At 37.1% G+C, this 125,252-nt stretch overlaps 4 protein-coding genes across 12 annotated transcripts; 1 reads left to right on the forward strand and 3 right to left on the reverse strand.

The window, feature by feature from the left end:
* Positions 1-21,940: 21,940 nt before the first annotated feature.
* LOC128015225 (RNA-binding protein 26) lies at positions 21,941-36,706 on the reverse strand. 2 transcript variants are annotated; one of them, XM_052598888.1, is made up of 23 exons: positions 36,490-36,706; positions 36,313-36,408; positions 35,864-35,982; positions 35,541-35,677; positions 34,852-34,940; positions 34,510-34,745; positions 33,496-33,759; positions 33,161-33,400; positions 32,928-33,068; positions 31,896-32,030; positions 31,647-31,758; positions 31,246-31,405; positions 31,010-31,165; positions 29,899-30,018; positions 29,743-29,808; positions 29,462-29,578; positions 29,285-29,359; positions 28,471-28,638; positions 28,287-28,391; positions 26,405-26,608; positions 26,232-26,318; positions 26,044-26,157; positions 21,941-22,761 (listed from the first exon to the last, which is right to left on the reverse strand). In XM_052598888.1, the coding sequence occupies exons 2-23, from the start codon at positions 36,369-36,371 to the stop codon at positions 22,672-22,674; spliced, it is 2,994 nt and encodes a 997-aa protein (XP_052454848.1). In that variant the 5' UTR covers positions 36,372-36,408; positions 36,490-36,706; the 3' UTR covers positions 21,941-22,671. The 2 variants fall into 2 exon arrangements, with proteins under 2 accessions (XP_052454848.1, XP_052454847.1); XM_052598887.1 differs by having other exon boundaries at positions 34,852-34,943.
* Positions 36,707-37,217: 511 nt separating this feature from the next.
* On the reverse strand, positions 37,218-92,110 carry LOC128015226 (neurobeachin-like protein 1). Of its 4 annotated transcripts, XM_052598890.1 has the most exons (54): positions 91,819-92,110; positions 90,842-91,223; positions 81,146-81,237; positions 78,641-78,802; positions 76,579-76,660; positions 75,648-75,775; positions 74,487-74,569; positions 73,991-74,076; positions 72,597-72,939; positions 72,410-72,516; positions 71,313-71,396; positions 68,765-68,848; positions 68,203-68,301; positions 66,874-67,448; positions 65,921-66,053; positions 65,711-65,830; positions 65,252-65,638; positions 64,469-64,558; positions 64,213-64,387; positions 63,291-63,424; positions 63,046-63,205; positions 61,960-62,062; positions 61,692-61,848; positions 60,382-60,540; positions 59,513-59,672; positions 58,691-58,779; positions 57,795-58,316; positions 56,856-57,031; positions 55,849-56,137; positions 52,896-53,207; positions 52,585-52,734; positions 52,111-52,268; positions 51,743-51,867; positions 51,509-51,632; positions 50,667-50,815; positions 50,457-50,590; positions 49,276-49,377; positions 49,094-49,189; positions 48,891-49,015; positions 48,080-48,220; positions 47,619-47,749; positions 46,920-47,029; positions 46,463-46,580; positions 44,969-45,066; positions 44,726-44,842; positions 44,557-44,646; positions 43,704-43,813; positions 43,445-43,617; positions 43,213-43,307; positions 42,923-43,039; positions 42,609-42,770; positions 42,372-42,520; positions 41,429-41,564; positions 37,218-39,485 (listed from the first exon to the last, which is right to left on the reverse strand). In XM_052598890.1, exons 2-54 carry the CDS (start codon positions 90,890-90,892, stop codon positions 39,384-39,386), a joined length of 8,154 nt encoding a protein of 2,717 aa, XP_052454850.1. In that variant the 5' UTR covers positions 90,893-91,223; positions 91,819-92,110; the 3' UTR covers positions 37,218-39,383. The 4 variants fall into 4 exon arrangements, with proteins under 4 accessions (XP_052454850.1, XP_052454852.1, XP_052454849.1 ...); XM_052598892.1 differs by lacking the exon at positions 71,313-71,396; XM_052598889.1 differs by lacking the exon at positions 37,218-39,485 and having other exon boundaries at positions 39,496-41,564.
* A 2,576-nt stretch (positions 92,111-94,686) lies between these two features.
* On the reverse strand, positions 94,687-101,614 carry LOC128015227 (STE20-related kinase adapter protein beta). 2 transcript variants are annotated; one of them, XM_052598894.1, is made up of 13 exons: positions 101,402-101,614; positions 100,379-100,449; positions 100,192-100,244; positions 99,622-99,705; positions 98,915-99,006; positions 98,670-98,791; positions 97,098-97,206; positions 96,890-97,013; positions 96,653-96,824; positions 95,770-95,874; positions 95,440-95,687; positions 95,291-95,333; positions 94,687-95,206 (listed from the first exon to the last, which is right to left on the reverse strand). In XM_052598894.1, exons 4-13 carry the CDS (start codon positions 99,645-99,647, stop codon positions 95,045-95,047), a joined length of 1,203 nt encoding a protein of 400 aa, XP_052454854.1. In that variant the 5' UTR covers positions 99,648-99,705; positions 100,192-100,244; positions 100,379-100,449; positions 101,402-101,614; the 3' UTR covers positions 94,687-95,044. The 2 variants fall into 2 exon arrangements, with proteins under 2 accessions (XP_052454854.1, XP_052454853.1); XM_052598893.1 differs by having other exon boundaries at positions 98,915-99,011.
* A 694-nt stretch (positions 101,615-102,308) lies between these two features.
* LOC128015228 (trafficking kinesin-binding protein 2-like) lies at positions 102,309-120,461 on the forward strand. 4 transcript variants are annotated; one of them, XM_052598896.1, is made up of 17 exons: positions 102,309-102,427; positions 104,768-104,960; positions 105,843-106,001; positions 110,184-110,240; positions 111,353-111,429; positions 111,521-111,637; positions 111,720-111,929; positions 112,013-112,091; positions 112,514-112,644; positions 112,994-113,068; positions 113,930-114,067; positions 114,859-114,938; positions 115,033-115,212; positions 115,290-115,570; positions 116,397-116,870; positions 116,950-117,049; positions 117,690-120,461. In XM_052598896.1, exons 2-17 carry the CDS (start codon positions 104,906-104,908, stop codon positions 118,450-118,452), a joined length of 2,976 nt encoding a protein of 991 aa, XP_052454856.1. In that variant the 5' UTR covers positions 102,309-102,427; positions 104,768-104,905; the 3' UTR covers positions 118,453-120,461. The 4 variants fall into 4 exon arrangements, with proteins under 4 accessions (XP_052454856.1, XP_052454857.1, XP_052454855.1 ...); XM_052598895.1 differs by having other exon boundaries at positions 102,390-102,423; XM_052598897.1 differs by lacking the exon at positions 110,184-110,240.
* The last annotated feature ends 4,791 nt before the right edge of the window (positions 120,462-125,252 follow it).

Raw genomic sequence — 125,252 nt, forward strand, 5'->3', positions numbered from 1 at the left:
CTTGGTGAATCTAATGTTTAATATGATCTTTTTATCAGTATTATTAATGATACAGTTATGTTTACTGCTCATATACTCTAACACAGAGAGACTGGCCTCTATTGGACATCATCTGCTATTGCAGCTACATTCACACAAACAATGGCTACGCTGGATATGATTCATGTTCATCTCATTCAGACATTTCTAATCTGAGATAACCTCACATGTCCTCAATGTAAAGCCACACACACTAGATCAGATGTGCAAAGTTCATTAGCAGCTTCGGTGACATTATTGACACGTCTGAAATCGTACGGTTTCTCCATGTAAGATCCAGCATGGTTTAACCACTGGGTTAACAAGCTCTTTGATCCTTAAAATCTCAGTATTGCTCATGGAAGCATAAAATGTATTTCTGATCAATGTATTTGATTCATCCGCTTTGACTGTGGCCTCGCTAACCAATCAGGATTGAGCTCAGTCGCTGGATGATAGTGAAGCATTGTTGTGTTTTCCTCTAAACTGGAGTTAATAACTGCACAACACACACACGAGTACTACTCCACAGTACACACCAGGGAACCTTTGCAGACACTTAAGTTACACTAAAGTCTCAAAATGACAGAAATGACTAGCTGTTATTCAGTGCTAAATGATCTCATATCAGTGTGTGTGTGTGTGTGTGTGTGTGTGTTTTATTTGAGGAGGAGAGCGCAGTGCAGCACTCATCCACAGGGGTTGATCTTTTACGGCTCTCAAATCGCCTGTTCACACACAGTTTGAGGATCCACATTTACAGCACACAACGACTTGTTAGCAAGTGAACGTACGAGCTGCTTTTGCATCGGTGTCTGTTTCTGGAGATTTTGGCAGGTTTGTTGGACATGTAGAGGTCATTATATTGTACATCCCTGAGGAACACTGCATTGCTCGGGTGCTGCTCTTTCATAGCTCAGGAGATTTCAGTTTTGTTTCATGTATCAGCTTCGCTTCAAATGTTTTGTAAAACTCTGTTTGGGAAATCAAAAGTGTGACAATTGTTTAATAATTAGTTTAAGGCAGGTTAGATTTCTTATCTGAACTTTGTTTATCTGATAAGCAGAAGACTTCAACAAAAGTTTAGGTTTGGTCTCATTTTTATGTTTTTGCTTTCTTGGAGAAACAATTAAGATATCTTATTGATGATTTTTTTTTAAGGAATTTTTATTAAATTTATTAAAATCAATTTAGTCTCAGATGTTTCTCCTGAAAAGCAAACAAAAGTATCCTATTCCTCTTCATTAAATCTTATAATAATACAAGTTATAAATTATTATAAAATATTTTTAATAAATTATAATAAAAATATTTAAAAAAAAGTTTTAAAATAACAAATGTTTAAATTATTTTATATTTAATTTATTTTCAAAAATGAGACTGAAATATCAAACATCATTTGTGATTTTTATTTCTGATAGGAAGAATAAACGTTGCCCTGTTCTGTATATGTTCTTAGCCTCTGAATCTTGCTGTACTGAATCTCTCTTTGTGTCTTCTAATAGCCAAACAAAGGCTTTGACACGTCTCATTGAGCTCCTTGGAAACTCTTTATTGCACAGGCTTCATTCAGGTCAGCTTGTTAAATGGATAATTACACAAACAAACACAATAACGGCTGCCACAGGACACTTGTGAGGGAGGGACCCTCAAACTCCCATCGCTGTGACACACACACACACACACACACACACAGCCACTGACCTAACAGATCACAGCCAGTTCAACCTTAACAAAAAAATAAATAATAATAATATATATTATAGCCTCTATAATATATATCAGAGCCTCTACTTTCAAACAGAAAAAAAATCAGTTTATTGTAGCTTTTATTGTGGTTCTTATTTTCTCAACACTTGGATATATCTTGGATACAATTATCAAAGCATAAATCCAGGAAATCGCTTTTCACACGCATATACAGTACCACTTCCTGGATCAACATTTTACTCCATAACATTATGCAGTTTTCATTTATATGCTGATGATCACATTATTTTTAATATGCATCTGTTTACATAAGAGATTGCTCATTCCTCCAGCGCCCCCGAGTGTATAACAGTGAAAACACGAAAAGCCGTAAAAGCTTGTGAATGGCATCTTCTAAATGTTTACTTAATAAATGTTTACAAAGACGAAAAAAAATCCCTTTATCAAAAGAAGGGAACATAAACATGCAATTAAAATAAAAAAATTAATAAGGATCCATTTTAATTTCATGTTGCCTTTAAATCAGTACTGCTATTAAAACCCAGTCGTTCTTTGTGTTGTGAAACGAGGAAATTTAACAGCCAAATAAAAAGTGCATGAAAACTATCGCTTCATTTCATATCACCAGTGATATCATTGCGAATATTCATTATATCACCTGGCCCAAGATTTCAATGTTACCAAATATAAATGGATTAATTTGTCTTAAATTAAATCTAACCAAATCTGAGGCGAGACACCCAGATTCCCTACATACACAAACATCCTACTGCCTCCAGACTATATCTGAATTAATCATATAACTGCATGAAAACACTGCTTATTGACACTGAGAGAGCGCCTGTGGGAATGAAAGATGTGTATGTGAGGAAAACGGAGCGTTTACAGATGGGAGATGCTCTGGTCTGCCTGGCCGTGTTCCTCTGTTGACAAAGTTGGGTAATTAGGGGCAAGAGCCCATTAAAGGAGAATATTCAAAGGGTGATAAATGGTTTTAATAAAGGAGCCATGTATCGCTTTAACAGAGACAAATCCTCCCCATCTTTCCCGCGCGCTGATAAAACACGCCACACAGACATCTCTTTCATCTCACCTGCTGTGGACCTAAAGCGCTTCCCGTGTCCCTTCTTCTGTTGATTATGTGTGTTTCGGTTTCTGTTTTCATTTCAAGTGTTTTTCTCAGATATAAATCTTACACAGAGTGCTCAGACACTAATTAGGTCCATAAAAGCCTCTGTTTGCTTGCTGGGTAGAAATCTGACAAGCCAAACACTTTAAAGTTTTGTGAATCTTCTCTTCTAAATTGGGTGGAAAAGACGCTTGCAGGTCGATAGGAAACAGCCGTTGTGTTGAGAGCAAAGAGCAGCTCTTTTATGAGTCCGGCAGGGTGACTAGAGCATTTCTCTGAGCATAATAGTACATCTCTTTTAGGGCCTGTCTGCATATGACCACAAAAGTCTGGACTCGCTCTCAGAGAGAAAATGCTGAAGACAAACAGAATGGCACACGAATGTAGTGGAGGAAGGAATAATGTGAATGGAAGTATAGGCTATGTTTGGTATTGCTATAGAAATCCCACTAGAACTGCAGTATGCATACTGTGCATAGTGTGTAGCATTTGCTGCATGCAAGCTTTTTATATTTGCAGAAATGTGCAGTCTTGAACAGAACATACTGAAAATGTAAGATCAAGTAGTGTGCATAGCATTGTGGAATGCATTATTCTATTCAAGCTGCTTTCCAGTTGACTAACCTTGCACCAAAACATTTATGTATATTTTTCACTGATTGTATATTTTAGCGCACATGACCAGCATTATATAAAAGCCCCTTTCCACCACTTAAGGAGAAAAATAATGATTTGGTAACTCATAATTATGAGATAAAAAGTCATAAAAAGGCTGGAATTTTGACAATCATAATTCTGACATAAAAAATTTTTTTGCATTGTCAATTCTGAGTCAAAAACTTAAACAATTATGAGATGAAAAGGTCAAATTGTGACGCATTGAATTTATGAGATAAAAAGTTTGACATCTTGACAAAGTCACAATTCTGATGTAAAAATGTGAAATCATGAGAAAGTAAAAATTATGAGATGCTCTGTCATAATTATTAGGAGACACATTTTTTTTTGACATACTGAGTCATGATTATGAGATAAAAAGTTGAATTTGAGATAGTCAAATTGATTTACTGTAGTCAATTCTGATAAAATGTTGAAATTATGAGATCAGCCAAAATGATGAGATACTAAATCATAATTATAACAAAAGTCTAAACTTTGACAGTCAATTGCGAGATAAAATGTAATTGTGAGAAGTCAAACTCGTGAGATGAAAAAAATGTAAAGTTGAAAATTATGAAAAGCCAAAATTACGTCAGTTTTGATTTTTATATACAGTATTATGGGAATTTTTGAGTTTTTATGTTATAACCAGGGGTGCAGATAATTATTTCAGCCTGGTTCTCATAAGAGTACCTGAAGATTTGGTTTGATCCTCACACTGCATAGTGTGACCCATTAAATATAACTATAAAAAAAAATTATTAACAATAGTTACAATATTATTGCACTTTATTTAGTTAGTTTTTATTTATGTTTTACTTATTTAGTATTTTTAACTAAAATAATATTAAATAAACTAAATAATAGTGTGTGATAATATAATTAGAAATAAAAGGCAGTCCTAGTATTAAATACAATTGCATTTATTTTATAGTAAACTTAAAAATAAAATGCTAATATTTACTACTACTTTCTTTGTTTGCCTCTTTAAGAAGAATCGCTTTATGTATTCCCCCAATTTTAAGTCGCTTTGGATAAAAGCATCTAAAAATAAATGAATAAAAGCGTTTTCATCATATTCAAACTTAAAATCAGCAGGCTTTTATTTTGGCAGGTTGCTGGCAAGTAAGTATACACGCTTCCGGATTTAGCGCTGCTGATTAAAGCGCGTCAGTGGATGAATGTCACAGTTTTGCATTGTGCTTTGAAACGGTGGGCATAGCCTAGATTTATGCTTTCAGGTTGAAAATAAAACTTATATAGTACAGTTTGTGATCTAAAATGGTAATTGTGTATTAACAGCTGTCAACCATGTCGGTACGCAAATGCGCTGTCAGAACATTTATATAACGCATTTTTTATTTTGGTCGTGCATGCGAACCTGTGGACCACTTAACGTATTTTCCGGACTATAAGTCACACTTTTTTTCATAGTTTGGCTGGTCCTGCGACTTATAGTCAGGTGCGACTTATTTATAAAAATTAATTTGACATGAACCAAGAGAAAACATTACCGTATCCAGCCGCCAGAGGGCGCTCTATGTTGCTCACTGCTCCTGTAGCCTACACTGAAAACATAGAGCACACTCTCGCGGCTGGAGACTGTAATGTTTGCTCTTGGTTATAAATGCGACTTAAAGTCCAGTGCGACACCTTTATTTTATTTTTTTCTCATTATGACGTATTTTTGGACTGATGCGATTTATACTCAGGTGCGACTTATCATCCGAAACATACGGTATGTGCACCCCTGGTTATAGCATATGTTGTCATTTTGAGTTGTCATAGTTATGATTTACAAAAGAATTATTGTTTTCTTATATGCTGAATATGGCCTTCCATAGGCATGAAGAACCAGACCTACCTAAGTGCTGTATGTAGTATGTCAGCCATTGTAATGAGGCTGAGGTTGTGTGCAGAGGTGAGCAGCGGATCAGGCTGTTCTGTATTCAGTGTGTGAGGAGCAGGTGTCTGCGAGGTCTCCATCAAAGCAGCGGCCTCACACACACGGGCTTTCTCTGCCATGTCATCCGGTGACAGCTCTCCCGTTCCTGCCCCCTCAGACCATCTCCAGGGCACCGAGGACCATGACACACCACAGAGATCACATCACCTCCCTACAAACAGACAGAGCCAATTAAAAACCTATGAAACACTAATGAACCTCCACCTCTCTCTCTTTCTCTCTGTCTGTCTGTCTCTGTCTATCTTTCTATCCTCAGGTTCTTCCTGAAGAGAGTCAGACCCTTTTGTTCGGTGATGATTGGCAGGAATTGATCTTCTCAAGGTTCAACCCATCAACTGAATGACAGCTGCAGATCATAAATTATATGAATGGTAAGATAATAGGGTCCTTTTTAATCAGATCAAGCATGATGGCCAAGAACTTGACACTTTTATAATTTGTTAGACCTCAAATGTATTGTGAATCAGGGTTATTAAATTTAAAGGTTATTATAACTAAAACTTAAAATCACACAAAAAAATTCCATTACTTGAAATAAAATAAATGCTGCCCAAAATAAAATATACAAAAAAATTAATTTCAGCTAGTTAACATTTCTTGTTTTCATTTAACAAAGACACACTAAAATAACTAAAACCAAAATAATAATAATAATAATAAACTATAGGAACATTTAATATAGTTTTAGTTTAGTAAACTAAATTAAAATGAAAAAAGAAAGTAAAATCTAAATATTAATAAAGACTATAATAGTGTCCAAATAATACTGAAATAACAGTTGTTAATGACATTTTACATAGGTCAATATTTACAATTAAGCCGATCTATAGGTGATATTTTTTCAGTCCAAATAATTTTTTTTGAAGTATTTTTGTATAAATAAAATATAATTTTAACTTAAAACCCCACCGTTTTCATATTTGAGTGTCATTTTGCCTTTTGTCCACCAACAGGCTACTGCAAAATTAATAATTGAGTTTAATAATCAAGTCTCATTAGTGGCAGTAATACTTTTCTGTCTTTAAACTGTGCCACTCTCGTGTGAATCACTACAGTATGATGACTTCTATAACCTTTATTCGTCAGGAATAGATTCAGATACCTTTCTGGCAAGCAGGATAAGTGGCACAGTATTAGCTGGGATGCTTAATGTAGGATGCTTAACTAAATGTCCCATGATTGCCTCCCAACTCTATAGCATGAAATGATCCTCTCAATAATGACATGAGCAATGAAACGCATCATGTTTTGAAAGCTTGCAGCCTCTGTTTTCCGCATGTTAGCGACCTCCTCTTCCAGCGAGAGATGTAATTAACCTTGCTTATAGAAAGGTTGCCTATTTGAATTACTGCGTTTTTGTTATTTAGGAAGAAATCATTTTCTCAGCTTCATATTGGATGAAATATTGCCAGAGACATAATTTTTATTCGGAAGCAGCTCTGCGCGAGATATTATTTAAATTACCTCTCCTTGGGCTAAATTCCGCTGAAATATCTCTGGTTTGATTTATCATGCAGTCACAGTGAGAGAATGAAGCATATGAGGGTTTTATTAGGAAGAGGAAAACGTCTGCGCTCCTGCATAAAATGAGTGGGACTGAATCCTGCAGTCATATTTGGACACTAGATGTGAATTATTACAGACACAAGCCTGTCCACCTGCCAATTAGAGCCGCTTCATAAGTCAAGCTGATTTAAATATTGTGATTTGTCTCTCTTCTCGGCTCAATGCTCTGTCAGGTATACATTTGTAGATAATACATTTGGTTGTGTTTTCGGAGGAAATGTGCACTTATCTGTCTAAAGGCTTTTATCCAAATCTAAATCGAATAAAAAAAAAATTTAACACCTGATCAAAAGTGAAAAAAAAAAATAGAAAGAAAAACACTTATAAATAAATATCTAATAAACTTTAACATAAATGCTGTTCTTTTGAACTACATCACTTTACATCACAGGAATTTATTATTATTATTATTATTACAATATATTCAAACAGAGAACAGTTTTTTAAATAATATTTCAAAATATTTTTGTTATTCCCATTTTTTTAATCAAATAAATGCACGCATCAAAAAATTCTAAAACATTAAAAACTAAATGTTAAAACATAAAAATAAAACGTACTGACCCCAAACTTTGGAAAAGTAATGTAAGTCTCCCTGTAAGTTTTCTTCCATACATTTGAGTAATTTCTACACTATTTCTGCTACATAAAACAGTCCAGGGGCTTTCCTGTATCATCTGTCTTAATGTTAATCTAACCCTTAGTTGTCTACTTCAGTGTGAAGAGAATTATTGCGGTATTTTACTAAATAATAAGCAAACATTTCATACTTTGTGAAAACTCAATTTCCCATTATTCAGTTTTAACGCGCGGCTATAAAGCTGCAGAATCAGTTGTGACATGTTGCCCTTTAAGACTGCCACGTTATATTACCTTGCAGATCACATTTCATGAGTGTCTCATTAAAATAAACTCGGTGTGTTTTATGCGCACGTAACAGACAGATGCTGATGCTCCTCGAGGACAGATCAGGACATCTGTGTCTGGACCGTGTGAGAACTTTTCCAACACTCTTGAAACTTCTACACATGTTGGTCTCAGTTGCTTGTTTTTAATAATACAATAATAGATATACTGTTCAAAATGAAGACAAAAGATGTGGTTTAGAGTTTGGTAATAGTTAGTGGATCATAGTTACTGGGATCCTCTACATCTGTGGTTCCTCTGCAGGAACTTAACTTAAGGAGAACTGACTAGAAATGACCAGAAGTCAAGTCAGTTATGTACATTATTTCAAAGCAGATTTGCAGTAAATAATACAGCAATAATATCTTAATTCCACAGGTCATCGTTTAGCGGTTTAATTTGCAGCTCCATAGAAAAGTATATGCCCCAACTAATAATATTCTTATATAATATAATTTAAGTTACAACAAAGCTTTTTTTTTTTTCAAATTTAAATCTTAGATGAAAAACTTGCCGTCTCATCTACATGGAAGTACTACAATTATTAAACACAAATGAATGAAAAAAAGTAAAACTGAATAGAAATATAAAAAAGCACATATGCACAAATATGAAAAAAGCACATGACAAAATTACTATAACTAAAAAGTAAAAATAATACCCGAGAATATCTATAATAAAAACGTAATATGAGACACCACTGTCTTAAAAAAAAAAAAACACTTTCAAAAATTCAACAATTTTTTCGAGATTAGTAATTATAAATTAATATACGCTTAATAGAATGAAAACTGAAATGTAAAAAAAATACAAGTTAATTCCAAATATGAATAGTGTAATAATATATATTATTACTAAAATAACATTAGAGCAAGTCAAAGGTGACTGTGGCAAGGAATGAAAAAAAAAAAGTTTAATAACAGTCTTTGATAAAAAACAATATAGAGAAAAAGTGATAAAAAAACTTAAAAAGCTTTTTTTGTTCATTAGGTGTGATATTTTGTGATGTTTCTGATGCACTGAAATTCAAACACTTAAGAGTGACTTAAAATATCAATACTTTAAGTTCCACCTGCCTCTCAGAAATGGTCAATCCACCATCATTTTTCCTTCTTATGCCCCTCCCAAAAACACAGCGAGACCCTCGGCTCTGAATTATTGAGCGTGGGGTGGAGGATCTGGCATCACTGTCCACACAATGAATTACAATGTGAATCCTGCTCTAATTATGACTCTCAGACGGCTGACAGGGGAAAATTGAACCTGAATATTTCATAATCTGCATCTCCTCTTCAAATGAGAGATCATTTTGGAATCGCATGCTAATTTTTGTCACAGCCCGGAGAACCCAATGATTAGAAAAGTCTGAAGTTTTCATCAAATTATTTCGCTATTATATAAATTATATTGTATGCACATTATAAGGCATGTTTATTAAACATTCATCTCCTCCAAAAAGAGAATTATTCATTTAAAATATAATTTAGTTATACTATATTGTATTTATATATACAATGTGAAATTAACTGTATTGTTTACATTAACTTTTTCTATCTTTTTAACATGTATTATTTTTGTATTTTTAAATTGAATTTATTCAAACTGCATAAACGTGTTCATTGAAAACTATTTCAGTTCACAAGAATAAACATGGTTTAAATATGGCTAGCTGTGGAAAAAGCAATCTTGATATTGGAAGAAATTGGCTTTATTGATAATAAAAATAAAAACCTGCTTACTTAAAACACATTTAGTTTATTAGTACAATTACAGAAATTGTACCTGTTTCTTATTGGTTTTATGACAGATGAATGCATCACAAAGTTTAATAGTTTAATAACGCTAAAACTGTAATCACAATTTTAAATGGAATTCAAATACATAAATCTTAAATTTAGGCCTTTTTAGGGTCTATTAAATTGTTATTGGTGTAACAATAACTCCAACTTTTTGTATGCGATTAACGTATTTATTTGACGAATTATCCTATTTGAATTTGGACCTAGAGATTGTTAAATATTCAAATGTGCTCTCAAATTGATCAACTGAAACACTGATGTAAGCACTTAGTTAGACTTTCATCATCTACAGTCATTTCAGTTTGTTTGTTCACGATATGATGATCAATGTAATGTGCTTTGATTTTTCCTTGCACAATGTCAGTGTTGTTTTGTCAGACTAATAAAGTTATTTCCCGTCTGTTAACTGGGAGTTGTGCTCTCCCCGGTGTATTGTTGTGTTTGTGCTGAGAGCGAGAGATTACAGTGAAGGTCACTGTTAAAGCTCACGGGACACCACAAATATACCAACTGGAGCAAGAACAAGGTGCGTGTCTAAATTTTACATGTTGTGGAATGTCAAAGTCATGAATTAATAAAGATCAGATAAAACCCTTTGTGAGTCCAGCATCTCGTGTGTGTGTGTGTGTGTGTGTGTGTGTGAGTCAGTCAGTCTTTTAACCCCAGTCAGAGATGTCAGAGCTCCTCGAGGTAAACGAGAAGTGAAGGAGAGCCGGAGAAACAAAGTAAAGCTGTAGAAAAGTAACAGCGAGGTCAGAGGGACATGAACAATCTTCTGTTGCAAGAGAAGATGTGCAGGTCTTCAGATGTAGTGCGAGCTGACTGACTGAAAAAAAGCCTTCAGATACCAGAAATCTTGTAAAAATATAGTTTAAAAAGCAAAAAAATAAGTTTACAGATTTAAACCTTGAATAAATGCGAGTGTAAACATCTTTTATTAATCATTTTCTATAAGTTGATATGATTCTTTAGGTTTTTAATGAAAAGTCTATAACGTAGTTTGGTTAAAATTCCTCAATGGTAGTGTAAAACAACACACTTTTTACCCTGTCAAAAACATATCTTTTCAGAGCACGCCGTTTTGTAGCATTTTCCTTTAAATGTTAATGAGCTCTGCTGACCCCGCCCCTCTCTTCCTTGCCACTCTCTGAGGAACTGTTTACTTTAGCCGCATTCATCGTGAAACTTGCTAATTAGTGCATTACTAAGAAAGGTGATTTGCAAAGATTCATTAAACCTTACACTCACTCCCTCTGTTGGTGAAGCTGGATCACAAATGATTGGCGCAAACAGATGCATTTATGTAGAATTATATAAACTTGTCATGTTACAACAATTTCTAAGAAACAGTGAATTGTTTTTGAGAGAAACTTGGTAACATGGATAGCTTGAATACTTCAAGTAACCAAAAGCCACTGATTGAAGATTCACTCTTATGTCCAAATAACTTCACTATGCAGTCCACAGCCCATCTCCGCTGCAGTCCAGAAGCCTACGGTGAAAAATGTGGATGTTGAAGCAGAGCACACACTCATTCAGCAGTCTCCCTTCGACCTCTCCTCTCCTTCGCCATGCAAATCAGACAGGAACAAATGTCCTGACTCAGTAGGGACCCTCGACCCGAAGTGTTTAACTCGGCAGCCTCCCATCTCACTCGTTCCCGTCTCTTTGATGTTCTTTAAATGAGCTTTCCAACTCCACTTCAATTTTACAAGGCCATTATGGGGAGATATAATGTGAGGGTTAAATATATCGGGGCAGACATTATGTGAAAATAATTAGTGCTGATGAATAATGCACTAATTCAGCTGATGAGGGATGGTTAGCAGAGTAATGGAGTGTGGGGAAGGTGGCGGCTTGACAAATGAAATTAAAATATTTAAACACTGCTTTATGATATTACGGGAGTGATCTCATCATCATCATCGAATCCCTCTCACCTCCGGCGCGGAGCTCACTGCTATTAAGGCTGACGCTTCTATTTGAGTGACACGCTCACGGTAATGTGCCGTCCATAAGTCACACGGCCCATCTGTCAACCTGAACACAGATGCCATCAGAGCAAGGACAAAAGTGTGTGAAGACTCACAGACACATGAACCAACACAAGGGACTTTTTGGATTTCTCTTAGAAGACACCCTCCTTAGACCTGCAAAGATCACCAAAGACTACACTATTCAAAACACTCAAAAGAACCATTTTTGGTTCTCCAAAGAACATTTCATTGAACTGTTCTTAAAAGAACCATTTATTCTTAGTTTGAATAACATCTAAAGAACCTTTTGGCGCTATAAAGAACCTCAATGGAAACATTCCATGGATGTTACAGGTTCTTCACGGAATTATCAATGCAAAAAAAAGAGCATTTAATTTGTAGAGTGTAGTATAGACTGGAATGAACCTACACTCTTAAAGGGGTCATATGATGAGATTTTAATTTTTCCTTTTTCTTTGGAGTGTTACAAGCTCTTGGTGCATAAAAGATCTGTAAAGTTGTAAAGACTAGTCTCAAATCCAGAGAGATATTCTTTATAAAAGTTAAGAGTTTTAACCACACCTACCTAAAATGGCTGATTTTAACATGCCCCCACGTCTATGTAATGATGTTGGAAAATTTGCATAAAGCCGCCCTATTGTTCATGCAAAAAAGGTGGCGTAACATTTATTGCCGCCACCATGTTTTGTTCAGATGCTGTTTCGTTGTGAAAGTTAACGTACTGTACTTTGAGCTATTCAGCCAATCACAACGCAATGGACAGCTGATAAATCAGCGTACACCTTGCTTTTCAGAACAGAAGAGCTTTGTAAAAATTGACGCGTTTCAGATATTAGAGGAGCAACAATAATGTACATTGTGAAAAAAAATTGTTTTTTGAACCTTAAACCGCATAAACACATTTCATTATAGCAAATACACAACAATTTTCCTTTTTAGCGACGTCATATGACCCCTTTAAAAATAAAGGTCTCAAATTGTGTTTTTTTTTTTTTTTTTTTTTTTTCACAGCAATGCCATAGAAGAACCATTTTCAGATCCTCAAAGAACCATTCACTGGTCAGTTTCTAAAATAACCTTTTTTTTTTCTTAGTGTGAAAAACATTTTAATAATCTAAAGAATATTTTTCCACTATAAAGAACTTTTTGTTTCCGGTAATATTCCAAGAGGTTCTTCATTGAACCATCAACGCCAATAAAGAACCTTTTTTTTCCCCTATATTTTTCATCCCTTGGACGATACAATTCCTAACCATTTAGAAGCAAAGTGTGTTATTCCACCATCGGCACCACACACACAAAAAATCATTTTCCAGAAAGCTTTGAACACTCTCCTTTCTGTTTTGGTTTTTACAACAATGTTGTAGTCTCATGCTGCCTTCAAGTGCATATGGGAAATTCATACCCTGGAGTCATTGACATTTTAAAATGATGAGGAATATTAATTTCTCTCTCTTACACATGATTCCATAAAGAATCTTTAACATCCATGGAAACTTTCCATTCCACAAATGGTTCTTTATTGGAAAAAAGTTATTTAGATTCAGAAGAGAAGGGGGAAAAAAGGTTCTTACATGTCATGAAATGATCACTGAAGGTTCTTTGGGGAACCCAGAATGCTTCTTCTATGGCATCACTGCAAAAAAACAACAACTTTGGAACCTTTATTTTTAAGTGTGTATTAAAACTGTCTATAAGCAGTCCTACATTTGATCAATGATGATTTCTCAAATGTGTGATTCAGAGAAATGAACATACACACACAAATGTGTCTACATCTCTTCTAGATGAAACCTTTAAATCACTAATGATCTTGAAATTGTGCACAGCTAAATGGTTATTAATGTCATTATAGCATATTAATAAGCATTAGTCAACATCCAAACGGTTATCAACTGCATAGGTTTTTTGTTTTTTAACACCTGCAGTACAGTGACACTATTAAACATTGGTGCACAACTTATCTTGCAATGCTGGTCCTAGAGACACAAATGATCTCAAATCATATGGTTTGTGGTAATCAAATGTATGATGATTTATCCAGTGAAAAAAAAAAAACTTTACAAACTTTGCAAACATTGTAAGAGGGAACCCAATGACCAGAATATAACCGAAAGTAGACAAGAATACATGAAATAGCTTAAGGCAGGTTATATGACTATAAGTTATTAAAATATTAAGAAATAGGCCTATAGCGCGTATTTCTCCTCAAGGATAACTAAAGTATACCAGTCTACAGTGGATGTCGATAGAAGTGAGCACATGATCTTAGAGCTGTGTCTCTTAAACACTCATCTGTCTCTGTATCGGGGATCAGAGCCGCACTTGCTGCACGGGACTGGAGTTATTTATGACGGGGTGGAGAGTAGCGACACGACCCACCTCATTGCCCTCGTTACCATCACATTTTACACCCATCATCTGACAATGAAGTGGCTGCACAATAAATCCCTGCTTCACTGCCATTTCCCAGTAAATTGCCTCTACAGAATCAATATGGCGGTCGAGGCTGCCGCGTCCAGATAAATGACAAGAGTATCGATAGAGAGGAGGAGAGTCAAACAGATGCAGGTACAGACAGAGTCGCTAAAGTCCAATAAACACAAAACTACTTTATATATATATAAAGAAATAATAATAATGCAAAAAAGATTAGATCCCAGACTTGTATATTACAGAAATTCATAGTTTATCATAGAAGACTCTTATGTATGAACCAGTTTGTTAAATACCTTTAACCCTCTGGAGTCTAAGGGTATTTTTGAGGCCTGGAGAGGTTTTGCCATGCCCTGACATTTGTGCTTTTTTCAGTTTCTTATACAAATCTAAATTGCTAAAGTCTAATCTCACTGTAATCAGCACAAACTGGGCTATAATAATGTGTGTTTATGAGAAAAAAAAATGTATGCATGGTTAGTGAATAACTATAAAATGTTAAATCACTTTAATAAGGCAATAAAACACATACAGAACAATGGTTCCCGGGATTTTTGAGAACCGGAGCTTGTAGCCTAGAATTTTTCTTTCTGAATTATTTGAAATTCATCTTGTTTACTCACTCACAGAAACAATATATTGATTAAAATTTTCTAAGACTCTTTTTGTTGGTAAAAGTCATATGCGAGTAGGCGTCAACTATCATGAATATCATTGTGATTTACACCAGAGAAGACAAAGGCCTGCATAATGAGCTGCATAATGAGCTGCATAATGAGATGCATAATGAGCTGCATAATGAGCCGTTCTGTCAGCTGTGTGTCACTGAGAGGGAGGAGTTACAAGAAAGAATGTGAGGACAAAATAAATGTATAGAATTTTATGTCTGTAGTTTATTTAGAATATATTTAATTATCCCACAACAAAATTTTATATCCACTTGTGAGTGCAGTTAAACAGTTTATTAGGAACAATCAAAGCTGACTTTCAAACTGAATTTTTAGCATCATTACTCCAGTCACACAATCCTTCAGAAATCCAGACCCAACATCCAGATCCTGAATGACATCATCCTCCAGGAAGTGACATCAGATTGGAGACATAACGACAGAACAATCATCAGTAAGTATTTGCAGTTTTGTGCCGTTAGTTTATGTCATCCCATTCAAATATTACAAATCAACATATTATCAATACTTGATAACAACTATATATTATTGAATAAATAATATTAACTTGCAGTGTACACTCTCGCTTATCATGCTTGTTTGTCTCGCCATTCTGTGGACAAATTAACATTAATACATTTATGAGTTTGAACAAAGCATATTTCTGAAAGCCTTTTATGAAAATATTTCTTAATAACAAATACTCATTTTTTAAATATAGAGAGCAGGCATGGCCCATAACAAATATTTTTATGGTAAGTCATAGATTTTCAAAAGTTCACCAGGTCTCCTTTACTTCCTAAACGACTCGAACTGTATCAACGAACTAATCACTCTGACCGTATCAAACCAATTTCCATGGGGTTAGAATGAATGTGTAGTAATCAAGTGCCAATGTCTGCTACCAATATGGCTTCCGGCACCTCCAGATATATGAGCGTTGTGCTCTGATAATCTTAATATCTGGGAGATGTGGTGGGCCGTATATTAGAATGAACAATTGCGGTATATGTGAAGTCAGAGAGAATCATTACTGGCCTTGAGCTGACTTTACACTGGAGCGGATATTTCTGAGACGAGGACGGAGGCAGAGGGACGGGGGAAGCATCGTCTCAGCTGGCACTTTTTATTAAGCTCATATTTTGCCACTGTCATTGGCGCAGCATTTGACTTGTAAAACAGACCTAATTACAGGCCCCAAATATGTGATTCGCACATCAAACACTAAGCTACAGTAACGGCCTCCTCTGTCCTGGCTCTCCTCTCGCTCCCGCGCCTCCTGCTGCTCTAAAGCCTCTGATTATGAGAGAAACATTAAATGGGAATTACTGCAAAACAATTTAGCCTTAATGTAGCAGTCATATCGGCACAGGGACAGGAAAAACGACTCAAATATAGTCGGATTAATAATACATGCTTTAATTAAACAGCTTGAAGGTGCATATAACAGGGACAGGGGACGCGGTGGATCTGAACAGATGCAAATATGCACCCATGAGCGGTCAAAGAAATCATGATAATTTACAAGAAGTTAGCCGAGTGATAAAGGTCATTCCAAACATGATCTGAGAGACATGAAGCGTCTGAGATGCCGCATGGTGATCATATATCCAGGATAAGAATTTCCAATACAAAACAATACTGTTACATTACATTACTGAACTGCTTTTCATTTATTTCTATCATGCTAGAAATGTCTTCTAAAACATTGCCAAGTCAAGAGAGCCACTCTGATTCCTTAAAAAAAGCTCTAGTTGGCTCACAACTGTCTTTCATTGTCTAAGAGATATTTTGTCTGCCAGTTAAATATTAGTGTGATCAAAAGAAGAAAATAAAAACAAGCCACAGGATACATGAGGTATCTATCATGCATGTTCATACTACCAAACGTACAATGCAAAGTTAACATTTAGTTAGTGTTAGAGGTTTGTTCATTTTGAGCAATAGAAATACTAACACTTGCCTTACAATATTTGAATCATAGGCACCTAGCTCATAAAAGAAAGATGGAAATAGAGGTGTGGTGTGTCTATCCATGTGCTCACAGGTCTATACACAGTGTTGATCAGAGACCCATAAGCCCACTCTCAAACACATTAGAGCACGTCTTCTGAAATCCTTCGTCTCTAATTACTGTGTAAGGTGTGAGACTCCACACACCGGCCCTGTGCGTGTGTGCCGTTATTTCCAGGGATAATAAATTGTGTGCTACATTGATAAACTAATGCAATTACAGGCAGGGTCACAAAGTCAGCTAATTTACAGATAGCAGTGTTTGGGGTGGAGGGGATGTTGAATAGCCCCTGGGGTCCTGATGCAGTCTCTTTATTTCTACTCGGACTTTAAAACAGCAAAGTGCAGCAGGATTGATCCTCTGAACTGCGTCGTACTGACCGTGTCTTATAACAACACATCGAGATCTCTAACACGAGGCAATTATTTCTGCAGATAGCATCTAGATGAAAACAGGCTTAGTTATCAAAGCAAGTGATTAAAAACATGCTGAAATAAGCAGGAGAGTTAGTGAATGGTTTCATGTAAAGTTTCTTTTTTAAGAAAAGATTGGATTGTTAATATTCGATTTATCTCTCATTTATGCTCTTAAAAAAATGCAGTTTCTAAAAGGGAGGTTTACACAGTGATGCCATAGAAGAAGCATTTAGGGTTAAATTTTTTTTTCTTAATATGAAGAACATTTTAAATAATCCAAAGAACTGTTTTCCATTTAAAGAACTATTTGTATAACAGAACGATTCAATGGATGAATAAACCACTGATGCCAATAAAGAAACTTTATTTTTAAGCATGTTATCATAAGGAACCTAAATGACTTGAAATCATTCTAATCTGCCATCTTGGCTCCAGGATGTTTTTGTAAAGTAATGTGACCTATGACCCATAATTAAATTGACATCTTTAACCCTGTTATGGCCCGTCACATCAAACCTGTGCAAATCAAAGTATATTTGTGATCCTGGACCACATAAGCAGTCTTAAGTCACTGGGGTATATTTTTTAGCAATAGCCAAAAAAATAATTAAAAAAAAAAAAAAAAAATTTGTATGGGGCACAATTATAGATTTTTCTTTGATGTCAAAAATTATTAGGATATTGAGTAAAGATCATGTTCCTTGAAGACATTGTCAATTTCCTACTGTAAAAAATAATATGCATTGCTAAGAACTTCATTTGGACAACTTTAAAGGCGTTCTTAATATTTAGATTTTTTTTTCATCTTCAGATTCCAGATTTTCAAATAGTTGTATCTCGGCCAAATATTGTTAGATACTAACAAACCATACATCAATGGAAAGCTTATTTAACTTTAACATCAATGCTTTTAATTACACAAAAGGTTCTTATAGTGGAAAAAGTATCATTATTAAAATGCTTTTAACACAAATAATTTTTTTTACTTTTTACAAATCTTTGGGGAACCAAAAACGTTTCTTCAGTGGCATTAAGCTTTATTTTTAATATTGTGCATGTGATAATTAAACAAATGTATCATTCTATGAAAATAATAATCAGGGGGTTGGATAAAAGGAAGAAGCCAAATCAACGTCAAAGTTCAAATTAAAAACGCTTAGTGCTATTTTACATTACACTGTAAAATAATAGATTGCAATAATAATAGATTGCATCATGGAGAATTATGCAATAAGCAGGAAAGTATGTAACTGCCCAAACCTTCCATCTAAAACATCATATTACACTCTTGTTCACAATAATGACATGGTGAATATATTTGCAGCACACTGCCATCCAGTGATCAGGCACAGAACTAGAAAAACCTATTAAAACAAACAGTCATAACGTTGATTGCAATGGTTCAAAATCTCCTTTAAAAAGTCACATGCAAAACTATATCATGCACCAGCCAATACAAATAAAAATAAAGAGAGGGATGCGTGTGTATGTGTGTGTGAACACAGACACCGACAGACACTTCTGGCAGCTCCTGCTCGAGTGTTTCTCACAGACTTCATTGGAGTATTTTTAACACGAGTGATGGCTGATGTGCCGGCGGTCTGAGACTCACGCACCCCTGACACCAGTATCTGGGATGATCCATTGCCCCTGGCAACACAGGGCCTATTCCCAGAAGCCCCTCTGATTTATGGAGCTAATTTTGCCATGTTGCTGGGGAATGTGGGATTTGTGGTTCAGCTGAGGGCAGTTGTCTGCATGACAAGGCCACTGTAAAGTTCAAACAGCCAAAGCTTCTGTCAGCACCTTTACACACGCTGCAGAGTGAGACAGATGGAGCCACTCTTGACAACTCACCCAGAGAGAGAGAAAAAACAGGTAGTAATCGGTCATTACAAGCGCTGTAGTGTATTGAAATCCCTCATCCTTTCGTTCTCCAGTAAAACTTCAATTAATTCATCTACTTAATTTAGCTAGGTACAACTGCAGTTCCCAACGAGCGGACTCAACAAACATTAGGAGGCAAGTTTCTGCAAAATGTATATGACAAGATGATACCAATAAGATCTAAAAGTCACAGATTTAACTTCTGATCATATTAAAAAGAACAACGTTCAAAGCTGCTCAGATTTTGCTCAGATTTTGAATGCAATCGCTGAATTTGAAAGGAAATCATTTGTGATTTATTACACCGCCCTGCATCACATTTGCTGAATGAAATCCAGTACTTGTTTCTTATCGATTTCAGCTTGGCTGATTCCAAAAATAGTCCATGTTTTTCTCTAGCATGCCAAACTTTCTCACAAAATAGGATGCATTTTATAACATTTTTGCTTTGGGCAATCACATGTGAGGTCAAAGGTCTTGTATTATTCCATAATCATCAGGAAAAGTGGCAAAGAAAGATTCATATCTTTCTCTCAGCCAGATTACAACTACTTGTTCAATTCTCAGCCCATTTCCACATGCATCAATTACTTTGTGCCCAATCCTGATTTCCATTTTTCCCACTCATTTGCAGATTATAAATTAAAAGACATATTTTGAATGCTTCGTTTCCATTAAAACCAAAACAGTGTGCAGGGATGCAAACTCATCAAGGTGAGAAAGACACACAACCTGTTAAGTTCTGGTGTAATGGAAAAAAAATAAAAAATGTCTTCATTTGTTTTTGGAAGATCAATGAAAATCTGATGGGTTTGGAATGACATGAGTGTGAGTAACTGATGACGTTTGGTGAACAAACTCTTTAAAGGCTTAGGAATATAAAGTATTTTTGTTATAATTCAGTTAATCTATATAAAACTTTGAAATCTATCAAGTAAATGATGTCATATCTGCATATAGCAGCTAAGACCAGCATTCATCTTACTTTACTGCATCATTTTACCAAAAATAATAATAAAACTTCTGCTGCTTTCTTGGAAGCAGTGAGATTTGCTCAGACTATACTGACCACCACACAGTGGTACAAAACCCAACTCAAAGCTCCTCAGTCTTCCTCCTTCTCAGATATCCAAATAAGAAAATGTGATCCAGCCAAAGATTCCTCCCCAGGGCTGTATTATGATGTAGCGTTAGAGATTTAGTCTCAAACTGAGCTCTGCACGTCTGGCCGAGCGGGTTTTGTTTTTTAAAGGATGTCGGGATAAACACTAAATTAATCATGTTTCGGCTGAACTTGCCGGGGACTGAAATTTGCTTATAGAGGCCCGTGATCACATCAAATATTAAAGACTTTTTCTCAGCACTAGCAGGAGGAGGCCACCGTCACCCGTCTCAGGCGAGCATTTTTAATGAAACAAATAAAAAAGATTCCATTTGATCAGAACCGAATGTGGATTACATGTAAATAAATATTGGCAGGGCGAATTCCGATTTTTGCATACATTAATGGCCTAACTCAGGAAAAAAAAAGACTGACGATAAAAGCTTCACACATGATTTTCAAGTCAAACGTCATTCACCAGTTAAGAAATAAACCCATTTATCTTACTGACACCGATTACAGATTAAAGAGTCTTTACAAATGGCTGGGCCAATGTAAACGTGTTAGCTGAGGCTCTCCGACACGCTCTAAACTAGTTAGCCCACTTGTTCTGCGCTAAACACATTACATGGTTTATTCCGCCGGAAATGCATTGGCCTCATGGACTCACAGCTCACGATGAGTCTGAGTTTAACAAATACATCTCTTCATTACAGAGCAGTCGGGCTGCAGGGGTCGCTCAGATTAAATAGGGCTATTTAAGAACCGCGGTTCACATGCCTCACACACCGCGACAATCTCCATAGTAACGACACACTAACTGACCCAACAAAGCTTATTAAAATGTTATATTACCCCGGGAGAGGGGTCAAATTTTAACTAGGGGAGGAATGGGACACACACACACACACACTCACTTTAGGCCTGTCCGATGGTGAGAGATCAGGTCCCAGCGACCTGTTTTGGGAGAGAAGTGCAGCATGGGGCCGTGTAGGAGGGGGCAAGCATCCACTTAAGGGCCCCCTTGCTGGGCCGGGTGAGGTTTAGTTGGTGGGGGTAAAGCCGAGCTGCATGGCACACTCCAAGAGCAAATCTAATTCTTCACAATTAGCTGAGCTTCCACGACAGGCACCAAGGTGAGAGAGCCACATCACCGACTGCTCCAGCTCTGATTGGGTCATTCTTCTCCACTATGCAAATGTGATGCTCAGAGGTGGTGGGGGGCTGGATGCAAGTCGTCAGGATGGTGCGATGGCATCAAGGGTCAACAAATATTGTAAAAACAGGTTTTAGTGTCCTGCGGGACAAGAAAAGTTGACAATGAAAATGCCCAAAACAACAACAACAAAAAGTAATGTTCATTACTGTTTATGTTGTAATTAAATCTCAAATGTTGTAGATTTTATATTTCTATCTTCCTAAATTTTTCTTGCTCTTATTGTATAGCTTTTACTCACCTGTAATCATTTTATTGCTACTAAAACATCAACACATGACCTAACGGACAGAAATAAACAGTTACAGTTAGTCAACTGAAAAGAAAAACAGATGTGAAATAACACACAGAACACTTTGTTTACCTCATTTTACGTTGTTAGTGCTCTATACTTACTTGCTGGTACTGTGGTGCATGAAGAATTTAGGAAATTTGCTCTTTTTGTGAGGATTGGGGGGGTGGGGGTTGAAATGGTCTTTATTCAGCTGTTCAGAGTTGTTTTGTTTTTTTGTTCTCAATGCTGCTTTCGCAGCAGAGCTCTCAATATTTTTTTTTCTTTTCTTTTTTTTTTTTTTTTTGCAGCTGTTATTTTTTCTAGACCATTTCAATTCTTTATTTTCTTTTACATTTCAAAATTAAACCCAGGAGATGAATCCAGAAGCAAAGAATTCATACAAACCATTAAAATTGATACATAAAATATGTACACAAAGAGCTACATCCTCATCAGGCTGATTATACTAAGGAAAGCAAACAACTTATAACAATGCTCTACTGTTGTCTTTGAGATTGAAACATTTCCCACATTTGTCTCAAACTGTAACATTTTCAGAACTGCTGAAAATAAATTTGGGTCAACATACTGACCATAAAAAAAAGGAATAAAAAAAATAAAAAATTGCAGCCGCCAAAAGTTAAGTCACTGTTTTGACACGATACAAAAGAAAACGATGACAGCAAGAAACCAAATCATTCATGTTATTCTACATCTCAATAATTGCAATTTCACAGCCTTCTGAGTACATTTTCTATTTGCTGCTCAGGTTTGATAAGTAAAATAAAAAAAAGCCAATGAAATGTAAATCAATATTTTTAAAATCAACCATTTCAAAAACACAGAACTCAAGATCTGATGCGCTCGAGTGTTGCAGGGCAGCAGGACTGGACACACGGCTTCATCTTCATCTGCGCCATGAGCGCGACTCATTATCTTCTTCCTCTTCATCATCGTCCTGCAGCAGGGAATCATCCACGAGGAAATCCTCTGGAAACTGCAGCCAATCAGAACCAGAAAAATACAAAATTATACTATATTACATTCAACTCATTGTACCTTGTTCTAAGGTTCAATGCAAGGTTGTTTACAGTTGCTAGGCAACATCACAACATTCCAAAATGTCATCATATTTTTGGGTTGTGTAAATTAAGTTCCAAATAAATAGAAAATATTCATTTGTTAAATATTTCAGCCTCTGGACCACCAAAATATGTATTACTGCAGGGCTGTTTAATATACACACCACTGTTCGAAAGTTTTTTCCTGTTTTTGTCTCTTATGTTCACTGAAGCTGCATTTCAAAATAAAGCAAAAATAGCAATATTGTGAAATACTATTACAATTTAAAATAACTTTTTTCTACATATACATAATGTATACATATACACTCAACAGCCACTTTATTAGGTACACCCGTTCAATTGCTTTGTAAAACAAATTGCTAATCAGCCAATCACATGGCAGCAACTCAATGCATTTAGGCATCTAGATGTGGTGAAAACGACTTACTGAATTTCAAACCGAGCATCCGAATGGGGAAGAAAGGGGATTTAAGTGACTTTGAACATAGAATGGTTGTTGGTGCCAGATGGGCTGGTGTGAATATTTCAAAAACTGCTGATCTACTGGGATTTTCACACAACCCTATCTAGGGTTTACAGAGAATGGTCCGAAAAAGAGGAAATATCCAGTGAACAGCAGTTATGTGGACAAAAAATGTCTTGTTGATGTCAGAAGTAAATGAGCAGACTAGTTAGAGATGATAGAAAGGCAACAGTAACTCTAATTTACCACTCGTTACAACTAGGGATGCACCGAAATTTCGGCCACCGAAAATTTTCGGCCGAAAATGGCCTTTTCGGTTTTCGGCCGATAGACTTTTATCACCGAAACAACACGGCCGAAATGTTGTGATGACGCAAACAGAAACCGCGACCTGCACGTGCACCTGCATAGCTTAGACCACGAGCTCCCCGCGACATTCACTTAACACCAGTGAGAACATTCTCTCTCTTCGTATTCCTTTATTCGCAGCACTAAAACGTCTCCTAACAAAGAGATTAAGACGGACCACGAAGTAAAAACAAAGAAAAGTACAGTCTTATAGAGTCTGTTAGCACACGTCTCACTGAGATTTTTTCGGATCCTCTGCACTTCATCGCGAATGTGCTTGATCCGCGTTATAAAACAATTATTTGGATGCGGAAATATAGCAGCGCGCACGAGAAATGATCCAGGCCGCGCTGGATGCAGAGAACCCGCGTGGAGACGGAGAAGCGCCAAGCGCAGGAGACAGATCAGAGCGCAGAAAAAAAGACTGGTCTCTACACAAGATGAGGGGCATGCACCATCGTGGTCTGATATGTTCAGTGGAATTCTGCAAGAAAGTGCCTCAAATAATAATAATACGTTGGCTATTGTTCTTAGGCTACTGTATACACACACACACACACACACACACACAAACATATATACATACATAATATCAGATTGTAGCCATATTTATGCTAAATTTTCTGCTAGATTTCTGCTTTAATTTGATAAAAATGTTTATTTATGCCCTGGCCCTATTTAAATACACTCTCTCAAATATTTCTCAAATGTCAGGCAGATGACAAGCTCAACTGCTCAACAGCTAGATGGTTATCTGTCTGAAGTCCCCATCCCCAGAAGTGATAACAGTCTTGCCAACTGGAGAAGTGATGCACTTTCTAGTCCTACAGAGAAAATTTTCAAATGCACTTCACCTAAATGCACTTTGTTTTTATGAGAGAACTGTTCATTTTAAAACCTTTCTGCAGGCCAGTAGGCCTGTACATTATTATTAAATATACACGAGTGGGATAAATTTTTAGTTTGAATTTTATTTTATACTGTGCATTGTTGCAATGTGCTTAATCATTTGTGCATCATTTATAATTACGTATTCTTATGTTTGTTTTTTTAAAATAAGTTATTTAATTGTAATTATCTTTGAAACTTTAATATTAATTTATGCAACTGCAATGTCTTAATTTTAGTAAACTTAGTACACGGTCATAGCAATAAATGCAATGGTACTAATAATTGGCATAATTTCTTTCGGTGTTTCGGTTTCGGTTTTCGGCCTTGGTTTTCTCTTTTTCGGTTTTCGGTTTCGGCCAAGAATTTTCATTTCGGTGCATCCCTAGTTACAACCAAGGTATATAGAATACGGTCTCTGAACACACAACACGTCGAACCCTGAAGCAGCTACAGCAGCAGAAGAATACACCGGGTGCCACTCCTGTCAGCTAAGAACAGGAAACTGAGGATACAATTTGCACAGCCTCACCAAAATTGGACAATAGAAGATTGGAAAAACATTGCCTGGTCTGATGAGACTCGATATCTACTGCAACATTCAGATAGTAGGGTCAGAATATGAAAGCATGGATCCATCCTGCCTTGTCTCAACGGTTCAGGCTGGTGGTGGTGGTGTAATGGTGTGGTGGGTTTTTTTCTTGGCACACTGTGGGCCCCATGGTACCAATTGAGCATTGTTTAAACACCACAGCCTACCTGAGTATTGTTGCTGACCATGTCCATCCTTTTATGACTACAGTGTACTCATCTTCTGATGTCTACTTCCAGCAGGATAATGCACCATGTCACAAAGCTCAAATCATATCAGATTGGTTTCTTGAACATGACAATGAGTTCACTTTAATCAAATGGCCTCCACAGTCACCAGATCTCAATCCAATAGCGCACCTTTGGGACGTGGTGGAACGGGAGATTCATATCATGGATGTGAAGCCCACAAATCTGCAGCAACTGTGTGATGCCATCATGTCAATATGGATCATAATCTCTGAGGAATGTTTCCAACACCTTGTTGAATTTATGCCACGAAAAATTAAGGCAGTTCTGAAGGCAAAAGGGGTCCAACCCGGTACTTGCAAGGTGTACCGAACAAAGTGGCCAGTAAGTTTGTGTGTGTGCTCTTGTTTTTGTGACATATCAGGACATAACATGGGCATGACACAGGTATTACAGGAGAGGGTGACTTATGAGGACATAACCCATTTCCTCATTTTTCAAAACGCTTACAATTCTTATAGAATGAGATTTTTTTTTTGAGAAAGTAAAAATGCAAAGTTTCCTGTGAGGGTTAGGGTTAGGTGTAGGGTTTGTGAAGGGCGATAGAAAATACAGTTTCTACAGTATAAAAACCATTACGCCTATGGGATGTCCCCACTTTTCACTAAAAGAAACATTTTGAAAGCAGACCAAACACACAGACCAAAGGGCGTACCTCCTCATCCTCAGGTTCAACCTCGTCTTGGTCTGCTGGATTGTGGGAAGCCGTGGGCTTGTGCCAGGCCAAACGCAGCTCCTGATTATTTAACCGAACGCCGTGGATGGCCGCCTGAGAAACAGAGCTGAAGTTTAGACTCTGCATGAAGTATGCATCTACTGATGTTTATGGGAATATGTTAAGACCTGTTCAGCCTCCGCACGGGTTTTGTATGTTATGATGACACTAAGACTGGAATCCTGCATCTGGCAATCTTCAATCTCCCCGTATTGCTGGAGGTTAGTGAGAAAAGCAGTTATGACTCAAAGACATACCTCATAACAGTGTGATGTAACATGCCCTTTATAATGTCACTCACTGCGAAGTGTGGCAGCAGGTCGACTCGATCGGCCTCAGTGAAACCGCTGATCTCTAAAGCTCGGGGTCGATGATCCACCACAGCATGAGTTGGGACTCCTCTTCCGCGTCCTCGAATCCCGCGTCCTCGGCTCCTCAGGGCCCCCCGACCCCTGCTGTGGGCCCCCCTCCCACGTCCTGGGGTCAGAAGCCCCCTTTTGGCAGCCTGAATGAAAGGAAACGATCTTATGTAAGCTTATGAAGCTTAAGTAGCACTGCAGTTACAGTGGAAAGATGGAATGTTTTGTCTATAAGCCATTCATTCATATTAGAGGTCGACCGATATATCGGGCTGATATTTCTCATTTTTTATATATTATATATCGGCATCGGCTCGCAGAGACAGCTGTCCTGGAGCTGCCCGTGAACGATATTTGTTCGGAAGCATGGTTTCATGCAGACAATAGCCAGGTTTCCATCCAACTCATTTGTATTTAGGGATGTCAATATTCGATAATTTCCATGATCGATCGTCGTTTAAATTAACGATTAATTAATAACCTAAATGCTGTAAAATGCATCTGCAGCAACCACTTGGAAAAAAAGATTTCTCACCCCGAATTAAAGGAGTTTTAGTCTGAATAAAATGCTAGTAGCAGGACTGTAAAATGAATAGATGTGATTTGATAAAATGAAGAGAGCATGCCATACGTTTGAGATCATTTTACTTTGTTGACTCTTTCCCATCAAGGAGACCACTGAATGCGCCTCTTTAAATGGTTTCTTGGTGCTCATTGTTGTATTTTATAACACAATTGCATTTTCAAATGACACAATTTTATTTTTAATACTATAATCCCAAACTTAACTGTGGTGCTTATGGCTGTTCTGCGCAGTCAGAGAACCGCTTTTTTCACATCAAACATTTTTTGCAAGTATTATGACCAGTACTTTATTTGATCCTGTTCGGCAAAATGTTCGAATATGAATTTTTGTGTTCCGCTAGGCATATTTGTTTTAAAAAATTTGGCATTTACAGTGCATTAGGTTGTGACAGTGTATGAGTATTTGCATACGAGGACGAGCAAGCGCAGGTTTGGATGTATTTGGAGGTTATTGCTCACATCTCGTTCTGCACATATCCAAATGTTTCCATATTCGCAATGTATCTGAATGTTAAACAATAATTTTTTTTTTTTTTAATGAAAACTAGACGGAAAAGATCATCCTCTTCACATGAGAAAAAACGTCCTTGGCATAAAAGCAGAGTGGACCGGTATACTACGGTCTATTTAAACTGACCAGTGTAACCGTTTATATGTTTGGTTGACTCTATTTTAATAATGAACAGACTGCGATGTAAGTTTGAAATCAGAATGCACTTTAGATGTTGTGTGTCATTTATACCAAACACAGATGTTGCTGGTTGCTAGTATGTTTGAAGCGCTACTATTATTTATTTTTTATATATTTTATTTTTTATATTTTTCAGTTAAATTAATTTTTATTTATAAAATTGTATTTATTTTATTCAAATGTATATTTAAGTTTACATTTATGTTCCAACAAACCTGAAAAATTCTGCTTGATAAATGCTCTAAAACTTTTATGTACATGATTGACATATATATTACCTGTTTTATATATTTAATACTTGGTCAGTTTATTGAATTGTTTGGTTAACTTTGGATACATTTTAGCATGCAAATGAAGGGGAAAACTTCAAGATATCGGCCGACCCTGACCTCTAAACATCGACAATAGAAAAACCCATATCGCTCGATCTCTAATTCATATGTAAATACACATTGTCTACATTTGAAAAAATATAAACGTGTCAATATCTAGCTATAGGTAATAAATTACAACTACAAACAGAGAGCTTTTGTCTCTTTGTGAAATACCTCTAACTGCAGCCGAGTGTATTTGAGCTTGAGTTCAGCAGTGTCCTCTCCTGCTTGTATTTTCTTATAAAGGTCCAACTCTGTGTCCAGGAGCTCCTTTTGAGCCTGAAAACAGAGATGCATCAGAATATACATATGCAGAAACATCCATTCATTGATTCTGGTGCTTTGGGACTGTGTGTACCTGAGCTTTACTCTTGAGCGTGGTCCTGAGGGCATTAGCACTGGACAGTCCTTTCATCTCCTCCTGAAGTTTGGTGATGCTGTTGGTGAGGGTGGTGAGGGTCAGCATGATCTGAGCTTTATCCTCCGCCTTCATGGACTTGTTCTTCTCCAGCTTAGATATCAGCAGCTGAAGACATGCAGAAGTCTCAGTCATCTCATAAACTAAGTTATGAACAAAGTTATGTACAATGCTTTCATCCCTAGTTAGCAAGCTCTGACAACAACAAAAAGCTATTTTTCTAGACTTTCAGTAGATTTGTTTTTTTATGAACCTCATGAACATTTTGAATGAAATCAGTGCCAGCCTAGTACTACATTGCAGTTTCACTAAAAAATATGTTCCATTTAAATATATTTTAAAACGTAATTTATAAATATGTCAGTAAATCTGAACTGTCACACAATCCTTTTGGTGCTCAAGAAAAAAAAATTACATTAATAAATGCTGCTTAATATTTCTGCAGAAACTTAGTTATATTTTTTCAGGTTTCTTTGATGAAGAGAAAGTTCAAAAGAACGGAATTTATTTGCAATATAAATCTTTAGTAACATTATAAATCAATTTAATGTGCGCTTGCTGAATAAAAGTAGCAATTAAAAAATAGAAAATGTTAAATGTTTAAAATTCAAACAATTTTGAATAGTAGAGAACTTTTTAACTGTGACTCAAACTACAACTGTTTAGCAGATAGTGACATCTAGCAAACAACGAGCATTTTTCTAATTAACAAGGTATGAACAACAAGACACAAGGACAACAATTAATGGCGCACCTTCTGAGTCTGAATGTGCTTCTCCAAAATCTCCTGCTTCTTTTTCCTCACGTCCTGCTGAAGCTTCAGCGCCTCCTGGTGGAGAAAGACAACCACATTTACACTAGTTCAACGCTGCTAGCACAAGCATAAAATGTGCGACTTGCAGGTTGCTATTTCCAGGATTTTAATACAAACCTGCTTCCTTTTCAGGGCATCTTCTGCGAGGAGAGTTGTCCCGAATGGCGCTCCCTTCAGGCCAGCTTTCAGTGCAGCCGGGTTATAAACCGTCTTAGTCAGGCCAGTAGAAAAAACCTGTAAAGAAATGAAAGAATTTACCAAGTGATTTGACATTACGTATAAACTTACAGGTGTCTCAAAAGAAGCCAGTGGTCCACAACAAGTGGTTCTACACAAACGTGTAAATAGGCCCTAAAAGTGGACTTCCTGATAACAGGACAGAGCCTAGCTATGCAAACCTTTCCTCCAAAGCCAGCTGGTTTAGAGAAGCCCAGACGCTCCTTCACTGAAACCTTGGCTGTATTCTGTAGAGAAGAGAAGCGCAGAGATATGCTGAGATCTGCGACCACAGACGAAGCACACACTTTCAGGAACAGTGTGAGACACACATTCACCTGTGCAGCGTCGCCGGGGTCGTGTGAGGGTTCAGGGTGGGCTGTGGGCAGGGGTCCGAGCCGGTCTTTCACTGACTGTTTCGGTGTGGTGACCACAGACTCCTGGGCTGTCTGTGTGCTCTACAAACAACAAACATGACTCCAACAATCAGATATGTGAGTTAATATACGTGACCCTGGAGCACAAAAGCAGTCTTAAGTCTCTGGGGTATATTTGTAGCAATAGACACAAAAACATTGTATGGGTCAAAATTATCGATTTTTCTTTTATGCCAAATAACTGTAGGATATTAATTAAAGATCATGTTCCATGAAGATATTTTGTAAATTTCCTACTGTAAAAATATTAAAACTCAATTTTTGATTACTAATATGCATTGCTAAGTACTTCATTTGGAAAAATTTAAAGGTGATTTTCTAAATTTTTAGATTTTTTTTGCACCCTCAGATTCCAGATATTCAAATAGTTGTATCTCAGCCAAATATTGTTCAATCCTAACAAACCATAAATCAGTGGAAAACTTATATATTCAGCTTTCAGAAAAATTGACAAGACTGGTTTTGTGGTCCAGGGTCACATATACTAAACTGTGAGGAACATTGTAATAAATGTGTTAGTTACCATCTTGAAATTAAAGTGATAATACAAACATTTTGCTAAGTGTATAAAAATTTAAATTAAATTGATAAACATACAAAATAGCGATTTGTTTTGTACTCTTTAAATAGTGATAATTATAAACATTCTGATAATTTTATAAAAACTGAAACGTGTGATGTTATTTACTATTTATATTAAACTGAGATAAATATAAATAACAATGTGATGTTATTTACTCCTAAAATAATGTAAAAACAAAACGGTGATTTTATTACAAAACACATTCTTATTTAGTCTTTAAGTTCAACTGTGATGAATGTGTTAGTTTGTCTCTTTAAATAAAATCTATATTTAACATACAATTAAATATATATAAAAAAAATCACAATTAAATAAAACATACATTTTTAGTGGCATCAGTCACTAATAGAATACAGCTGGAAGAGTTCTAACAGTGTGATTCGGTCTGTTTTTTGTAAATCAGAGCATGTTAACCGGAGGATGTGATACCGGATGTGGCGTGGTGGTGTGTGTGTCCTCTCTGTGCCAGTGTACTCTGATGAAGCGGTTGTTGAGCACTGCCTCTGTGCTCTGAATGGCCCGCTTGGCTTCTTCAGGAGAAGCAAACTGGATCAGCGCCCCGTCTGGGTTATTATTATATGCCACCTGAGACAGAGGAAATGTGCTTCTAAGATCTTTATGATCATGAACATCAACACGTCGCGTGCTTCTCTCAGTTACAGTACCTGGAGGTTGACGATGGTGCCAAACTTGCTGAAGTGCTCGTTTAGTTTGCTGATGTTGTTGAGCTCAGGGGGAATCTGACGGATGGCCAGTTTGGTGTTTGCTGAAGAGTAGGGCACGTTCCTGTGAAAGCCGTGGTGGTTGGGTTTGTTGAAGTTCGGTCTGTGGAGCGAGAAAACAAACATGCACATTGTGCTCAAATGTAAGTAATGAAACCGACTGAGAGATGAAACAAATGGATACTTTATTTGTGTGCACTCGAGCCCCTTAAGAAAGGCTGCATTCATATTCAGCTATATGCACCTTTTATGTATCTATTAAACCTCTGAAATATTCATTTGACTTGCCCCTTTTCTTACTGTATGGCTCAATATCGGAGGAGATATGAATGACTCTGTCTTACTTGTCAACCCAGGGTTTCTTGGCAGGAATGGCCCCATCATGAAGTCCTGCTCCTCTCTTCCTGGAGTCGGACTCTATAACTATCCGAGCACTGTTGGTGTTTGACATTTTCTCTGAAAGAGTTACACACACAAAGAGAGGCAGGTAAAGGAGGAGAACATCTGTTAGGCTTTATTTAAATTGCACAGGAAGAAAAAAGGGAAAATTCCTGAAGAGCTGGTTTAGCAGGGAGGCCAGAGCTCACGGTTACCTCGAGGGGGCAGATCCACTTCTCCCATGGTCAGACCAATCAGATTGGGCCGCTGAGCGTTGACCCGGTGTCTGTACATGGGCCGTGAGGTCATGCTGGGGGCTTCAGGATTATACACCTCTGGCTCAAATGAATCTGTATATTATAAACAATGACAGGTGTAATTCCATAATTATAAAATAATACTTAGCAGCATTTTTATTTGGTATGTACACTACCATTTAAAAATTTGTGTTTAGAATGATTTTTTGTTTTAAAGAAGGAAATGAATACTCTTATTCAGCAGGGGCACATTAAATTGTTCAAAAGTGACAGTAAAGACATGTATAATGTTACAAAATATTTCTATTTCAAATAGAAACTTTCTGTTCATCAAAGATTCTTTAAAATACTGATCAGCACAACCATTTTCAACATTGATAATAATCAGAAATCTTTCTTGAGCAGCAAATCAACAAATTAGAATGATTTCTGAAGATCACGTGACAATGAAGATGCTAACAATTTCCCTGTGTCATCACAGGAGTAAATTACATTTTAAAATATATATTCAAATAGAAAAGTTGTTTTAATTGTAATAATACTTCACAATATTATTTTTTATTGTATTTTTGATCAAATAAATGAAGTCTAGGAGACTACAAGACTTCTTTTTTTTTTTTTTTATGTATCGACCCCAAACATTTGAATGTTGCAGTTTTGTAATAAGTGAGATAACACAGTCATCCAGTCATTACTGCAAAATAATATACAAGATCATAATATAAGATACAAGTCCTAATCACCAGAATTTATTAGTGCTGAATGATTGTATATCGTTCCCACATATTCCACGCTTTTTTAATGCTTTCTTTTTAACCCTTCAATTGTAAATTGTTTCATAATTGAATTTCTTCCTTCAAATCTATTCATCTTTTGCATAACTCCTCATATGTGTCAGTTAATATGTCCAGGTTCAAGCTATGACAGTCCAGTGGAGATGAGTCATCACTGTATTACCGTGTCAGACGTGACTCATTCATAAACACTGACCTGACGTGAACAGGGGAGGCGGAGGCTGGCTGATCGGGGGCCGGACACCTGACGTCACTATAGTGGGCATAGAGCTGGTGATGGAGTTTGGTGGGGCGTCCATACCAGAGGGCTGAAGAGCAGGAAGAGGAGGTGGAGGACCTGAAAGAAAGAAGAACAGCACATTTATAAAATACACTTAACATTAAACATTCAAATGAAAATTCTTTCCTGGGAACAAAGCTTTTTCGTGCCTGCTACAGGGGGTAGGCTGGGTGGCATGGTGCCCGGTGGGGGCACAGGTGGTCTGAGGTTCACCGGTTGAGTCAGGAGTGAGTGGGGGGGCGGCAGGCCCGGAGGAGGTGGGCCGTCCACTCCAGGAAGAGGCGGTGGCTGGAAAGGAAGCATGCTGGGAAGATTAACGTCCTCCACCACCACTGGATCACTCCCGTGATCGAAAGGGCACATGTCTCCTCGCATACAGAAGCCCTTCTCTGTTAATTCAACCAAATCAGGATGTTACTGACATAATGAGGGTTAGTCTCTAATGAACATGATTTCACTGATTAGGGAGTAAAAAATTGTGTACCATCATAGTCGCGACAGCGTTTCCTCGGTGGGCCGCCTCTGCCGAAGGGCGCGTGGTCCTGTGGGAACTCTGACCAGCTCTCAGTGGTGCTGTTCCCATGGTGGGTGGGGGCGATGACAGTGATGGTGCTACTGAGGGTGGGCACGGGGAAATGAGTAGAGGGGATGCCGGGTGTGAGAGGTGTAGCGGTGAAGCCATCGGTGGTCACGGCCTCCTGACGTTCTGGACGACTGTGCTCGTATTTTGGCTTTCCAGAATCCCGCTCTAGAAGAGCAAGAAAAGCGTTCAACAGAAGAATGACAGAGGGAGCAAAGTAAAAGTTGTGAAAACATGTCTTTTTTATGCAAGCAAGTTTCTAAGTACACTACAGCTAAAAATGGGCAATTTTTTGGGCTAAATTAATACTTTTATTTAGCAAGGATGCATTAAACTGGTCAAAAGTGAGAAACACATTTATAATGTTAAAAAAGATTTATATTTCAAATAAATGCTGTTCTTATGAACTTTCTATTCATCAAAGAATACTGGAAATAATAGGCCTATCACAGTTTACAACATTGATAACAATAAGAAATGTTTAGAATGATTTCAGAAGGGTCTTGTGACACAGAAGACTGGCATCACAGGAATAATTTAAAAACTATAAATGAAAAATGTAATAAAAACATTTATTTTAGTTTGTGACAATATTTTATAGTATTTACTGTATTTTTGAACAAATAAATGCAGCCTTGTTGATTATGAGAGACTTTTTCCAAAACATTTTAAAAATCTACCCACCTTTAAACTTTTTTACTTAAATAAGTAAATAAATAAAACTTTTTATTATTTTTAGAGAGAAATATTTCATGCGATCTCTATTAATATGAATCACAAAACATAAGAACTTACATAAAAAAAATGTAAAAATTGTTTCAGATAAAGCACAGCATAAAGTATTTCATGTGAACTACATGCAGAAAAATTCAAATGTGTTCAAATAAAGCACATCTCTAAAGTAAGGTGACGCCTCACCTCTGCTTCTGGAGCGGGATCGTGATCGGGTTCGGTCCCGCTCTCTGTCCCGCTCTCGGTCTCTGTCCCGGTCACGAGTGCGGTCCTTGCTCCAGCTGCGACTACGACTGCGACTGAAACTGCGGCTGCGTTCTCTCCTGCGGTTATAACGTTCCCTGTACGAGTCCCTTCTGGGCGGGTTACGCTCATACTCTCGCTTCCTGGAGCGGTCATCTTTCTTGCGCTCATCTACTCTCCTGTAGATTTCATTCAAATAGAAGAGAATGAAATGAGTATGAGGATAGCTAAACAAGGTGGCTTTAGAGATGTGTGCATGCGTGGCATTTTTAAAGTTCATCTCACCTGCTGTCTCGGCTGTATCTGGAGCTAGACGGAGGACTGTGGTTTATTCTCCGGGAGAATTTCTTTTCTCGATCCTCGTCTCGGCTGGGCTGCTTATGCAAAATCAATACCATCAAACACAAAAGAAAATTTCCATTTTAAGCAAAATTTCACAACGTTCACCATCGTTTAAAAGTTTGGGGTCTCTAGGACTTTACTTTTATATACATTTATATATATTAGGTCTGTGCAAAAAATCAAATGCGATTTTCATGCACATCTCGTCAGTAAAGGCACTCCTGTGATTAGAAGTATCTCCAGCACATGCGTTCATCAAAACGGCATTTATTTGATCAAAAACAGCAAAATTTTAAAATTGGGAGTTAAATTTTTTTTCAATTTGAATATATTTTAAAATTTTATTTACTCTTGTGATACTAAGCTGAATTTTGAAGATGAATCCGCATCATTCCTCCAGTCTTCAGTGTCACATGATCTTCAGAAATCATTCTAATATACTGATTTGCTGCTCAAGAAACATTTCTAATAATCATTAATGCTGAAAACAGTTGTGCTACATAATATTAAAATCTTTTCTAGCATAACAAATGTCTTTACTGCCACTTTTGATCTATTTAGCATGCACTTGCTGACTAACAGTATTCATTTCTTTATGTAAACAGTGATCTTGTGTGCCTGTTTCGTGTCACCTCCTCTCTCTTTGTCTCATCTTTCTCCGTGCGCTGGTGAGTTTCAGTTCTGCTTGCAGAAGTCGGCTGCTCCGGTTGAGGTAGGTAACTCTTTGCATTTACGGCTTCAAAAAGTCTGTCCACAAATGTCTGCGTCTCTGAAAGCAAAAGCAAATTTATGTTAACATCTTCTGAGACTTAGTTCTGACACGGTCTGTCTTGGAAATGAAGCAGCTGTTATGCAAAGAACCTACGAGTTAGGGGTCTTCACCTGGTTTGAGAAATAACAACAACAACATTATTAAACTGCATATATTACAATCATTAATAGAGATGAATTATACCTTTCTGAAGGAATACATCCAACTGGTCAATGCATAGTGCTTTCAGCTCCTTCTCCGATTTATCTTTCTTCACTAAAGCAACCACATATTTTGCAAGAGCAGAAGGGTCAGCATCACATCTGCCGGACAGACAGATACACTTCAATTACAATGAACCCAAATGATCTTTAGACTCACATAAAGATGGTGCAGATCTGTAAATGAAAACCTACAACATCTTTACAAATGTATAATAGATACCACTGCTAATAATTTGTGATTACTAGGATAACCAAGTACAAGAATTATAGTTAATACAATTTCAAACCAACATACAAAAAGAAGAGTCAATGCATTAGTCAGTAATCATAAACTCATATATAAATAAAGCCACTGTCATTCAGGAAGATTTGAATAATTGTGCTAAAATCATTTTATGATGCACAGGGCAGCAGCATCACTTCACTTACATGGGTTCAAGAGTCTTCGACAGCCATGTCTTGAAGGCTTCGAGGTTTTCAATGATCATTTTTCAGAGGAGGGCTGTTTGTTCTGCAGTTACGTCCCTGTGAGAGTCACCAACATCAGAGAGTTTACAGTCTGCTCAGGATGGAGTGTGTTTGTACTGTCAGGCCTCACTCACTCACCGCCCTCATAAACTCCGACTGCGATATCACATGTGACCGTACACCAGCCAGGGAGGACAGCAGGTAACGGGAAGCTTAGACGCGGTCTTCAGTTTAGGACTTGTCGGGCTTGGTTTCTGTGTGGATGTGAACGAACTCTTCACCACACTTTCAGCTCTTTCTTACTTTCCAGTAATGGCGACTGTTTACTCTCGCGGGCAAATCTCGCGATAGCCCACCGCGGCTGCAGCGTGGAGGCAGCATCATCACACACTTTACAAAAATATACTATATTAAAATTGTAGGTTGCTCTCGAAATTTAACTTCTCCACGTTATTTCATTATTACATCGGCTCGAAATTACATATTTCGAGAAACCGCGAAAAAAAAGACAGACTATACTTACATTATTTAACACATTGCTCTTATTATATCTTTATTAATGTAATCAGTTATTTTATTTTGTGACATAGGCTTTACCCTTGTATTGTGTACAATAATCTACCTTTTCATTCTTTGTTTGTAATATTATGAAAAGAAAATTGATATCTAACATGGATTTGCATATCAGCTATGGCTTTGTTTCACACAAAATATATTGTAAAAAAATTGATTTAATAAAAAATCGAATGGTGCACAAAGAAGCACACACTGTGACTCCCAAATTAAATTATATAGTGTAAAGAAATGTTCATGCTATCATGTTAAACAATACATAAAGTATTATTCAGTTAAAAAAACATACAAACAACTTTTCAACAGGGCTTTAATGATAAATCTTCACGTATAACAAAGCAGTTTCTCTGTACAGATCAAGCAGACATTTAAAACAATCTCTTAAAATCTGTCGTACCTGGAAAGTGCAAAAAAATAAATTCATAAACAGAAATAAAATTCATGCTGTACATTTCATACTGGATTCATAAATAAGCACAGATATACACACACATCCATTAGTGACGCCTAAAATAAAAGCAGCTCAGTAAGTCACAGGTCTGATGGTTATCTGGTTCCCACAGAAACCGTGGCTGTCCACAGGGGTCACAAAAAGTCATGCTACAGAGTTCAGATCATGGAGTCTAATTTGCATGACGACAGAATAAAAAAGGCACTCCATTCATTTAATTAAAGGAAGAAAAACAAATATACATACAAATAGATATGTGAATAAAAACAGCCACCTCTGGGATCTCCCGTTAAAAAAAAAAAAAAAAAAAAAAAAAATTAAGGATTTAAAAAAAGGATTAACAGCAAAGATATCAAAGCATTAATTGAGATCTCTTGGTATAACTTATTTCCAAAGCAACCAGCAGATGCAGGGAACTCTTTGTGATAGAAAATGCAACATAAGTTACATAACTCATCCCTATTCAAATTCAGCACCACTTCAAACTAAAGCACATATATATGGAAGAACATACCACAAACAAAACATCCTGATAAAGACATCTGCATTTTGGTATTCGTATCTTCATTAACATCTTCATATTACCGATCACTTTTAAATTTCAAAACAACCGTTCGTAAGTAAAGAAATTAATGTTGTCACTCGGAAGGACATTAGTGTAAGAAAATGAGAACTGAACTAAAAAACTAATTATCATCATGGTGATGATCGCCTCCATCAAAATACCAGTTATTATCACTGTACAAGTGTAGGAATTTTATATATTAACAAATGCAAAAGGTTTCTGAAACAGTTTAAATGAGATCCTTCACAGTGACTACAATAAAACAATTTTGGTGGGCCCAAAACCTATGGGTACTACAGTACATTCTTGTAAGGGAAACACGTATATCTCAAGCCTTCGGTGAAGAAATCAAAAACTACATATGGAGGAGATGTCAATCAGTAACTGTGAGAATTCTCTAAAAGGCCTGGAAGTTTACCTGCATAGTAAACGGAGACTGCATGGCTTAGAAATATAAAAAGAGGAGGGGAAACAGCGTCTCACTGGACTATTGCATCAAGCTGCATTGGTTCTAGCTGTTCTATGTAGAGCTCGGTTTGGATACTAGGAAGACTGCAGGGCAGCGATTAGCCTGTGGAATGCTTCAATAAGAGTCATCAGAGGGACAAAACTGTATTGCTTACTGTCGTGTCTCACAAAGCCCTTCGAAACTTGTCCTCCTGTGTATCTGTAGTGTTTTATCAAACAAAACAAACTTCAGACGCAACTAATCTAGAAACCAAACTGTAGAATGGCTGTAAAGCTGTTCGCATGTATATGTCCACGACAAAATTCAATCTTGCATTCTTCAATGAAAAAACTACATCACAATTCAAGTAATGAATGACAATATTCAACAGTTACGCACAATAAAAATCAGTGTTTGTCAGTTTCGCTATAAAATGTGTTGGTCTATTGGAACAGAATATGTCATACGTATTGTGAATTATACTGGTGTGAACCGTCATCCACTTTCCGAGGTCTGTGCAAGAGCAAGACTGTGCAAATAAATAATGCCTGTGTCCACTAATAAAACATCAAAAGTTCTCCTATGAAAGTCATTTAATATGACAAGGCCACTAAGAAACGAATGAATAACTGGACACGTACTACAAAAACACATAAATCCTGACGTGACAAAAACACGCTGTAATGATGCTGATGATGATGGTTATGATTAACTAAAGGGGCGTGGCATATGTGGTGGAAAAACGACAGAGAAGGTGGTTTTCACAGAAATCAGACACGTATAGTTAGATGGTGCCTGCACCAGTCCAACTACACGTCTACAACACGAGGGAACACACATCCGTTTGACTCACACACACACAGAGATTTGCATACAGGTGCTAAAAAAGTCCTTCATATTGTTTCAGCAAGAGGAGATAGCCATCCTCAAAACTGAAACAATGGTTTTGGGTGATTGACAGGACTGTGGGCCAATCAGGCAGGAGGGGGGCGGGGTCAGGGCTGCTCTTGGGTGTGATACTCTGTTTCTCCAGACGAGATCTGAGTGAGACGTTTACTGGAGCCCCAGAGTTTCCTCGTAATCTGGCCAGAACGCATCTGAGGAACGGAGAGGAGAGGAGAGGAGAGGAGAGGGAAGTGAAGGATAAAAGTAAAGAGGAGGTGAACAGTGGGGGGGGGGGGAGAAGGTGATTGATGAGTGCATGTGAGATCATCTGTGCTGGATTCATTTTGAGGTTAGTGCAAAATCAAAATGTTAATTTTATGTGAAGTTCAAAACAAGAAGATGAGATAAGGATCACTGCCCTGCATCATGTTTGCTGAATGAAATCCAATGCTCGTTTCTTACCAATTTTGGGCTGCTGATTCATCTATCATACTTTCTCACACATGATGCAAATTTTGCAGCATCCTTGTATTTTACAACCATTTGTAAGCTGAGGAGGTTTTGTATTACCCTTAAAACCACCACAGACATAATTCACATCTTCCTTTATCTGTAATCAGGTCAGCTAACAAATATTTGTAAAATTTTCACATGCATGAATTATTCTGAAGACATTATTTGGATTATGGCCATTGCAACACCTGTGGGTGTTTTACTACATCCAAACAGCGACAGAAAATAAAAAAAAGCTTATTTTGTAACCTTCCTTGACATTAAATTGAGTATTTGAAAATATTTTTTCACTCCTTTCTAGACTAAAAAATAAAATTTGAATACTTCTTTTGTCATTAAACCTGAAGCCTTTGATACCTGACTGCGTTAAGAGTTATTTCGGTTAATTAGTTAATTTGAACGGATCATTTAAAAAAAATATTTATTATTATTTTGTGAAAAATCTGTACAAGATGAAAAATTTGTAATGAAATTTTTTAACTCAGCAAAATCAAATGACAACATTATACAGTTTTTTTTTTTTTTTAAGATGCAGGGCTGTGTGATTGTAAGTACTTACTATGTGTGCATACAAACTCTTCAAGTCTGAACTGACATCTTAATACAGAAACATGCTCTAATGCACAAATTGAAAGTGGCCAATTGAATCAGTGTTCTCCATTTTTTCTGTCTGAGGCACAGACTACTTGCACCTTAACTAATCTCAGAACTCAAGCCTGCGATAAGAGTTTATATCAAATATTGTGCGATAATTCAAGGAAGTAGCTATATGTCAAGTGTGCTTAATTTTGACTTACTCAGAAAGAGAAAAGTGATGGCAGAGGAAATGTCATTATAGCTCTCCTTATGTCAATGTGGTGAATGAAAATGTACAGTATATTCTCTGAGTAAAACTATCATAATGTAGAAACCCAAATGCTGCTATTCAAGCTAGTGATATTAAAGAGAAAATCCTTGAGAACGCTTTGCATTGTTTGGAATATTAATAAATACCTATGCATTCGGTCACATTGAATTATTTTTTTCTTGTAAACAAAACAAAACAAAAAAGAAGAAAACCATCAACAGTTTTACAATTATTCTAGAATGACACTACAAGTTATTTATTCTTACTATTGTTATATGCTATTATTACTAGTAGTGTTAGCATTAACGTGACGGGTGGTTTGGTTTGGTTTGGTTACGACTCTCTACAACTGCTAAGAGAAAACCAAAACCAATATCAACTACTGCACTTCACACAATCACCACTGATTACACATGCTCAGGATAAAAATCCTTGGCAACAGTATCAATGCATTGTTATGTTATTACGATGTTAATTTGTGTATTGTTTGTTTATTTATAGTTTTGAGAACAAACCTTTTGAATAATTAATACATTTTTTAATCTATTCTTTAAGAGGAAGAGTAATTGTTTTAGGTTCAGATTAAACTATAGTCTCCACTTCGATAGCTAAGCGTGTGAAATTGATGTTATGTATCTGGTAAGTGTGTATGTATTTCTCTCAGATGATGTCGGGGCTGAACGTGTTCTGGTCTCTGAGATGCAGCAGGCGTGCGGGCGATCGCACACGCAGCGTGTTCATGAGAGGAGAGCCCTCCATCCTCTGGGTGATGTAGTTCCTGAAGGAGTTTTTTACCTCCGCAGGTTTCCCCACGCCCACCACGATCAGCTTGCCGTCATCGAGTCCCACCAGAACGTGAGACTGCTCCTTGGTCACCGACACACAGCGGATGGGCACCCGCATCGCCATCGGGGACACACACAGAGCCAGACTGCCATGATAACCGAGAGAGAGAGAGAGAGAGAGAGAGAGTGTTAGGATCAGGTGCAAGAAACAGACCTGCATCCTTACAATCTGACAACATCATCATAAAATGCAATGATAAAAATCCTTAAGCATCCTTAAAGGGATAGTGGACTCAAATTGTTCCTTTTTTTGTAATTGTGAAGAATGTTGGTAACCAAACAGTTTCAGGTCCCTATTGGCGTCCGTTGTATATTTTCCATATCCATACACATTTTGAACAATTTGAGTGTGAGTAAATGGTGAGAGAATTTTTATTTTGGGGCAAACTATTCCTTAAATTGAGTGCGATAGTTGAGTTCCGGATGTAAAAATTCCATTAATGTTCCCATTAGGGTAAAATGTACTTGTCAATGACAGACCTACTATGAGCAGTTAGTCGATGGGAATATGCTTGTGCTACTTTTGCAACTTATTTTTTAAAATAATGGTATTTCACAGCAGAATTCCTGGTGAGATTTTCATTCTGCCAAGAAATCAGAGAATCATGATAAGCAAATCATGTCAAAAATCTTTAGTGCCCAACCACTGCCATGAAGCACTGAGAATGGTGCAGATTCAGTCAACTACTCAAAAATCTCTATATATGTGCATATTTTGCAGTAAACATAGAATATATTGATTAAATGTACATAATCAACATAAAAGATATCGTTGCATTGAATAGTATTACTAATGCTCTGCTCTCTAGATATGATTGCTCTTCCAGAAAATGCCATCTTTCTGATGCATGTTATAATATGGAAGAGCAGCAGATTATGGTCTCCAGGTTTACCTGTAGAGATCTCTGACAGACAGGAAGCCCTGCTCGCTGCCGATGATGACATGTTCTCCTGAAACACACATGTCTGTCACCTGCTCCTTCAGAGGAGCGCTGCACAGGTGCTTCCCGTTCACAGAGTACAGGTGCAGGGCGTTCTTATCCTGAGCACACACACACAACACAAAGAGGCTCGGTTTACACGGGCACAGAAATGTGTGCAGAGAAGGGGAACTGAACTGTGTTTGATACCTTCAGAGTGGCTTTGCCCTCGACGCAGGTGTGCACCACCAGATGTCCCTCCCAGGACACAGCCAGGTGCATGATGGACACGGGCAGAGAGCTCTCACACGGCGGCCGCAGAGAGCGCATGTACTGACCCCTGCGGACAGTGTGAATGATCACCGTCCCGTCCTGTGACACACACAAACATTTCAAACATCTTTGAACCCGTTGAGAATTCTGGATGTAAATGAGCCATGATTGGCTCACCTTTATTATTTCAAATGAGGCACAATGAGAACTAGACAGTGTTTCTGAGTGACTTTGAGAGAGCGGAGTCTTACCCGTGATCCAGAGACCGCCATGTCCAGCTCTGTACTGATAGACACACTCACAACTTCATCTGTGTGTCCATACAACACCTGCACTGGCTTATGGGACAGGCCCACCGGAGCACCACCCTACAAAAACAGAACAAATTTAGTTCAGCTTTTCAGAATTATTTCTGAAGATCATGTGACACTGAAGACTGGAGAAACGATGCTGAAAATTCAGGTTTGATCACAAGAATAAATTACATTTTAAAATATATTTATTTTAATTTTGAAGACTTTTCCAAGAGAACAGAACAAACCTGCTGTAGCACCTGCCACACCATACAGGTGGTGTCTCTAGAGCCAGAGATCAGGTGAATCCCAAAGTGATCTGTGGCCAGGCACGTTACGATGTCTGAAATAATATAGCCACACACAGACACACATTTACAAAGTGAGCAGATTTGTTTCCTGCAATTCAAGGCTAAATTGAGATCATACAGAACAATCTGGATGTGCCTATTCATGAGGAAGAAAGGCCGTTTCCATTACCCATATGTCGGATGTGCTGCCCCACTGTTTTGCCCTTGACGAGTGACGTCACTCTCAGACTGTTGTCCCAGTGGCCTCCACTGAAGAGCAACTTCCCGTCATGAGACACAACAAACAGCTGAGCTGTGACTTCAACTCCTGGAGAGAACGGCCCTGCTAGAAACCTCTGAGTCCTAGAGAGAGAGCGTGGTGGTGCTGTTCAAGGAAGTGCAGGGCAGCTACCAACAGGAAGATGTTAACATCGGTCAGAGAGACTCACTTTACACCGGCTACGGTCGGGTCTTTGATGAAGGTGAAGTAGTTGGAGATGTTCTTGTCGTAGGGCAACCAGCCGTGAGTTCCCATCAAGCAGTTCTGGCTCAGTGTTACCTTGATAACACATTATATATGAAAATATCAAAGATTTCACAACAGCCAGAAACCTCAGAGAGCATTATAGACCATGTAGAAGGGCTTTTATAATGCATTTATTTGTAATTAAGGAATTATGCAAAGCCATGCTATTACTGTTAAATAAAACCTGTGATCATGACGATACATTATCAAAATTATGTTATATTTATATAAATATTAAAAGGCTGCTTACCAAATAAATAAACTCAATTGTATTTCATTTATTATTTGTTTAAAATGATTTGAGTCTAAATTATTTTATATATTTAATGTTTAAATAAATGTTATTATTTTCTATGATGTTCTACATATTATAGGACCAGGGACATCACATGGGTGCTTATAAAATAATTAAATGCAAATCTTTTTTATAATTATGTATTTATTTAAAATCAGTCTATATGTATAATTTATTACAATGTGCATTGATTAATTATGCCCAGGGACATTAATAAAAAAACCTGAGTGGTCAGTAATGTGTATTAGTATCTCACTTATTACATTTTAAATCATATGAATACAAATCTTATATTATAATTATTCTATATATGTTACGGTTGTGTTTACATTATATGAATATTATCTTATATAATAAATCACAATGTGCACCATCTGATTATGAACAATATGACTAGGGACATTAATTAAACAAATAAAAATCTATAATGATAGGGTCTATCCTGATGTCATGTGTCTTGACTAATCAAGGGCAGACTTACCAGAGTATCTGGACTCCCCTGTGAGATGAAAGAATGGGATTGGTTCTTAGGGACAATGGCTTTAACCAGCGGCACATTATCACTGATGCCCTAAAACACAGAGACCAAACTCCATCAGTCCACAGAACAACATCTGGACGAACTCATGAAGCACTGCTAATTCAGTCACCTCAATGAAGAAGGACTTGAGCTCAGTGAGGTGCTCGAATATGTTGAGAGGACAGGAGTCCAGACGGGTTCTCCTCTTCTCCAGCTCCTCTAGAGAGAGACGCACGGGATGGGGCTCCTAAAACACATTAACACACAACATCTGGTCAAACAGCAAACTCTCTCCTGTTTGTGTCATCTTATGATCTCCATTCCAGATTCTTCTAACACTGTGTGTGTGTGTGTGTGTGTGTGTGTGCTGTACCTTCAGTAACTGGCACGGTGTCTGTCCAAAGTTACTGATCATGCCTTCTAGAGCCTTCCTCTCCTTCTCGTCTGTGATGGCGTCCAGATCAACGGCCCCTAAGACAACCACAGACAGTTTCATTTAGCTGCAGATAAAAACTATTTGCATTATAAACTCAGAGATAATGAAGAATCAGCCAGTCATTATCTCAAAATAAAGCCCAACAGGCTGATGAAGACTCTCTTGATATGAAAGAGAAGTCTTCTAGAAGCCTGAAAGGCTCCGTTTTTGTGATAATGATCGTCTGAGACATCATTATCCTGTATTTTTAAATGGCTACTTATGAAATAAATAAATTGCAGACATAAAATACTGATATGAGTTGAAACTGTCATTATGTAAGAACAAATGGAGACCACAAAAAACTAGCACAGATATGTATGAAACAGTTTTTTTTTAGTATTAATATAGTGTTTATAAATATTTTAGATAAATATTTTAGTATAATATTTATTTATAAAAGTGTATTTCTATATTTTTGGTGTTTTGCCTGAGTTTAAGTCACTTTGTTATGATTTCAGTTCTTTATTCTATTTAGCTTTATTTTATTAAAGATTTACTTTTGGAAATTTAATACTAATACTGCATAAAGCAACATTTCTATTTTTTTTTCAAAGTTCGCATTTTCATTTAATATATATTTCAGCTTTATTTAAATTAACAAATAATGTGTACTAAAGTAATCATTTTAGTTTATAATAAAAACGAATTATTTACCACAATATTTAACTACTGAAATAAACTTTTGTTGTTGTTGTTGTTGCTTTCAGATTTAGTTTTAGTAACTTTATTACTACTAAAATACTGGCAAAACTTTTCTATTTTTGTTTTATTTTTTACTTTTAATATTTATTTTATTTTATTTTAATTTCCAATAAAACACCAGTTATTTACCACAATATTTAACCACTAAAATAAACTGTTTTGGATTTATTTCAGATTTAGCTTTAGTAACTTTAGTTCTACTAAAGTACTGGCAAAGCAACATTTCAATTTTTTTTCTTCAAGTTTGAGTTTTTCTTTTAATATTTAGTTTTTCTTTTATTTCCGCTTAAATAAACAAATAATGTGTATTAAAATGTAATCGCTTTAGTTAATAATAACAACACTAGTTTAATGGACATTATACCACAATATTGAACTAATATTTACAGAATGGCAGTTTATAGATCTACAATGTAATGAAACTTAAATGTTTAAATTAGGTTTGGCACAACAATATCTCTTAACATATGTTATTAAATTATTTTTATAGTGGCACATACAGTTCTAGCTCAGTAATTGTGGTATTATTACGATGGACAGATCAATGCAACTATTTAAAAATCCATATTATTTACAGTTTTTTTTTTTGCAGTGAAAAATAAAGTTTAAACATTTTATAAGCTGTATTTGTAATAATATTAATACTTTGTCTTCCTCAAGTATGGTGCAAAGGATGACATACTGTACCTTCATATGTGCAGTAATAGAAGACATTGAGGGCCTCCACTGCAGCCGGGCCCCTCTGTTTATAGCCGAAGATCAGATCGATCCATTCATGCAGATGGGCCGACACATACTCAGATTCCTGAACACAGAAACCACATCACCTACATCAAGAAATAACCACACAAATCCACTTCCAAACCAGTATTTCTCTAACTTAAGACCGGAGGCGGTCAGTCATCATGAGAGGAATCTGCCACCAGGAGGAGTCTGGGAAAGACTCTTGTGTCGTTCTAGTTTTCTAACCTTTCATGAAGCCATTTCTGACTGCTTCAGGCTTTAATAGGACAGAAGTGGCAAAGGAATTGAGAAGAAGAACAGAAATAGATCCTCCCGTATTCAATTAGGCATCCCTCCCTGGACGCTCTGTATTGAGGTCAGTGGGGAAGAGCTGTGATGAGGTCATCAGAGATGGGCTCACCAGGGCTTTGCGGTGCTTGTAGATGAAGTCCTCGGGGGATTTGGCCCATTTAGGCAGGATGACATCATTCACCCTCTCTTTAGAGATCTGCAAGCGACCCAGGTCAAATCCTACAGCGATTAGAGAGAGAATGAGACACAATCAAACACTGGATACTTCAGATTTTGCTGATTTATGGTCATAAATCTGCTTGCAAAGTTTTGACACGGATATGTTTTTAAAAAGGCTGTAAAATGTTGTTGGGGTATTACTGACTCCCCCTTTAGGTTCCATGCAATGTGCCAAAAATCAACTCTGAAAAACAGTAAAGAATCACAAAAAAAAAAAAAAAAACAACAACAGAAAAACAGAAAGTTTACTTAAAAGACTCGTCTTCTGATTTACCTAAAGAAAATTCACTGTTCATTTATCTAGGTGAGTTTCACAGTCAAAAAAAAAAAGATGTTTATGGTTTAACAGGGGTTTTGGATCTCATTGTGAACAACTTCTTTTACCCTCCCAAGGGTTTGAGAAGCAGATGACAAAAATCATGTGGGTCAGATGAACCCCTAACAGAATAGAAACAGATTGAAATGTTTCAGTTTCTCTCATATTTGATATTTTTTAGAAACCGAAGTGCATGAAGCCCAAAACACAGAAAGCTCTCTCCTATTCCAGCTCAATCATCGGCTCAACTGCTCTTTATTTCACTCTGCTCACCGTTCTGGTTCTCCAAGAACTCTGGGAAGTAGAAGAATTCTGGGATGAGCTCTTTGACGTCGTTGGGATTGTCCATGAGGGTCTGCCAGGTGCCAGGAATGGAGTGAAACTGACGGTCGGCACAGTCAAACCTGCCAAAGACAGTCAGACCAACTTTATTCATGTAATGAAAACAGGACTGTGTGAGGATGTGACAGAACAGCACTAAACATTTACACGATTGCCCATGTTTATATATCAATCAATCAATAGCCAATCATAACAGAGGCCATCTGCTTAAAGAAATCGTAAGCAGACTCGGGTCAGAAAATGGTCATGAAAAACTGAAATAATCCTATAAAAAAGCCTTTAAATGAATTTCACTTCAGGAACCATTTCTTTTTACAGCATAAATAAAAACCATTATGATTTGGTTGATAGAAAGACACAAGAGTTAGAGAGGAAACCCAGATGAGCATTACCTGCCGCTCTGCAGCTGGATGTGCAGGGATGTGAAGGGTTCGACGCGAATCAGGTAATGCATGACTCCAGCGGCGTTCGAGTAGTGCGTGCCGTAGTGGAAACGGTCTATGGTGCCCGTGGGGTCTTCGAAACTCTCATATCTGCAGAATAAACATCACTTACACACATCAGCTGCATTCACTGCTGACACGAAAGCTATTCTAACTTTACTCTATACCTTGTGAACTGCTTCAATGTTGAACGGGAAGCTACCTTCTAAGAGACCCGTGTTTAGGGTTTCAAACTAAAACTATAAAAAAAAATGTTTTGGCAACTGAAATAAAATATAAATCTTAGATGAAAAAAGCTACACAAACAAAAAAACAATGAAAAAGAAATTGAAACATTGCCTTGACAACAAACTGAAATACTAAAATTATTTTATCTAAAATGGAAATACAAATAAATTAAATAAATCAATAAAAATAAAAAACGGGAACAGCACATAAAATTAGTAAACATTAAACTAAAAACATACAAAAAATATAAAATGCAAAATATAAAATACAATAAATATTATAAAAGTATAGTATAAAAAAATATTTAGTAAAAATAATACTAAAATAATAATTTAAAAGACTTCCACCATGAGTTCGTCACAGTGCATTATAATCAGGATTTAGCCAATTCAAGGTATTTTGTAAAACTGAAATTTCACAGCCTACTATATTTGGTAAACCCTTCAGAGCAAGAGCATGATGACTTAAAATCTCACTTGTTATTACAAACTAAAACTGGAATAAAACTAAAAGGACGGGGACAGAAACACACTTCTCTCTGACGGCTTTGGCGTTCCTCTCGTTCAGCACGGCCACAGGTTTAGAGAGATCTCTGAACACCCGCGGATCGGACAGATCCAGCTCCTCGGACGTATAATCCGACAGGATCCAGGGGAACTAGAATCAGCAGAGAAAGATCAGTCAGGAAGTGAATGAGGGCTGACGTGTGGTTCAGACAGAGGACGGAGCTCTCACCACAGGATACTGAGACAGATCATTATACGTGCGTCCTGCTATAGTGTTCAACTGCATCAGGTAGTCAAAGTTTGAGATCTCCCTGTTCACCCATTTCTGATGAGAGAGAAGAAAGAGTCAGCTCTGAACCTTCAGTGATATACTCTATGTGAAACAGAGCCGCTTCGTGTGTGTGTAGTGACCTGTGTGAGTCCAGAGGCTTCCAGCAGCTCCTGCGGCGAGTGAGTGGCATGAAGAGAGAGAGAGCGCAGCAGCAGCATCCGACTGTACACTTTATTACGCACCTGTCAATCAAACAGATTCAACCAATCATCAGAGACTACAGGAAGAAGGTGGGAAGGTTAACAAATAAAAACGGTTTCATTCACTTACTGTGTGTATACACACGTCTGCATGTGAAATATAGGGTTATCATAGTTAACTAAAGCTAAAAGCATGAAACAATTGTTGTAGTAGTAGTTCTTTATTTGTATTGCCATGTCAGCATCTAAGGTTATATTCATGGCAACAATAGTTGAATAATACAAGAGATACAGAAACCAAATAAAAACCAAGCAAACACTTAAACAAAGCAGTTAAAATCATAAAATATATATTTTTTCAATTACCATATGATAAAAAATAAAAAATAAATAAAATTATCCAAAAATGTTTTCTGGCAGAATCTGAATAAACGATTCAACAATTTTTGTTTCTGAAATAAAATATAAAATAAAATAATAAAAAAATAAATTTCAAACATAATACAACAATTTTCATTTAGTTTATTTTGATGTATTAAAACTAAAACTGAATAGAAAAATTAGTGGAAACTATATAGATGAAATTTAAAAAAGCCAAAACTTCAAATCATGATTAATCAATAAAGTTTTCACACAAAAAGCTATTCTAAACGTACAAAAAAAAAAAAAAAAAAAAAAAAAATTATATATATATATATATATATATATATATATATATATATATATATATATATATATATATATATATATATATATATATATATATAGGAATAACTGAAACCACATGTATGCACAGATCACATACCTGCAAAATATGTTTGTCACTCATTTAGAATACTCCAGAAAAAATTATTAAATTATTAAATTCAAATTATTAGCATTAGAATGAGGTTAAAAACTAATTCATGTACATTTACTGTACATTTATGCATTTATCATATGCTTTTTTTCCAAAGCAACTTACAAAATATAAATAAAAGCAACTGCAAATTCAGCAGAGAAGTTCAATTCAGTTTTTAAATTCTTAGTGCATGAGACCCAATGAGTGTGTTTACATCTACAACAAATCAAAACCCAAATATCAGCTGATTATGAAGAAAGGAGACTGAGAGATTCCCCACCTCCTTCTTGAAGTTCAGGAAGTAGCTGGTCTGGTCGATGAGAAAGATCTCCAGAGCCGAGCGCCGGAGGTTGTACCTGCGCAGGTGAATCTCTCTGATCTGAGACAGAGGCCATTTAAAGTCCTGACCTACACCTGAAAACACAGAACACCAGTCTCATCTCTATCCTCATACACTGCTGCACATTCCTCTGTAGCACGTTCTCCTCACCTTCCTCTTTCTCTGTGCTGCTGTCGTAGAAGTAGATGTGTTGTGTGGTGAGCTCCAGACGACCCGGATAGACGTCCACCACCGTGACCAGCTCACAGTCCTCAGAGATCACCAGCTTCTCCTTCTGACCCGCCTCTTCTGAATCAGCCCTTAGAGAAGCACAGCGAGTGTGGTCACATGCACAGGGAATTCTACTTTGGTTCAGTGAAGGTGCAATAAAACGACAGTAAAGAGATTCAGAATTTAGCAAAACATTATTTCAAATTAATGCTGCTCTTTTGAACTTTCTATTCATCGAAGAATCCTGAAAATAACAAAAATATGAAGCAGCGCAACTGTTTCAACATTGATTACAATCAGAAATGTTTCTTGAGCATCAAATCAGCACATTATGATTTCTGCAGGATAAGACTATTGCATTTAATTATATATTTATATGGAAAAAAGTTGTTTTATTGAAATATGTCACAATATTACTCTTTATGTAGCTTTGATTAAGTAAATGCAGCCTTGGTGAGAAAAAGAGACTTCTTTCAAAACAATAAAAAATAATAATAACTCTTACTGAGCCAAACTCTTTAACAGTCTAGTAATAATGCAGAAAAACACCTTGACATGAATGTCAAAATATAAACAGACTTAGCCGTAAATCATTTTTTATCAAATCTTTTAATTAAAATCTAAATTTACCTTTAAAAGATAAAAAGACATTATTCAAGGAGTTTCAAAGAATTTACACCCTTTTTTTACTGTGTGTATCTCCAGTTACTAAGTAAAAGTGTGTTTCTGTATTTAGCTCCAGTGATTGGCTACTGCTCCTGTCTGTCTAAACTGAGACTCACTGATTGGCTGAAGCAGGATCCTCCTCCAGGAGCTCCAGGATGTCATCCTCCAGATCACTGACCTTCACCTGTTTGACCGCCTCTAACAACAGTGACTCGGCGTTTACCTGCTGGTGCTGCACACCTGAAGCAACACACACACACACACACACACAAAACCATCTTACTTCCTATAATGCCCATCACATGATTCCTTAAAGATTGTAAGTGACAGTTTTCGAGTGTATGTCATACCTAGGTTATCTCTCAAGGCACTGGCTTCTTTATGGGGGTCAAAGTTGTAATTCCGCACCAGTTTGAGTCGCATGCGAGAGTAGTTTTCAGCGCTAGAGAGCTTCCAGTGAATGTCCTTCTGCTGCCTGCCAAACACAAACAGTCGCATTAAAGACCCTTTTTAAAAAACAAAACAAAAAAAAACAATAGCTTTTAATTTGTTACATCCTGGCAAAAACTAATTTTACTGCATTATTGTCATGTGCATGCATTCATCTCTATTCTTTAGCAAAAATAACTGATTTTAATCTAAAAGTCAAAAACCTCCAGTGTACAAACATTGTCCACTCCTGATCTCAGTGACCTTTACAGACAGAAAGGACACTCACTTGTCCACCCAGGGTCCTCTCTCACAGAAGAGTCCTCTGCGCGCCGCTCTCCACTGCCTGAGGATGGCGCTGTTCTGCGTGTGGATCTGTTTCAGCATGCTGTTGTACCTCAGGTTCTCCTGACGCCCTCGGCGACTGAACGGTTCCACAAACTGCTCCTGAGGGGTTTTGAGGAACATGAAAATGTTTGTGAATTCTGCATTAAATTTGAAGTTGAATTCTACACACCTTTTTTGAAATAACATTTCAATGTTTATAAAGTCTCTTCTGCTCACAGAGGCTTCATTTATTTGATCAAAAATACAATAAAAACAGTAATATTGTGGTATATTATTACAATTTCAAAAATTAGTTTTCTAGCTGAATGCATGTTAAAATGTAATTTATTTCTGTGATGCGCAGCTGTATTTTCAGCATCATTCATTTTAATAAAATGAATGCATCCTTGTTGAATGAGCAGTAGATGTTTTGTACCTGAAAGCGTATCTTGCTCTCTCCTCTCTCTCGGTCCTTGCGGTGCAGATTGAGCATGAACGCCTCATAACAGTCCTTCCAGTATAGAGCCATGTTCTCATGACCCTGACTGAACGTCTCCAGCTCATATTGCTTCATGTAGGGGATGATCTTTCAAAACAGATGCACGAAATTCAGATTTGTAAACTAGAGAGTGAAATGAAGAGCAGAAACCAACCAACTACTACTACTATGCACTATTAGTTAAACCTATCAGAAATAGAAAATAAGTGAGAGCTTAAATTCACAATTTTCTTCATTTAGTGTCTTACATATTTATCCAAATAGACCCTCCACTCCGGAGAGCTGCAGTACAGCTGGAAGTCCTCGAAGAAGGACGGGCTCCCGTTGGTGTCGGGGAGCGAGGGGAGGTGCAGCTCCATGTACAGGAGCTTGTGGACTTTAGACAGGAGGGTACGGAGGAGAGGCACTAAAAACGAGTAGGTCTCCCCTGTCCGCTCCTCGCTCACCGAGCGCCTGAGGATTTCCTCCACACGGCCCAGAAGATAACAGGCCTCGTCCTGAGAGTCCACCGTCTTCGTCTGCAGGATGCCATTCAGTTTGGCCGTAGCCATCGCACACACCTTAATCGCATACAAAATACATGTGTGTGTGTACAGTGTATATTTATTATGTATATATATATATATATATATATATATATATATATATATATATATATATATATATATATATATATATATATATTAGGGGTGTAACGATACGCGTATTCGTATTGAACCGTTCGGTACGACGCTTTCGGTTCGGTACGCGGTACGCATTATGTATACCGAACGGTTCGTTGGAGTAATTAATTATATTTGAAAAAAAAAAAAAAAGAGAGAGAGAGAAATATAATGATATGCGTTCAACAAGGTAGCCCAATAACCCAAACAACGTAACAGGCAACGCCCCTGACACTCCCGAAGAAGAAAAAAACACCATCTTATATGTTTATGTTAGGCTACTCAGCAGGCGCTCGCTCACTCAGTACGCGCTGAAGGCTCGTTGCAAAATAGCCAATGCGTTTAACAGACTAGAAATGAGAAGATCCCCCAATAACCAACAGGTCTGGTGTTTGGGTGCACTTTGGATTCCCTTTAAGCTATAATGGTGATGGCAAGAGAGTGGTGGATAAAAAAAACAACGGTATGTCGCATCTGCAACATGACAGGGTACACCAGCGGGAATACAAAAAAAAAAAAAAAAAAACAGCGGGAATATCTGGGATATATGCGTCAGTACTATCTGGGAAAAGACGAAAAAAAGGAGAAACATGCACGCAGCAAACTATCCCTGCAGCATTTAGAAACTATAGCTTACAGGCAGTGGCGTAGCAAGCTTTTCAAAAGTGTGGGGGATGGATGTGATTTGTTTATAAACAATAAAAATGATAAATACATTGACAAAGGGGTACGAAATGCAGGGCTTAAAGTTCTCCGGTGTCGTGCCGGATTTTCGGCTTGCAGCGTTTGGCTGAAAAAAAAAAAAAAAAAAAAACTCAGAAAAGGGGAGAGAAAAAAAACGCCCACACAAAGCTTTTTCTCTGGTGGTATAAATAATGTAACAATTTACTGTTTTTAAACATTAAAATAATATACAATTTTCTTTTATAGTTCTTCAACAGGTATGCAAACAATAGCTGCTGAACAATCTCCCAATAATAGCAATTAGCATTAGTCTAAAAAACTACATATAATACTGAAAACACTTGACGTCAACAAAACGATAACAGAACATATTCCCAAAAAACCTCGAAAGCATAAACACTCATTCAAAGTACCTTGAAAAGGGAGATGTAAATAACGTTAACCATAAGTTCCCGCCTCCTCAGCACGAGCTAACCAATAACACCCCAAGAGAGGCGGGACTTAAGGCAGAACAGCCAATCATCAGCCGGTCACACTCAAAGCCGGTGTCCTTTGAGAGGGAGGGGGGAGGAGGCAGCCGCGGCCAGCGCAGACACACACAGCGGTTAGAGAAACGGAGGAACGTCTGTAGTAAGGCGTTTGTGCAAAACTGCGGAAAAACTGCAGAAAAAGTGCGGGTGTCGAACCCTCTCACCGGGAAAAGTGTGGGTGTTAAAACCCCCACATCCCCCACGGGTGCGACGCCCCTGCTTACAGGGAATCCAACCCAAACACCAGACCTGTTGGTTATTTTAGGATCTTATATTTCTGGTCTGTTAAAGGCATTCGACATTTTGCAACGAGCCTTCAGCGCGTGCTGAGTGAGCGAGCGCCTTAGGGGCCGTTCACATATCGTGCCTAAAAACGCATGGAAAACGCTAAGCGCGTCTTTCTCCTCCTTTCCAAAGCGCTCGGGCAGAAGCGCACATGAGGCGTCTGTCTTTCTTTGCTAAGCAACAATGACGTGCTCTCTCCATGAGACGCGGAAATTTCAGCGAAGGATAAATGGATTTGCAGCTCTAAAAATCGCTTGCAGTAGCTCTGCTACTAAATTTATTTCAAAATTGCAATCCATATACAACTATGATCAGCTGATCCTTCATCTTGGCTGAGCTCTCAACGTTGTTACGGGAAAGGATGAAGCTGATTGGTTAGTTCTTGTCACATGACCCGCGGTGCGCTTGCGGCATTCTGAAAAGTTGAGATGTTTTTACATTTTGCTGTATCTAAAACGTATCGAACCGAACCGAACCGAACCGAACCGTGACATCAGTGTATCGTATCGAACCGAACCGTGAATTTTGTGAACCGTTACACCCCTAATATATATATATATATATATATATATATATTAATACACACATATGCATGTAGTTCATGTAAACACATTTCAGAAAAATATGTTTGTAAACAAAAACCTTTATTTTGGATGCGATTAATCGCGATTAATCGTTTTACAAAACGAATTTGAATACAGATTTAAAATGTCATTTATTTCTGTGATCAAAACTGTATTTTCGGCATCATTCCTCCAGTCTTCAGTGTCACTGAAGTGTTCAGAAATCATTCAGATATGCTGATTTACAGCTCAAGAAACATTTCTGATTGTTCTCAATGTTGAAAACAGTTGTGCTGCTGTATATCTTTATGGAAACCAAAAGAGTTTTTTTTTCGAGATTCTTTGATGAACAGGAAAAGCAACATTTATTTGTAACAAAATAAATGACTTTACTGTCACTTTTGATCAATTTAATGCACCTTTGCTGGCCCCAGAAGGCACTGTACATCAAGATGCATCCCTAATATGACCTCTCACCTGCGGGTCTTCCTGTGCCATGAACCCGAGGAGCAGCCGTAGTCCCACCTGAGACAGCTGGAGCCACTGCGTCCCGGAGGCGTACCACACCATCAGCCCGTCCATCAGAGTCACCGTGTCCTCCAGAACCCTCTCAGTCCACAGAGCAGGATTCACCAGCCCCTCGGCCTGCAGGAAGTCCTGCACCATGTGAAGAAGACGCACCGCGTTCTCCGTGTGCTGCGGCAGCGTGGCCGTCGTCGCCTCTCGGTTGTCCGTTACGGCCAATTCCAGCATCCTCTCCATCAAACTGGAGAGAAAGACATTAGAAAATGCATGTTCAGATCAAGTGCTCAAATATCAGCTTCAAATTTGTGTTTTGGTGACATTTAATTAGCACTTCTGCAATGCCATGTTTTGATTGTGTCATCGTCTATTTTGTGTGTACACTGGAAAAGCTACAACAGGCGAACATACAATATAGATTTTATTAATTTCAAACCATGTTCACTTGGATGAACTAATCATTTGCTCTTATGCTGTTCTAAGTCGAATGAAATTTCACTAAACGATATTTGTACTGTAGCTCCTCTACCATTCAATAATCACAATAATCTTTGCGCTTTGTTACTTTAGATATGAAACAAAATCTTTCAGTTTTGTATAGATTGCTGTATTCGCATCGGTTCGATCTGCACATGAACTGACCATCTTTTTTTTTATTTTCTGCTAATTATAGCAAGAATAATGAGTTATGCTGAAAGATTCAGTACAACATACTCATGTAATCACTCTAACAGTGTTTCAACCGCAGGAAGACATTAATAAAACAGCTTGTAAACAATGCCACAAAATATTACATTTACCACAGAAAACCATCAAATGACCAAGACTTGTTAACTAGAACGTTAGGAAAATTAACTCTGGAGAGGAACATTTTGATAAATATATGCACTATATTACATACTCATTCTATTTGACTTTATTATTTAGTGCATGTTTGCATGAACTCGTGGTGGAGCACACACTTGAGTTTGATGTGGTCGACGGGCAGCAGCAGCTCGTTGGCAGTGCCCAGTTTGGTGAGGGCGGAGAACACCTGCCCCCTCTCCAGCCAGGCGGTGTCATCGGACCCCTCCACCCCTCTCCACATGACACACAGCACCATCTCCAACAGCAGACGGGACAACTCCTCCTCCGCACGCTGGGCGACAAGACAGAGGCTTACATCAACAAATCACTTCAAAACAATCTTCCGATTTAATAAAGACTTTCAAAGCCAGGTCCATCACTTCTCCACAATTAGATTTAAGGCTATACACTACACCTTTCAGCAGTTTGGGGATCGAAAGCTCTTTTTAATAGCTATGAAATAAGTCTCATATTCTCTCTTTATTTGAGCAAAAATACAGTAAAAACACTGAAATTATTATCAATATTGAAAGCTGTTTTGCTGCTTAATATTTATGTGGAAATGTGACATTTTTAAGTTTAAAACAATTTCAAACATAAATAATTTGTAACATTATAAATGTCTTTAACATCAATTTTTGAGCAATTTAACACATCCTTACTAAATTTAAACAGCAATGTAATTATGCATTTTTCCTTTTACAACAAAAGCTGCAATTTCACCACTGTTTACATAAAGCTTTCATTAAATGTTAATAAAGCATATGATAAAACACAACAATGTTCAATATTATTAAAATTAATAATCAGCAAGTAAATTAATTAGACACCCTTTAGCAACTTGCCACATTAATATTAAATATGCATAAGAATTTTACAAAAGCTTTAAATAAATAATATTTTATAATCGTTAACACCTTCATTATAGTATTTATTATCAGGTACTTCTTGTCGAGAACATGTAGTGGACAAAAAATGACAACACAATTAATACGAGGAAGTGATAAATGTCAGGGCCTGTGTCCAATGAAACACACATCACTTATCAGTCTCACCTCACTGTTGAAAGACTCTCCGAGGGACATATTGTCACTAAACAGGAAGCGGTCATCATTCAGACAGGAAGCTCCGGGGAAGGGCTTTGCGTTCTCCAGAGGAGACGGTGTGCTTGGCATGCTGCCCGGAGTCTGACTGCCGCTGTCCCCGTGATCGAACAGATGCAGCTGGGACAGGTTCACGCCCCAGGGTTTGGGTGTCGGCGTGTCCCCTGGTGTTTCGGAGAGAGACATCAGCTCTCCGTTGTCCAGGCTGTCTATGGACCTGCTGTCTGAGGCGCTGTCTCGCTCCTCAAGCTGGTCTCCTAGAGTCCTGCGCTCCAGAGGAGGCTCCAGACGGTTTCCTCCGCTGCTGCGGCTCAGCTCCAAACTCCCCAGGCTGGCCGCGTCACAACGGCCCGAACCTGAACCTCCATCGCTCCCGGGGCTCCGGACAAACAGACTCATTAGAGTGCCCTGCCAACACGTCTGCCTGGAGATCTGCAGCGCTGCGTCCTGCTGAGACTGCAGCAGCGCATACACCTGCAGGAAACAACAGAAGTGCTGTATATATACAAGCTCAAAACATACGACATCTAAAGTATTTCTCCATCATTGTATATCATTTAGTGCAGGTTTTTTTTTTTTTTTGCAAACACTTATTTTTAGGGAAAGGTAAAATGATGTCCCATGCAAATGTGAAAATAAATCGTTATTATTACTTCAGACAAAGCTATCATTCGGCTTTAGAAGGCTTATAATATAGCCCATGTATCATATGGATTATTTTTTGGTACTTAGTGTATTTTATCCTTTTATATGGAAAAGCAATAATAAAAAGGCTATTCCTTAAAACATGATTTTTGTTTTTGTTAACACTAATAACTGTGGTGTATTAATGTGATAAAAGCGCTCACCCTCTTGCATACAGTCAGGCGAACACTGGGCCCGGCTTTATGGGTCAGCTGAACCACAGCCATCAGATCTTTATAGTTCACCACAGTGTCTGGAGCACAAGATAAAAGACCAAACACATTTCCCATCATAAAATTCTGTGTGGCTTCATCAATGAATGGTGTTCTAATATAAGGATTATTATAGTTAACTAAAACTAAAACCACAAAACATTAATAAGAAAAAAAAATATTGATAATATAAATATTATATAAATATAATATAAAACTATATGAATTTAGTTTCCAATGCAACATTTCTCATTTTCATTTAGTCTATCTTGAGGTACTAAAATACCTAAAACTGAATTAAAATGAATGGAACTGCATATTTAAAAAAAAAAAAAAAAAACTAACAAAATTGAAAAACATAAAACAAAATTACCAAAGCTTTAACAAAAATGTAAATGAAAACAGAAAATATTCATTAAAAAATTACTTCAAAGTATTAATAAAAGAATTATTCCATAAAAACTGATAATAAATATCTGATAAAAAAATCTGATAATGAATATATATATAGAGAGAGAGAGAGAGAAAGAAATAATAGAAATGATTACCATTTATATTATATTAAATATTTTTTATTAATTTTCTATTAATATTTAACACTGCATTTGCTTTGAAAATATGTAAATTATTTTGTTTTTGTTTTTTCTGCCATCGTTTTGATTTTCACCAAAATCCTTATAAATATATATATATATTTATAGTACAGACTTGTGAGAAAAGGAGCTGTTAAAAGGCCAGAGGCTGGAGCGGTTCATCAGGTTTCAGCAGACTGACCGGTAGACAGCACTTGGTGAAGGAGGCACTTGATGAGGGTGGAGGTGAGGTGCAGCTCAGAGAACAGCAGACTGAGGCCGGAGTATCCCACGTCCCTCAAGCGTAACCTCTGCTTGCTCTTCTCATACACACGGTCACACTTCAGCATCCGCTCAAACAGCTGCACAAACACACACACACTAATAACACATCCATTTGACATTTTACATTTAAGTCCATTATCAAACATTTTTATAATGCATTATGCAATACATAAAACAAATTTAGAGTTGATGAGCTTTCAAATGTGAATATATATCAAAATATAATTATGAATTTTAAATGAATATTTTCATTATGCACCACATTTTATATTTACTGCTGCACTCCAGTTGCTAATGTGTTCAAACAGCTAATGAAAACATCACAATATTTGTTTAGAACGGTTTTGACTTGTAAACTGTGCATATAGCTCTCCTGATTCAGACCAGACGACTCTTTAACTGGAGAAAGCAATATTATCATGGATAGAGGACTGGTATTTTAGCCGGTTTGAAGTTAAAAACAACCTAATGGTCTATTGTTTCTTACGAATATGCAGCTTTTCACTTCTCAAGATGTGCTGTGGATTACTTGTGGATTATTGTGATGTTTCTATCAGCTGTTTGGACTCTCATTCTGACGGCACCCATTCACTGCAGAGGATCTATTGGTGTGCAAGTGATGCAATGCTCAATTTCTGTTCACATGAAGAAACACCCTCAGGCCATCCAAGATATAGATGAGTTGGAGTACATTTTCAGCACACTCTCATTTCTGTGATCTATTCCAATCAAATCTCTAACTGCTGGAAGTTGGTTTAGAGAATCTGCTCAGAGTATGAAGTGCACCTTGAAGACGAGCTCTCGGAGGCGGTCGGAGTGTTTGTTGTTGAGCAGAAGAGCGTAGCAGGAGTCGGCTGCTCCAGGTTCAAACAGCAGCAGGAAGAGCTGGTCCCGCGCCACGCTGGTCTGCAGCAGAGTCAGCAGCAGCTCCAGCATCCCACACAGCTGCAACAGACCAGGCACCGATTTCAATATCATGTTTATCTCTAATAAGTGATAAGAGCAGGAGAAACCGGGAGAGACAGCGATGAAATGAAATGACAGGACAGTAAATCTAGTTTGTGGTTAAGCACATTGTGGTTTAGGAATAATTAAAATAGATAATGGGCAAATCAATAACAATAAAGGAGAGTGCTTCTTTCCTGGACACTCACACTCACACAAAGTGCCCTATTTTAACGATCTAAACGCAAAGTTTTATTTTAATGACAGAAAAACGTTTGGCGCACCTGGGCGCATGGTCTAAACGGGTTGTCCCTATTCTCTTAATGAGTAATGGGTGTTTTTGGGGCGTAACGTGCAATAAACCCAATCAAAGTCTCATCTTCAATTCCCTTTAAGAGCTAGTTGCACTCGTGCCATGATCAATTTGCTATTTACACGGCGCAAGCGCAAGAAAAAATAAAAATAAAAAAGTAAAAATAAAAATAAATGTATATATATATTTATACTTATATTTAATTAGCCTACAAAAATTTTTTATGCATTGCAATCCTTAAATTTGTCATATTTGGCATGTTTGTGTGCTGCTGTGTATCCCTGTGTTTAATAAGCAGCGTGTACGCTCTTTAAATAACAAAGAAAAAACATTGCACCAGACTTTAGACCAGGTTTGAGCTGGTCTAGGGCGCAGTCTATTTTCAGCTCCTCAAAATAGTAATGCACCAGCAATGTGCCTGAACACACCTCTCTTTTAGACCAGCATGCCCATGGGCGCAAAAATGAGCACAAATGCATTTGCAAATTAAGCGACGTCGCGCTGGACGGGAAAATGCGAACCGCGCCGGACTAAAACTAGCAAACACACTTGTGCTGCGGCTTGCGTCACATTGCGCCGGCGTATGATAAAACCCAAAGAGTCAGACATTACCTGATCACCATCAGGAGTGTCGAAAATTAAATGCCTAATTTTAATTTAAAATTAAAATTTAGTCTTGCAACTTAAGAAAATATATATAATTTTTTTATTATTATTTTTTTTAATCTTACCAACCCCAGACTTTTGATTGGTAGTGTACTTTATGATTTGGGATCCGCTGATCCTAGTCATGCACACTATATAGGACACTGTGAGCCTACCAGCATCCTCTTCTCACCTGTTCCTCGTCTCCAATGGCAGCGATGTATCCCAGAATGCTCTGGATCTCCTCTTGGGTGGTTCCCTTGCTGATGTAATACTTCAGCAGGCCACAGAGAGAAGCTCTGATTGTTTTAATGTCATCCTCACTCAGATCTGCATCTTTACTTCCAGAACTAGAAAGAAAAGAGAGAGCGGATGACTTAATGGAGAGAGAGAGAAAGAGCCAGAACAGTCGTGAGGGGACACAGCAGAGGAATGAGGGATTGTGGGAGATGTAGTCTCACCCATAGTAAAGGCGTATAGTGTCCAGCAGGAACTGCACTCCATATTTCTTCCTGAACTGCTTCCTGCTGTCTTTGATGACGGTGGACATGTACTGGATGTGACCTTCAACATCACAAACACGTCAAGATCATAACAAAAGTATAAGAGTCTCAAAGAACATACACTGAACTCAGCAACAGTGACGGTGAACAGAGCAGAAGGCTCTGGAAAGATTTTTCCCATTCATTTTCTTCATTGAGATTACAGAGTTTTCAAATCTCTCTTCTGAATTATGAGTTCAGTCCAGTTTAGTTCTTCATTTAAACATGCATTTAAAAAATTATAATAATGATATACACACATACATATAAAATCTTAATGTCATTAATATAATATAATATAATATAATATAATATAATATAATATAATATAATATAATATAATATAATATAATATAATATAATATAATATAATATAATATAATATAATGTAAAATAATAATATAACCCCTGAGCTAATGGTTATAGAGGACTAGGAGTGACACTTAAAATTTATTTTATTTTATTTATTTAGGTCATTAATTATAAATTATGAATACAATGAAAAAAATAATCATTTTTAAAAGGACAAATTAATAGACATAAAACTTTTGCTTAATGTTTTAAAATATAGTTTAAAAAAAATTATGAAAACATGCATTAAAGAAATCTTTTAAAAAATGTAAATAAATTTTGTAAACTGACAAAATACATACGTGCATATAAATACTGTTTACTTTTTATTCAATGTGCTTGTTAACATAGGTTAACAAAACCATAAAGTAAACAAATAAATTATTTTTATATGAAAATTTTAAACTGCTTTTTTATCCATTTGTCAAAAAAAAATTCCATTGAGAAAATGAAAGGGATTTTGACTTCCAGAACCCTCTGTAATCATGCTCTCTTTAATCAGACAGAATTAACAAAAAAAAAAAGAAAGAAAGAAAGAAAAACAGTTTGTGTATCAAAAGTATGCATGGAGCTGGTTTGAACACACATAAATTCAGCCTGAATAAACCACACACACACACACACACACACACACACACACACACACACACTGACCGATGCGCAGTGGGAAATCTCCTTGGTTCCAGATGTTGAAGTTGAAGAGCAGGTGTGTGTGGAGCTGCTGCAGGAGCTGGGAGTTCTTCTCATACGTCATCTGCTCGATCAACAGCTGAACCGCCACCAGCACGCTCACGTCCACCAGGAACACCGGCAGCTGCACACACACACACACACACACAGCAAATCAACACACACGCTGAGCAAGACTGAGAAATCAAAGCAAAGAGAATTGTGGGTACCTTCTGCAGCAGAGCTCCTAGCGTGGCCACAGCGTGGGAGTGCAGAAGGGTTTCCTGGTTTATGGGATGCCTCTGCAGGAAGTGCTTGATCACCAGCAAGAACGTCGCCACCAGATTCTTCTCCAATCTGGCCTCTGAATAAGAAATGTCCACAAAACATCACATCACAACATTATCAAGACATACTACAGATGCAAAGAGCAGTCACACATTCATTCTGACAGTCGACAGCTACACTCGATCATACTATTTATTAATACTTTAAATTACCTTTGATATTTCTATTTAAAGAAATTTCAATTTCTATTTCTATTTAAATTTGAGCTAAAGTTTAATTTTTTTATGCACTTCTGTCTTTTTGACCATTTACATGTTTACTACATTTCTTTCACTTTACATTTATTTCAGTTTGAGTAACATTAGTACTTTACAGAAATTATTTCATTTTTTTCTTTTTTTTTATCATTTAAAGTTACGTTTTAGAAATTTTAAGTCAATAAGTCATTTAATATTGTCATTTAATATTGACATTTTGTTTTATTTAAGCTTTATTTCTATTCATATTTTATATTATACTTTTATATTTTATATTTACTATTACAGTATTTATTCATATTTAGAATCAGCTTTTATTTAAAAAATTCACTTTTCATTTTAATTTTAGTAATTTTGTAATGTGTTTTTGTCATTTCTATTAGTTTTTTTTATATTTCTATTTCACTTTATATTTATTTCAGCTTTAGTAACTTTAGCAATTAAGTTATTTTTTGCATTAACTTTTCTAGTTTCAAATATTTCAATTTTTTCTCCCCATCTAATATATATATTTTATTATAGCTTTATTTCAATCAACGATTTCAAAATAACCCAAATTATTATTTTGGGATATTTTTAGCCGGTCTAATAAAGAGCTTGTGCTCACCTGACGCTCTGTTTGAGGGCAGTATGACCCAGTCTCCATCAGAAGGTGTGGTCAAGTCAGGGGTGATGAACTCTGACCCCGAGGGGTCCACGTGATGTAAATCAGGGGTTAACAAAGTCAACTGTTCCAAGACTGGGAGCAACACAGGAAGCCCTCCAACACAGTTGATCATGTCCTACGAAAGACCAAAGCGTGTGAGCAGGTTCAGCAGAAAGTGTGAGGAGCAAGCTCAAAGGAAGCCAAACGCCGTTCATACTTTGATATCCCAGTTGACCACCTTGTTTCCTGTCAGGCGACCGTGCAGCACATTAGGGGACAAATCCAGACAAATGGCTTTCCTGCATGCCTGTATATGCAAAGAGAGGATTCATCATGTACATGTTAAAGAAGTTACGTCGCAAACATGAGTGACTGACAGTTATGATGTTGCAGAGCAAGCACAGAGGAGTGTTTCTTTTTCATGTTGACCACTTGTGCGTCTCAGTGGATGATTTTTATTAAAACAGACAATCTTTTTTAGCATTCTTTGATTTCTATACACCCACATATATTTATAAACCATCTTTTTGAAGTCTTTTGTGCTCAAAAAAGCTGCATTTAATTGATCAAAAATATTGTAAAAACAATAATATTGTGAAATATTATTACAACTGTTTTAATTTAAATATATTTTAAAATGTAATTTATTCCTGTGATTAAAGCTGAATATTTAGCATCATTCCTCCAGTTTTCAGGGTCAGATTTTCAAATAGTTGTATCTCAGCTAAATATTGTCCTAACAAACCATAAATCAATGGAAAGCTTATTTATTTGGCTTTCAGATGAAAAACTGACCCTTAAGGTTTTGTGGTTCAGGGTCACATATGAGTAAATAATGTGAAATAATCAGAAACTATTCTAATATTAACTGTACAAGAATTGTTCATATATATTTTTTGTTAAAATGTTGGTTTATCCCTCAGATGGAAAGTAAAGTTTAATAAAACAACAATAACTTATTTTTATTGTGCATAATTTTTATATAGCTCAGTCCCCTCACCTTCGGAGAATAGTGTAGCAGAAGTTTGGGCACCAGGTCTCCGAGGTCAGCCTCTGGACTTTTAAAGGGGGAAATACAGTTTGGTCCAGCGCTACAGAGGGCTTTGACGTGACTGGCTTGAAGGGGCTCGTGAAAGACCATGACACTTCCCAGCTGGCCTTGTAGTGAGGTGGGACTGCCCCACTCGCTGTCCTGAGTCCCAGCCGAAATCAGTTTGGTGACAGACTCCGGTTTGGTCCCTAGCAGGCCGCCCCAGCCCGGGAGGATAGCGCCAAAAGACGAGCGTCCGGAGGGATTGCCTCCAGAAAACGGAGGATCTGGGATCTGAGAGGGAGGAGGCGTCGTGGTGCGGTGACCCGCTGAACCGATACAGCACGACGTGAAGGCCTGAGAGAGAGATACACACAATAAAAGACTTGATCGGACTGATATGGGAAGATTTAGGAGGGTTTCAAATACCTCAGTCATGGTCGGGAACTTTAAAGGTGCTGATAGTTTCTGCTGTCCATCCACAAAGATGTAGACCAGACTCTGGCCGAACGGCCTCTTCCCCGGAACGTGAACCACACCGATACTGTGCTGAAGGTCAAAACCAAACCGGACATCAATTCATCAGCCTTATATAAATATAAGCACAAGTACAAACGGTTCTTTGGTCATGTGACTCACCCAGAGCGAATCACAGAAGCAGTAGTCAGGCAGCATGACGGTGACGTATTCTTTCTTAGTGCACACCGCAACCACAAGCACTCCAGCTGAACTGATGAAGGCCTCGAACCCGGTGCCGACCGGGGTGAAAAAACTACACAAAACATAGATATAAAAAAGAAATCAGTCCTTATAGCTATCATAAAAATTAAATACTACAATTAGGAGGCACACACACACACACACTGTAGACTGCAAATTTGTAACTTATTTGATACAAAACAAAAATCTTTTAAAAATATAATAATTAAAAAACAATTTCAAGCAGCTGAAAAAATACAATGATTATAGGTAAAATACTTTTTATTTCAAATATTCACCCCTGTTCTTTACAGTGTGTTATAGTTATATTTTAATAAAATGCAAAATATAAAATATTTACAAAATAATATTTGAACTGTATATGATTTTACTTTAACAATAAAAATACTTTAAAAAATCAAATAAATAAATACAAAAAATATACAGTAATTGTTGCAAAAAACACTTTTACTCAAAAGTTTGGGGTTAGTAAATTTTACTTTAATTTGGCAAGGATGCATTAAATTGATCAAAAGTGACTGTAAATGCATTTTTCCACAAAAAAAAAAATTCAAAAAAAGGTTTTCAACAATATGAAGAAACATTTCTTGAGCAGCATATTAGTATGATTTGCATCACAGGAATAAATCAGGATGCAGTTATTTTAAATTGTAGTTTTTATAAAAAATATTTTAAAAATAATTTAATTAGTGAGCATAATGGACTTTTCAAAAACATAAAAAAAATCATACTGACATCAAAATTCTGAGCAGTAGTGTATATAACTAACTGAATAAATAGAATAAAAGGCTGAAAACTGTTTTCTTATTCCTTCATCTTCCCCTCCTACCAAAATCACCATCAAACCGCTAATCTCTTATTTCCATTCTCACCTATACAGCTGCTTCCTCTTCTCTCCTTTACTGGGCGGGCCCAGCTGATCTTGGTCCAATGAGAGCCAAGCAAAGAAGCTGAAGGCGGAGCCTGGCCAGCGGAGGATGGTCGGCACGGCGATGCCAGCCATGGGCGGTGACAGATCAAAGTACTGCATGGCGCTCTCCATACCCTGTTTGCGCAGCATCCCCAGGAGCGCCCGCAGCACCGGTCCCACATACGGGTGAGCGCGGCCCGGCTCGTCCTGACGCAGGAGTCTCAGCAGATTCTGGAGCTCAGAGGAACTCAGCGACTGGCTGCCTAAAGACCCCAACAGGCCCACCAGACTCTCGGCACAGGCCCGGTGCAGCCGCTCGTGTCTCTCCAGAGCCGACAGCACCACCAGAGTCATGCAGGAGTTGACACAGGTGGCTCGCGTGCGCCGGTTCAGACCGCAGATGCGCCGGAGCCAGTCGGCTGTGAAGATCTGCAGCTCGGCAGAGTCCAGCTCTGGAAGCCACTGGATCAGGAGCAGGAGAGGATCCACGTTACTGATGCCCAGGAGACCCACGGACGAATGCTCACCCTCAACAGCCTGCAGGAAGACAGCCATGGAAAGACAGAAAGACAGATGTTGCTAATGTAGTGAGCTGCCCACTTAGGGAGCATTTAAAGGTGGTCAGATCTAGTGTTGCTTTCGTCAACGAAAATTATGACTAAATATCGTCGTCAACGAACCTACAAACAAAGTTAAGTCTGACACAGAGAAAGGGACTGATGTGTGTACTTCTAACATGTTTGGTTGGTAAAATAATGTTGTAAATTCAGAGCAAAATCAGAGCACCTGGAATAGATGTATTCTTGAGTCTATATGGTAATAATAATAAAATAAGATAACTTTGTTTGAAATGGGTTTGGCTAAAATAACATTTTGTTTCGTCTGTATTACTAGGTGCTTATATTATATTGACTGGGTTAAATATAACTGCATTACTAAAAAAATACTAAAATTCAATTTCCATTGACTAAAACTAATGAAAACTAAAATGAGAGCTTCACACAAACTAGTCAGATCCCTCGAGACAGACGTTAGTACCAGACTGTTTAAAACAGCCTTCTTTTAAACCATCTTCATTCTATCTGAATCAAACATCAGCAGTTATTGAACTCAACTGAATCAACACGTCATATGATTCTGTTATTTTATTGTTTTCTTTACTTTGAAGCTGCTTTGAAGCTATCTTTTGTATTAAGCGATACAGAAACAAAGGGGTTTGGAATGATGAGAAAGACAGGGGCAGATAACATCATGTGACTGACACACAGGAAACAGGAAGTGTCCATCTCACCATGTTCATGAGTTCCTTCAGCAGGTGTCTGGACGGCTGACCCAGGGAGACCAACACCTCATACAGGTGAACGTAGCCGATCCGCTCCTTAAACACTTCCTACAAGGGAACAAGGTTGTTTTATTTACTGATAGTGACTAGTCAATACATACAAAAAGAATCCGCATTAGAACATGCATTAGAAATAGAAGTTGTAAAAAAAGCATATAGAGCTTTACTAGGGTTTGTTTTACTGGTATCTTAATAAGAGTATGTTATAAAAGAAAATTCTATTTCTTGAATTATTTAATAAAAATATTTGTGAAAGTTGATAGAACTTTCAGTAAAAAAAAAAAAAAAAAAATTATATATATATATATATATATATATATATATATATATATATATATATATATATATATATATATATATATATATATCCACCATTTCTGTCATAATTTAGAAATAATCCAAAGGAATAGGATCAACTAACATAATAGAATGTTAGAAAACTTCCCTTTGGGGCCATTCCAGATCCAAATCCTGTACATAAAGCTTAAATAATCACTTGATTATGACAAACCTTTGCAGCAGGTGACTTGAGCATCACTGTGGTGAGAGTTTTGATTGTTGCCACGGCAAGAGAGTCGAGTCTCCCCTGGAAAACCTGATTGGAGGAAAACACAGTCGATCAAGAAGAAAGACGACTCAGCACATAGTGAGGCCTGTTCTATTCCCTGCATGTCGGTTCACTTTGCCATGCAAATGATGAGTGAAAAGCCAATGCTACAACAGAACCATGCTTCCATGAACAGGCAGGAATAGAATCAGGCGTCGTAAATGTTGATTATCAGAGTGAAACTGTTTGAGTTCTGAGCCTCTGATAAAGATGATATCAGACCATCAGTGCTCAGATCTGAAACTAAAACCTCCCCAACACCAACCCGACACACTGTTCATGTATACACACAGACAACGTATTCCCAGAAAATCACTGTCCAGCCACACTGTGTCATGAGACTCCTGATTGGCTGATTGCAAAAATCATGATGTTCAATCTGCCATTGCAATGGACCATATTCACTGAACATTTTTCTAAACTTCCGCATTAAAATAAGCTAGCTTGTAAACTTCTGGTGAAGCATCATTTGATGTAACTATTGAAGCTGACACTATCTAGCAAGCGATGCCATCTCGTTTGATTATCGATAACTTACCTTCATAGTCATAACTGAACATTTGCACAAGGTTGCCAACTTTGGTTGCCTGGCTGAAGTGAGATTAGTTACAGCTGTGCAGTAAAATTCACATTAAAGATACACTTTTTATTCATGATTAACATCTCCTGATGGAAACCGAAGACTTTTTGAGTTGAATATGACATGGAATTAGTTTTATAACCAGTAGATGGCAGCAGAGGATCACCCATTAGCTCAGTTACAACTTTGACTCCCTAGTTTTCTCACCTCTTGCTTTATTATAAAATTACTTTTGTAACATATTTTAGTACTTTTACTGTAATGAAGCATAAAGAATAACAAGTGCAGGAAGTCTCATGTAAATAATTAAGCCAAGTCACCAACAGCCTAGAAGGGTTTATTTTATAACTCATAGAAGAGGCGCGCTCCTCTTCTAGCTCAGCTGAAATGACTGAGCTGGCTTATCTAAAACCAGGAAGTAACGTGCATACAGTCCATTGGCTAGTTCATTATGAATAAGACAATGACAAAGACTGGCTGGAGAGTGACAAACACTGAGCAGCTATTAACAGAATAAGACATGAAATAAAGGAGGTACGTCTATACAGCGTAAAACACACAGCTATGGGTCGATAGTCTGGAGGCTGCTGAAGTCACAGCATTCTGACCCTGTTACCAAACCACCAGAGGAAAGGCGAACAGGAACGGGAGGGAAACAAGCAAAGCAAAATAAATAGGATGAGATGATTATTGAAAGCATGACTGAGTTAATAATCTAAAGACCACTCCATTACAAGCTCCTACATTCACAGCACTTCTCATGAAGAGATGGACAAGGAAACACTGAACGTCTTCTGAAAGAAACCAGGACCGGTCACTTTTGGTGCCAGTATATTTGGATATGAAACTCTGTTGTCAGGTCATGGTACACATGCAAATATGAGTGGGTTATATAGGCAAAAATTTTATCATGTTAAATATTATATTTATTACGACATTGTCAAACATTTTGGTCAATGTGTCATAATATAAATGTGATGGGAAATGTATCCAAATACAGCTGAGAAAGTCCATTTAAATGTGAAACTAATCACAGGCCAGTATTACACTATAATAATTTAATTTCAACTATTTTAATTGATTAATTCAGCAATATCATGTTATTATATCTACTAACTTTATAATATATTCATTATTATCTTAAGTCTAAAATTTATATTATAAACAAGATAAAAATGGAGTGTTTATTTTATATTCATGTGTGTGTGTGTGTGTGTGTCCATTTATAGTATATATTATAAACTATATATTAGATTAAGACTAATTTATACATTTATACAATACATTATATATTATTATATAACATACATATATACATATATACACACACACACACACACACACACACACATACATACACACACACATACAAATATACACATATTGGATTGTTTATAATATTTTTATAACCTACATTAATTATACAATAATAACATGAATTATACTATATACTTTTTTGTTGTTTATTTTATAAAAATATTATTTAAAATGTATTTATGTATTGTTTCTATTATTATATATTTTACTTATTATTATATTTACATTATACTGGATCACTGTAGATGTTGTTCTCGGCTATTACATTTTTAAATCCGATGAAAAACTAAAATAAACAAATTCTAATCATTAAAAAAACAATTCAATTTCCTCGTATCAACAGTGTATCACCGGTAAGTTTGGTTTATATGTGACTCTGTGACTCGTAGTGACCCTGCTCAGGTGAGAGAGAGAGAGAGTCAGAGAGAGAGATGGAGAGAGAGAGAGAGAGAGAGAGAGAGAGTGAGTGAGAGTGACTGTGATCTTGTCCTGGAGTGGTCATGTGGGCGGCGGGGGGCGGGGTTTGCGGAAGCGACAGGCACAGGTGGGCGGTACCTGAATCTCACTCTCTCCTGTCAGTAACCTGTTGGTTAAATCTTTCTGGTCCTTGTCTGCAGCTGTGCACCTAGCGTTAACCAGCTGCCGGACGGAGCCGACCGCAGCAAGCACAAACGGTCAGATGAGAGGAAAATGCAAAGGGTTAAGGTTAAAAGGTAGGAGGTCAAAGGTTGTGATCCTTAGTGCCTAAATGTTCCATCACTAAAGGACAGAAACATGCACGGGTAGAAGGCAGTGCTGCAGTTCTGATACGTGTACATGCAGATACAAGCTGATAACTCTAGAAGCACAGTCAGACAGTTTTAATAGCCACATACATCATCAAGAAACTGTTCATCTGAAACACATACATGTGCACAAAGAAAACTGATCTTTAAGGCAAAGATAAAAAAATAAAAAATTACAGTTGTAAATATTTGCACAAGAAACTGACTGGCGAGACAAATTCGGTCATGTGCATGAACACACAAAGGAAAATCCTGCAACTGAACACACTGTCAGTTAAACGACAATTAGCAAATCTGTCTATAGATTCTGACAGGATCTACAACAAACAAGGATATTCCTGACAAACGTTACAATATATAAGACGGCAGGTCATTAACATCCTGTAAAAGTCATACAGTGTCAATAGAGCTCAACTGTTTTGGAAGAATCCAGTCAGAAAGCTCCACATCTTTTAGAGAAAACATATCAACCTTCCAGAGGAGATCTAGCATGATTTTTGAAATAAGTTATGTAGAAGTCAATATGACTGGACTAGAATTACCTGCTGAATATCATGCACCCTTAGGGAACTAATCTGCATCCAAATATACTTTCACTGTTTAGGATCAGATAACTATATTTTTAAAAGGGTAATAAATTGTTATAAATATATAATAAATATGTTTTTTGCAGTAAATCAAATATTGATTCATCTCGGAGAGGTTCAGAAGACTTTCTCTGAAGATTTCTCTAAAGGGAAAATTTCTATGAATGCCCCCAAAACAAAGGGAGCTGACAAACCCATTGTTGAGCTCTATTTGGACTCAGAACTGAACAAACCCAAATGCATGATGGTCAGGAAACGCAGCGTCTGTGGAGGAGCTCACCTTACTGTTCTGCAGGAGTCGGGTCAGATGCTCAAAGCAGTTACTGTTGAGGAAGATGGCCTGCAGGACGGGGCGGTCGCTGCACTCAAACATGTCCTGAATGGTTTCTGAGAGGAACGGAGAACAGGATTCAGAAGAGAGAAGCATCAAGGGTAAAGAACATGACATGAGTGACCGATCTACTCACCGAGCATGTTCACCTGTAACCCCACGAAGCGGCTCTCCCAGTGCCGCGAGCGGGGCGGCGACGGGTGACCTTTGACCTGCGCTGTGGCGGCAGGGTCCGAGTTGAGCAGTTTGAAGTAGCTCTCCAGCACAGAGCTGATCTCCACCTGTCTCTGATCGGAGCTGCTGGCCAGGAGCCGGTGTACTACCTCTCTCAAACAGCCCAGAGTCAACAGAGACTTCCTGTCAGGAGCCTCACTGTCCCAGTCCTCTCCGTCTCCATCTCCGCTCAGACACTCGCCGGCACCCAACACTCCCAGCAGCACCTCCATCGTGGCCGGAGAGATGGCCAGCAGAGAGTTACGCTGTTGAGAGAGAAGACAAAGACAAAAGATACATTAAAAGACAAGGAAGTACACCTTTTTTAACCTAAACCACTAAACACAGTTTCGGCTGAAAAAGAACCAAGTGAAACAGAAGGGACATTCGGCTTCAGGATATTTGAGAAAAGCTGATTAAGAACTGTCATTTAAAAATGCTGCAAAACAACAACAACAAAAAGATAAATGTTTGAATTGAAAAACAAATAAATGCTTCTGTGTGCTATTTTTGATTATTATAAATGATCTATTAAGTAAGCCATAGCGTCACTGTCATATTGCACAGTTGGCCTTTATTCTTACATTTTTTACATATTTAAAAATGGGATTGGACTGGTCTAGTTTTTATTTTTTATTTTGCAATTATTTGCATGCTGAACTGCAATCAATCTCAGTTTGTATATTTAATTGCATACTACACTTCTGATTGTTCTTTTTTTCTGCATTAATTTGCATACAGAATTGGAGTTGGATTTCTTTTGTGTATTTGTCTGCATATTAAACTGTGTCTTCTTGCATTTATAATTAATTGTAATAGGTCATTCCCTGTGTATATATTTTTTTTGCATACTAAAATTGTGATCGGTCTTCTATCTTGAAATTATTTTACAATTAGTGTGTTTGTGTGTGTGTTATTTATAATATATATATATATATATAGTAATTATTTGAATTCTAAATTGTGATTGGTCCTCTTCTTCCAATTACATGCATATAGACATGCAATTGGTCTTCTTTATTACAATCATTTATATATGGAATTGCAATGTTTTCTTTTTTGTGTTTATTTGCATACTAAATTGTTACTGGTCTTTATTCTTGGAATTATTTTTCTGTGTGTGTGTGTGTGTGTGTGTGTGTATTTGTTGGCACACTACATTACAATTGGATTACAATTCTAGTCATTTTTAACATTCCAAGTTATAATTGGTGGAAATTTTTTTTCAGCAGTTAACAGAAAGTAAACCATAATTTCATTTTTCCATTTTATCTGTAACTTCAGCACTATTCTTTTGCTGCTGTGGCATGGTCTCACCTGTCCACCCGCGACAATGGCTCCAAACAGGTGCAAAAGGCAACATTTAAGACTGTCCTTCAGGTGCTCACTCTCCTGAAAACATTCTGAAACACACACACACACACACACACACACAAATGAATGAAGAGGTATCTGTTTTTCATGCAAATAACATGTCAACCACAAAAACAAGCAGACATTTTTTCTTTCATGCTTCCTGCTACTCTTTACTGTCCCTCAGTCTTTTCAATACGGTTTCATTTATTTTCATGAGTTCCTCAGTGCTGTAGACCAAAGTATGGAGAGCATTCACTCACAGGTACACTCAGAAACAGAGTGACACTTCATGTCTCTGGCTTCAGTGATAAACACACAGATAAGCGGCGTGAGTTTCTAACCACAGGAACACTGAGGCTGCTTTGTTTAGAGAGCACTGGTTATGTGCCATCGCTGAAGGCCAAGTGATAAACAGCAGATCTGATCAGTAAATAAAGAGAGAGAGCGAGAGACTTACGGTAGAAGAAGGGCACAAACTCTACAGTGAGCGGTGCGGCTTTAAACTTCTGTCTGCTTCGCTCCACAGCGCTGAGCTGCTGTCTGCAAGAACAAACCCATTACTCACACTTCATATTGCACATTTGATTATTTATCTAATGAACCCCTCCAGTTTAGGGAGGAAGGAAGAAATAATAGTCACATATAATATATTAATTGAAATAATAAAACAATATAAAGGGTTAGATAACACTGAAAAACAGAAGCCTTTTTCCCCCTATAAGTTATTATTTTCAGTGACATTTGTGCCACAAGCCCAGGTTATTTTCTCTGGAGATTTTAGCTGCCCTCGAATAACCTTTGAACACACACACACACACACAAACAGAGAGAGAGAGAGGAAAAACGAACAGCTCTTCACAGAACTTGTAGAACCAGACTACAAGTGTTTATTGGTCAAACACAGCTGTGTTTTTCACTGTATATGTGTGTGTTTGCATTGTTTGACAGTGTGTATCTTCTGATTTAACTGCACTTTGGGTTAGCCACATATATACCATGATATGTAACATAAACCTTCACTTACAGATTCTCCTCTGGCCTGTCATCAGTGTGGTGTCAAATAACCAAAGCAACAACATTTACTAAGCATTTTACTGCAGACAATCTATTGTACTTCTGAGTGACTGTAAAAAGTTAAAATAATTTGACAAAAGATGAATAAAACAAACATTTTTTTCTTTCAAATAACATGCAGTGACAGATCATGCACAAGAAGACCAGGAGTATTTATTAAGAAAGTAAATGATTTACTCTTTCAGGGAATGGTTTTGATTTAGCGTTGACTCTGCTCTGCTATTTTAAACAGAGCAGCTCTCCAAACAACACTGGTTTATTCTACAGATTCAGTGTGCATGAGGAAACGTCTGGATTGGCACATGCTCGTACAAAGAGATTAATAACGGAGGCGGTGAAGTCCTCTTATTGAAGCATGACTGCATCTGACAGCTGTGAAGTTTTCATACAATGCATTTTTTTGCATGCAAGAAATGTTCCCCGTTGGACAACTGGGTGAAAGTCTAGAAAGACGCATCGTGCAATCAAAGAGAGAAATATTCTAGTTATTTCTGAATAGCTGGAGGGCTTCAGCTGTGGGATCGGCATTGGTTGCATTTCTCACCGGTGAATGCGATGCCTCCAGTTGTGATAGGGATCATACAGACTCTCACAGAAGGCCAGAGCGTGACGGACAAACTCCTCGGCCTGTGTCTGATCAGCCAGCTCCTTCTCTTTCGTCTTACTCTTCAGCTGAACACAGAGAACAAAACACTGATTTACTGTAATACTGAGGAGAAGAGAGACAAAGAGGAAACCGAAAAGACAAGAAAGAGGAGAGAAAATAGAAGAGGAAGGCAGAAAAAGAAATACGAATAAGGAAAGGAAAAGGATGGAAGAGAAAAACAGGAAGAGGTACAGAACACTAAAAAGGATGGAAGAAGAGGAAACGACAATAATAATAATTCAATGGAAAAAGAAAAGAGATGAAGAATGCATAATGAATAATTTTCTGTAAAGTTGCTTTGTAACGATTTGTTTTGTAAAAAGCGCTATACAAATAAACTTGAATTGAATGCAGAGAAAGGAAGAGGGAAGAGGAAAAGAAAGAAAAATGGAAGGGAAGAGGAAATGAGAGGAAGAGGCAGAGGAAATGCAAAAGAAAAGGGAAAACAAAAAAGAGGAAAGGAAAATGCTTTTATTCTTCCTTTTTATATTCTTGTCAAAAGGAAGGTAAATGGAAAAGAAGAGGAAACGACCAGAAAAGGAAGAGAAAGACTTGAGGAACGGGATGAGGGAAAGGAAAAAGGACAATTAATGAGAAGGAAAGAAAAGAACATGATAGGAAATGGAGGACATTGAGAAATAGTGGAGGAAAGGAGCATGGAAAAAGAAACAGAAAGAAAAGACACAAGAATTAAAAGAAAGAACAGGGAAGAGACCAGGAAGAGGAAGAGGCAAAGCATTGGCCAGTTTGACCACCATTAAATAACGGAGACAGAAAGTCAAAAATAAATGGATAAACAGAGATCTTGATTTTGGAGCAAGGTTCAGACCTGCTGGATGTAGAGCGTTGTCATGGTGATGATGTGGTTTATGTAGGAACAGGCGCCGATCTCTTCCACATTTGACATGTTCCTGTCAGACACATCACACAGCTGTCAGTGTGGAGAAGAGACTACAGGACAGAGAGAGATTCTCCTGCCACCCCGTGATCAGAAATCACACCCTGACTGCTGCTGAACGCTACACAGTGTGTGTGTGTGTGTGTGTGTGGACAAATCACAACACCTCACTGAGTGGACACGCATCTGAAATAATTCCTCAAATAAAAGCCGGGGCCTTTATTTACCTGAACTGCAGAAGATAACAGGCTTTTATTAGAGGCAGGCCTTTATTTCTAATTCCATCTGTTTGATGAGTCATTGTTTTAAATAACCCGTTTAAATTAAAAGCGATAGTGTTCCAGTGGACATAGATCATAACATTAGCACATAATCAGTTCAGAATCAATCATCAAAAGAATCAGTTCAGTTTAAGACGCTCTGTATGTCGTTCTGTGTCATGCTGTATCACACATGCGCAGTATCATCAGCTCCTCGGTTCTCGAATCGGACGAGTCCGACAGAAACGCTTCTCGGTTCAGTGTACTGGTGATCCGAAAACCAATGCAACCGGTTCTTGACTCGAGAACGAGAAACGCTCCGGCAGTGGGCATGTACGTTCGTTATCTGGCTCTCCTGCACAATTTTCCCCCGGCCTTTATTTAAGACCAGCCTTTATTTGTCCGTGTTGACTAAGCCCCCGTAAGAGGCCCGGCGTTTATTTAACTACCAGTTTTTATTTGAGGAATTACAGTATGTTGTCTGGAGAAAACAAAATAGCCCAAGAAGCTCCACTAGTACTGTTCAAAAGTTTGGGGATGGTTAGATTTCTTAAAATATCTTGTGCTCGCCAAGGCGGTGTTAAAAAGTACAGTGAAAACAATAATATTCTGAAATATTTTTTTACAATTTAAACATCTGTTTGCTATGTGAATATATTTTAAAATCTAATCTATTTCTCTGATCAAAGCTGTATTTTCAGCATGATTACTTTAATCTTCAGTGTCACATGATCTTCAGAAATCATACTAATATCCTGATTCGATGCTCAAGAAACATTTCTGATTATTATCAATGTTGAAACAGTGTGTGCTACTTCATATTTTTGTGCAAAACCATGGTTTTTCTACTCTTTCAATAGAAAGTTCGAAAGAACAGCATTTTTTTGACTGTTACTTTTGATCATCTATGTATAAAACTATGCTGACATTTAATTTCAAAGAAATGACTGCCCCCAAACTTCTGATTGGTAATGCCTGAAAAAAAAAATTTCTCTTTACTTTTAAAAAACTGTAAACAACCAAAACCTAACATTATATTTAAAAGTTTTGACTAGATTCATGTTAAATAAACTTAAATTTAAATGAGTAAACATAAATAAAAAGACACATAAATAAATATCCACATTAAGTGTGAGTAAGTGTGTGTGTGTGTGTTTGTGTGTGTGTGTGTGTGTGTGTGTGTGTGTGTGTACATATGAGCAGCAGCTGCCATTCGAGTAATCCTACACTGCAAAAACAGCTTTTCTTACTTAAGAGTGTTTGTCTTGTTTTAAGTCAAAATATCTAAAAATCCTTACATCAAGAAGCATTTTCTAGACAAGTAAAAATTATTGTCTTGTTTTCAGAAAGAATAAGTCAAAATTAAGTAAACAAGCAAAAATTACCTGCCAATGTGACAAGCAAAAAAATCATATTCTCAGTTTGAAATAAGATTATTTTACTTACAACTCTACGTAAGAAAAGCTTTTTTTGCAGTGTAAGAGTCTTAATGTGTCACTGAAAGCGGAAACCACTCATGAACTCATGAAACATTCAGCAGGATCACGGGTGTCCAGTTTCTGTTTGTACTGAGATTCAATGCACTTCATGTTTTCATATTAAGAGACTCGATTTCCAAACAGTTCAAATCACTCTTTTACTTCAGTTAGTTTGCACATTTAGCTGGAATACTGATCTGTTTGTGAAATCAGTCATAAAGAGCAGGCCCCTGGTGTGACGTCTCTGAGTCTGACCTGCAGGTGACGATGAGGAACTTGAGGAGCAGGAGCGCCAACGTCTGCTGCTCGGGCTCCAGTCCCTCGGACGCTTTCTGCACACACTGCAGCAGCTGCAGACGCAACACCTGCAGGATGTTATCAGGTAACAGCGTCATGACGGGCGGCGTCTCCTCCAGCCTGCAGAACACAGGCCAAACACTCACAAACTACAAACACTGTGATGTGATGCATGATTCACAAACATAATGCCATTCGATGCATGATTCACAAACTTGCAATTCCATTAACAATTCATACATTTGCGATCCGATTCACAATTCCATTCTGAACTGGATTTGAAACAGATTTAAAAGTTTTAAAAAAAGGTTCAAATTAACAACTGCTTTGTATGCAAAAGTTTAAATTGGATTTAAGTCACTTATATTATAACAACTTTTTAAAGAAATTTCTACCGGTTTGTTTTTTTCAAATATTAGCATTTAACTGGTTTAGCCGTTATATAAACTTGTTTTCATGTTATTGTTTTCATGACAAGAAACATGAAATATGGAAAAACAGATTATCAAAAAATTATGAATATGCAAAATGCTGCTTTTCTAGCTCCGTTTTTTTAATGCAGCAACTGAAAGCGGCACTTTAGGGATTCGTAAATGTGCAGTCGTGACTGTGAAGGCAAATAATGCACTACTAGAGTGTGTTTTTCCAGCACAAGGAAGAGAGTAATGAAGCGGATCTGTGTGAGAACAGCACAGCTGTGAAGGAGAGAGATGAATAAACCCATTACAATCTCATCTCTCTTTCTGTCTGTCGGTTCCTGGGTCTCCTCTCGCTCCGCATTACATAATGTCATGTGACAGTCTAAGCACTTCATGATCACATGACCACAGCTGGGAGAGCTGGAGTGATTTTACCACCACATAAATCCTTCAACACTCTCCCTCTTTCAGTCCTTCAGCCTCTTTCACTCTCTTATTTCCCCCTTTTATCTAGTTCGACCCTCTTCATTCTTTCCATGTACACACACACACACACACACACACAAACTGGGCTGGCTGTATTTTTTCTGGATTGCCGCTCACTTGCATCAGAACGTGACCTTGATGGCAGGGCGTCCATTAAATTCGGCTCATTATCCACAGACATGCATTGTACACAAACAGACACACAACCATATCAATCATGTGATGTGTCTCTAATAATAAACCATTCAATTTAGCTTTAATAAACTGAACTGAGGTTAGCAGTTAAGGCGGCGTACTTCCTGTCTAGTCTCAGCCTCATATTAAACACCAACAAACTACTCTCAAAGACAGTCTGAAGTAGGGTTATTGTCATTTATTAAAACTAAAACCATAATGTAGAAGTAACAAAGTAACATTTAAGGCAACATTTCACATTTTCCTTTTAGTTTAAGAACTAAAATAAAATAAAAATTATAATAAATAATAATAATAATAATAATAATAAATTAACTAATAATAAAAAAAATAAAGTAAAAACGGAAAAAAAAATTCAATTTAATCTAAATCTAATTGTTAGAAGACAAAAAAAGCAAAACAATTTAATAATGGACTTCACACAAGGTAAAATTAACTTGTAACAAGGTAACTTTTTGGAGCCTATGGTGTGGCGACTTTTTTCTTTTTTGTCCTCCTTCAATTTTTAGGATTATTACTTTTTTGCCTTTGATGTGTGTGCCTTGGTTCCATCCTTACTAAAACAACACTGGACATACTGTGCATAAAATGGCCAGCTCTGTCAAAAAGCACAAATCTCCAATCTGACTGGCCTCTTTTATACAAATAACTCCCTTTAAGCCAAGTCACTTTAGTCTGTGGCCATATTCATAATGCCCCGTTTGTCTAAATAGAATTTCAATAATATATTTTAAATACATTTCACAAACATCAGTATTACAGAGTGTGGTTTTTAAGCTTCAATCTAATCAGATTTATTTCAACAGAAATCTGAAATAGAAATTTTCCCACATAGATTTGAAAGCTTGTTGAACTTTGCACATGAAAATTCGTAGTGTTAACAATATAAAAACTGCTTGGTTTGGAAGTGATCCTGGAGTACTAACAATGGACAATGGATCTTCTTTCATGTGACATGACATGACCAAAAAGGTGATTGGCTCCTTTAACTGGAGGCGGGACTACAGCCGCCATATTAAGCACTATGGTTACACTCATTCATATATGTACTACAAAAACAACCTCCATTTCTATGCAGAAGTGATTCAGCATGCACATCTAAATTTTTTTTATTTTTACAACTGACTAGTTGATGGGCTGCCTTAATAAAGTGGACCAGACTTGATGCTAACAGTCAAAAGTGTGGCTATGCAATTCTTTAGCCCATATTTTAGTCCAGAAAAAGCTGAAAGCTTGTGACAAGGAACTGTGAACTCAATAAGCTCATTCCTTTATGCATTTATTCACTTGATAATGGAAGGATAAGTGCATCGCAGAGGGACAGATTGATGGATGAATGTATCTGGATTGTTTTAACGTCTACCTGGTTGGCGGTTTCTCGAAATCCACATCCAGACATCTCTCATAAGAGCCGATGAAGATCTCCAACCAGAGTTTCAGGTAGTCCGGGTCCTTCTGCAAGTTTCAGAGAACAAGACAACAACAGAGAATAAGGAAGTGTTAATCACAGATAGAAGCATTCATTGAGATGCAATTAACTCCTAGGTGTGCCTTATGAGTTTGCATTTATGCATCTGGCAGACGCTTTTATCAAAAGTGAATAAGATTGCATTCAGGTCCACTGCATTATCAGTTCATGCATTCTCTGGGAATCAATACCATGAGCTTGTCATTGAGCTAGGAATGCAGAAAGAGTTATTTATCTAAGGTGAGTCCAAATGTTTTAGGTTTAGCGGGTGGATAATTTCAGGTGCAACACGAGACACCTGTCGACTAACAAACCGGCCGGACCACATTCCAACAGGAATCACCAACCTGATAAACTCTCCCCTTGATCAAGAACAACGCTCCATCCACATACAAACCCTCTCACCCAGATCATCACGTGCAGAATTAAATCTCGATCAGCAGCAATCTGATGAGCTGGCAGCGAGAGTTCATGAAACATGTGACGCTGTAACTGACGTGGCTCAATGCGGCCGTTTGTGTGGTCAATGTTTAAGCTGTGCTACACTCAGACATCCAGAGCAGGAAATCATGCTCAAAAATTCCTCTCGATGAGATCATCAGAGCACAGCCATGCACGTCCATGCCAAAAAACAACTGACCACTTGCAGATATGGACGACACGAAAAGTAAGTGTTTTGGACTTTTCCAAACACAAAAAACAAGTAGAATGTGTTTGTGAATGGTGTGTATGTGTGTGTGTGTGTGTGTGTGTGTGTGTGTGTGTGTGTGGAAAAGAAAAGGCCCATTCATTTGGGATCCAGCGGCAAGACACATGTCTATTGAGGTCTGGATCTGGCCAAAGGTGGCACACCCTGTTTATTTAGAGCTCACGCCACAGAGCGGGCACAGCCTTGCTCTCGATGCCCTTTCCAGCTGAAGGGTGTGGGGCGAGTCGCTCACATCCACCTACTCATGCATGTCAAGCTCCCAATTAAATGATTAAGTGGTTCTTCTTCTAAAACTGGGAAACATTAACTTTAAGTAGCCTTTTTCTATTGCACACCCTGGGGGAAACGATTTTATGGTAACCTGATTGGTGTGGCTTTTGTGTAGATTAATAAATGTAACTTCAGATGAAGGCATCTGATAAATGAGTACTTCACACTGACCGTATCTGAGGGTTTCTTTCAGAAATGGTTATGTATAGAGTAGACACAGAAATCCGTCAGAGATTGGCTAATGTGAAGCATCGCTAATGTCGGGCGTATGACCTGCAGCCACAACACTGAGCTCACTCTAATCACATGGTCAAGACATCCTGTCCATTTGACACACCGTAATAACTTGTCTTCTACTATGCAGCATATTCTCTCTCCTGTGACCATTTCCAAATCGGTTATCCTCTCTTTCAAGAAGTACTTCTGATTAAAAGTAAATTAATTGGGATTGACTGACTGAGATGTTGTTAATTTCCAGAGAATAACTCTGCCTCAGCCCTTGATATGTAAAAACAAACCAAACATGCATTTACAAACCACACGTGTTTAAACTGGTCTCACTGTCTGCGCAGGCAGAGCCTTCTAAGGCAGTGTTGTGTTAGCATGGTTGCTGAGCTAAGAACAGGATACTCAGAAAGGAGTCTGCATTTTTGAACTTCTGGTTCCACGGTCTCAAAATAAATGCTTTTTTTTATTGAATGGGTTTTTAGATAACTGCCTGAAATATAGTCTGTGGTTAAAACAAGCTCAGAAAAATGTTTTATTCTATTACATAAGATACTTAATTATGTATTTTAAACCATTTTGCTTCTTGAAAAAGACAGTTGCGAAACAAATAGCTAAATTAAACAAGGACATTAAACAGCTGAACTCGTTTACTCACTAGTTCCATTTTGTTTATACACACATTCTTGCAAATTATTTTAACTCAAACTTACCAGTAGATTTTTAATCAAAATTGAAAGAGTCGTTGAGGTCACATGACCGTGGTGTATTTCACTTATAGCCTTTATCTTTCTACTTCCAGGGATTGTACAGTTCTGCTCATAAGTTTACATACCCTTTGCAGATAATGCTAAGTTAATAATTTTAACAAAATATGTGGGATTTTTTTTTTTAATACTGCCCTGAATAAGTTATTGCACATAACAGATGTTTACATTTACTCCACAAGACAAAATATTAGCTGACTTCATTCAAATTTCTCCATTCAAAAGTTCGCCAATCAAAAGAGAAAGGAGACACCCCTACCCCTTCACATAAAAACATCATAGCAACAGTGTTGTTTCCTGGATGATCCATGACTGTTTTTATATCTTGTGATAACTGTTCACGAGTCCCTTGTTTGTCCTGAACATATAAACTGCCAACTTTTTATTTAGAAAAATCCTCAAGGTCCTGCACATTTTTGTGGTATGCATCTTCTGCATATTTGATCACACTCCACCAATGACTGTATGATTTTAAGCTCCATCTTTTCAAACTGAGGACAATTGAGGGGCTCAACTATTTCAAAAGATAAAAACATTTAATGATGCTCAAAAGGCAACTGGATGCAAGAAGAGCCAGTTTTAAGATTCAAGGGTATGTAAACTTTTGAACGGTGTCATTTTTATAAATTCAGTTATTACTTTTTTCTTGTGGAATAAATGCAAACATCACTTTGCGAGACATCCTATTCAGGTCAGAAAAAAAACAAAAAAAACAATACCATGCAATTTTCAAAAGTTGTTATAGTATACTAATGAGTATATGAGTATACAAAAAATATATATAAACTTAGTATATTTCTACTGATCTTGATACATAGCATTTTGAAGTGCGTTCCTCCATGAAGGATGCATATTGTCTTAGAATTTGTCAGAAACAAATGTGCCTATGATGCCTTAAAATGCTGTCTAGGCGGGCAGCGCAATAGGTTTTGGAACAAAGCTACTGTTTCAGAGTATAAGCATAACACCTACATATAAACCTCCATGTTTTAGCATGAGATATGAGCCTGTACTCATTTGCCAAAGTTATATCCTTCAACACATGCCATCATCAGCTAAAAAAAGCTAATTCACAGGAATTACATAGCCAATAACTTCCATGAAATGCATAACGCTTTAGTAAAAATACAAGCTGTTTTTGGGTAGCAATCAACAGCATGCTAGTACACAAACACCAGCTTAAAAATAAGAGGAAATATTCTTTTAAATCCCGTCTGACTTAAAGTCAGTCCAACAGACGGTCTCTGCGTTTATTCTCTCTTGTCCATTATCTTAGTTATGCGTTTCAATAGTCAAATAATCCTTCACAACAGGAACTTGAGTTCCTGCGAGGATTGGATAGGTATTGTTAGCATGATGACGAAAGAGTGAGACGGGATGGGACGGCACAGGCCTGCACAGCACTATCCTGTCGCTCGCTCTCACTTTAACACATTTTCCTCTATCTCACCCCACTATCTCCGTTTTCTCACTTCTCTCACACATTTAATTTAGCATCCAGCTGTTCTTATCTCCTCTCGCTCCCTTCTGAACACCAGACGAGATGGTAAGAGAGAAAGGACAACAAGGCAACAGAAAGCAGCCAAGATGATTTATTTAGCTCACTAATGTCACTGTCTACAGATCACACAGGTGTGCAGAAGATTTAGCTTTACATCACAGGAATAAATGTTATATTTTACAAAAATTACAATAGAAAAAAGTTATTTTAAATTGTTTTTAAATGGTAATGTACATATTTTAAATGTAATTAATGTTTAACTTTAATGTGGGACAATAAAAAAAAAAATGATCTAGCTTTATCCAGCCGTAATATGATATTTGAAATTCAAATATAACATGCATAAAATATAACATTGAATTTTAATTCAATATTTCATTTTTGTTTCATCCATAGTCATTTTTCAAATAAAACAAGTTCAAATAAAAACTGGCTGAATCCTGTATACTAAGACACTGTAAAAAAAATAAGAATAAGAATAAGAATAATAAGAATAATAATAATAATAATATAAAATAAAAATACAAAATAAAATAATAATTATATATTTGCTAGTAAATCAGTATATAATTTAAATTAGTATATTAGTAAAATTATGTAAATGAGTGATTTACATCTATAGTACCTTATATGTGTCTAATCATACTTTATTACACCTTTCAAATAACTAATGAAAATGTAAAATGGCAGGATTCAACTCTATTCTATTATATTTCTAGAAGAAACATTACCAGACCCTCAAAAACACACTTTAACACCAAAGCGATGAACACAGGTTTTGTTTTGTTTTTCAGCTAAAGGCTAATGAGAACATTCTAGTTTTGAATCGCTTTCTGTACTTAATGTACTTATTTACCAGTACTAGATACAGCCAATTTAATTTCCACAGTGCACCTGTCAGAAGGAGAGAGAATATGAACATGGAGTGGATTACACTCACAAATAGAGGATTTCCTCATTGTCCATCTATATACAGGTCTAATGGATGAGTACTGTACGCGTGTGTACGTGTATAAATAGCAAACAGCCCAGTAAAAGCTGTTTATAGCCATCACTGAAGGACAAGCCCTGATAATTACTGGTCTTAACCGGGTCAAAGGTCACACACAAGTAGCTCCGTTCCATTCACAAGACAACTGACGCTATCACACATGTGTGGTCTATCATGATCTCAGAGGGTGTGTGTGTGTGTGTGTGTTTATGGGAACACAACCATAACCGGGAAACACAAAGCGCAGCTTCTATTAAACTGTCTGAGTAAACAGACCTTGTGAAAAGGAAAGCACTTTCATCATGAATGTTTTATTCAATCCATCCGGTTCTTCTTTCAATCATTTTCAACTCTGTTTCATTCATTCATTCATCTGCCATTTAGACATTTGTCCATCTGCATTCAGAATATAACATGGTAGATGTTTCCATCTCAAAAACACATTATGCCACGTTATGTTAATAGTATGCAAAGTCAAAAATTGGTCAGACTAAGTATTCTTTGATGCATAATCAACATTAGTACCCTTTAACTTCTAGTATTGCTGCCATTTTGGTTCTTCTTACACTATTGTTGAAAATGTTGGGGTCAGAAAGATTTACATTAAATTTTTGGAGATATGTATTATTTTATCGAGCAAGTATGCATTGAACTGATCCAAAGTGACAGTAAAGACATGAATAATGTTACAAATCATTTCTATTTCAAATGAGTTCTTTTGAAATTTCTCTTCATCAAATAACCTAAAAACTTTAAGCAGCACAACTGTATTTGATATGGATAATATTAAGAAATGTTTCTTGACCATAACTTTTTCAAATATATTAAACAATTAATTTAATATATTAAACTTTTTTTATTGTAATAATATTTCAAAATATCACTATTTTTACTGTATTTTGGTCAAATAAATGCAGACTTGTATACATTAAATTGGAGCTTTGTTAAAATGTAGAGTTCGAAGAAGATGAAAAAGGCTTTTACTGAAACATAATTATAACATGAGTACACCATTAAATTGAAGGAGGGAACTGAGTCAGAAATAGAAACGAGTAAAAAAGATCACCTAGTAACCACTTAGAGGACACTAGCAACGCCTTTTTCCTAATGTGTGAAAAAACACATTCACATCCACAACTAAAGCCAAACAAATTCTCCACTTACATTTTCAAAGAACTTAGATGAACTTTATTAAATCAATGCTGCCATTCAAGGCACGTCAGATGACAGAACGTCCCAGTAAATCAATTTCCATCAAAATGCATGAGGTTTATATTTTGTGACCTTGAGATACAATATATGCCTAAACAGGGTACTCTTCATCTGAAGGAATCAAATGGTTCAAATGGATCAAAATCAAGTGTTATTACTGAATGGACAAAACATACTTCAGATGAGCAGGAAACTGAGGCTACAGAGGTCAAAGGTTTGCTGTGGCAACTTAATAAAGGTGGTTACACAAGAAAACATCACTCAGAAATTGCATATTAGCTCTTAGTACAAGACTAGATGGTTCCCAGAACAACATTTCTCCAGTATTTGATCGTTTTCTCCAGCACATTCTCTATGTTTTGCGAACAGGTAAACAGAGCACATAGAGGCCGAGCAGGTTTGGCTCCAAATCATCTTGTCCCAGGAAACACAAAAACACATGTCCCAGAATTCACAGCAAAATGACCACTGTAATGCCTGCCAACATGCATAACTGTAGATCTGACAGACGTAAACATTATCATTAGGCTACATTAGCGTGCTGAAGAGGAAATGTCACCTCACGCTGCGCTCTGAAGATCACAGGCTGGCTATTGCATGAGAGAGGAAACCATAAACAAAAGCAAAGGTCATTCTTACAGCAAACAAAACCACACTGGACTTGGGACTATCAGATCACGATGGAAATAATGTCAAGGACGAGCTGGCAGGTTGAACGCATCACTGTGAGAGAATCAAGACTGCACAACACTTGATTGATAACTAAAGCAAAACTGTATATCCCCCTCTTTTATCATTTAAAACCTTGCACTTTTTATTCCTTTTAGACCTAAATCTCACATTTGCTGCCACAACCCAAATCTAATATTCAGATTCAGAAGTCTTATTTTATCTGGCAGGTCATCTGGAGCAGATCTGCGTCCCAGTGGACAGCCGCGGCTCTGACGGGCTCAGGCTCTAATCGATGTATAACGCTAACATAACAGAACCACAAGACACTGCTGACACTCAAGTTCTTGAGGAGGCAGAATATTCTCTCTTATGGAAAACATGTTATTACATTTGTTCTGGCTCATAATTACTGAGAATGATTTGGTGTCAGTCTGATGATTACAATGGTCTCAACAAGGATCTGAATATACCAGCCAAGAACTGTTCTGGCAACACAAAACACCAAGACGAGGAGTTTAAAGGAGTGAGAAGAATACTTTTGTGCTGAATCTGCAGCTAAACAGTGTTAAATAAAACTAGAGGCTAAAGGTAGTGAACAAACTTTGACGTTGGCTTGAGAAAGTAAACATGGGCAGCCTCAAGGCAAAAGAGCCATATCACATGTCTGTTCTGTGTTTTTGAGCTGGCCTCGCCACAAAATTAAAATGATTAATCAAAATCATCATAAAATCATGATTTGAGCATGCACAATTTCTAAATCGCTTTATAGCATGATTTTCCACTGCCCTGACCTCCTGCAGTATGCTATCCAATCACAATGCAACGCGCCTAGCGTGACAACAGAACAGACTGGGCATATGCCTACGCAACTCCAGCTTCACACACTGTATGTATACGCACTGCAGACGGAGTACGTGTGAACCTGGACAATGTATAACAAATCTATTTCAACACCTGAGGCACCGCTACAATGAGCTCCATGACCAATGCATGGCAAAAAAGAACAAAAAAAATCCCTGGACACGGGATTTATATATTTATAAATTTTTTGCCACATGTCTAGACATTTTGTCACACCTTTACCTGGTGATTATTTTGACTTATGTCTGTTCTAGAGACATGTTACAACTTTTTGATGAAGCTCTAATTGGTTTTCTATTGGAAATATGTTTCAAATTCATACCGAATGGATTTATGACTGTAAAGCATATCTGTGTGTGTCAAAATCGTGATTAAATTTGAAATTGCAAAATTGATCAAAGAAATCTCGATAGGTTTTTTTTGTCCATATCGAACAGCCCTACAAGCTATTGTTTTTGTAATATTTTTTCTATAGACTCTAGCTATGTTGTATTGTAATTAAGAAGCTTATTATGACAACAAAATTGTCAATACCTGATACACTACACAATAAGCAAAATTACAAGCTATAGCGAAAAAAAACTGGATTATTAACTGATGAGCAATGAGTGCCTTTCTCGTTGTTGATGGAGGAACGTAAAAGACAGACAGCAGCTGCACAGTCGAATCAGCAACATGAATCCACTATAATGATCCACATTGCATTTTTTCTCAACAGTTTATGTTCACTTGAGACAGAAAGGACCCTACGGTTGCTATGGTGTTGCTACGCGGTTGCTAGGGCATCCAGGGTGGTTGTTTGGGTGTTTCTAGGCACTTGTTAGGCTGTTCTGGGTGGTTGCCATGGTGTAGCTTGGCAGCTCCAAGGAAGTTGCCTTTGTAACCTGGGTGGTTTATAGGATGTTGCTAGGGAGTTGTGGGTGGGTGTACAATCAGAAATGTTGGTCTCAGAAGTAGTAGTAGTTTAAATAACATAATATGTTGGCTTGGGAAAGTACTCAAACTATTGCAAATCATTAAACTAAATCGTTTTTAAGTAAATAAAACAAAGATTAGAGTAGCCTATGCTTTACAAGAAAATGCTATTTCAGTTTTTCTGCTTAAAAATGTCATGTTTAATTGAATGTTACTTGCCATTTATTTGTAATTATTTGTGAAATTTACTAGAAAGTGAAAACTGGTCAAAGTAAATCATACACCAGTTTTTTTTTTTTTTTCAGTGTAATTAAAATAAATCTGAAATAAAATCAAATAAATACTAGATGAAACACTAACAAACATGATAAATGTTGCCTTTGCAACTAACTGATAAAATAATGATAAAACCATTTATTTTAATAGTGATTAAATAATAAGAGTTCAATTGAAATACCAAATTTACTAAAACTGAAAGAGTACATTATAACTAATTATATAGAAATATAAAAATCTAATAAAAATTACAAAAGCACAGAACAAAATTAATACAATGAAAAATTATTATATAAAAAGAGCAAAACATTAATGAATAGTATATAAATAATACCATATATTCAACATTTAGAGGGTCATAAATTAAAAACAGATTTTTTTCTTTCATAGTTTGATGCAGTTACATTTTAAGAATTGATTTGTGTATGACAGCATGACAAATCCAAAAGAGAAAGTCCAAATTAGAGAGCTTTAACTTGAAGACATGTGAGTCTTTTAAAGCTTAAGTGTGTCATTTTTACACTACCAACAAATTAAATTAAATAAAATTATGTTTTCAAACAGATTTTCCCCCTATCTGCCACTGGTCAGTCAAACAATTAACTCCGCCCCCAGATTCACACCATTGGTTGAGCCAGTGTTGCACAAACAAACAGAGCACTGTTTACACTTATTAGGGAAACTGAAATATGAAGGTCTACTTAAAGTTGCTCCTACATCTTGAACTGGAATAAGTAAGATTTTAACATTAAAAAAAACTACATGCTTTCAGACCTTTCTCTTCTCTTTTGTAAACCAACATGAGACCTTTACTAAAAAAATCTTAGACCCCAATCTGTCAGTATGTCCTGAATTATCTCGGGTTGATTATCTTAAGTCCGATTACATGACGTCACAGATGGGGATCGGCAGTAGCTACAGTCCCTCATCAATGAACACAACTGGACATTCCCAACCACCTGGGCACAAGGATCTCCCCGGCGGGCATCTCATGGTGTCACAACATGCGTTCACACATACAGAACACAGTGTGCCAACCCCGTGCACTCCTCAAGAAATAAATAAATAAAACGGCACTCCTTCTTACATGCAAGGAGATTATATAGCTGTGCTTAGTGATGTAATGAGCATCTGCGTGAGAAATTAAATGCATTAATTCTATGAAAGTGCATGTGCTCTGCAAGTTCTTTACCTTATTACAGTATAGCATCCAAACCTCATACAGTCTCTCGGTTGATGCCATTCTGCACTGCAAGCTGTCAGCATGTAGGCAGAAATCTCCCCGATAAGAACCCTGATTATATTATGGTCAGTATTCCCAAACCCTCATGGTGTCAATATCCTGTCAACAGGAGTTTGCCCAAATGCCACGTTCCTTCGTGGTTAACAAATCCCACCAACGAGTGAATCGAAGTCGGTCTTAATCCAGGGTGACAGATCGTGTCATTTCCCCTGTGCACAATGAAATCCCATCCATCATGTGAACGATACCAATCCCAGATGACTTGGACTTGTGCGTTTCCGGCAGTTTTCCACCAGCAGCTTTTCCAGAAATTCCTCTGTTCTTCCAAGCCCTGTCGACAAATACAGCACACGTTACTAACAGCCCTGGATTTAGATGCTGCACGAATGCACTGCAAATTCACAAAACAAATGGATGCCACAGATAACAGTAAATGTGCAATGCATGATTTTAAAAGAAGGAAAAAATATCCCAAAATAAACAGAGATCCATGACATCATCCCAGGCCAACTCAACTTGTTCACAGAGCCAACATTATATCCCAGGCCTTGTAAACTATATTTTAACTAAACCATATCAGTTCAGATTATTTCTGTGAATATATTACTTCTATGTGTCCAAAGATTCACACATAGTTAGAGCTGATGTACTACTCTGGGTGTTACTTTAAGCTTTAGATCATAAACAAAAACACAGATTCTAGATTTAGATAGAAACTCACCCCTACAGGGTGTGAAAACATTTAACACTTAGATCATCCGCATTATCTTGCCTAAAATATTTACTACAGATTTAGATGTAACGCTTAGGAATAGCCCTAAAAACAACATTTGTCCTTTTATAAAGATCTGATCATAATAACAAGTGGCAGAGGCATATACAACATTAATACTCATATATTAGCTCACTATCGCTGTGAAACTCACCTGCTTCAACAAAAAGAGTCCCGACCCTAAAGCTTGTGTTCTGGTGAAGGATCCAGGAATGTTGTATGAACTGAAAGCGCCACTGATATTTAAAGCATGTCGGTTTCAACCACCCAAACTAGCTTTGACTCATTTTGTAACCAGATAAGCCTGACAGCCCGGATGCATACGACGAATATCATCGCGCTAGACTGCGACTGCTCATTACAAAGCCACGGCACGGGCTCGCCTGGCTTGAAGGTGTGTGTGTGTGTGTGTGTGCGTGCGTGCGTGTATGGATGTGTGTGTGTTATTTTCTTCCGTAGATGTTTTACGACAGGCCGCACTCCTTTACGTTGCCTATGTGGAGCTCATGTGAGTCGCAAAGGCGTGGCTGAAACTGGCGAAACGACCAATCCCATAAAGGCTTGGCCTAATGAATATTAATTACATCATGATGACGTTGCATAGTATGCTTCCTTGACATATTTCTTGACAGTCACTTTGTACAAACATTAGTTAAAAAAATATATTATACTGATATAATATATATATATATATATATATATATATATATATATATATATATATATATAACAGTATTAGTATATATAAAATATAACAGTATAATACTATACTTTTTAATACATATAAAAAAAATACAAGGCTCATTTGGTAATAATCTATGTATATATCTAAATAACAAAAATAAAATTCAGGAAAATAAATTCTCATATCTAAAGATTTATAGAAAAGACCTTCCAAGTGAAATTCATGTTTCATTTTTACACAAGGCCAGGGTGTTTGGTTACCTAATCTAATTAACATTCGAATGCCTGTCATCCAATCAGATAGGCTCACTGTATACACATCATTTGTATAATTAATATTGATAAGATGCGTTCAGTGTAGTAAGACTGCTAAATTCAGTCTCAATACTTCGATCGTCGCTATTTTTAGATCTTTAATTAATGTACTTTAAGTTACCTTGACATAAAATATACCGTGTTTTTTTTTTTTTGTTTGTTTTTTTTGCCAGCATTATAAGATAAAAAGTGCAGGATCTATTTGTGCACAATATATGACCTCCCTCTGCTGGCCAGAGAACGCCAATACAGAAATACTTGCAGTTCAAATAAAAGTTCACCAAATGCAACACAAACTGCTAGAAGTGAAATATTTTTGAAAATATAAATCAGTCAAATAAGATAAGTTTGTAAAGTTGCACGGGAAAACAAGAACACTTATTTATGACATTTTTAATTGTCAGAAAGTTCTGAATCTACTGCATTAAGAAATGGCACAAAGCGAAAAAACAAAAAACAAAAGACAGTACACCAAAGAGTTATGAAACAGAGTAAGAATATATTTAACATGTCTAAAGATCTCATATAGTCAACATATATATATATATAAAAAAATCAGTAAATATTATATCGGTCACAGTTACAGCTGCTCAGTCCTTCAGTTTCATCCTTATTGGGTTGAGGCAGTGTTGATGGGCACTTGAACAGCACAGCATTGAACGTTTGGTTTATTTCTTCACAGGAGTAAAACGTGCCGTTTCTCCAGAGCAAAAGGAGGATTTGGATACAAAAACACATGTACTGTACACACACCCACAGGTTCACTGGCACAGGTTGAGTGGGTGATGCACTAATGAACTCCACACACACACACACACACACACACACACACAACATCTGGCTCCTGCATTCATGGCTCAGTTTGATCAAATCCAGTTATTTGCAGTTAGTTCATGATGTGATAGGCTGCTGTGAACATCTAACAGGAAGCGCTGATCACACACTGACATGGTCTTTTATCAGAATAGCATAGTAACAGTATATAATGTAGTATGCATGGAATACTTGGGTGGCTAAAATGTGCAGTATACATATGAGCACACAGCATAAAATAAGACACAAGTCACAGATCGTGTCTTTAACAGCTTGTAACTGTCATTTTTCTGTCCATAACGAAAGAGGAAATGTAATTTCTTTACTGTAGTTTACAGAAAGTTGGGTAGGACATATTTAAAAAATGGCTGTTTAAAAATAGCTATTATAAAACGGATAGTTCCCGTCCTTGATTCTGATTGGTTGAACCAAGTTCGAAGCCGTTGTATATTACTCTACAAACATACACCTTTGTTTACATTTGTGTGTTGCTCGGCAACCACTTTGCTGGAACCAAAACGTTTCTGAGGAACTACATTGTTTGGCGGAATTTTTTTTTTATTAATATAACTGCACTTTAATTGCTCTTTTTAGTGAAACCTTACTACATATATGAAATAACCGTTTTATAAAAGCAATAAGCCCAATGAAGCCGTGGTTTACATTAAATTGATAACTGTTATAACTTGGGGCTTATTACTTTAATAGGACTGCACAATTAGGCCTTTTTTTATTATTATATATAAATAAATATGAGTATAGTATACATAATATATTATTATTATATAATATTTAACAAATAAAAAATATAAGATGTGCAATATTTCACAGTTAATATTATATATATATATATATATATATATATATATATATATATATTAAAATATATATTATATATATTATTATATACAAATATTATTTTTTTAATATTTTTCCCGTAAAATTACAATAGAATATTTAAGAAAAACATTATTATTATTGAGAAATACAAAATATTCAAAAAGGAAATATTAGTATTGTCATTTTTAATTTTATTGTGAAATATAACAATACTAATATTTTTTATCTGAATAATTATATTCCTCAATAAAAAAAAAGAAATATTACTTTAGTAAAATTTGACTGTAAAATTAAAAATCTCAAGTATTTAAGAAAGATATACATTTAATAAATTAAAAGGCATCTTTTGAGATTTCATAAACACGCTGCATCACAATTTCAGTTTTATTTTGATTAATCGTGCGGCCCAAGGCTAACTGGCTTTTAGTTGAGGGCACAGACATTATTAACGAGTATATACTTGCTTTTGTTAATCAGGAAATGTCTAGGCAGATGTTTGATTGGCTAAAAATGTAGATACGCCCATGAGTGCAAGATGATGTCATCAATACTTTGGTCCATATAGAGATTTAGTGAGTTCACTGTGGGCGGGGCTAAAGTAACATGGTGTGACATAAACACAAACCAAGTGAACAGCAAAATGACCAAATCTAGCTGCTGGATAGGACAAATTAATATGGAATATATATCAAGAATTGGACGGGAGAGACAGAAACAGACGACGAGGTTCAAGAGAAATCCCACAAGCTATCCTCGGGCTCAGGGTGGGTGGGTGACGGGGTGTTGCAGGTCTGGGTGGGTGTTTCAGACGGAGGCATATCTGGAGGACAGGACAATGGCACGGCCGGATACATCAAACTGAGGAAAGAGTCCCTCGTGTGTTTCTTCACCTGGAAGATCAATACAGACCAATGAAGGAATGAATTCAGGCTGCACTGTAAGACTGAAGACAGGGTGAAAGTGAGTGAAAGCACCTGTCTGAAGAAGGGATGGGTGAGGAGAGCTGTCGCAGACGGCCTGAACGACAAACACACACATCATACACAGGGTTAAATCAAAGTAAAAAGGTTATTTTTTATGTTTTAGATATTTTCATGGGCCCTGGGCGTGTGTGTGTGTGAACCTGCGCTCAGGCTGCTGCTGCAGGCACAGCTGGACCAGGTTGTGCAGTGTGGCCGAGTGGTTTTTGGGGGCGGGGCTTTGAGGTCTCTCCGCTGTGGCAGTACGGGTCAGACTTCCGGTCGCAACACTCTCGCCGATCCCCGAATCCACCCCGGAGCGGGACACCTTGAGCGCACCCATGTCTCTGAGAGGATAAGGAGGGACGTCGAGAAGACAGCAGTGAGAACCTTGCAGCTTCTGAAGCAGCATCTGTAGGAGAAGAAACAGGAAGTGAGTGTTTGGTAGTCGTGGTTAGCTTGCAGTAGATGGCACATTTGAAGAACAGCAGTACCAGAGTGGGCGGCACGTCCTGGAACGGCACTCTGCCACTGACCAGCTCACACGCCACGATTCCCAGACTGTAGACGTCTGACTTCACTCCATAGCCGTGAAGATCCTTCATCACAGAAAATCTCATCAAGCTCAATGTTTTTAAAACTGATGGTGGAGTTGACATTGAAAATATATGTACAACATATTAGTATCATATGTATAACAGCCAGTTTTAGTGATTTAATTTAAATGTAATTTTATCAGTGTTCATTTAGTTCAAAGATACTATTATGGTTTTTATGAATATTTTGAATTCATTTTATTTTATACACATTTTCTGTTTTCATTTTAAGTGAAAGGCTGAGCAATTTTGTTGTGCATTTTTATCATTTTAGTTTGTTATGTCTATATAGGTTTCATTCATTTATTCATATTCACTTAATAAAGTAAGTTGAACTTTACAGAATGAATAAATGAATATATTTAATGTTTTATAATTTTGGTGTAGGTAAGGTTTTTTTTTTTTTTTTTTTTGCATTTACTTGCATTTATTTTATACTTGAACATATTGTAAATATTGTAAATAACTGTTTTGCATGTAAATAATATTTCATTTAAAATGTAAAATGCATTTTCAGCAGCCATTACTCCAGGAATCTTTTGTAACATTAATAAATAGTGTCTTAACTGTCAGTTTTGATCCATTTAATGTGCCCTTGCTAAATAACTTAACCTCTGTAAAAAAAATAATGGAAGTGTATACAGTATATCAGACAGTTTTGGATATTTAATTGTGCATGCTCAATTTTTACATTTCGTTTACCTGTGCCACACTCAAATTTGAAGAAACTGTTAACGGTTATATAACGCTTCTGTTGGCGTGTGGACTGTGTGAGCGTCACCTGTCGCAGCAGCTCAGGACTCAGCCAGGGCAGCAGAGACAGACTGTGTTGAGGCATGTCAAACACTGCTCTCATCCTCTTGCCATCCTTCATCAGACTGTACACACTCTGCAGTCCCGACAAACACACACGGCCTTCAGCTGACAGCAGCACATGACTGGCCTTCACACCCCTGCAGGACGCACCAGATGAGACCAGATTCATCTCTGTGACCTGACGGAGTCATCGTGTGCTCACCTGTGCACGTAACCCATGTGATGCAGGTACTCCAGCGCTCGGAGCACCCCGTACAGCAGGTACGCTATCAGAGACTCGCTCATTCCATCCGGAAAATACGACCGGAGCAGAGAGTCTGCAGAGCCTGAATGAGACGCGTGCGGAGAGGGAAACTCAGTAAGGGAAGGATGGGAAGTGAAAGAGGATGTATATTAGAGGTGAGTCTCACCGTAGCTCATGAGAGGAGACAGAACCCAGAGCTGACAGCACGAGCTGAACACCTGTCTGGACGTCAGCAGGTTCGGGTGACGGAAGAGTCTGGACAACAGAGCCTCATTCTGCAAAATAATAGACATAATTATAATACCAATAGTTTTAAACCAATGGTTTAATCATCATTAAAGGGCCAAATAATGCCTTAAAGCAATAGTTCTCCCTAAAACATTAACAGCCTGTCATTATTTACTCCCTCTCATGTTGTGACAATCCCAAATGCTTTTATATTTGTTTTGAATTATAAATCAACGGCTTAAAAAAAAAAAAAAAGTAAAATATTGTACACAAGCCTCATGTTTTTTTTTTTTTTAGGTTTTAATAGTCCCAGTGAAAATAGTTCCATGAAAATATACAAAATTTACTCATTTTACTAAGTATTATATACATATTTTGTATGTATGCAATGTGTTTTTATTATTAAAATCCAACTGATTTTCACTACAAGGGTGCTCTCGTAAACATAGTAATACAAATATTATTATATGTAAATATAATATATATATATATATATATAATATATATACATACATATCTCCATTGTTATTATTAATATTTTTACTTCAGAATATATCTATCTATCTATCTATCTATCTATCTATCTATCTGTCTGTCTATAATATCAATTATAAATGTTTTTATTATAATTATTATATACAGTTTCTAATACATACAAATTATATATTTAAATAATATTAACTGTATTTTTTTATAAAACACACACACACACACATACATATATATATACATATATACATATATATATATACATATATACATATATACATATATACATACATACATACATTATATATATATATATATATATATATATATATATTGTTTTATGATGTCTCCTTTATCTATACACCTTTTACCTATTTCTTTATTATTCTCAGGTAGGTAAGGAAAGTCTGTATCCCTCGATGCCTGATACGAGCTGATTATACCTTGATTTTGTAACTTTACTATTGTACTTTGATATAACTTTTGTTAATTTTAATAAAACTTGTATTTTATTATTGACAAGTTATGGTCTGCAAGAGTAGTAATTTAAGAGCCGTAAGCAAGAACTGACCACAGGGAAGTCTACTGAGCAAGATGTAAGTATTTTTGAAATGCTTATAGTTTTGTCCAGGGTCGACTTTCCTTACCTACCTGAGAATAATAAAGAAATAGGTAAAAGGTGTATAGATAAAGGAGACACCATAAAACTATATATATATATACTATTACTTAGAATTAACTGCAATTGCATAAAAGCCCAATTTATCAAATATGAACAATCACACACAAAAATGTATATATTGAATTTTATTTATATGTAGTTATATTGTTTAGTTATTTTAGTTATATAATTTATTTATATTTAATAAATAATACGTTATTTAAATGTAAGTTTCAACTGACAATTTGACTTGAACTTAAAAATGCGACTATAATTTCATATGCCAGGCTTTATTAAAATCTAAAATCTAATAAAGCTTCATTTGAAAACAGCAGAAGTCAGTGTGTGATGTACACACACCATCAGCTGCAGCAGCTCATCTTCTGTGCACTCATCCAGGTCAGTGTTCTTCACCGCCACCAGCCGGCCAGACAGTGTGTGTCGAGCCATGCTCACCTGACTGAGGTTATTAAAGCCCCGGCCTGCACACACACACACACACACACACACAGTGATACTTCTCAATATACGCTACATGACATAAACATGAGACTTCAGGGAATAACTAACATATCATACTACATAAAGCACATCACGGTCCCTACCCAGTTGTGAGAGCAGCTGATAGTGGGCGGGGTCAGTGGAGAGACCTGTGATGTCATCCTCATCCATCAACACAGAACACGGAGAGACATCACTGCTTTGTCACACACATAAACACACCACACAAACACACAAACACACACACACAACTCTATGAACTGTAAGAGGTGATAGTGTTATATTCTGATCTCTGTGCCATCAAACCAGATTTTATTTAGCTTTTATAAACATGTCAACACTATAGCATTTTAGACTTCAACTTCTTAAGCTTATGACTGTTTATCTATTTGTAGACCATGAATGGAAAAGTGACCCGGATTGAAGATTTCTGCCACAGGATGGGAAGACAACCCACAGACACCCAAAAACACGAGACAACAGCACAAGTGAGCCTTCATCCAATACCATGGAACAGAAACACAGCTTTGTGATGCCCAACACAACGTATCCACTCAAACCTCAGATCACCCTTCAGAACAACAGCAATCTGAAGCTCACAGGACTTTGTGAAAATACAATGATGTTTCTCTGGCATGACTGTGCTCTCTCATATTCTACAGGGCTTTCACACTGACAGCTATTTGCTGTGACAAAGCAAACAGAAGTCATTCATTTTCAATCAGAGTCTTTGATATAAGGTGATGTGTGCATCCTCGCCCGGTGCCTTCAAACACACTGAAGCTGAGATCTATTATTAGACTCTACTGACCGAGCACTGCTGGCTGATGTCTTCATACTGCTCCTCTATGCTGAAGGACTGGACTCGTGAGTGGGAGGAGATACAGGAGCAGTCCTGAGGGGAAGAGGGGAGGACACATGACAATATGGAGATGAATACAACTATATACACAGTATGAATGTGCAAGCAAGGGTGGGCTGAAGGGCAAAGACACGGCAAAAGGAGGAAATGAGAATGGAAATGTTGCAGTGCAGACTCAAGCTTGCCATGTTTGACTAAGACATGATTCACAGGCATGTTCTGCTTTCAATGTAACATGAAACTATTTATATCATGCTTGCTTATAGAACCTTTCTTGAATCCAGAACATTTCTTTACGAGCGAGATATTGACACACAAGCCTCCATGGATATTGTTCAGCGAGCATCTTAAAAACACCCCTAAAGCACTGCAACTACACACTAAACCCAGAATCAAAACCCTCATGCAAACACATTCTGGTACCTGCAATGACTGCAGAAATAAACACAGAAAGCATGAAACATCGAATGCATTGAGCTCTGCACAAACAAGCCTCGGATGAAAAGATCTGACTCTCACCAGAAACGACATGAGGCTGAGCTGATGCTTCACTGGAGTTCATTTACGTGATTCTGGAGACAGTGAATAACAATTAGTCCATCTGCAGAAACACTCCTGCCATTGTTTTCTGGCTGTTTCCACTGTGTCATGCTACATTTTTCATTGCAAGAAAATTTGCCCGGAAAGCTAAATGTTTTTCGCTTACCTGGCTTTGCTCGGATTTCACTGCGTAAAACACACAGACGTCATCTCATCTTACGCTGCTCCATTAGAGTCCTATGAAGCAAACCATCAGCGGAGAAGCTTTCAAGCACATATCAAATTTTCAGGGGTTAAATGGCATCACATATGATCCGGATCCAAAGCATCTCATCTCTGCTTTCTAAGCTTAAAGAACTATTTCTGTCATTTCTGAATAGTCTGATTTCAAATGCATCTTGTCTGAAAAGCAGCATCTATTTTCTGATCCGGAATCAGTGTCTGGCTCTGCTTAAATAACTGTATGAGTCTGATCTCTTCTCTGCTTTAGACATCATCATCATCTTTTTCATCTTCAGTTATATCTCTTGATAAGATGTCATATCTGTCTGGACGCATCAGCTCTGATATCGCCGCAGGTGACATTGGCAACTACTGTCCATTTTGTGTTATGTAATTAATGTTAGCAGCATCGAAATGAGTTCATGCTTGCTTGAATACAATTTATATATATATATATATATATATATATATATATATATATATATATATATATATATATATATATATAAAGATTATAAGTATATAGCTCAAGATGAGGTATCTTTATTAAACTGCTGTTGTAAGTAAAATAAATCATGCATATTATATTGGTGCACTGCACAATACAGAAAACAAATAGATGTGCATAAACATGCGTGCCCAAATTAGATGATATGTTAAATGTTAAATATGTAATTATCAGAGCAAATGACATTAGACGTCCTTGACAGAGACTGCATGTAGGTTAACAGGGTTAAGAACAAAACATCTTTAAAGAAGAGTAACAGTGCAATGGAAGGGTCTAAAATAAGCTGTACTTCAATATTAAATCCACCGTTTCATATGAATTATGTTTAATGCTGTATAATTCACACGATATAACATTGATAATGCGGGATTAACATTATTCGCACGTGCTACAATAACTATTATTTTTTAATATGATGCATAACAATAATTTTCAACGGCAGTTATAATAAAAACTCACCATTGTTATGCATGTGGATGAAGGTTCTGCTGTAAATAAAGTTTGATGGCGGGCGTCAGTTCTGCGCAGCAACAGTTAACTTAACCTCGGTCACACCACAGTTTTATCGTGTGAGGAAAAACCACAAAGTGCATCTCTCATTTATCAATAACATTTGTAAATTGACTTGCCAAAGCTTTCCTTCTCAGTCCCAGCTGATCGCGCGTCACGCTTGACGTATCGAAGACATTTACATAATAAAAGTCGCTCTCACGCCGTAAGGCAATGCATAATAAAACACTCTCTGTTATTTAAATAATAATTTAGAATTATGTTTAAAATTATTAACGATATCTATCTCTGTACTTAGTTCCTCCGACACAGATTTATTTTGGCTTGTAATTAGCGCCTGTGAAACAGATATAGAGTAGATATATATTAAAAAAAAAAAAATAGGCTATATAGATAGATAGATAGATAGATAGATAGATAGATAGATAGATAGATAGATAGATAGATAGATAGATAGATAGATAGATAGATAGATAGATAGATAGATAGATAGATAGATAGATAGATAGATAGATAGATAGATAGATAGATAGTGGCAAGCTTAAATTAAATTGCACGTTTAGAATTCTTAGAACTATTATATAAATTGTGATTATTTTTGAATGAGGGACTTCAGACATTAGGTAATAAATCTTACTTTATTACCTAATATGTAGAAAATAATTTGACCAATCTTCCCCTCAACACCTTTCTCTTTCTATATCATTATTATTGTTGTTGTTGTTCATGTGTATAATAATGTTTGTAATTGTCAACCATAAATAAATAAATATAATATGATAAATAATTATCAAAAAACAAATGTCGCGGAATGTATGACGTACTTACAGCTCACTGACGCTAGAATTGCCCCAAACTCTTCCCCAAATCCCTCCCCTGCGCGCTCTTCTTCGCTATTGTCTCAAACGCTCTTGTGACAGGAGCCACATGAGCCAGCTGCGCTCAGGGAAAAGACGCATTTTACGTGAACTGTAGGTAAGAGAGAGATTTTTCGTTCTTTGGTAAAACATGCGCGTGCATTGGTGTGTGTGCAGGGAGAGTGGATGAGTTTGACGGGTTGTAGAGGGTAAAATCACGGATGTGCTCAATGACATTGGCTCTTGTGCATCGGGATGCAGATCAGATCAATGCATTTCTTTGCATGTTTAGAGGTGAGTGATCTACGGATGAGCAGATGTGTTATTTAGACAATCTGATGTGACATCTGCAGGGATCATGAAATCTGTTGCATCAGATCTAATGGATTGTTTTCCCCCTCACACTGCATCATTATTGAGCATCTCTGTGCTGCTTTTCTTCATGTCTTTCAGCTCAAGTGTTATGATAAAATAAATAGAATCATCTATATTCATCCTTATCAGTGGATCTTAGTGTATCCTGTCACATGCTTGTTTTGTTTTGTGTTAGTATGTAACGCTTTAGATAACTGCAGACAGCTTGCTGTGGGTCAGAGGGAAGATTGATGAACAGATGACATATCGCTGATATCATTGGTTTGACCCTGAGACTGTGTGATTGATGAAAAGTCTGTTCTTCTTCATGCAGAGTTTCCTATAATGGGCTGGTCAGCCGAGGCTCGATATTTAAAGAACAGGTTGTAACAAGCTTTGCATTTCCCAAAACAGTAACAACAACTTCCTGGAGAAATACAAAAAGAGGAAGAACATAAACATTCATGCATAGTTTTCTTGTTGTGAATTATTTGACTGGAAGGCCTTTCATAGCTGCTTATCTTCTGACAGTAACGAGAGAATACATCTTTTTTTTCAGGTTCAGTAAATACTGGAGTTGTGTGGGGAAATGCTACTAGAGTTGAGAATTGGGGATTAAGTGTTTAGGATCTTGTTCTAAAGATTAAGTGGAAATATGATTGCTCTATAATCATTTTGCAAATGTAAAAAATAGAAATCTTCTTTCAGGAACTGCAATTTCACTCTGAATTTATTTGCCAAGTAAGATTATTACTATGAGTTTGTTATAGTAAATCGATCACAGTCCGCAATTGTAAATTCACTTTCACTTTTGTTTGGTATGTTTTGATCTCACTGTGCACAAAAGCCACATCCACACGCTCCACACACAGTTTGACAAACACACACAAGAAACTGAAGCATCTTCACTCTGAAATACAGTAGTTTGACTGTGGCCCCTTCTGCAAATGAAAACCTACAAAAACCTACTGTTGTTTTTTATTTTTTATTAATTAATAGTTGAATGTATTTTATTCAGCAAACTAAATAGATATTTATGTTGTTATAAAATATTTCCATTTCAAATAAATGTTGTTCTTTTCAAAGTTCTGTTCATCCACACTAAAGAATGGAGGAATGATGCTGAACATTTAGCTTTGCATCACCAAAATAATTTACTTTTTAAATTATATAATAGAAAAAGGTTATTTTAAATTGGAATAATATTTTACAAAATCTGTTCACAAAACAAAATGTATTTTCTGTTATCCTACTTTTTATTTATTTATTGTTTCCTTGCTTTTATATATATATATATATATGTACACACAGAGGTTTAATTATAAAAAAATTGGTGGGTGTTTATTTGGGAATTGATGCCCTCAGTTTTTGTCCATTATAAAGCCAACCCATGTTTCTCAGATGAATATCATGCTCCGTCAACATCATCACCATGTTTAGTGCTACGGGATGTTGTTTCCTCCAGACCTCGAGACAGGAAGCTCATGTCTGCTCCTTTAAATCGCGCTGGAGCCGTTGAGTTTGTGAACAACAGGAAGTGCCCCCCACACCCCCCTCGGAGACAGCTGCGACATGGCCTGAAGAAAACACTCAAGCTTTAGACACGATGACCTCGAAACTATTCGCACACTGAAATCATGTTATTTTGTATTATTATTATTCATGATGTATATAATCGTTTTATTATTGTAGTCTACTAAATACCTAGTTATTTTTTTCTTATTGTAAAATTATCAAAAATGACACTTATAAGAAATGGTTTCTGGGTAGTGCGCACTGAAACGTAAAAATGAAGGTTATCCCTCATTAAAAAACACAAATCGGTTGATCTCAAGTAGTAACTGTGGTGTTTTGGTGGAAAATAAAAATGTTTGTAAGGGACATAATAAACTGAAGCCTTTCACATAACTCTCCTTTTTACATAATGATTGTAATGTTCAATCTTTATCTTTCGCTCAGTTAATACACACTTAATCTGCCAAACAGCTGGAGGAGAGCAGATCTGAAACAGAGTGAGGGAGGGATTATATACCACACACACAAACACACACACACACACACACTCCAAGGGTTATTAAATATCATGGTATTTTCTGTGTTTCAGGTATAGTCTGTGCATCTCTATGGTGTTGTGATACAGAGCAGGATGTGACATCATCAGTCTTCGCTCACAGTCTTCTGCTCGTGCAGATTGGGCATGAGTGAGGATCCCCGCCCTCATTCACCCAGCTGACCAATCAGAATGTTCGAGGTGAAGCCCATGAGCGTGGAGAAGAAGGACACAGCTGCAGGAACAGGTGTGTGTGTGTGGATATGCGTTTAATTGTTTATCAATGTGTGTCATGTAATTGCAGTCTGGCTTATTTATTTGAGGGTAAATTTAGCATCAGGGATTGCCCGAGTTAATTTCAGCGAATCCTTCAGAGTTAACTCCAGTTAATCCAGCTCAGGGCCACAGAACATTTACATTTACACCCGTCCATGAGTTTGAAAACATGATTGTAAAACATATTTCTGAAAAGTAAACATTTTAGCATTTTAAAACATTGAATAAATAAATAACAAATAAAAAGTAATTTGTCATTTTTACTCACAAATAGCAATATTTGCCAAAAATAATAATTAAGTGCTTGACATAAGCAATATATATATATATATATATATATATATATATATATATATATATATATATATATATATATATATATATATATATATATATATATATATATATATATGCACCTGTCTTATGGTGTGAACGACAGGTGCTAAAAAACAAGGTTTGCCGAGCTTTTCCACATGTTGTATTCCACGATGCAAACCAAGTTTTTAATCATGCAGTAGGCATCGTCGGCATGTAAAGGTGGAGGTTGTTTGCTGATGCATCTGTGTGATGTCTTGGGACGGGTCCGAATGATTTGTTCATCATGGCTCAGAAAAACATGATTCAGACTAATTATACATTGCTTTCATCAGATAAATAATTCAGTCATTCAGAAATGTTGTTGCTATGCACATTCTTGCTGACATTTATAAAAAATCAGTTTCAGAAGTTTTAAGTTCTGTAATTTGAATTAGTCTTACTCTTGAAGGACTCCTCATACAGTAGTAATGAACAGTATGGTGTGAATGGATTCGTGGAACTGACTGAAGCTGAATGGTGTGTGTCTGTCCTGTAGATGAGAGCAGTAAGGTGTGTGACGGGGGTGTCGGCGGTCGTGGAGGGGATTCACTGTATCTTTATGAGGGTCAGGACTGGGTCATCTCTCCCTCCTGCTCTCCGGAGGAACCCAGCGCCATCTCACCCGTGCTGGCCGAGGAAACCTTCCGCTACATGAGTAAGTGTGTGTGTGTGTGTGTGTGTGTGTGTGTGTGTGTGTGTGTGTGGACTAATGTTTGCTTGCTATTTCTATTCATGAATGCCGTTGTTGGGGAAGCTACTCATAATTCATAAAGTTAAACTACGGTCAGGTTACAGTTGACTGTAGCTTGTTCTGTTTTTTTTTTTTTTTTTTTTTGTAATTAGTCTCAAATAGGCAGGAATATTTCAAAAACTATGATTAAAAAATAAAAGATTTTTAAGTTAAGGAGTTATAGACATTTTTGTTGGTTGTAGTTGCAAATTGCTCTTTGTTACTCTGAACTCTGTAAAAATCATTTATAAAAATCTAGTTGTGTTTCGCCCAAAGATGTGTGATATAAAGCATTGCTTTTGATTTAACACTTACAAGGTCAAAAAATGTTTTTAACAGGAAGCGTATGCATAGATGAACTGTCCACTGTAAGACCAATAACACGCATTAAGAAACATATTTGCATTTAATATTCAACTTTGAACCTGAACAGTTGTATGTTTCAAATATAAAGCATATAAACCTTAAAGGGTTGAAGCGTTTAGCCCTGAAATTGACAGTAAATACTTTTTTATTTTTTAATTATTAGCTTTTATCATTTTTGTATTACTTAGATTTTCACCTTTTATTTCTCAAGCTTCATGTTATTTAGAATGTTTCTGATTTTACCTGCATTTGTGTTTTTTATTATAGTACAGTTTTTATTTTCCAGGATGCATTGCCCATACAAAGGGAATAAATAATTCATGTTCGTTTTAGCTTAATTTGCTTACTGTCAAAACAAATGAAGATCAATCAAACTTTCCGATGTTACATAAGGGAGAAAGAGGCATTTTAGGACAGCATGTTTGTTTTTCACCTCAGTTTGCTCGGCAGTAAAGTACATAGTGAAAACTATAAATTAAACTATTAACTATATATTTTTTATAATTATAATTATGTCATATCATTTGAATTTTAAGTTACACTTAATTTAAGGTGTCCTTGTTACAATGTAATTATACATCTAAATAATGAGTAATATTAATTTACTACATGTACTACAGGATTAGGATTAAGGTTTGGTTTAGGGTTATTCTGCATAATTCATTGTTATAATAATAGTAAGAACATGTAGCGTGCAACAAGGACACCTTAAAATAGTGTTAACTGATCATTGATTTAAAGTGTAACAGGACACTGTGGGAAGAGCGGCTCGTCACTGACAAATCTACATTATTTTGTAAACAGCTGAGCTTCTGTGATGCTACTGGAACATGTAGTTTAGTTAGTAGCATTGCTGCACTGCACCCTACACTGGTGTGTGTGTGTGTGTGTGTGTGTGTGTGTGCCCGTCCCTGGCAAGGGCACAGGAATTCAGTGGTCAGGTCTCTTAAGTGCAGCTGACAGCAGAGCCGTCCAGGCGTCACGGGGCGGGAGGGAGAGGGACAGATGGATGGATAGAGAGAGGAGAGGAGAGCAGTCATGCCGGTGCGAAACATACACAATGAGGAGCTTTATGATCAATATGCTGCAGAAGGTGAGACAGTATCGAGATTCGTACAAGCACTGAGCATAAAGAGGTGTGTGTGAGCGTCTCATTTCATTTTTAAGTATCTGTGCCGATCACAGACACTCCAGGACAATGCAAGGTCATCTATAACGGACAGGGCATGTGGGGTGTTTCTGTATGCAGTATGTGTTGTGTGCGTCTGTTTGTGTCGCTGCATGAAGGCAGTGTTGAATGTTATCTTGAATAACTTCTTGTGGCAGGTTTGTTGAGGGTGTGTGCTGCTCTTTTCTGCAGTGTGTACAGGAAGTGGAGGCGCATGTTTCTCTGCGTCTCTGGAACCATTCACTTGTGCTGATGTCATCTTTAAGAGTCGCTCAGTGCTCGGCTGATAGGGCTGTCACCATTATGAAATTAGGCTGACTATTACTTGTCTAAGAAATAATTGCGATTATAATGACTAACTGCTTGTTTTAGGGCTTTTGTGTGATATACAGTCATGTCTTTCACATTTTGCAGATTAGAGCTGTGCAATGTTTAAAAAAAAACACTATGTTTTGAAACAGAGCAAATTTTTTCAGTTCCTATTTTGACTGTGTATATTTAAAGGGACAGTTCACAAAAACAATTTTTTTTTCTTTTTTTTATTTACTCACCCTCAAGTAGTTCCAGACTTATATGAGTATCTTTCTTCTGTTGAATATGAAAAAACATATTATGAAGAATGCGGGCAACCAAACAGTTGCTGGTCTCCATTGACTGAGAATAAAAAAAATATTATGGAAGTCAATGGAGACCCGCAACTGCCCACGATCTTCAAAATATCTTCTTTTGTGTTCAGAAGTCCTATTGATTTGATTCATCAACAGATCTGGTTCATGAGAGTCATTTGTTCATGAATCATGTTCTAATCAGGGGTCAGAGCGGACGGGTGTTTAGCTTTCCTCTAGAAAGGGGGGAACACAGCCAGAGTCCTGCTGAGACTTTTTGCCCTAGTTTTACCCAGTTGGATGATGATGTGATACTAAAAATAAACTGAGAGCGATAGAGGGGGCAGATGGAGGCTATTTCAGGTTTATAATCGGAGGGTTGAACATGAGAGGCGATGAACAAGAGCACAAAGTCATATTTAAAGATTGAGAGGCATAATAGAAGATCCCAATATATCAGCGTATTGATTAAAATTTATATAACATATTTCATAATAAGCAACATTTTCTGTAGTATTTGTACAGATGGCTCCTTAGTATCATGGTTTAATTAATGTTTAATTAATCTAAGTCTATATAAACTCAACTGGCAATTTTCACAAAAATCCCATAGCTATTACAGTACATTTTTGTATGTGAAATCAGTTAATAGTCAGTTATTTAGTGTTTTATATTCAATTATGTCTAATCTAATTAATTAAAAGCAAATCAGTTGCATTTAACAGATTAGAGCTGGGAGTTATTTCTGCAATTACAGCTAATCTAATTAAATCAGTTTTCAAGACAAATCAAATTCTTTTTATATCTGTAATAGGCAGTGCTTTTATTTAAACACTATTATATTATTAGTTATACATATTATATTATGTTTTCTTTTGATAATTTTAGCACATAACCCTTAAAAAAATAAAATATATATATATATATTTATATATACAGTATATGCATGTTAAAGTTTTTCATCTAATATTAATATTTTATTTCAAATTAATTTCAGTTACCAATAATTATTTTTAATAGTTTTAATTGTATTTTAGTTAACAGTAACGGCACTGGTAATAAGATGACGGATCACTCAAGATTGCTTGCCAGAAATCCACGTTTCACTGTAATTGTGTTCTGTCATTGTTTAATGTGATTCTGGACCACAAAACCTTGAGTGTCAATTTTTGAGATCTATACAACTTCTGAAAGCTGAATACATAATCTTTCCATTGATGTATGGATTGTTAGGATCGGACAATATCTAGAATCTGAGGGTGCAAAAAAATAAAATATTGAGAAAATTACCTTTGAAGTTGTCCAAATGAAGATCTTAGCTATGCATATTAGTAATCAAAAATTAAGGGTTCTTTTGGCTATTGCAAAAAATGTAGCAAAATCCCAGGTCCCTCATTTTGTCGGGTTTTGAAATGTGCAGCACACTGTTTTGCAGTGGTCTCACTTCTGTGATCGTAGAAGTGAACTGAGCGGCCTGACCCCAGCTGAAGCTTTACTGGAGATCAGAGGTCTCCACATGTCTGCTATTACATGTGCATCACTTATCGCTGAGGTTTCTTCATGATGCTTGGGTTATATAAAGTCGTCTGAACTAGACCGAGCGGATCAGTGCATCTGTGGCGTGAGTCATGAGTGTTTGAGGCTTGTTCAGTCCATGTGTTTTGTGTGGTAATGAAGGTTCAGTCAGTGTGTGTTTGGGTCTGGACAGAGGAAGCTGTTGTGCTGTGGTTGTTAGGATGCTTCAGTTGAGTGAAGAGCACCATCTCGGGTAAAGACAGCTGTGTGTGTGTGTGTGTGTGTATGTTTAAACCTAATGTGACTGCATTTATTTCAATCCAGGAGCACTCAGGGGACAGTGACTGCTGTAAGGTGCTTCATTTCTCCTCCTCTCTCTCTGTCTCTCTCTCTGTCTCTCTCTCTCTCTCTCTCTCTCTCTGTCTCTCTCTCTCTCTCTCGTTCCCTCTGCAGAATTTCTAGCTGTTGGCTCCTCTTATCCTCATAATGACTCTAACAGTCTCTCTGAAGGTAAAACTGATGCTTTACCTGTCTATGTCCCACTTCCATCTGTTTACAGTTCTCCTGTCCTTCCTAGTCTCTGCTTCTATTTTAGTATTTGTATTTAGCTAGTGTTTGACCTCAGGATACCAGCATGTGTCCTTGAGCCATCTGAAACTCACATTAAAGGGGTCAAATCATGGAAAACATTTATTGAAACTAAACTCAACTATGAGCACATTCACACAAACTCCTATTACGTATTAAAGACTTGGCATTGTTACTCATTTCACATGCGAAGATGTTAGCCAATCATACTGTAACAAATCTTATTTGCATGAAGCCTGAAAGGTACAGTGGCCAAACCAGTTTATTTAATAATGTATGGTGCAGCGAGCAGGTTGTCTGTCCATGCTGAAAGAGAAAATGCTGCTCGATGCGACAAAATCATGTCTTGCCGATTTCAAATCTGTTTGGGATGGCTAGGATTTATTGCTTGTCAATATGGAACAGTAAAAAAATCATGTAAATGAGACATGGTTAAATAGCTTTTGATGCAATGTTGACAGGAATTATTAGTTTGACTTAAGGAAAAAATAAAGGAGCTGGGAAATCTCTAAGACCTCTTTAAAATTCTAGTGATTATAATATGCAGGAGAGAGCCGTCGGTCGTGTAGAGTAAACTGACTTTAGATTAACATCCATGTGCACGACTGTTCAAAAGTCTGGGGTTGGGAAGAGTTTTTCTTCTCACCAAGGTTGCATTAATTTGATCAAATATACAGTAAAAAAAAAAAAAAAGCTGAATTTTCAGCATCATTGTTATCACATGAACATGCTGTAGGTTTCTAAGTTTTTGCCATAAAAATGCTGACATGGCACTAAAAATAAATAAATGACTTTTGAACAGTAGTTGAGTGCCTGCAGTTAATAGTGAATCTGAATGCAGATGTGTTTGAATGCACTTTGGGTTTGTGCATGATGTTACTGCAGTGTCAGGAGGTGTGTGTTCGTGTATTGCATGTGTAGGGCTTGCCATATGGCATGTGGGTGTTTTTACAGCTTCCTGTTTTGTTGTGTTTGTTTAGTTTTTTACACGCATTCACATTGATCTTGTGTTGTCTGTGTCTCTCTCACCGTAGTCCTCAGCGCTGAGCAGGTGGAGCAGATGACCAAGACCTACAGTGACACTGACGTGGTCACACACCTCCTGGCTGAAGTGAGTGATCGCTCAGCAAACTGTGAGAAAATCATTTGTCTAGTTTGTTTTGGTTAGTAACAGCTCTTGACTTTACGGTGTCGTCCCGCAGAGGGATCGCGACCTGGAATTGGCGGCTCGGATCGGTCAGTCTCTCCTACAGAGGAATCACGTGCTGCAGGAACGAAACGAATCTCTGGAGGAGCAGCTAGCGCAGGCCCTAGACCAGGTACAGCATGCTTTGACACGAGAAATTGAAGCTAACTGTGTATAAGCTGGCTTCAAAGTCTTCCATGTCATCGCTCCGTCAGGTTCATCAGCTTCAGCATGAGTTGGCGAAGAAGGATGAACTCCTCCGTATGGTGGCGAGCGCCAGCGAGGAGAGCGAGACCGACTCCAGCTGCTCCACGCCGCTACGTCACCCCGTGCCCGCCGGGACCGCGCTCGCCCTCAGCCAGCTGGACGCCCTCCAGTCCAAACTCCAGGAGCTGGAGGAGGAGAACCTGTCCCTGAGATCAGAGGTGCGTCATGGGCTCTGGACGATGTTTCTGAAGCGGAAGGCTTTTATGAAAGCGTGACCTCTTGATTTTCTGTCTATTTTCAGGCCTGTCACCTGAAGAAGGAGACCATTACTTATGAGGAGAAAGAACAGCAGCTGGTGAGCGACTGTGTTAAAGAGCTACGTGAGTATCTGCATCGACCTTCAAGCTCCTAATTTAAGTTAAACTGAGTCTGTGTACTGTCTACAAGCAGCATCATAAACCAAATTAAACCTCATTAACTTTGTCCTACACAAATGGACTGTAAAGGACCTTTTTGTCTGTTACAATACATTCTGTGATTTTATAACAAAATACATGCAACTGCTGTTGATTTTTGCCTGTGTGCAATTGCCGGTGACATTATCCGGTCCTGAGTGTGACGCTGCACATGTGCTGAAGTTTAGTTTGCAATGCATCTTGTGCACATGTAAACGATTAGATGAATCGGATTGCTTTAGGGTTCATATAAAGAGAAAGCGGATTGGATTTATTGCGATTGTTGTGCTTGTTAATATACGTGTTGACTGCTGTAGGTTTATTTCTTCGGTGTTTTTGATTAACAGGGGAGTCAAACAGTCAGATGGTGTCTCTGGCGGATGAGCTCTCCCAGAAGAACGAGGAGTTAATGAGACATCAGGAGGAGATCGCACAACTCCTCTCACAGATCGTCGAGCTCCAGCAGAGAGTCAAAGAGGTCAGGATGCATGCCTTATTTAACACTTTTATTCAGCAAGGATGCATTCAATTGATCAAAAGTGACAGTACAGACATTTATAATGTTACAAAGGATTTCTATTACAAGTAAATCCTGCTCTTTGGAACTTTCTATTAATGCAAGAATCCTGAAAAAAATCACGGTTTGCACAAAAAAATAAACTGTTTTCAATATTGATAAGGAGAAATTATTCTTGTGCAGCAAGTCAGCATATTAGAATGATTTCTGTAGGATCATGTGACCCTGAAGACTGGAGGAATGATGCTCAAGAAAGGAAACTTGAATTTTACTGTGTGTATAATTGCGTATGTCTGTGTTTGTTTCTCAGTTGGCACTAGAGAAAGAAGAGCTGAGAATTCACCTGCGAGCCTCGAAGGAAGCACAGCGCCAGCTCACGGTGGAGGTAAAACTCCACAAATTTTTAGTTTTGTGTATCCAGTGTTTAGTTGATCCTGATAAGCGCTCGTCGTCACAGTTGTAAACTCAGTGGCTTTCTTCTTTCGTGAGGGGGTTTGGCACCAAAGCATTTTTGTTTCCAGGCTGAACATTAAGGAACGCGAGACACACGTCTCCCGGAAATCCTGTGTAATTCAACCAATCTGATGACGATTTCAACACTCCTGAAGTTTTTCAATTTTTGTGTCCCATATGCATCAGATGTTTAGCCAACGGTCCATGAGCATGACGTCTGAGGCTGAGACTATGTGTCTGCCAATCTGGATTAACACTGATCATTCTGATTAAAACTGTGAAGTTTTAAGATTAATCTGCTTGCTTAAAGCATTTTAGGTATTAAAGTTTTAAGACAAAGCAGCTTAGGCACTGTGACTTGGAAAAGGCCATAAACTCATGTAACTTCATTCCTTCATGCTGTGTGTCCGTCTTATCATTGCACTTCTGAAATGTGTCCATAAAGCCTGGAGTGTTATAATACATTACAGCACAGCGCTGGTTAATAAATGCAGTGTCCATAGTGACCTGGAAGTGTTATGGTGATCATGTCAGTAATCTCATGAATGTCAGGATATTGAACTCTCTCTGCTGTAGGCTTGGCATGATAACACATTTTTTGCGATAATAAATTGTCCCAGACATAACTGCAATAAACAATATCGTTGTGATTTCAAAACCATTTTATGAAACGCATCTAAACACAGTGGGAAATATCAAAACGATCAGGTTCGTACAATTAGTGGATAAAGTGATTATGGCCTGCTCTGCTGTATTGTGAGACATCCCAGCGTCCCGTGTCTGTGTGTTTTAGCTGAAGGAGCTGTCAGACACGAATGCCGAGTGTGTGGGAATGTTGCACGAGTCTCAGGAGGAGATTAAGGAGCTGCGCAGTAAGAACATGCCGTCTGCAGACCTGCGCAGACACCTGTCGTACGGACTCTATCCTATGGTGAGAACTCTCTGTCACATCTGTTCTTAATACGAGCCGGTTCAGTAACCTGCACATGCAATGCCTTGCTAGATATTCTTAATGCATTCGAATTCACATCCCAATCTATTATATATTTTCATAATTATAAAGATTATACTTTATAAGTGCATGAAATTTGGTGGTGATTGTGTGTTTTAATGCATTGGAATAATTAGGCACATTTAAATAAATATGAGAAAAAGAATGGATGTGTATATATGATTATATTATTATTATTATTGCATTAATTATTACAATGTAACAATAGTGGTTTCAGTTATTTGCATATATATATATATATATATATATATATATATATATATATATATATATATATATATATATATATTAGTATAGACATGTATAGTATATAGACGTGTTTGGTTGATTTAATTGTATTTCAATGAAATTTCTTGTTTACTTGTTTTATTTTGTTGTATTTTTTGTTTTTCTTTTCATTCTATTTCATTGTTTATTTAATTTTTATTTAATTTTATTGTTCGTTTTACTTTTTTGTTATTGAATTGTATTCATAATTTTTTGTGTTATTTTGTTTTCATATAATTTCGTTTTTTTTTTTTCATTTTTCAGTATTTTTGTTTATTTTATTATATTTTTTACATATTATTTTATTTGTATTTTATATTTCATTTATTTTTTTACTTTTATTTGTTTTTAAATAACACATTTATTTCTGCATGAGCCAGTCTCTGTCTCTTTGCTTTGGGTTTACAGGTATATAATCATTGCTCGTTTTTTCTGTCCTTCAGGATTCTTTGGCAGCTGAGATTGAAGGTAGTATGAGAAGAGAGCTGAGTGTAGAAGAGGAAATGGTCTTTCAGGACCAGAGGTAATGCTTACCATTCATACACAGAGTTATGTTTATAATAGTCATTTTTCCTTCAGCAGGACTGACCTTTGACCCCTGTCTGCTCTGTCTGAAGGTCGACCCACAAGCGTGTGTTCCAGACGGTGCGGTCTGTCAATCAGTCGGTGATGAGAGCAGCTGCCTCAGTGCCTCCGATCCCTGGCTCCGCCCACAGCGGCCTGGTCATGACCCCAGCGCCCTATCAGTCACACACACCCAACACAGAGGAGCGAGCTGGAGACGTGGACACCACCAAGTGAGAGTGACTGCACAATGTGGTTATACCCACAATGCTTTAGTGTGTTTCCAACACGCATCTTGTGTGTGCTGCAGAGAGAACTCTCATCTGGGTCAGCCCAGCTCTCCCGGGGGAAACAACCTCACGTCAGCCCTAAACCGCCTCTCCCTGCGGAGGCAGAACTTCCTGTGTGAGCGACAGTTCTTCCAGGCCGAGAGAGAGCGGAAGCTGGAGTCTGAAGAGGGCGGGACCAGCTGCAGTTCACCAATGGGAAGCACCGTCTCGTCTTTCACCAACCTATCAGAGTTCTCCTTCTCCTCCAGCTGTTTCAAGACATTTCTGCCTGAAAAACTGCAGATTGTTAAACCAATGGAAGGTGGGTAGAGGATAGTGTGGCATGTACCTTTTGGTGTATGTTGATTTAAACAAAGTCTTAACAAATCCCTGTTCGGACAGTGAGCATTTCCTCTACCACTTTAAGGTTTAATTCATTAACATTACATTTACATTTACATTTACATTTATTCATTTAGCAGACACTTTTATCCAAAGCGACTTACAGATGAAGACAGTGGAAGCAATCAAAAACAACAAAAAGAGCAATGATATATAAGTGCCATAACAAGTCTCAGTTAGGTTAACACAGACAGTACACGTAGCATGGGATTTTAAATTATATAATAAATAAAAAGAAAACAGATGGAATAAAAAAATAAAAGAATAGAGCAAGCTAGTTAGAGGTCTTTACACATACACACACACATACATATACAATTGCATAATAAATGAAAAGAAAATAGAATACAAAAAGATTAGAAAGGTAGTTAGATTTTTTTAAAGAATAGAATTAGAATAGTAATTAATTAACATTAGTTAATAAATGAGTCTCAGCATATTAAATGTTATTTTTAGATAATTTATTAATGTAGTTTATTGTCTAAATATATTATTGTTAATGTTTGCTCATAAAATATATTAATGTTGAATTATTTAATGCATTTAATTTATAACATTTAAAACTGATTGATGTATTAGAATACAGTACACCATTCCAAAGTTTAAGGTCAGTAAGATCTTTGATGTTTCTGAAAGAACTCTCCGTGTCCGAACCTGGCGTGTGTGTGTGTAGAAATACACATTTACACATTATTGTAGTGCATCACTGTTTCTTGAGTTTTTGTTCCTGTTGGTTTGATCTTCAGGTTCTCTGACTCTTCATCACTGGCAGCAGCTCGCTAAACCCCACCTGGCCACTATTCTAGACCCCCATCCAGGGGTAGTTACCAAAGGCTTCCGCCCTCTCCCTCAGGACAGTGTTCACCATCTGACTGACCTCGAAGAGGACGAAGACCAGGAGAGACTGGCGTGGGAACATAAGAGAAAAGAGAAGGAGCCACAGGATGCTGAGATAAAAGAGGAAGATGAGGAGGAGGAAGGAATCACGTTTAATGTGCACTCATCATCAACTCCGGAAGAGATAGGAAAGAGGAGGTGTGTCCAAAGCCCAGCTAATGTCCCTCCCCTTCCTGCATCCCTCAGGAATTCCCCTGTGCCCGTAGCAACGGCCATTTCCTTAGCAACAGCAGTTAACCTGACAGCCAGCGCTGCTCCTGCGGTTAGTTCAGGAACCTCAGCATCAGCACCTCCACAGTTTCAATCTGAAGCGCCCTCTACAGGTAAATAACTGTCACTTCAAACTTCCATTTCCTGTATAATAATGAATGTATATTGATCACTTTTAGTTTATTTGTTTAGCTATAAATCCTGGGAAATATCAGAGCTCCACTTTTTCCACATACACCTTCACTACCTGCCGGATCCTGCATCCTAGAGACAGCACACAAGTGACAGCCAGGTACAACATCTTATCGATCACCTCTAATGAACAGCAGTTCAAGGGTGTGAATCATCTGAGAACTGTCTTCATTTTTGCACATCTTTCCTTTAGTAAGGAACCATCAGATTTTAGTATGCAAGTGAGTTTAAGACTGGTTTGTTAATGCGTGCAACTAGCAAGGTTAACGAACGAGAATTGTCTGTTTTTTTTTTTTAAATGGATCGTTTATTTTTTATTATCAATTATTTTATTATTTTTTTATTTTTATTTACGGGTTTGGAACGACATGGGGGTAAGTGATTAATGACAAAACTTTCATTTTGGGGTGGAGTATCCATTTAACCTTCCTTAACTCTGTTAATATATATAATGGCTGTTATTGATAGGAAAAAATCATTTATTTTATTTAAATATTTTTTTATTTTATTTTAGATAAGATATTATATATAATAACATTTAATATAATTGATTAATTTACTTAGAGTTGCTCTCAATTATATTATACATTTAATATATATATATATATATATATATATATATATATTCTGTATGAATGTGTGTAATTTGATTGTTTTTATTTATTTATTATTCATTAAATTTTTTTATTCTGATGCATGGATGTGTTTGATCATATCACACTTTTCTTTCTGTGTATCAGCTCTGCCTGTAGTCCTTCTGTGAGTGATTACACCCCGAGTTCTCTCCGGACCGGTCCCAGCACTCCAGTCACACCCTGTAGATTGAGTCTGGGCGATTCTTTCCCTATTCGCCGTCCTGCAGCGCCCCCTGGTGGTCTCGCCAAGCTCCTGCTGGAGAAAGGCATCTCTGCTCAGGGTCCCGCACCTGTGGCGGCACCCAAAAAGCCTCTTTCTCTACGTCTTCTTCCCAGCACTCCTCAAAACTCCCCATGCCCCTCCCCTGTGCCCTTCGACTCCCGATCCACCTCTTCGGACAACTTCTTGGCGTCCCGTCCCGCCGAGCTCTTCCTGCAAGACGTATACGGGCTGAAACTCGGCCGTGCCCCGCGACCGGATCTCCTCAGCCCTGAACAACCCCCTCATGGGCAGTCAAACAAACCCGACTGCCACACTGTCAACCTCATGGAGCATCTTCGCAAACTAGGCTTGGATAAAAAAGTCATCCAAGGGTCAGACGCCGAAGGCGCCCATCCACAGGAATCTGCCACCTTCCTAGCAACAGGAGGAGGCAGCTTATTGGATGGGCTTCGGCGAAATCAAAGTCTGCCTGTCATGGTTGGCCGGCGTAGTGCATCCGTCTCCAGTCCGTCCCGTCCTGTTCCGCCCCCTCACCCTACTTCCCTGGCCCTTCCTACTCCACCATGGGGGAACTTAAACGAACCGCGGCGCACACGTAGACACGCCTCCCTTTCTCAGGCCCCGCCCTACCTGCATAATTCATAAGGATGTGGGCGTGGTCTCCGACCAACAGGAGTAACTTTATATCTATCCCTCGTATCCTTTATTTAACCATCTGTTCCTTGGAAAAAGAGGCCGAAAGACATTTAAGGTTGTTTTAAAGCACAAAAATGAAGTTAAAGTGTCTTGTTGCAATGTTTATGAGAAAACGCAGATTTTAAAGGCCTTAAAGCACTCAAAAGGAAAGAGAGACTTCTAATCCCATTCTTCTCAATCTAAAGTTCTTTTTCCTTTATTGTTCATTTATGTCCTTTCATCCTTCATTTAGTTTCATTAACAAGTCCTCACACTTAGATTCTGTCTCTTGAGGCTGTGGAGCTGTGAAGTGGTGGAGAGAGCAGACAGGAAAATGTATGTGTAGAAAGATGTTGAACGTTGAATCGATGGAAGGAAGGATGTTAAAATGAAATGCTATAAAGGACGGGAGATATGAGGGTTTCTGTAGGTTAAAAGTGAATTAATGGTCACTTTGATTCATCCTAGTGAATTATAGAAACAAGATTGAGGTGATGAACACAAACAAGAATGGAGTATGGCAAGTGAAATGGATGGTCGCATCTCCACAGCCTCATTTTAGGAGTTTGTCTTGATTCTTTCAGCAGTTCCTGAGAGTTTCTAGCATTAAAGATAGCTAAAGCTTTTTAGACATTTAGTAGGACGTTCACCTGCCCATATATCTTTTATTTGTGCGTCATTACAGGTACAGATGAAAGGTCAAAGCAAGCATTTGTGTCCCTGGGCATGCTGGTGTATCTGGACATATGCTCCTCTTATATCTTTGCACTGAATTATCTGGTTATTGGGAAGTTTTGTCACAGAAGAACAGATCTGAAGTGCTCAGGATATATTTGGGTTCTGCTACATGTAACCTTGTTGAAATAATATTCAGGGACTGTATATAGGGGAAATGAGTGATCAGTTCACATGTAGACTCAAAAGGCATTACTGCAGATTATACTTTACATTTATTTTAAGTTTAGAGGATTCTGAAACTGAAACCTGAAGAGAGGGGAGTTTGCATTTACACCCCCTAAATATAAAGCTTAAATAAATTATTTTAGTGAATACAGAAACCCTTCTAAAGTAGCCCTAAAGATGGTCAACCAATTGTATTGCATGGTCATGACCTATGACCCCTGAATATTTCCTTAGAGACACCAAATGTGCTTCCTTGTCATCTTCACTTATTTCCCTTCATTTTATGCACTTTTAATTTTTAACCTACTAGAATTGTGTTTTTAGTAAATAGGCTTTATATGCGTTATCTAACAATAAGCTAAGACTAGAGTACATTAATACATTTATGTAACCTGATGGCTAATATTATTCACTAACCTTTCAGCTAAGAGTGGCATTTTAATACATTTCATGTTTTTGGTGGAGTTTGAGAAAGGGACTCAAGTTTCAAAGATCTTTTTGGGTTTAACCTTAAAAGATTTTTTTATCTTTTTGCCTGAATTGTCGTTTTATAAGCTACAACGTATGTGGATGTGTTTGTTTTTGTGGAAAACTGACCTTTCGTGCTTTGTGGTAAATGACATGATGACCGCACAACCATCAGTTTGGTTCAGAAACTGTTACAGGAGTGACATTTAGTGAGCTTTTATTATGCCAAGAACACAAACGGATCTAAATGGGATTCAAACTAAACTTGGTCAAATCAATCCCATCATTCAACCTCTTCAGAACAATACCAGCATGCTTGCTGCATTTATACATCACTAGCTTCGCTCTGTTCCCAGCTGAAGTGTATGGTACTAAACGCATGACTTGCTTTCTGTATCAAAGTGTCCTTATTAACATCCTGCTGTTGATATCATCAAGCTCTCTGCTGCCATTGAGGTCAAAGGTCAATGCTTGATGATGATGCTACAAGCTGTGACATCAAGCACCAGGTGATTTCTTTTGTGCTGTTGACATGGTGTGTTTTCCTGTGTTTAGCTGTCAGAACTGTGTTATGATGGATTTTTTTATAATAAAACATGAAAAACTTCGGTGTCCCTGACATTTCATCCTGAGGAGTTTGAAAACTATACACAGGAGCTAAAATTAGTGTACAAACATTTTTGGTATATTATACTGACAGTACAAACCATTATTATATTTCTTTACATTATTAATTATTTAATTTATATTAATAATTATTTACCATAATCGTACAATCTTTTTCCTTAAAGGGTGGATAAATAGGTGTCCAGAAGAGAAAAATACATTTGTTTTGCATTTAAAAAAAATTAACTAAAATATAATATTGAACTATAAGCTATGAAATTGAAAACATGCTGTATTTTAATAAAAAAATAACAAGTGAACAAAAACAATTATTTTTATGTATAATTGAGTATTTGTATTAGTATAATATTACTATTCGTAATTATTTGCTATAACCATACAATCCAAAAAAGGGTGGGAAAAAACATGTTCAGTGGAAATATATATATATATTGCATAAACAAAATAAATCATGTTTTAAACCATTTAAGAGATTTAAGGTATGTATTTTTATGGCAGTAAAGCATAATTACATCTCACTTTTCCTTTCTATAATTTAAAAAATCTATTATTTATTACTGTTTTATGAATCAAATTGTTTAGCGGATTTAAAAAATGTCTAGACAGAATGATTAACAAGGCTGTATTGCAGTAATGAGAATCATAAATATATATTTGCACAAAAAAGTGCTGAATCTTTATTCAAAAATAATTTTGGTCTTAACAATACAGGGTCACAGGGATCTCCAGCTTCTGACTGGCGTGTATATCTGTGAAGCATACGTCTGACAGCTCCACGATTGGCTGTTATACCCAAGCCCCGCCCCTGAATTTGCACCTTTGAGGGGCATGGAGCCACAATAGTACAAGCAAACAAACAAAAACCTTTATATTACCTTCTGTTGGCTGAGCTCCAGTCAACATTTCTTTACATAATTAATAATATAAGAATTATAATGATTTTCAGTTTTTAGAGCTAATTTGAAAAAGACAAGTGTGTGGGTTTATAAATGTTTTTTTAAAGTCTCTTACCAAGGCTGCTTGTATTTGATCAAAACTACTAATATTGTGAAATATTATTATTCTGTTTGAATATATTTTAACCTGGTGATGTAAAGCTGAATTTACTGTCACTTGATCAATTCACTGCAGCTTGCTGAATAAAAGTATGCATTTGTTTCATAAAATAATTATTAGTGTTATTTAAACAACATAATTTAGTTTTTCATGACCATTTTTCATCCTCTCACTTGTTATTTGTTTTTGAATACATTTCTGAATTATATAAATGGTTATGTAGACGTAGAATTTCTAAACTATTTATTTTATTTAAAATGTAATGTATCATTCAAATAATGTACACTGAGTGACTTACCGCAGAGGAGGGGCTACGAGGTCTCACTGACTCCGCCTCCTGTATAGTGGGTGTGGCCTCTTTCACTGTGAGAGGTTGAAATGTGAATGTTACATGCAATAATTTGATGATATAATGATGACAAAACATTTTTAATTTAAAAGGTTTTTAAATCCAGTGGAAACATTTTGCTCTGTGTTGCTGGATGCATACTTGAAAACGTAACAAATGCAGACAAAAATAAGAGGAGCTGATACATATGCTTAGACCACAGTTCACATGAGCAGGAAATACAGGCATTAATCTGGATCCAAGACAAACCAGACTAGTAAAGATTTTATTGTGTTAAGGGTTTATGTGAGTATACTTCAGGCACACATTTGTCCCCAAAAGTCAGTTAGTCTATCATTAGTCCTCATTTAGACTATGTATTCTTGCACTTACCTGTGTCTCTTCTTCCTGTTGTCTGTCCACAGTGTTCGATCTTTGCTGTGAGAGACTCAGAGTTTCTCCATTGACTGTTGGGAGAGAAAACAGACACAAACGTGATGTCATTTTTAAAGCAGGTGTTAAATTTCCTAAAAACTAGACATGAATCAAACGTCACCTTGCTCTCTGTCCTCTCTCATTAGTCTTTACTCAAGCTCCAGCAGTCCTCTGACAGTTAAAAGGAGAACAGCTTTAAAACACTGTGAGGTTGGTTTACGCCATGCATATAAACACCACACTGAAAATGTTTCATTTAAACCTTGTTCTTCATCACGTGGGCTTCTGCTCTGTGTGCTTTGACGTCTATGAGAGGTCTGATTTTCTCTGTCCATGACTACTTTGATATTAATAAAACACACAAAACTGAAAAAAAAAAAAAAAAACAGCTGTCAGGATACATCTGAATCATATTTCACCCCAGAAGCAAATAGGAAAAAAATAAATTAAAATAAAAACAATTTTGCTCTAAATGTAATAAAATGTAGATTTTTGGCAGTGACATCCAGTTGACTCCTGGAGCTCCGACAGGACCACATCCGCCTCGTCCCACACCATTTCTGAGGACCTGTACACACACACAAATATTCTGACTTCACCCTCCAAAAAAAGGTCATTATTTATGCACCCATCTTGTTCCAGAGCCATAAGATGTAACTCATAAAACCAATAGAATATAATTACTATGAGTGTGTCTGAGTCTTTCTTCATGTCTTTCAGTTCTCTCTCTCGGTCCTGGAGTCTCTGATGGTTCTCAGACACAACTGTGCCCGGATCTTTCTAATTCAGTAACTAAGAGAAGCACACAAAACAAGTGTTCAGAATAGACTGGAATGAGTCTGATTAGTTTATTAAAACTAAACCACACTGACACTTTAATATAACACGTAATACAAAAGCTAAAGCTGAGTCAGACTGTTCAAACATTGGCAGAGAAAGCATTTTTCTGAAGGATTGCAATATGATGATTAGTGTCAGAAAAAAATAAGTGTCAGTGCTTTTTTTATGCTATTAATAAATTGTAATAAAGTCCCTCTCACACAAGTTCATGGTATTGTTTCAAATGTATCCTATATGCACGCAGTCAGTTTGTCTAGTTCTTCTTCCTGTTTTCTCTCTTTAGTATTCTGTTTAGTCTTTTGCTGGTGTCTGCCCAGAACAATCAATCAATCAGTCGGTTCATAAAGAGGCAGGAAGTATTTGAATCACTGTGTGTGTGTGTGTGTGTGTGTGAGAGAGAGAGAGAGAGGGAGAGAGAGAGAGAGAGAGAGAGAGAGAGAGAGAGAGAGCTGACAGCAGAGGGCGCTGTGGAGCTGGGAATCAGGAAGGAAGTTCTCTCATCCGTGAGGTGATTTCACGTCAATCATCACCCACCGGACCTGAGTGGAGACAGCATTACTGGCTCATATGACGCTGCTCAGAGCCAGAGCTTGAGAGCAAACAGCAACAGAAATGCTCGAAAAGGGAATCCAGTTTATCCAGGATCTGATTCCAAATAGGAGTTAGAAATTCCTCCGGGAATCAGTAGAACGCATGTTTTTCAAAAGCTTGATTTGAGAAAGAACAAAAACATCAACGTGGTGAAGAAAAAGTCAGACATTTCATGAAATATATGTAACCTATTAATCATATTTTGGCTTCATATCATGACAGGTGTGTGAACTCACACTAAATGCTCTAGGTTTTGTATTTTATGAGTGCACTTTCTATTCTGCAGAAGAAAAATGATATCAAATGCCAGTAAAAAAAAGAAACCTAAAAAGTTACTTTAGTCTACTGTAGCACATACAGCAGCGCATACATTTAGATATTACACAGTACATTACATAATACTGATCACAGATACCACATTATTAAATCATAAATTCAAAAAAAGGAGTTAAGTGGTACTAGAATTGGCAAAACAACTGCAATTCAGCTCCTTTATTCTGTTTAAAATAATTTAAAGAGATGAGGAACTGTAGTTTGAGTTTGGTCTGCACGACCAAGACCAAGGGCCATAATAAAACAGGCTTAGCTTTCCAGCCTCTGATCTAATAGCCGGCACTTTAAACTGTAGCAAATTATGTGAACTGAGATTATGACAGCTTTGAAATTATATAAAAAAAAATCCTATTTAAATCATTTGAAAGGTTTTCCTAAATTAACTTTGTAATTTAAAATATACCACTCCTCAAGCCTGCACAAATGAAGGGCTGACCATCCAACCATACTGTACAATATACAATGATGTGTCCTAAAACTAGAGCTAGTGACATATCTGAGAGCAGAGTGATAAAGGGTGGACAGAGAGGCAAATCTGTAGATAGTATCCCCGTAGTCAATCTGTGACAGAAAAAGGCTAAAACCCAATGTGAATTTTAATTTCTTTGAAAGAAAATCAACATGGTATTTAAAGTATAGGTTTTTATCCATCCAAAATCCTAGATATTTGTAATTATCTACAGACTGGATACAAACTCCATCCGTCTGATGGTAGCTTTGTTCGCCCAGTAGTTAAAACCATAAATTTAGTTTTATGAGGGTTTAACAACAGCTTCAAATCTTGTAGAGCATATTGCAGGGTATCAAAATCTGTCTGGATATATTAAAAGGCTAACTCAGCTGCGGGAGCACAGGAATACAAAACTGTATCATCTGCATACAGATGATACTTACACAATGTAAACTTATCACAAATACTATTCATTTAAACTAGGAAAAACAAGGGTCCCAAAACTGAACCTTGTGGAACACCCTTCATAACAAGAACTGGGTTTGACATGTCATTGCCGTATTTAACCATTTGTAATCGATTGGTCAAGTAGCAAAGAAATCATTTGACAGCATTACATCCAATGCCGGCTCTCAGCAGGGTATTAACCAGTACTGGATGGTCCACAGTATCAAACGCCTTTGTGAGGTCTATAAACAAAGAAACACAGGTACATCTTTTGTCTATAACCTCTTTGAT

This window comes from Carassius gibelio, chromosome A6, assembly GCF_023724105.1.
Source record: "Carassius gibelio isolate Cgi1373 ecotype wild population from Czech Republic chromosome A6, carGib1.2-hapl.c, whole genome shotgun sequence".
NCBI classification, from domain to species: Eukaryota; Metazoa; Chordata; class Actinopteri; order Cypriniformes; family Cyprinidae; genus Carassius; species Carassius gibelio.

Excerpts from the sequence above, each read along its gene's own strand:
- LOC128015226 (XM_052598889.1), bottom strand. The coding sequence starts at position 90,892 with ATGGCATCAACCGAGAGACTGTATGAGGTTTGGATGCTATACTGTAAT. Across the intron at positions 48,221-48,890 it reads GCCAAAGCCGTCAGAGAGAA|ATATGAGAGTTTCGAAGACC; the intron begins GTGTGTTTCTGT and ends TTTATTCTGCAG. Across the intron at positions 42,521-42,608 it reads AGGGCAAAGCCACTCTGAAG|GATAAGAACGCCCTGCACCT; the intron begins GTATCAAACACA and ends GTGTGTGCTCAG.
- LOC128015225 (XM_052598887.1), bottom strand. The coding sequence starts at position 36,371 with ATGATCATTGAAAACCTCGAAGCCTTCAAGACATGGCTGTCGAAGACT. Across the intron at positions 35,983-36,312 it reads TCGAAGACTCTTGAACCCAT|ATGTGATGCTGACCCTTCTG; the intron begins GTAAGTGAAGTG and ends TCTGTCCGGCAG. Across the intron at positions 22,762-26,043 it reads TTGAACCTGAGGATGAGGAG|TTTCCAGAGGATTTCCTCGT; the intron begins GTACGCCCTTTG and ends GATTGGCTGCAG.
- LOC128015228 (XM_052598896.1), top strand. The coding sequence starts at position 104,906 with ATGTTCGAGGTGAAGCCCATGAGCGTGGAGAAGAAGGACACAGCTGCA. Across the intron at positions 104,961-105,842 it reads GGACACAGCTGCAGGAACAG|ATGAGAGCAGTAAGGTGTGT; the intron begins GTGTGTGTGTGT and ends TCTGTCCTGTAG. Across the intron at positions 115,571-116,396 it reads GATTGTTAAACCAATGGAAG|GTTCTCTGACTCTTCATCAC; the intron begins GTGGGTAGAGGA and ends TTTGATCTTCAG.
- LOC128015227 (XM_052598893.1), bottom strand. Across the intron at positions 95,875-96,652 it reads GTCCTGAGCTGCTGCGACAG|GATCTTCACGGCTATGGAGT; the intron begins GTGACGCTCACA and ends TCTGTGATGAAG. Across the intron at positions 95,688-95,769 it reads AGGACGTGCCGCCCACTCTG|ATGCTGCTTCAGAAGCTGCA; the intron begins GTACTGCTGTTC and ends CTTCTCCTACAG.